This window comes from Poecilia mexicana, unplaced genomic scaffold (assembly GCF_051168715.1).
Source record: "Poecilia mexicana isolate PSO_F unplaced genomic scaffold, ASM5116871v1 scaffold_6, whole genome shotgun sequence".
NCBI classification, from domain to species: domain Eukaryota; kingdom Metazoa; phylum Chordata; class Actinopteri; order Cyprinodontiformes; family Poeciliidae; genus Poecilia; species Poecilia mexicana.
The window spans coordinates 31043422-31187600 of record NW_028263375.1 but is presented as its reverse complement, the minus strand read 5'-3'; the positions used below and the strand labels follow the sequence as shown (position 1 = coordinate 31187600).

Sequence of the window (144179 nt, the reverse complement as noted above, 5' to 3'; positions counted from 1 at the left end):
CTGGAGTTGCTTCTCTGTCATATTTTAGCTTAAGCTTTTACAAAACACCCTGTCCCTTTTTAGCTCTTGTTTTCTGTCTCTTTACCTTAGCTTCACACTGTTTCCTTTTCACTTCTCTATTGCACAAGAAGAAAGAACGCCCTTGCCTCTTCACCCTCTCCTTCGTCCACTTTGCCACTAGCATCAGCAGATCGAGGCGGATAGTGTGTCTATATAAAGCCTACCACACCCTTCATTGCTCCCACCCCACCCCACCTTCCCACCATCCACTCAGCCTTTCAGCCCAACTGACCGACGCAGAGTTTCCTGGCCTCAGTTCAGGAAATTGCCACTCCAAAGGAGGAAGGGGAGGATCAGGAGGAGGAGGAGGATGGAAACTTAGAGACGGGGCTGCTTCGCCTTGGATACAGTAGTAAAACACAGACAAACACACACTCACGGCCACATTCTGAAAGTGACTGGGAGCATGTCCACACTGGCTGCCTTTGGGCTTAGTCAAACGGATGTCTCTGCTATCTGGACCTGCCTGTGTGTGACAACGCAAATGACTCAGAGGAGATCGTATATTCTTTGCTTTTTCTTTGTCATACATTGTTCCTGTAACATCTTCAGTTCTGTTGTCAAACTAATGGCAATAAATATAACCTTTGTTGTCAGCATTGAATTTTGCATGTTGGAAATTTAGCAAAAAGTCATGTTAAATAGACAGGACATACATCTCTTTTCCTCTGTTCTTAAATTTTCAGTCATCTGCACTCATGCTTTTCAGAAGTGAGAGGATTAATTGCATCTTTCCATTCTGGAGGCCCTCGGTTCTTGTGACTCACTCTTGCCCTGAAGTTTCCTTCTTCCTCTGTTTTAACAGCCATACAGAGTGTGTTTTCAAAGTGTTTCACACCATCTGCTTTCTTTAAGGGCTATTGTCTTTACAGAGCATACTGCATAGTACAAACAACAACATCATCATCATCATCATCTAATATGTGAGGTGTAAAACAATGATCTGATCTTTCATCCTGCATTTTTGTTTTATGGTCACATATTTGAAGCTAACTGACTTTGGCAGCAATTTGTTAACCAGCAATTGATTGAAAGGTTTTCATGTCAAACAAAAAGCAGTGAATGGGTTTTAAAGGTTTAACATATTACATCACATGTGTCAAACGCAAGATTTCTGGGCCGAATCTGTCCAGCCATAGCTTTATATGTGGCCCTCCAAACTCCAAAGCCTTCCAGATTTTTGCAATTCCGCGACCATGGAAATTCCCACAAACTCACGCAAACTCAACAGATCCCCGGATTTCTTCCCACTGGTGCATAATCGTGAGTTTATTGTAAATTGTGTACAAAAACAGTCAAAAACTTGCTGAGTTTTTTTATTTTTTATGTTATAAATGCACACAGATCACTGAAGTGGACACTAATGCATCATAAAATATACTATCAACTACTGGCCATCAGCTGCAAATGCAAGAAATTAGTTTTTATTAGATTCAATATGGCCGACAGACAAAAAAGCATGCAAACCGACCCGGTCCCTCCTTCTACTATAGACAACTCTTGCAGGTAAAAAAAATATATTGTCACCCCTAAAAAAACAATACTACTGATGTATTTTTCAAATAACAACTTTGTATTTGGAGAAAATTACAATTGATCACCTAAAAAATAACTTTTTTTTTTTTAAACAACATTTTTTTCCTACCCCTTTTTGTGCCTTAAGAAAATAAAAAAAAATTTGAAAAAAAATCCTGACACAAAGGATCATATTTCATGCATGAGAGGGTTTTAATCAAGACATTCTGCTGCAGCCGACCCTTGACAACATTTATGACCTTATATGGCCCAACATGAAACTGAGTTTGAGCCGCCTGTCTGACATGAGAAAGGAAATGGTTTGGATGCCTTTATTTATGTTACCATCCAGATTAGTTGGTCTTTGAGGCTCAACTCAAGGTTTAGTAAGAGAGAGGACTCAAGCACCCAGAGGTGCCCAGCGTTGCCTCCCTGTTTCTCCTCTTTGTTTGACGCCCATTGGAAACTCTTATCCAGCAACAGGAGCTCCTGGGTTGCAAGTCTGCATATTTGAGTATTCACGCACACATTTCTTTTCTAATATAAACACAAATTATAGCCAAAACACATAAAATGCACACCCACACAACAGTCAAAGCTTTGCCATTCCTTTCACAGATAAACAGAACCCTGTGAGTAATAAGCAAACCCACACACATGAGCCCACTTGCCTGCCAACTCACCAGCACACATGCAAGGACAATAACTCCAAAACCACAATGCAGAGAGCCAGAATGCTCTGGCGATGACGTCTGTTCTGCTCTGCCACAAACTACCTTTGAGCTCCGTCAGCAGTGCCGTCTACCCCGGTAACTCCACTTTTCAACTCTTCGTAGCAGGTTGTCATGGCAGCACCAGGCTTTCTAGGGTAAGTTGCTTAAGGGCTTTCCTCTGGCATGTCCCTGCGGCTTTGGGGAGGAAGCATGGGTTGGGATTCTTTATTACGATCCATGGCGATGTGGCAAACACATGAGAAATTAGAGACAGAGCGGGGTAAGATCAGCAAACGATAAACCAGCTGCCTCTTCATAGGTACAAGCCCTGCTGTGGTATTTTTGCAAAATGATTTACATAAATTGATGGCGTGGGGTGACAGAGGCAACAGAGTCCTGTCTGAACTTGTTGGGTCAAAGGTTAGATTCTGTCTCTGTCGTTGTATCCTTGGGCAAGACACTTCAGCAGCTTTGCTTGCTGGTGTCAGTTGGACACCAACACCAACACTGGTGTGACATGGCTGCCTTGCTTTTATCAGACTGCCCTGGGGCAGTCTGATAAAAGCAAGGCAATGCATTGTAGCTATGGCTGCATGTAGCTATGGCTACATGCAGCCAATGTACAATGCATTGTAGCTATGGCTACAATTGTAGCTATGGCTGCATTGCAGCATTGTAGCCATTGTAGCCATTGCAGCATTGTAGCCATAGCTACAATGCAGCCATAGCTACAATGCATCACCTTGCTTTTATCAGACTGCCCCAGGGCAGCCATAGCTACAATGCAGCAGCTTGCCACCATAACTGTGTGAATGAATGGGAATGATTGATTTCAGACATAAAGACAAGATTTAAAGTGTTTTTGAGGGTCTTGAAAAATGCTACATAAGTTTGATTTTATTTCGTAAAGTACATCACTGATTTGAGGGATTTTATGTGCAAGGAGCAGGTGTTAGTGTTGTCTGTTACTGGAGCATCAGTGACTAAGATCTGAGAGTAAAGGTCAACACCGAGAAAAGATGACTTGACGTAACAGCATATAAGACAACTGAACAGGGATTCTATGGGTCATACTAAGGTGAAAGTGAACTGATGTTGGTTCCAGAAGGGAATCCTGTGGTCATTATTAAGGTGTGATTTTTTTTTAACCAAAAAAATAAAAAGATGAGGCAGATTCAGACTTTTGTTGTCCCCCTGGTCACAGATGACCAAGAGGATGACCGGGGGACAAAAAAAGTCTGAATCTCAGTTCTATAGATGACCTTGGATTGGGCCCAGGAAGAACCACAGGGTATGACTTCAGGTCACCTCTGGTTGAGGTTTGGGAGACGCTAAAAGCACATAGTTATGTTGATGAATTCAGCTCTGGATGAAGTATGTGGGAGCTGTGACAGCTGACCCTACTGTCACACAGATCTGAATGGTGATTGTTTTGTTTTTGTTCATCCTTAACATTACTTTAGATATTAATTAGTGAATAGTTTAGATTTTTATTTTTTTTAATTATTTTCATTAGCCTGACTTTTTAGTTAACTATTTGCATTGCACACATTTAGTTAACTTTATTTGTCAGTTCTTTATATTTTTGTTAAATGCAACAAATTAATTTATTTGTTTCCTTTGGAGCTGCTGCTGCTGCAGGGTCACAGAAGAGCTCCAGCTAATTGACGTCCTTATATGGCTGGCAAACCTCCTCAGTGAGTTATTCCATCTGTTTGCCAGGGGACGAGGAAATTTGGTTTTCTTCAATTTAATTTGACCATTTCTTTAATGTTTCTTCTATTTGGTAGCTTCATTCTAATGTTTGTTTAATTTGAAGATTTGGTATTATATTGATTAGTATTTAAGTTTTTCTATGTTTAATTACCCCTTGTGTGTCAGCAGTGGTCTGATCAGCCACTATTTAAGTTCCCCTCATGTCTTGTTAGTTAGGTCAGTTTGGTGCTTGAGTTCTTTGTGTTACTACCTGAGTTGTAGTTTGTTATGTTGGCCTCAGTTTTTGGGCCCAGTTCTTCACTGTTTAATTATATTTGAACTTTTTTGTAATAAATTAAGATTATTTTTGGATTCCATTCAGCGTCTCTCTGGCTGGTTTATGTAAGAACCCTTACAGAGCCTTTAAACATGGGGTCTGTCCGTCCATTCCAGCTCTCAGAATCACTGGCTGAAACCTATGGTCAGTAGGTGTAACTAGTTGCTGGACATGAAGATATTTAAAGGGGCAGTATTATGTAAAATTGACTTTTTTGAGCTTTCCATCATATTAAAATGTTATTCCCTTATCAAAACCACACCTTGGCTGTTGCTTTGACTCTTTCATGCATGTTTGAGAAACCATTTAATCTCCCATAGCAACCATTCAGCTGTATAAAACGCCTGGGTGGACCTAGCTCTGCCTTTGAGGATGAAGCTCCTCCTCAAAGCAGCAGTTTTCAAGCTCCTGCTTCACAGAGCAGCCCTCACTCAGCTCCTTCAAACTAGCCAGCAGCAATTAGCAAACATCTGGTGGAACTGAGCATCTGCTGAGCTCATTATAGGAGCTACTTCTCAGTGCAACACTAGTAAAAATGTTGTTAAAGAGCTGATAGAGAGCCATGTTGTGATGACTTTCTGATGATGCAACACTGGAAAGAGCAGGGTCTAAAGAGACAGTCAAGTTTCAAAGTCAAGTTTCTTTTGAGTCATATTTCATATATATATATATATATATATATATATATATATATATATATATATATATATATATATATATATATATATATAGCATTTTCATATAAACTTAAGGTAATATAGTTACTTGATTGTGCTATAAGATGGCTATAAAACACATGATATAAGGAGGCCCCATCTAAGTCTATAACTGGTCGCCTTCTGGCTGTGAGGTTAGAGTGTAAACCTGCAGACCTCCACTTAAGCTAATAGGACATGTCCAGAGATCTTTGAGGACTTATTTGACATAAAGTCCCACAAGCAGCACCACTGAATGGTAAAGTATCAACACTTAAACACTGAACAGAAATAAACATGTTCAACCTCTAAATCTAAAGGAAGTGCAAACAAGCAGTGTGAACACAAATCCTCTTTGAACATTCAGCAAGTCCAAAAACATCCCGAGTGTCTCGGAGCACAGTTTATTCACTTGGCCTCTAAATATATACCAGAGGTACGACCCCGCCTCGAAGACGAGGGCACATTTGGAGACGGCATAAATGAGAAACTCACAGAGTAAACAGAAAACAGCCTCTGTAACCATGGTAACCGGAGGGGAAGGAATTTTAGATCTTCACCATTAATTCATGACTCCACAGATCACATGGTACACACTTGATAGCAATTACAGAAATGATCTCTACAGTACAACATGAAGTTAAAGTCATGAGGTTTATATCTAAAACATGTTGGTTTTGTACAAACTGTGATTTTCTTAGCAACTCATAATCTTTGATGGAATAACTCCCAGATGACTTTATGTCTGGGACTTTGCTGAAAGAATCACAGTGCAGTCTGCAGCCTCAGAGGGAACTCCAGGGTACACAGGAGTTTTCCAAGAGCCGGACAGGGAAACCCCATCATCACATGAAATTCCTTTCCCGTTTTTTTTTTTCAATGCGCTCACAGGCGCACTCCCACTTTTACCACATTCACAATCGCACATTTGTGCTAAAATGAGATGAGGACCCACTCAACCCCAACCCACAGGACACACACACACACACACACACACACACACACACACACACACACACACACACACACACACACACACACACACACACACACAGACATACAGTAATATCCAACTGAAGCCCAGTTGATATGTTCAGAAACCAGGGAAGCCCATGGAAAAAACACAAAACAGAGACGTCACCATGGCTGCGTTTTTGGAGGACACCCCCACAGCCACGTGGTCACGTCTTCATTATGGAATACACTGAGTGTTGGTCAGGAGTAGGGATTTCCTCAGACTGTTATTGGAATGCCTGCTCCGCTAACGACGCCCTAAAGTGATGCGTGTAAATCCGTCCGTGAGGCTTGAGGCCCGGGCCATGCTGGCGCACACCCTCATCCTCTGGCAACAATGTGTCATCTCAGAGTATTGTATGCTGTTTGGTAGCAGTCAGGATATGACGGCATATTTTGGAGCTTTGGATGTGAAAATGAGACCCCAGAGAGTGAGTTGTCCCGTTACCCAAAAAGGCCCCAGCTGGCAGCTTCCGTGCATTGTGACCACACGGGGGGGTGATGGGGTGATGGGAAGGGAGGGAAGAGAGTTTGGCAAGGACTCCCCCTGCAGACAATAACACCACCAGGAGGGAAAATATGGAAACATACAGGGGGAAATGATCCCAAAGGGTGTAAACTACACCATGTTCTTGCTTCCTTTGCGCTGACAGGGGAAGCCGTGTTATGGAGCGCTAAGAAAAGCCTCAGGATCATTGGACGGCAAACAATCTGAGCCCCTTAAGGCATAACTCCAGTCTTGCAGGGGTTTCCTTTGCAGGACTCTGTTGATGTAATAAGTCAATTTTTTCCCCTTATTCTTACTTTAAAGAAAGAAATCTAACCCAACCTCAATTAGACCATTCTAACTTGCAGAGTTTATATATATATATATATATATATATATATATATATATATATATATATATATATATATATATATATATATATATATATATAGGCCTCTGAGACAGTCCAGCACATAACAGCAGGGTGCAAGATGCTGGCAGGGAAAGCGTACATGGAACGACATAACCAAGTGGCGGGCATAGTGTACAGGAACATCTGTGCAGAATATGGACTGGAAGCCCCAAGGTCAAAGTGGGGAACACCCCCAAAGGTGGTGGAGAATGACCGAGCTAAGATCCTGTGGGACTTCCAGATCCAGACAGACAAGATGGTAATGGCGAACCAACCGGACATTGTGGTGGTGGATAAAGAACAGAGGAAAGCCGTTGTGGTGGATGTAGCAATACCAAGTGACCACAACATCAGGAAAAAGGAGCATGAGAAACTGGAGAAATACCAGGGCCTCAGAGAGAAACTGGAGAAGGCCTGGAAGGTGAAGACCACAGTGGTGCCTGTGGTCATCGGGGCCCTTGGGGCAGTCACCCCCAAACTGGAGCAGTGGCTCAAACAGATCCCAGGAACAACATCAGACATCTCAGTCCAGAAATGTGCAGTTCTAGGCACAGCCAAGATACTGCGCAGAACCCTCAAGCTCCCAGGCCTCTGGTAGAGTACCCGAGCTCAGAGGATGAAAGAGACCACCCGCGAAGGGTGAGAAGGGAATTTTTATATATATATATATATATATATTTTTATATATATATATATATATATATATATATATATATATATGAAGGCTGTGGAAAACCACCCTTGAAGCCAACTGCAAACCACTTGCACAAGTGTCCATCAAATGTGGCATATACCAATCTGGCATATCTGTCCCCACTGCTGTTCTGCATAGGCCTGAACCCCCTTAGCCAAATCTTCAACAAGACTGGCTACGGATACCGACTCAAGAATGGGGCCACAATCAGTCACCTCCTCTACATGGATGACATCAAGCTGTACGCCAAGAGCGAGCGAGACATCGACTCACTGATCCACACCACCAGGATCTACAGCACTGACATTGGGATGTCATTCGGACTAGAGAAGTGTGGCCGGATGGTTACAAAGAGAGGGAAGGTCGTCCGCACAGAAGGGGTCTCACTCCCAGAGGGAACGATAGCAGACATAGAGCACAGCTACAAGTACCTGGGAATACCACAAGCAAATGGCAACCTCGATGAGTTCACAAGGAAAGGAGCCACAGCCAAATACCTCCAACGAATAAGGCAAGTCCTGAGAAGCCAGCTCAATGGCAAGAACAAGAATAAACAGCTATGCCTTACCAGTAATCAGATACCCTGCCGGAATAATTAGCTGGCCAATGGAAGAGATAAAGGCCACGGACGTTAAGACACGGAAGCTACTAACCATGCATGGAGGGTTCCACCCCAAATCCAGCACCCTGAGACTGTACACAAGCCGTAAGGAAGGAGGCAGAGGACTAGTGAGTGTGAGAGCCACTGTCCAGGATGAAACATCCAAGATCCATAAATACATCAAGGACAAAGCCTCAATGGACGATGTGCTCAGCGAATGTCTCAGACAATGGGGAACAGAGGACGAGGTGCTGGAGCCCCTACATGGGATGTACCACCGACAAATAACTGAAGTGGCTGATATCAGGAAATCCTACCAATGGCTGGAGAAAGCTGGACTCAAGGACAGCACAGAGGCCCTCATCCTGGCCGCCCAGGAACAGGCCCTAAACACCAGAGCAATAGAGGCTCAGATCTACCACACTTGAATTGAATAAAGAACAATGTACTTAATAACCAACAACAATGAAACTACAAATTTTTCATATGTTGATTTAACGTGATTAAATTAGATTACTAAAACCATTGTAATCATGTTTTATCATTACCGGAAATGATGCAATATAACAAAGACAAGAATTAAATATGATTGGACAATAATAAGAGCGGGCTTTTGAATCTTAACCAATAAGAAGTCAAAAGATAATTTTAAAGATATCGCGATTGCCGCGCAGTTTCTTCTGACTATTCAGCCACAAGACCACAAGACAAGCCTTTGGAGGTGGACCGATTAGGTAAGTGATCTAAATATTATTTTTTGTAGTTGGGAATGTTTCCACAAAAATTATCATTCTGTATGAGAAGTCATTTGTAAACCTTCTGCATGTTCTTTGGTTTTCACTTTGCTAGCTACCGTTATTAGCACCGGGGCTTAGCTCTAGTACAGATCAGTACATCATCATTTATCAAAGTAGTTCACAAAAAAACAGTTGTTACTGATCAAATTTGTAAGTTGTGTGCTTGGGAGAGAGTAACGAGGCAGTTTTGATAGCTCGATAAGCTAGTGAAAAGCCACTAGCTTGCAAAGTGTTCATGTTGCTTTTTTTCCTCATTGCTACTGAGTCAGTTACTTAGACTGGCTGTAGCTGTTGGAGTAATGGATTCAGTGTTCTGTTCTTAGTATGGAAAATGTTTGCATGGCCGTTTCTCAATATGCGTTCTTGTCTGTACTTGTGTTCTCGCGTCCTCGTGAAACGTCATCGACAACGGCCCAAGTACTGTTCCAATTCAAAGTACACATCCAGGCAAGAACGCTCAAAGTACCCGGATGTGTTCTTGCTCCGCCCATTTTATCGAGGATGCATCAATGCATCCATAGACATAATATAAGGATAGACGCCTCATGGACCGCTCTCGCCTATTGTCGCTGACGAGATTTAGGGCGGCCATCTTGGAGCGGTACTCCACTCCACTCAGCGTTATGTGTTTAGCAGCACAATGACATATCAGCGGATTTAATCGATCATAACACACTTTTTTGTTACTGTAAACCATATTCAAACATCTATCAGAGCAACATTTATAAACAATTGTATTTTTTAAGTATGTTTTTAATACATAGTTCATCATATTTAAATATGCTTAGTGGCTATAACAATAGAATAGGAATGGAATATTCTGATATCGATGTATGAAGAGCATATTACAAAGCACACAGCTGTTCATAATTTATTTAATAAATTATTTAGTAATATCAATATATATTTATATAACTATACAAACACTATAAATAAAGATTAATAATGAATTATATATAGGTATATATATATATATATATATATTTTTTTTTTCAGCCGACGAGTCCAAAATCCGATGTGAGATTCATCCGTGCTGCAGTGAATCCGTCTCTCTTTATAGATTTCTCCCTCTTCTTCCTCACATCGTGTCTTTCAAAACAAAAATGGAAGATTTAGGATGTATCTTACTTTTGACAGAGTGAAAGAATATAAATAATAGTCTTTACCACCTGTGTAAACTTTGCCGATGAATGTTATAACACATAATATAAGTTTTATAATATGTGTTATATTGTTTCATTTCTAATATAGGCCCTTGTGTCAGATAATCTAACTCAATGTTAGAGAATAATTAATTTTTTTAGATTTACAGAATCTCAGTTAGCCTTCATAGCGGGGCTGAACCCGTATTACACCAAGCACTGTAGCTAATATTAGCTGGTATCTCGCCGGTGGACATAAATACAGTAAAGTAATATTCTAATCACAATATATACACAATAATATGTCCATCTTTCTTGTGAAATGTTGTCTGTGGAGCCCTCGCATCAGTAATCCATCGACCAGAACAACAATATCCCTCAGTGCTGAGGCATCTTCTGCTGTTTTGATTGAGCAAAGTAGGAGGGTATACCGCTCCAAGATGGCCGCCGTATTTCCTGCGCCGGAGCGGTCCATGAGGCGTCTATGCTTATATTATGTCTATGAATGCATCCTTCTGCGGACTTGAGGCAGCAAGATATCCCACAATGCAATGCGCCACCAGCAGCGGTAAATAGAGAAGGTCAGTACAGAATGCAACCACCACCATTAATTGCCACGAAAACTCATTTAAATTTGTTTTTAGGCGAGAAAGTAGACCTTATAGCTTCATCTATCCACTCAGTTCATCCAGAATATTCATACTTTAATATTTGCTCCGGAGTTTTTCGGAGTAGCATAGCTCCGCTAACAGACCGGAGGAGCTCCCAGTTTAACGGGCGGTTGGAACGTGTTTTCCCCGCTAACCGCAGCCTGTTTTCAGCAAGTCACTGTCGTTTTCCGCTGCTTGTTATCTGTTCGTAGTGGCTGAAAGTGAGATATATTTTCTCTCAGCTTATTTTTTATATTTCTTTAGTTAATATAGGTATTTTATAAATTGTGTTGACAGACTTTCAAAACCAATTACTTTCATTCGCTAATTAACTGTTTTTGGGCATTTAAATTAGTAGTCAGAAAAATATTTTAATACAATGTCCCTTCATGATCAGAGAATCATATTTTAATTTGTAAATTAAAAAAAAACAACAACATTTCCCTAGGATTATCATTTCATGTACGAGAGTGAACTCTTATTTTTCATTGTTTTATGCAGGCAGCTCTTCAGGTGAGCAGACTGCAGCTCCAGGTTTACTTCCAGCTTCCCAAAAACTCCTGGAGGTTCTCTTCATCCCCGTGTCCTGCCGATGTTCTCTTCACGGTCTCCTCATCTTCTTAAAAAAAAAAAACAACTATTAAATTATGGTAATATTTTCTTTTGACAGTCTCAGTATGAATTTCCTGGAGTTATTGAGTGATTATCTGCTTGTTTTTGTTTATTTATTTATTTTGTTATTCTAATAAAGACATTCCTACAAAAATTATGTTTCTCTTTCTATGCTGGTATCTTACTAGAGTATACTTGATTATGATAACAAAGGAAACATAAGTTTGTTAATAAGTGTTTAGAAGTTATAAAATAATCATCCAGTTGTGTGACAGGAACTCTGGCCAGATGCAGGTTGGTAAAACATTAAATATTAAATAATTGTTTTAACTTTCCCTGTTTATGAATCCCTGGCAAACCTGGGGAATAAGGAAGAACAACTCCATGACAGGCTGGCCATCATGTATTATGATTTGTCATTTGAGATAAATACTTTATAAGCAAATAATCTGATGAAGGTGGCAAACAAGACTCAAGCTTCACTGGTAACAGAAGTCTGAAAAAGTAATTTGAGGTAATAAATTGTTTTCTATCAAGCTTTTTTCAATCAGTAATATAAAACTTAATCCCTTTATTTTGAAGGTCTTTCTACTTAGAAATTACTTTTCCTTAATTATGTATATTTGATATATGCTAATATTTGTCCCAATTATAAAATTGTCCAGTCCTAATTGTTAAATTGTTCAGTTTAACACAGGAGTTATCCTGTGTTAAACGGAACCATTATTGAAATTTACGGAAGTTGAGTGACGTCATGGCGAACTAGCATACTGCGTCCTTGTGAACTCGGTAAGAACGTCTTGCTTCTGTTGATTTTAGTTGCTAGGTAACGAACAGCTGTTGCCTGGACCGTTGTCGCCTCAATAAAAACTGAACAGAAATGTTCAATAAAAGGCATCCGACCCTACGTCTTGATTGAAGAAGCTTTCACTCCGTAACACACACACACACACACACACACACACATACACACACATATATATATATATATGTATATAAAATGCTTGCACAGAAATGTAGCGAGCATTTTACTTGCACACACACACCTACTAAGTCATCCTTTGTGTTGACATCGTGGAGATTCCTTCACACGTCTACATCCCGGAATAGCACCTGACCCAAACTCTTGCCTGAATTGTTCTTGAAATCTGCCTTTGAAATACAATCATGAAGCCCTTTTATCCCCAAGGCTCCTGAATGACACAAGACAAGAACTTCTGGGTTCTGGACCTCAATAAAATTATGTATTAGTGCATGCCTGGGTCGCTCTTCTGCTTTTGTTTCTTATGTTTGGTAAAATAGTCAGCATTAAATTGTCTGCGAAAATTAATAAAAATAAATATAATAGGTCACAGAGTGTTTCTAGCACTGTGCAATGATTAATACATGAATAATCCTAATGAATTAATTGTAATTAAAAATAATAGTGGATAAAAGGCTTCAGAACATTTATACCACAGCAGGTATGGAAAACCACAAAAGCAAAAATTAAATCATATACAAATCTATTAATCTCTCCATGTTAAATAAATAAAAAGTATAACGTTTTATTTAAATATTTATGTCAGCTTGAGTCATGCAGAGCTGAGCTGATCATTTCCATAGCAACGATCAGAAGCAAGACGTTGCTCCAGAAGTCCAGTGAGCTCACTGATGAGGTCATAGACGTACATCACAGTAGATCAAAGAAGTTCTAATGCTTGAATTCTGGAATCTCTAAGCATCAGTCAGGATCCAGACATTTCTTGGAGTTTCAGATTTGTATACAGCAACAATGTTCGGTTTTGCGACGGCGATTGTTCCCCTGATATTCCCGGTTGGTTGGGGCATTGGATATGCCGTGACCACCGGGATGAAGAAAGTATGCGATCATTTCTTTCCTGGGAAGGATGGCAAAGAAGAAAACAATCAGACTGAAGAGGATGATCTATTTTGGACAGGATTTCCATCCACTTCCGAAAAACAAACCGACCCGGCTGGGGAGGTTTGTCCTGAAAAGGCTTTGGACGATGGGACCACGGACTCCATCTCATCCTCTGTACAAAACAGTACAGAGGACGACTGTACTGTCTCTGGACAAACCGACCCGGCTGGGGAGGTTTGTCCAGAGACGATGGTACACCATGGGGGTGAGACAACAGTCGCAGAAAAATCTGACCCGGCTGGGGAAGATTTGTCTGCGGCTGATCTCGCAGCCAAAGCTCTGGGTAAAGAGACAGCCAAAGCTTTGGTTTCCCTGGTCCCATCCTTAAAGAACAGTCCTCTGAAGGGGACGTTCACAGGGACTTTTGAAATACAAAGTTCCCCGGATGGGGAACTTTGTATTTCTGATAACAACAGAGCTGCTCCTTTGCCCTTTTATCCACCTCTAAATTTAAAGATTTCCGTTGGTGTCGAGGTTTCAAGTTCCCCTAATTCAGTAGATGGCGTTGGCTCGGATCTCCCAGATGTAGGGAGGACAGCATCTGCAGGACCCGGACAAGCTGAGGAGAACTTTTTCAAGTTCTCAGATGAGCTCCAGAACAGCTGGGTGAACGTTGCTTTCCAGAGCATCCTGAACCTGAGCGTCACCAAGTGGTGTCTCGCTCAGGAAAGGATTTTTCTGGAGGCATCGTCCATCCCCTGCTGTGGGAAGCTCATACACTCAGCTGTCCATCAGCCCGGCAAACATTTTTGTCAACAAGACCTTTCCCCAGTTCTGATGGAGCTGACGGAGAAGAAGCTACCGTCAGGTCTGGGAAAGGACTACGACATAAAAAGTTTGCTGGAGTCTGTTCTGGTCTGGTTGGACTCGTTTGGCGGCGACACAGATAGAGAGATGTATGACAACGACTTCTGCTCTAACTGTGGAGCCACTTCCCTCAGGCTCCTGAACAACGGCGCCATGATTGCCCTTCCACCAATATTATTCTCAACCAGTATATCTATACTGCTGGAGTACTGGTTGGATTTAGCATGTAAGCGCCGTTGTTCAGGCTGCGGGTCACCCTGGCAGAAAAAACACTGTCTGGCCGATAACAAGGTCCTGGTGTTTTTTCTGCACAGGGTGACCAGGAGGTACCAAACAAAAGCCACTCAGACCATCGAGGTCCCTGCAGAATGTGGGACGGAGACGTACCACCTGTCCTCTGTCATCTGTGGGGATCCGAAGCTGACGGAGTTCTACTGTTACTTAAATAAGGGAGAACGAACCGTGAAGGCAGAAAACAAGCATGTCTTCACTGCAGACAGTGACTGCAGTGAAGACATGTACAACAACGGCTTCATTTATATATATGAAAAGAACTGAGAACACCAGACGTTAATTTCTCCAGCGCCTCCTCTGGAAGATGACAAAGGGCCCTTTGGAGAGGAGCTAAAAATATTAACATCGGAAGAAGAAAAGAATCCTAGAAGACCTAGTGACCATTTTGAAGCTGGAGAAATCTGACTGGGACCAAACTTATGGGGCAAAAGGTAAAAAGATTTGACAGGTTTCCTGTTTGCAGGTTTCTCTCCGGGCACTCCGGCTTCCTGCCACAATCTGAAATAGGGGTTGCATCAATTAATCGACTAGTCGATTCTTTTCTCTGCAATGATTTTTTTCTGGGCTAGTCCACTAGTCGCAATCACATGACAAAACAGATTTTTCCAAGGAAATGAAAGAAGGTGGACTAGGTGAGTTCGTCAGAAAGCTCAAATTGTATAAAAATGTAAATAATTTAACAAAGACAATCTGTAAATTACAGCATAGGCTACCGCAATAGGGGCGTTGCGCGGCGCGGTGGTTAGCACGGCGCCCCGCATACAGAGACTTTAGCCACGGTAGTCAGGAGTCCGACTCCCGTCCTCCATTCGCTGGGCCCATGACAACCGCTCTCTCTGCCCCCTTACAGTCAGATTGCTGTCAAATAAACTAGTGCCGAAAAAATCCTTAAAAAGAAAAGACTACCGGAGCAATGTGCGACAAAGCGTCATGATGTCTTTACGCGTCTAAAGAGCGTAAAGATCTTTATAATATATATATAAAGATATATTATAATATATCTTTATATAGCGTAAAGATCTTTATAAGATATCTATCTATCTATCTATCTATCTATCTATCTATCTATCTATCTATCTATCTATCTATCTATCTATCTATCTATCTATCTATCTATAGTTCATTTTAGTTAATTGAACTAAAAACTATATATATATATATATATATATATATATATATATATATATATATATATATATATATATATATACATATATGTGTGTATATATATATGTATATATATATATATATATATATATATATATATATATATATATACATATATGTATATATATATATATATATATATATATATATATATATATATATATATATATATATATACATATATATACATACATCAGGAATATACATATATATACATACATCAGGAATATACATATATATACATACATCAGGAATATACATATATATACATACATCAGGAAAAAGGAGCACGAGAAACTGGAGAAATACCAGGGCCTCAGAGAGGAACTGGAGAAGGCCTGGAAGGTGAAGACCACAGTGGTGCCTGTGGTCATTGGGGCCCTCGGGGCAGTCACCCCCAAACTGGAGCGATGGCTAAAACAGATCCCAGGAACAACATCAGACATCTCAGTCCAGAAATGTGCAGTTCTAGGCACAGCCAAGATACTGCGCAGAACCCTCAAGCTCCCAGGCCTCTGGTAGAGGACCCGAGCTCAGAGGATGAAAGAGACCACCCGCAGAGGGTGAGAAGGGAATTTTTTTTATATATAAAAAATATATTTTATATTATTTATATATGAGCTCCTCCTCAAAGCTGCAGCTTTGAGGAGGAGCTCAGCCATGGGACTCCAGATCTACATGTGCTCCTGGTTTCCTGGTTTGCTGTCTTGTTAGTGGAGGTCGGTGGCTTCAGGCACAGATTCATCCGACTTTCTTATTTGCCAAATTAGTGACTGAATCCTGTTTTTGTCGGTGATCAAAGATGGAAAGCCGCTCCCACATGGTTTGCTCTATCAGTAACTGTTCTTCCACAGCTAAAAAAAAAAACATCTGGAGTTTATTTGGAGTTTTCAACCACTTAGTAACATCTGACTTTGTTTCTGTGGAGGCAGGGATGAGAGAAAAAAAATAACAACATACTGCCTATCGCTCCTGTATAGATATGAATATTAGGGATCTATGTTTTATTTATTTGTTTTGATATTTGTTAAAGTGACTGCTTTTAGTCCAAACATCTTTGACTTTGAGTTATTAATAGGTGAAGCTTGATTTTCAGCGAATTTGACTTTGAATTAAATATTTTGTAAGAAAAACAGTTTAAACTAAAAGAGACATTTTCTAGATTATTTCATTTTGAAACAAATATTTTTACTATGAAAGTGTCTTTAAAAAGTATTAAAACCTCCTGAGTGCAAGTGGAGAGAAAAAACAACACAAAACATTTAAAAAATCTTATGTCAAACATGAAATGCAATTGCATTTGATATTTTAATCAGTAACACATTATTTGAGGGGATGTGCATAGACTGACACAACAGTCAAACATAACATCTGTTCTGAACATGAAGGAGTCTTTATGAATGATTATGACTGTTATCATGAAGTGTTATTCAGTAGATAATGGAATTTTTAATGTAAAGCTGCACTAATAGTTACATTAAAAGTTCATTATTTACTGAACACTTCATGATAACAGCCATGAAAACTCCTTCATGTTCATGTCTATGTGTGTCATGTCATGTGCACACTTCTTCAGTTAATGAGTTACCTTTTAATCTGATAACATCCTGCTTTCAAATATATATATATTTTTGTGATCATTTAAAAAATAACTAAATATTCTGAATTATTTGTTGAATATGAACAATCCAGACCCCCCAGCTCTTTATAGCTCCTAGTTCCCAGGACCAGAACTACGCAAAGCAGAAACAACCTTTAGTTTCTTTCAACTATGGAGCAAACTCCCTGAAAGAATGAGACGTACAGTAACTATGAAATAAGGTCTGAAAAATACACAGTTTTTCAAAAACTGCAGATTACGCTAAAGAAATTCTAGAAATAAAAAATTCTAGAGCTAAGAATTTCTTTTTTTCTATGCATTGCTTTTCAAGGTGGATTTCTTAGGTGTTCCTCTGATTTACTGTAAAGCACTTTGGATTGCTCTGTTCATCAATAATGCTACATAAATAAACATTCCTTGCTTTGCCTAGCTTTACAATGGAATGTGCCAGATCAAAGCATGTTTGTGTGTTAGAATGGCTCAGGCAAAGTACAGACCTAAATCCAGATGAGAATCTGTAATGAAATAACTGATTTTCACAATCTGACTAAGCATTTTGCAAGAAGAAATATGGTAGAATAGCAGTAACTAGATGGTAACATATGCGATATCAGCAACTAGACGTGAAGCTAGTAGAGACATACCTGCAATGACTGATAAGTGGTACTTCAGCAAAAGGAGGTTTTAAAAAATATTGATTTGGGTTTATATTGAGGTCCAGGGCTGGATTTGCAAGATGTGGGCCCCTGGGCTAGAAACTGTTTTGGTGCCCTGTCCACTAATAAAAATATATTTTTCTAGTGCAAATTATTATGTAAAACCATATGTGCTAATGATACAAACTGGTGATGGTAGGTTTAATATGTCTTTTGGCAAGTACCTCCATATTGTTCCCCAAAAAAATTGCTAAATTCATATCCATCCATCCATCCATCCATCCATCCATCCATCCATCCATCCATCCATCCATCCATCCATCCATCCATCCATCCATCCATCCATCCATCTTCTGTACACCTTTGTCCCTAGTGGGGTTAGGAGGGGTGTTGGTGCCTATCTCCAGCTAACGTTTGCTGGTATAAATTCATAATTTTCAAATCTCTGAATACTGTTCCAGAAATATTACTCCTCACCTCACATGGGTCGATGACACTTGCATAAAGTACAATGTCTGCAAAACACGGATTCAACGCACAGTTAGAAGCTAGAGATCAGGCCTGAAGTCTGGGAGTGATGATGACCTCTGACCTGAACCTTCAGAGACACAGATACAGTTACAAAGTTGGGCTTCTATCGCCTGAAGAACATTTCCAGGCTTAAAGAACTAATACTCTAATTAGTTTATAATTCACTGAAGGGCTTACTACTAAAATACATTAAAGATCTGCTGTAGTTGTATCAACCTTCTGGATCACTCAGGTGTTCAGAACCAAACATGGAGAAGCAGCATTCAGCTTCTATGCACCACAAATCTGGAACAAACTTTCAGAAAACAACAAAAAGGCCAAAACACTGATATCCTTTAAAGCAAGGCTTATGCCCCACCCCACCCCCAGCCCACCACCCTGTTGAGAGTTGCTTTTGATTTGCAGTAAATATAACACTGATCATCATATTTGATGATTTTGATCAAATGTAACAAATGGTGTCTGTATGACACTTTTATAATGTAAAGCCTTTTTTCCAAAATGTTCTATACAAATACATTTTTAACTGAGCTGAATAAATAAATAAATAAATAAATAAATAAATAAATAAATAAATAAATAAATAAATAAATAAATAAATAAATAAATAAATAAATAAATCTGTGCCCACCCTGCCCCAAACAAATTGGGTCCTTGGTCCACTGCTCCTGCAAGCATGTCTTTAGAAGGATTTGAAGTTACTGTTAATATGAATTTTATTGATTTTTATAAATGGCCCCTCATAATGACATCCAAGTCAAATCCTGATTGAATATCAGCTGCACACATTGTCAGCCTTATCCTGTCCTTACTAACAAAAAAAAAAAAAAAAAAACTTGAGTTGCACCTTGTGTGGAAGAATTTAGGGAATGCCTTGAGCAGGCGAAACTAAACAGCTTAAAACAATAGAGTGCAGATCACATGAAAGATTGGATTGTCAGCTCCAGTCTGCAGGGTTGTTCTGGAAAGGGTGCGGCATTACGGATGGGAAAAACAGGCACGGCGTATACCTCCAACGTGTGTGTTTTTTTTTCCAACACACTGCTGTGTACTCGCATTCATACACACGTCCAGCACACATTGACAGGGACAAAGGCTCGCTGTTTAGCACCTCTACATGTTTGACCTGCTCAGCGGCACACATTGTTCGGAGCAGAGGGGTGTGCGGCCCGGAGGAGTCGGGAGGAAGAGGTGAAAAGGACCCCTGATTCCTCCAGTGGCTCCATGGCGCTTTGTATTGTTGGGAGATGCGATTTATTGCAGGCAGAGGGGCCCGGTGTATTCTCCAGGAGACACAGAGAGAATTACTATGTCTTGTTAGTGTGTCCTGCTGAAAGAGAGAAGAGAACTAGTGCTCATACCAGTTCTACTGCAAATAAAGACGTATCGTGGGAAAAACACTGAGGAAGACGTGAAGTTGGTGTTTATTGTTCATTTGTTTCAGTCAATGCCAAGAAAAGAGCGTCAGACAGTTTTCAGAAGAGCGGCCAGACTGGCCACACCTCCAATTACCCAGCACTCCACTTCTACCCAGCTCACCTATCCATCTCAGACCGTTACCTTTCTTTGACCTCTCATCTCTTCCTCCCTTGTGTTGGTACCTTCATCAGTCTTCTGCTACGTCGTTCTTCATGTCATTGTCCTGTCCTCTTTGTTCTTGGTTCCATCTGATGGGTGAGAGCTGACTGTAGGGAAGAGTCACTTGAGGCAGAAGCTGCGGTTTCCATTAACCGTATAATTGCACAATCGGACAGTTTGAAATTAAATTCTCTTAATGGAATCATGATTTTCCCTAAAATCTTTTGATAAGTTCTGTGACGAGATGGTATCGAAATTGGTTTATTTTGCAAAAATGCAATGAAAATGCTTTTCCTTTCTTTTCACCTCACATGATCAACAACCGGATTTTACTACTGGAAGAAACCATGAAGAAGAAGACAACAGGAAGAAGCTGAATTTGAGAGACTGATGATTTTTAATGACTTATTCGTGTTACAAGATAAATGAATTATTCATAGATACTCGTCTGCATCAAAATTGACAATCAATGCTGTCCTCTCTTTTCTAGGCTGTTAAAAAAAACAAAAACAAAACTAATTTAGAAAATATGAGGATGTGTGAGGAGAGAGATGTAGCAGTTAGTTTTGCCTACCTTATCCAACCCCTGAATGTGCCATTTTGAGAGTCTGGAAAAAATGTATCTCTTCATCCGTCCTGTATAAGGAATGTTTTAAACTCTACCCTGTTATTAGCAGCTGTGTCCTGTATCAGCTCTCCACCTGCTGATAGGGGTGTATCAAAGGCAAATCTCTTGTACCACAAGGAGAAAGAGAAACGAAAAAAGAAAAAGGGAGAAGAGCAAATACAGGCAGCTACATATATAAACATATATGCTGTGTCTAAGTTTGGCTGTGTCCTTCTTGGAATGTGTTTTTGAATGATTACAGCTGGAGGAATCCCATAGAAAGAGTCCAAAACTTTTCCGGTAAGCAAACATCTCAGAGCTATTCCAGACTAAAACACATGGTTATCTCTAAATAAGCAGCTGGTACAGCAACGTGAGGATTGTACCGTCACGTTAAGAGGGGAACACGTTTTTTAGGTTGTCTTTGGGTTGCTGCTGAACTTGAAGCAGCAGCTCACGGTGGACGCCCTACAATGCCTGAGTTGTCTGTGTTTTTTCTCTTGATATTTGCCCACAAACTACTTCAGGAGTACATGTGTGACTTCCATGCTTCTGCTGCAGCACTTTCACACTTCGATAACTTTAATTGACTGCAATCACCGAGGGGTAGTCCCACTTTGACATGAATTAGTCTGTGACATTATGGAAAGTGTGTCGGCCGGCTCAATGCAGGCCTGTTCTCAGACACAGCAGGGGGGCTGCAAAGGGTACATCTGTCTGAACAGCTGCTTGGGAAACACACAACCCAGTCAGTGCAGCATTCTGCCTTAAAGCTCATCAACATAGCAACACAATCACTCAAGTTGAGTGGGATCCTTTAAAAAAGAAAGGGAAAAAAATTATATAATTTTTAATTTTATGGGGCTAAATTTCGAATTCAGCATTTAAAAATACTTTATTGATCCCAAAAGGAAACTAAGTGTTGTTCTAAATCATTAATTCAAATTCTTCAAAGAGTTATTGAAGGTAGTGAATGCTGGTGGCAGGAAAGTTCTCCTGTAGCAGTCTGTATTACAGCGAATCTGAAGAAGCCTCTGACTGAAGATGCTCTGTTTTAAACCACATGGCCTTAACAGGTGCAAAAGTATTCATACCCCTTGAACCCCTTTTCAATTTTACATAACAGACCCACATGGTGTATTGTGAAGAAGAAGGAAGATAAATTCATGAAGCCTTTATTGTCAATGTACAGTTACACAGTAAAAAATGACCAAAAATAGTTTTTGGTTTATTTAGCATGTTAGAAGAAAATTAAAATGTGTGTTCATTTTTCACTGTTTTATTCATATATTTTTTTAAATGTCAAACTAAATACTTAAGCCACCAACTAAATATTTAGTTTACAGACTAAATTTCAGTCTCACCAACAGCAGAAGTTTAGAGGTCAGCAAGACTGAGTTTTTATTTTGATAGTCCTCTTCCACTGTTCAGCAAGAAAATTAGCATTTTAGCTAAATATGTAGCTACCCACCTAAATCTTTAGCTAGCAAGCTAGTGTGCTAATAAATATTTATTTTGGAAGTAAATATTTAGCTTAATAGGAAAATATTTAATTTGGAGTGAAATATTTATATTGTTAACTAAATACTTAGGTCAGTCCTAAACATTTAATTGGAAACTAAATATTCAGTTTGAAGCTAAATATTTAGCTTCCTAGCTAAACTTTGGGTGTTTGTCACACAAATTAATTACATTTCCCCTTTAATATAACATTTTGAGGTGTAAAATATAACAGATAGTAGGGGAAAAAAATAAAAAAGATAAAATGCACAATTTGAACAAGTTGAAACAAAAAAAGTCCATCAGTTCCAGTAAGATGTAAATCATATTTGATTCCATTTAGTCACTGGGTAGTTAAGCAGCAAAACTGTTTCCTTTTGCTCTCCTGCAGCATTATTACTGCATGAAAGCTTAAAGTTGTCATCACAAAAGCATTCTCATTGCCTTAAGGAAAATATGCAGCTGAGAGAACTACAGGACAAGTTCAGGTTTGCCCATCAGGCCTGAATCTGTTCAGACTGTTGCAAAGAACAAGAGGTGGGGATACCAAAAAAAAAAAAAAAAAAGCTCTTAATATGTGTCTCTCCTCTCTGAAAAAAATATCTTTAAAAGTATCATAAATCATCTGTTTTAAACAGATCCAAGTTTAACCCTTTAAAAACAGAGTCATACAAGTCACATTCTGTTGGTTGAAATCCTGAGCAAATATGAAACAAAACTGATTATGTGATGGTAATGAAATGTGTGGCCATGCCTTGGATCCAAAAGGCCTACAAATCAAACAAGATGCCCAAGAACAACTTGAGGAATGCGGCTGGATGCCTGCAAGGCAACGGTCCGCCTTTAAAGCAACACAGAACAGAACTGCTGGAAGGTCTGGACGGGCACGGCACCAATGATCCACAGCCAACATCCAGACCCTGAAGCACACACAAACAGATGAATTCAGCTGGCAGCAAAGACCTAATACCTTGGACAGGTGGCATGTTTGTTTGTGTGACTTCTCAACATGCCAACAATGCAAACTTTGCTATGTGACACTTTCTTTACCTGTTGAGTATGAAAGCAATGCAGACAATGCAGAGCAGGTCAGTCTGGATGCACCTCATCGCATGTAGCACTAACATAAAAATCTAACTTTTATTTGGCATTTGTGCTAAGATTAATGCTTTGGAGAAAAAAACTGGAAGCACACCAAGTAGTGCCAACAAAGTTCAAAGTTGATGTTTAAATAAGATGTAAAGGAATGTAGAACACACTGAGTTCATCATCAACAAACACTGATGCTTTCACTTGACATGTTTACCTGATATCAAATCATTAGCTAAGCTACTTTGGCTCTGCTGCGTTTTGGGTTCTAACATGGCAGTGTGGTTTCTCATAGTCCCTAAAACATGAATGTTTGGTTCTGATTAATTAAAACATGGTTTTGGTCTCTCTGTTGTCCTAAACCAGTTGTTAGCAAACCTGCCTACAGTTTCCTACACCTGTCAACCAAAGTGATTGCTGGTAGGTGAGTCCTACAGGCTACTTAGGTGTATTGCAGGTTGGGATTTCTTTGGTAAATGTGCTACCAGACTGATGGTAGGGTCTGCAGCTAACTGCCTTAGCTTCTGCTCTTTCTGTCCCGTCGTCTTCCTCTCTCATTATTGTCATTTTGTACTGGTATTCCTTTGCAGAATGCTGGGCCAGTCCAGACTTGTTTTCCTATCAGTGGATCCAGAATGATGGGATGAAGCACCAGCAGATATGTCTCGTTATCCCAACAATCTCTTTAAGATTCATCTCTGTAGAAAACACATTCTCTCCTTGATGAGGAGAGCTACATTCCATCTGTGTGCTGATCTCTATGACGATGGATGCCATCGTCATAGAGATGAAACATTTCTGTTTCTGGAGGGAAACGAAAACAGAAATGTTTCTGATCCCGTCTCAGATGTCTACAGACAATTCCTTTGATATCATGCTTGGTGTTTGACCTCTGACCTGCACTGCCTCCTGTGGGGCCTTATGCAGACAGTTTGAGCCTTTTCAAGTCCAGTCCAATCAATTAAATTCACCACAAGTGACTCAGTTTCATTTGTAGAAACATCTTAGGGAGGATCAATGGGAACAGATCCATTTTGAACTTTTTTTGCCAAAAATGCGAAGATTTATATAAATGTGATTTATTGGTTGTCTGCTTTTAACAAATTTGCAACAACCTCAAAAACTTTTTTCCACATTGTCATAATGGGGTACTTGTGTGTAGCCTGTTCAGGAAAGGGATTCATTTAATACAATTTAGAATATAATCTAACAAAATGTGGGGAAAGTGAAGCACAGTGAAGACTTTCTGTATTCACCATATATCAGGTTTGAAACTCGACTGCAAAGCTTTTTTCATATTACCTGTCCTCTTTAGTTAGTGCAACTGTGAAGGATTGAATATTAATAATTGGGGAAGACAGAACTAGTTTTTGATCCTCTCCATCTCTTCCCTCTGATCTCATCCCAGAAATCCAAAACACTCAGAGGAAACATTTAGATCCATCTGCCCCTTCCAGAAATACAAATACTGTCAAAGAGAAAACAAATAAATCTCTAAATAAAATGAATGCAGACAACTTTTTGTGCCAGGAAAATCAGAGAGCCAGGCAAGGAGTAATGAAGTAATTACAACACTTGATGAAGATCAATTCCCATCATTTCTTTTCCCGCAAACAACCAACTGATAAGGGATGAAGCTCTGCATGTTTGTGTTATTTGACTCATTGAATGTGAATCCTCCAGTTATCAATCAGTGGCAAAAGCTCTGAGCCGACCTCGGAGTTTCTTCTTCCCTCAAACGGGAGATGTGTGGTGTGAGAGCCTCATCAAAGGTCAGAGAGCAAACAAAACCACACTGATGAGGTGATGGAGAGTGAAGGTCCAAAATAAAACTCAGATTTGATTTTGGACAGTTTTTGGGGAGTTTTAAGGCTCCACTCTCGAGTCACTTTTATTTAGCTCCATTTCTAAAAAATCTCTTAGAGTGTGTTTGATAATGACAACAAACCAGGAATAAAATCACTTCTCTTTACTGCAGCTTGTCCATTAAAATTAAATATTACTTTGAACGTCCTGGTTATCATGACTTAACCTTTGTTTGTTTTAATTTCTTCCTTTTTATTTGATGTTTACATTGTTACTCTTGATATTTTGATGTATATTGTGTATTCAGTGACATTGTCCCAGCTCTATTCCTTTAGATTCAAGTAAAGAACTACATTAAGCTGGAGAATTACACTTGCCTTGACATGTCTGAAACAAATGCAACTTCTTTAAGAGTAAAAAATGAAATGTGGTCCCTGATTGTAAGAACAAATCCCCATCTATTAACCTTTATGGTTGTACTAAGATAAGCCTCCATTATTAACCTCCCTTTCCTCTCACAGTGACAGTCTAATAGTGCTTGCCAAGATCCTCACTTGGGAAAAGACAAGAGTTTAAAAAAAGGAGCCGACATTCAGATTTTATGACCATACAAGGCAACTTCACATTCCTGCCTCGTCCATTTACAAGCTCTTAAACCAGGGCTTGGTACTTGCCAAAACACTGGGGAGGAATTCTTATCACATTGAAGTAAGGGAGACATTTACTTATTTTCTTTTGACTATATGAAGGGAGTTATTGAACGCATGATAAGCAATGGAAGGAGGAGTGAGTGTAGGGAAAAGGTTAATGCGATTAATGATGGTGGAAAGACGAGGGAACCGACAGACACCAGTCAGGAATGAGATGTTTCCTTGGAAATGCCCTCTGACCCTCACAGCTCTTTGGATCAAGTGGGAAAGTGTTTAGATAATGATACATATCTCACAGGCTGCAGATTTTCTCCCTAAAATGTTTATCTTAAATTAACCTCAACCTGCACTTCCTGCCATAAACGTCTAACATCTCCTTCGCTCATGTCAGCTGTGTTAATTTTACTAGTTGTGGCTCTTTTTGAAGACGTGTTGATAATTTCTTTTCATGTTTGGAGGTCAGAGGGTTAATCAGTGTTCGCTTAAGGAAATGTTAAGCGTTAAGCTCCCTGCAGCTCTGCACACACAACCAGACCTCTTCAGAGTCAGAGTGCTGTTTTGAGCAGCAAGGTAAAATTTGTGTGTGTGTGTGTGTGTGTGTAGGTGTGTGCGTGTGTGTGTGTACAGTGTGTGATATTTTCCACTGTGCTGTTCAACTCTGCCTGGCACCGAAATGGAATCCTCTCATTAAAACCAGATGACGAATCCCAACGCACAAAAAGCATTAAATGTATGTGCGTGTGTGTGTGTGTGTGTGTGTGTGTGTGTGTGTGTGTGGGGGTGTGTGTGTGTGTGTGTGTGTGTGTGGGTGCATCAAACAGGCAGCATGCAACCGCTGCCCGTTTGACCAAACACAAACCAGTACTGACAGATTTTACACACACACACGCACGAACACACACACACACGGTCGGAACATTTGTAATCCCATCATTAATGTGGTAAATCAAAGCTGAACATTACTTCTTTTTTAATTGATAGGTTACGAAAGAGTAACAACAAATTTCTTGTAATGTTACATGTATCAAAAATATGCAGCGAAACAAAAGTGTGTTTTTCTTGTCTTAGTTCCACTGTGATGAAGTCAAATAAAAAAGAGAAAACAGAGAAACGGTGAAATCTGCACCTTCTGGGACAGCAATGATGTCCATCCACCAGTACACATTCAGTCTCCATGGCAACCAACTGTTGCACAGGCCAGAGAGCGGTTGTGTCTTCCTTTAGTGCCTCTGCCTTTTAATCTGGCATAAAGAGCATCTGGTCAGCTGTTCAGAACACTTTGGACACTCCAGGAGCTCAGGGAATCTTTCCTCTTATACTTAAAAAAGAAGGTATGAGAAAAACACACAAAACAAACACATTAGGACTAAACCTTTCAAGGAAACTCTTGTAAAATCACCTCAAGCTGCTTTTGGTTTTAATGCAGCTAATCTACTTTTTGATGCGTCTTCTAAGCATACAAAGGATGGTAATGGAAGTAAATGTTCTGAATCTATGAAGCTTCCCCAGTTATACTAGACACTTGAAGCACTTTACATTAGAGCAACTATTGTTACCGTTGTACAGTTAACTAACAACTGGGTGTTAAACTAGCCTTAAAAGTTTAAGGTTAGCTTAAGCTTAGCTAACTTAAGCTAATATTAACTTAGCTAATCTTAGTTTAAGTTAACTTTTCTGGAGTTAAGCTGATATTAGGTTAACTATCAGTTTTATATAAATTTGTAACTTTACTTAATAGTAACAGTAAAACCATCACATCTCCCAATAAAGTCAATAAGTGTTTATGTCAACTATTATGTGCATTTTCTATTTCTTGTAATATTATGTTGTTGTTTTTATGTACAAATATGCATTCAGATGTTGTAAATTATTTTGCTTAGTTGTACATTTATTTAAAGGGGCAGTATTGTGTAAATTCAACATTTTTGAGCTTTACATCATGTTATAATGGTATTCCCTCATTAAAAGCATACTGGGAGTGTTGCCTTGATTCTTCCATTTATGTTTGAGAAATCCTTTAATCTCCTGTAGCAACCATTCAGCAGTGCTAAACGCCTGGTTGGGTCTAGTGCTGCTTTCGAGATGCAGCTCCTCCTCAAAGCTGCAGCTTCAAAGCTCCTGAGCTTCAGCCTCACAGAGCAGCTCCTTCAAACTAGCCAGCAGCAATTAGTAAACACCTGGTGGAACTGAGCATCTGCTGAGCTCATTATAGGAGCTACTTGTCAGTGTAGCACTGGTAAAGAGAGGAGTCATGTTGTGATGACTTCCTGAAGGTGGAGTTTCAAAAAGAGCAGGAGTTTCTTAAAGAGACAGAAGCCCAATTTTAAGGTTGTAAATTATGAAGTCATATTTAAGTTATATTATATACAGCATCTTCACAGGAAATGAAAGTAAAGTTACTTGATTGCTCTATAAACACAATGTGCCTGAAAAATACACAATCCTGCCCCTTTAAATCTGAGTATGCTTTTAATTACTGTACAGTATTTTTTTCTTATGCTGTAAATTTGCTCTCACTAAGAATAGAACACTGCAGTCTCTCCTTGGAAGCTGTGGCCATCGGTCAGCGTTCACGCTATCCGCCTGCTGCACAGATGTGACTCCTGGCTGTTGCTGTTTGTACAGACAGCAGTAAAACTTTCTCAACTCTCACACGTTACACGAGTGACAAACACTAAACAGACGTCATGCATGCAGACACACACATCCTGTTGTGTGTCAGTTATTACATCATGGAGAATTTGTGAAAGAAGCTTTAAGTTCAGCTTATATTTGTTTTGCAGTTTCAGTCCTCTGACAAGTGTGTTACGAGCAAAGAATAAACATGAAAAGCTGTTTCTATAAAGTGGTAGTAGTGTACGTTAAGTGCTGTTATCTTTAAATCCAATATCTTCTGTTCTTAAAAAACTAAATCTATTTTTATGTAAAGCAGCCATCTGGATGTGCAAAAAGAAACGAGTCTTACACAGAAAGTAACGGTGCACTCAGGACAACATGCTGCCTTGCTGTTCCGTTACAGTAAATGAAATATTGGACGTTGACATTTATTGTTTGAAAATGAATTGACGTGTATAAAATCAAACCTGTACACTCCGTTTTTTTTCTTTCTTTTGTTCTACTAGGAAAACGTCGTGTAATACCCAGCCATTAAAGGTTTTTAAATCATCATTTTCAGAGTGCCCTTTAATTCAGAGAGAGTAACATGTCATCATGTCATGCCGTAACCTTGAGCTGAGCGCTAAGTACCTCTGTGAGAATCCAGCTGCAGTATTTTCCAGTTTGCAGCCCAGAGAGGAGGAGGAGGAGGAATGGGGTTAACAATGGGAGGAAATGGAAACTTCTAATAAGAAGTTTGGCTGAGCTTCACATGAAGTGTCAGTTCAGGCTCCGTTTCTGGAAACTTGTTGACCTGGATGAGCTTTATTGTAAAACACAGCATAAAAAGAAATTGTCATGTCTTTGCCGTTTGTCTCAATAATCTAAACTTCTGTGAGATTTAGATATAATGGTATTTGAAAAAAAGAAGGATTAGCCCTCGCAGCTGGGCATTGCACATTAGAATTTTCTGCTAAACAAAGAAACTGCAGTTATCTGAATGCAAAGAGGAACGATCTAGAGTCAACACACAACTTCAGTTATTAGAGATAGAAACTAGAGATCAGGCTGAAATGTGGAAGTAGTGATGAACTCTGACCTGAACCTACATAAAGGCAGTTACAAAGTCGGCCTTCTATCACCTGAAGAACATTTCCAGGACTAAAAGACCAATGTCCCAACAAGATCTAGAAAAACTCACCCATGTACTTACATTGATTACTGCAATCGTGTTTTCACAGGTCTGCATAAAAAAATCAGACAGGAAGAGGGGGAAATGTTTAAAGGGAAGAAGGAAATACAAAGAGAAACAGAAGCATAGAGAGAATACACAGGTCTGCTTCTACACCCACAGGAAGAGAGAAAAATCAAACAAAACAAAACCAACAAATCATAGCAACAGCAACTTATGCATACCGAATAATAACTATGAGGAGTATTCAAACAGGTGTGTGTGTGTTAATGTTCAATATCAGGTGTGGAAACCCATAGACCCAGTATGTCCCAGTCTTACCAGAACTGATCTCTAAAACAGGATTCTGCACAACAAAACAGTAACGAATTACAGAACGTAGAAACAGAAACTCTCCAATGAGGCTGTAAAACGTCGCAGAGAACAGCTCACAGCTCAGACATGCACACTGGCGGCATTTCCATCATGCCTAACGGAAGCAAATATTACCAGCTGCAAGATGGAAGCATTACCTGCCTTATCATTTAATGCAAACAGCAGCCAGGAGACCAAACAGTCTCTTGTTGGGTTTGGTCAACAACATATTCTTAAAGCAACAGGCAGTACAGAAAAAAAATCATTCAGCTTCTGTTTTTTTGTCCCTTTGATCTGGTGAGATTTTTTCAAGCGGTCAGTTTTAAAGGGAATCTTTTCCCTTTGCACCACCTTTTGTCAGTCACACCTTCATCACCGTCATCTATTACACTGAAACTCCGCCCACCTGTGGACTGCTTGGTGTCACTGTGGATGTGTTCATGTAAAATATGTCTGCTGATGTTTAGAGAGTCGCTACTGAGAAAGAAAAGAGGAAAAAAGGTTTCTGTCATAAAACGTGTTGTTGTTAGACAGGAATTTTCTCATGAAAAACCCCCAAAAACATTTAAAGTAGTTATCAATTAAACATGCATTAAGCCCCAAGCATGTCATTAGAATTTCATGTTGTTCTTTTAAACAAAATCCATGTAATTTTGGTGAGATCTCAGCTTAGAAGAAATTATCTCTAAAATGTACTTTCTACAGTAGAAGAATCATAGAACTAGAGCAATCTTTTACAATAAAAAAATATTCCTTTTAAAAATGTCTCATTTTAGTTCATCTGATCAGTAGTAAACTACTTTTTTAAATCTAACTCTTATGTTTTTGAGTCCTTTATATATTACATATAAACCTTTGTTCCTGACTAAATTTATCCAGATCATTAAAAAAACAGAATTGAAAATAACCAGTGAAGAGAACAATTTGTTACATGTAGCTGAACAGATTTTTCAGCTGAATGTGTCATTTTATAGCACAATCAAGTAACTATGTTACCCCCAGTTGTTATAAAATGATAGCTATATCAAATATTATTTGAGATAAATTTGACTTTGTAATTTAACGTCTGAAAATCAGGCTTCTGTCTCTTTAAGAAACTTACTTTTTCTGAAACTCTGCCTTCAGGAAGTCATCTCAACATGGCTCCTCTATTAAGCCTTAAAGTTTTACAGTGTTACACTGAGAAGTAGCTGCTGTAATGAGCTCAGCTGGTACTCAGTCCCACCAGGTGTTTGCTAATTGCTGCTGGCTAGTCTGAAGGAGCTGAGTGGGGGAGTTCATCTTTACACTCACTCTTTACTCCGTTTTCACTTCCCTTCCATAACTCTGTATGAAAGTCCCTGAAAAAGCTTCAGTATGTCAACTATTTTCCACACATTTTGTTGTTTATAGATTTCCTCAAAAAGAAAAAAAAAGTATCTTAGTATTTTAAAACCAGAACTCCTGTCTTTTGATTGCACACTTTGCATTTTAAAAAGAAACCCTTTTTAACATGGTCGCTCCAGCATGGTCAGAGGAGCGACCATGCTGGTGAGCTGCCTTCCTTCATGCAGCTTGTTTGGCTGTGATGGTGAACATGATCACTCCTGTTGGCTGCCGGATCACAGCCTGCAATACCATGTTGGATTTATTATGACATTCCATAAAACTGAATCATTCCCACTCACTGGCTCTCTGCTTGGAGGGAGGATGTGGGTGGTGAGGTGTCTGGGCTCCAGAGGCATTCAGGATGGTGGAGTAAGGAAGCGTTTCTGCTCATCTTCACCCGGGATGTCAGGAAGGAAGCTGGAAGCGTAGAGTTTGACTCTTCATTTAGTTCTTAGCGTCAAAAATTCTACTTTCTTCTTATACTTTTTTTTCATGGTCATTCCTTTTTATGATTCACACATTTAATGTTTCAGATCATTTAATAAATGTTAAAATCTGATAAACACTTTTTAAACAATGGTTGTATTTATTGAAGGAAAAATTACTATCCCTACCAATCTGGTCTCATGTGAAAATATAATAGATCCCCTTGTTAAAAATGAATTACTGAACAGGAACAAACTTAAGGAATTCATCAAAGTTAGACTTGTAAAAATCACCAAAATCCCTCAAAATGGCCCTTTGATCCAAAATGGCTGACTTCCTGTAGGTTTTAGGGCATAACTCCAACAGGCCTTTTTTCCTTGTGTTCGAGGAGCCTGTCTATGTCCCAAATTTCAAATGTCTACTGAGTTTAGTCAGTGCTGCTGAGCCTTTTGGGTCACTTCCATTTTCAAGTACAAAAAATAATCTGCTTGAGCCTACTTTTTGTGCAGAGCTTGGTGGATTTCTGGGCATGGTAAGGCCTTCAAAAAAGGCAATTCATTTACAGGAAAAATCGTTTTTGAAAAACAGGAGCAGCAGTGCAGTGGAAGCACTGACTTAAAAATGGCATCCATGGAAAAGGTAAAAAAAAAACCTATTACCCAAAAGAGCACAAAGGCTCGGTTCACATTTACCAAAAACAACTTAATGGCTCACAAGATATTTTTGAAAAATGTTTAGTGGACTGAGGAGACAAAATGGAGGTCCACTTATAATGTGATGTACTTAATGGGACAATCAATTCTGCTCTCCATCAATGAATTCAGGACAAAATCTCAACAGCAAGGCAAAGATCCAAAGCACACAAACAAGTCCACCTGTAACTTGCTAAAAAGAACAAAATTTATGTTTTGTAATGGTCCAGTCAAAGTCTGGAGTGAAAGAGACTCCCCTCCAGTGTTACTGTATTACATCAGTTATTTAAAGAAGAGGGAGGCCAGTGGCCTCCACAGTGACGCCTCTGCTGCTCTTGGCACAACGTTTGGGTAGAAAATATGAGAACCAGGAGAAAATCCAAACAATAAATACATGACTGAGCTACTTATGGGAGAGTGGCCAAACATAAGAACATTATCTCAATTTGACTTAATCTACTGTGGTTTCTGTGGGTGTGTGCGTGTGTGCGTCTGTTTGTGTGTGTGAGATACCATGACAGATTGTAGGAAAAGGGAGAAGGCTGTAATGGATGAAAGGAGGAGATGAGTGGATAAAGCAACAATGCTGCTCTGTGTAGGAGCTTTTGTCTTTTTCCTGACATATTGATCAAACTGGAGTTGCACCCAGATCTTCACAAAAGACAAAGGTTTGACTGAATCCATTCATAAACCTAAACTCTTAAGAGGTAAGTGGAAACACAGTCCAATTTTCCCAAAATGAAGTGACCTGACAGATTCCTATTAGCGTTGATGTCAAAGCTTTGACAATTCTATTAATTCAAAATATATAACAATATATTCCAAAAGGTTGTTGATTAGCTAGGATTTAATTATCAGTTGATTTGAGGTTAAGAATTTTGAAGCAGTTTCATTCATTAATCCATCCACTTTGTGCAATGCAGCTGCACCACTCTTACTCAGCCTGTCAGCTATTATCAATATCTGCTTTTGCATCAACCATATAATTGCGCAACTTGATATGTCAAGTATAAATTTGCTTAATAAATTAACAGGGAAATTTAAAAAAAAAAAAAAAAACAAAGCTTTGGCACTAGGATGGGGTGTTTTTATTAACCGTATTAAAATGGGTTTATCTTGCAAAACTGCAAAGAAGACACTTATTTCACATCACATGATCAACAACCGGATGCCGTCACAAAGAAAACAATGACAGGAAATGGTTGGAGGATGATGGCATGGCATGTTTTTTAATAACTTATTATTAACAAGCTCATTAATGTGCTATTTTAATTGAGTTTCTTATTTAACGGGAACACTGGAGTTGCTAAATTGCATTTTTCAACAATAGCAGAATATTGACCAAGTGTGCCAACAGTAGCTGCATTTCCATTGACCATAAAATTGTGCACATTGAAATTATGAAAAGAAATTTGTTTTATGGAAACACTCCAATTTTGAAAAAAAAAAAAAAAAAAACGCACAAAAAAAAAGAAACTAAATAACACATTTAATGAAAATATTTTGGGTTTGGATGAGATGGAGGATTTTTTGGTTGTACCAAAATGTGCTCAACAAGCAGATGTTGACAGAGAAGACAAAGAAGTTGACAGGAAGTGGATATTTTAATTGCGTTTCTTATTTAATGGAGACACTGCAGTTGCAAAATTGTGTTTTCTCGAAGTTAGCAGAATATCGACAAAGTTCTGCACACATTTTTAATGTTTAAACATATGTAAACATTTGTTTAAATAGTTTTCATGAAAGACTTTAGACTTGGTGGTTCCTGTGTTATTCCAAGACATCTGAAGCTGAGGTTTGAGTCGCCTGCCACTCCAAGAATGTTGTTACACATTCAAGTTTCTCTTGTTTTTTAATATTTACTAAGCCCTAAACTGCAGCACATCTAAATTCACGCATGAAACCTCATCACCATTTATTAGAAGAGTTAGTTAAATTGATGCGACTGGCTAAATGTTAGGAAAAAATCTCTCTAAAGCTTTTGCTCACCATGTCGTGCTTTGGTTGCATAGTGGTGCTCTTACTGCTGCTGTTGTTTTGCAACAAGAAGGTCCTCGATTCAAATGTCCTTCTTAGATGTTCTTCCTTCCAAACAAGAAAAGATCACAATAATGTTCATCATGCATAAGTGACTCAAACAACTGTGATAAAAGTTTTCATATTTACCCAACATGGTTTGGGATCTTAGTAGAACTGGTGTAAAAACAGCTAATCTGAATGTAGTTCGCTAACATTTTACCTGGTGATGTAAAGCTCCACATACCAGCCTGAAAGTAGGCAGAGCCAAATTACTGTTCATGTTTTAGCAAATCTTGGGAACAAAAGGGAAAACATGTTCAGTAGCTTCCTGCATGCCCTGCAGTAGATACCTGTTCTAATGTTCAGTGTAACAGGAGCAGCTGCTCTCAGGTTTTACAGTTATCCCGTGCCTGAGTCAACATGTTACCTCGACTTTCCTGCAACATTTGGACTTCTGCAACATAAACCCAAACATACCTTGGGATCGGTTTCTCAGTTCTGAAGTTCTGTGCTGGGCTCCAGGTATAAAATCAGGAAAGACTTTACGTTTATTGTTGTTGTTCCACAAGAAAATGAAAATTAAATTCCAAAAAAACTTACTAAATCCATTCCAGATTAGCTTATCTGTCTTCATAAAAGTCTGACTCACTGTTTCCACACTGGCTAGGGTCTCCAGAGATGCTGCCCTAAAGGCATCCTGGGAAGACTTAGATTCTCCAAGTTGATTTGAGTGTTTTTGTAATCCTACTGCAGTCATAAGAGATGTAGTCAGAGGGACCCTTCACAAACCTTTCTACAAGGTTTCTATTTTTGTGTGGTTTTGGGAACTGACGGTCTGATGGGACCACCCCCCGCTTCGCCATGAGAGGGTTAAGAAAACTTGGAGGATTATTTTGTTTTTCCAAGATTAAATCCATGTTAGAAATGCTACATTTTATGCAGCCTCCAGAAACAATACAGCACTCGGCTCCACTTTAGATCATAAAGGTGGTTGAACAAAGATGATGCAAATTCCAGAAGAGCCACAATGCAAATTAAACTGCAGCTCATCAACATTCAAGCACAAAACAAATCACATGCAAATCTCAGAGTCACAAAAGCCTTTTCCCATATCCTAATGCTGATAACTATGCCAAGATCAAAGCCAACTCTTCTATTGGATCAAAACAGAGAGCGATGGTGAAAACAGTCGAACTTCCAGCAACACGGAGGCAGGATGACGACAAGGAATGACAACAGACTGAACTCGGAGCTGGTGAGGCGACTCGCTCTCATCAACCAATGAAGCTGTGGTTGAAAGAGGGGAAATAACAGAGCACCTTTTAGGTTTCTGCCGTTTCAGACAATGGCCTCCTGAGACATGGAGCTTCCTTGAATTGTACGCAGCTTCCACATTGTGACATTTTTTCCACCTCACCATCATGGTTACTGCTACCGTTTCCAGCAGGGAGATGTCAACATTCTCCCAGTTGTCAGTTAGGCTGCTGTCAAACTTTTACTGCATGTTGGCGCATCGGAAAATCTGTTTTACGTGGGTTTAAACGTGAAGAAACAACGCTCGTTTGAGAGACATCAACTTCCATTGCAGCTAGATATTACGTCTCCTATGGCAGACCAATAATGTGTATGTTCCGTGCGCATTGAGACCATGTGTGTAAAATTTCCGGGCATCTGGCAATGAAAGTTTAATGCTCTATAAAGAGCGCCCTCAAGTGGTCAGATGGTGCTGATCCTCTTCAAATTAAACAAAACTGCTGTGAAATGTTTCTGCAGTGAAAATTGTCATTTGTGCCGCTACCATGTATCACAGTTATTGACATCATGTTTTATTTGATTTTGTAAATGTGGACCATCTTATTTCATGACCTCTGGAAACAATATCCTTGAAATTATAGCTGCACAAATAAAAGTTTTTGCTGCACAAACGTTTGACAACTTCACTCAGGTGTCATGTTTATTATAACTAAAGCAGGTCAGGTTAGTGTTAGTTGGTCAGCCTTTTGACTTGAGTGAGTGACAGTGAAGACAGGAAGTCTGCATAGTGTAGCATGAGTTAAAGTACTGGTATTATTACTGGGTTGTTGCTGTGACATTTAAACAGCTCTTGGGCTAGTTTTACATCAGTGGTGCATATGTGTATAAATGGTAATAGTGGCACATTCTCTTGTAAAACCAAATGATAAAGTATCAGTTGTATAGACCAGTGTACACACTGAAAAGGCAAGAGATATATTGTAGTGTAAGGGGCATGTTAGTGGTTAAGGATGATTGAAAAAAATCAAACTTTGGCGATGAGGGCCATTCTTCAACTGAGCACAGGGAAAATGTATGTTGACAAAAACTACTGTCTGAAATGAGCTGTTTGCCTGTTATGAGTCTACGTTTGCTGTAAATCTTAGAATGATGAGTCCTCTAATGTTAAAGTTATAATGGAAAATCATTGTTGGTTCTATTTGACAAAAATTTAATTAAAAAAATTGTATTCCACTTAGCAAAGGGCCTGCTTTAGTATCTAAAGGTTCACTGTGGAATTTTGGATCCAAATGAGGCTACTGCAGTAATACTACATGGAGCCATAAACATGTCCAAGTCAAAAAGAGTATTAAAATAATCCTTAAAGTTTCTATGATTTCTTTAGAATGTTCTATTCTGTTAGATTCTCAGTATGTGATTAAGAAAATATCTCTTCAAATTGTTGAGGTGAGGGCTGTTTGCTGTCAGTTAAAGCTACAGGATACATGATTTTACATAATTTTTATTCATTTGGTTTGTCTAAGAATAAAACAAACAATGAAACATCTGCACAATGTGGAGTGCTACGGTGAGAGGCGGAGTGCAGGATGAGACAGCAGACAGGTGTTAAATCAATTCTGCAGTGTTTTTGTAAACCACATTCACATGTACAATGAGTGACATGAAAAACACATGTTACATGTGCACTCTAAATCAGAGATGTGGCAGTTCAGTAATGCTTAGAGCCAGAACATGATGCTATTGTCTACATTATTACCACTTTCTAGCTCAGAATTGGGAAGATAATGTAAACATATGTAATGAACAGCTGGTCGTTTGGGGGTAGAATATGTCAAAATATGGGCAGGACTTTAGCAAAAAGTAGAAACTAGAAACAAAATCAGTGCAAGTCAACCCCGACCCCTTACCCTGAATTGAAGACACTGCTGCAGTAGCTTTCTATATTAAAGGAAAAAGGCACACTAATATGTTAACCCAACTACAAGCCATCACTGTCCCCTGTTGTTCTCTCTGCTCTGGAAGACAGATAGGACGGTCTACGCCATGACTTTCTTCTTGCACTCCACGGAGCAGAACAGGCAGTTCTTCACTGCCATGAAGCGCTGGCCAATCAGGCACTTGGTGCAACCAGAGCACTTGAAGCAGTCCGGCTCGGCGTGCCAGTGGTGCTCGCCGTAGGAAACCCTCTGAGCCTCAGGCTCCACCGCCTTCTGGCATGAGGCACATTTCTGGGAAGAGGAAAGATATCATGACATCAAATCCCAGTCCTCCTCCTTCAATATTTCACATATTTGGTCAGATCACTAAGTCACATGCAAAGGACCCATCCTAACGTTTACGAATGAGTGTAGCATGGAGGCATAGTGGAGATTTAATCAGTTATTACTGTATGCACAATCATATAAAGAGTTTTAAAGTTGATTCCATCTTTGCAGAAGAGTATTAAAAAAGAATGGCAATCATTGTTACTATTAACAGTAATAGTTTCTCCCTCCTGACAGGAAGTGGTAATTCCCTTTATGTATAAGCTCTACCTTCAATATTTCGACAGTATATAAAACAATATGTCTTATCTAGTGACATAAAATCAGCTCAATTCTGTTTATATTATCCAATATGTGCTTTTTAAAAGCCACTCTTCTGATTTGCTGAAGTGAATAAAACCCAAACAATTCAGTCAAAACCTCAGAGCTTCCATTGTGCTGAACTTGGGTTCTGATGTGGGAACAGCTACGCTGGCAGCAGACAGCATGAAGTCTGTTTTGTTCATTAAACTGCTTCATACTTTAACACCTTCCTGTTTTTGTTAGTGCTAAAAGCTTCGGTTGATGATCACAGAGTTGATGTTGTCATGGTGATCTTTCCTTTGATAAACACTTTCATTGATTTTCTATTTCAGCTGCCTTATACATTACTGATTTACACATAAAACCTTTACAGGTGACTACATTTGTAAACAAAATGTCAAGCAGTATAAATACAAATTGATAGCTTCGTGAAGGCCAAATAATTCTGCAGGTCATCCTTAAGACATGATTCTATTTAACTCTTAACTAAAGCTGAACCTGATTGGAACCATCATAATGGATTGTCTGTTTTAAACAACAGGCTTCATAAAGCACTTTCAGTTCAGTAAAAAAAAATAGATCCAAGCAGGCATTTTGCACAGCTGAATGGTTGACATGGAGATTAGATGATTTGTCAAACATGCATGAAAGAATCAAGGCAACACCCTCGGTATATTTATATTAACAAAATAACATTATAACATGATGTAAAGCTAAAAAAGTCTATTCTACATAATACTGCCCCTTTAAATAGTCATTTAATGTAAATGTTACAGCCAGTTAAAAGGTTTATAAAACAGTGCTTCAGTCACAAGGAGAGAGATTGGAGTCGTTTAAAGATAGTAGAAAGACTATGAATAAGGCTCCACTTAAAAAAGCTGTTTCCTCTGGTCTCTACTACAAACCAATTTTATTTAATTAACCATCTGATCTAGATAATATCTTCAAATAACCCACCATAAAAAACACAAAACATGTTCTGAAGTCTTGCAGTGGATTGTTAGAGCAGCCACTGACTAAAACTTCCCACAATTCCCCAGGTCTGTGTGTGTGTGTATGTGTGTGTTCCAGGTTAAAAATGACAATGTCTCCTGGAACAAAGTCAGACTCACAACAGCGTAGTTTTTCATGTAGCAGGGTTTGCAGATGGGCTTGTCGTTCTCCATCACATAAGTCTCTCCAGCCAGGATGCAGTCACAGTCGAAACAGCAGAAATGCTTCAGATGCCAGTTCTGTCCCTCCGCCTGGGTGTATTCATTACTGAAGATCAGCTGTGGACACACACACACACACACACAGGTGTCAGCTCCTTTTTAAGCAAACATGTACGTTTCCAGACTAAGATCGACTGGTTGTCATCACCTCATCACAGCCGCCACATCGGGGCTTCTCGCTGTCTCCATAGTGACGTCCACAGTACATCTTGCCTTTCTTCCAGAAGTAAATCATGTCTACTAGCAGTTCACTGCAGGTGCAGCACACAAAGCACGCCGGGTGCCACAGTTTGTCGTAGCCGGCCCGCTCGGCATAGACGGCTGGCTCGCCCAGCAGCATGGGCTTCTTACAGTGATGGCACGACTTGAAAAGGAGAGAAAAACAGTTGTCAAGGTGATGTAGCAGAGTGAAAAGGAAATATTTCAAAGCTCCTGTAAGTTAAACTCACAGGAGCTTTGTGAGTTTAGCTCTGCGCTGTATTTTAATTTATTAGAATTTAAATGCAAGACATAATTTACTGAAACAAGCATGAATTTATTTGCTTAGTAACTTAATTGAGCTTCCTAGCAAACTAAAGTCAGTGTTATTTATGTGAATGAGAACATTCTATTTTCATCAATGACCTTTTACTTTGTTAAAGAAAAAACAGACAAAACTGACATTTTATCTCAGAAAATTAATCAAATCAGATTTAATTGTAGTTTTTCTCTTTGAGGGTGAGACAAGATGTAAAAATAGATCAGACTTACTCTTCCTATCTATGAGTTTTGGCTTTTAACAAAAAAGCCTATTCAAATCAAACTGAAATAAACAGATGAACAAGTTTATTTATTTCAAAAAGTAGCTTTAGTTCAAAAAGTAGCATTAGTTAACATAACAAATCTTTTAACTTTGTGAAAAGAAATGCATTTCCTTAAAGATGTAAGTAGTCAAACAGGGAGTCCTGCATGACTTCATTAGTTAGTCAACTAGTTAGTCAACTATAACTTGAATAAATCTAAAATATTACACAAAGAATTTTTTTTTGACTTTTTTTAGGGTTCAGATCAAAATGAATAAATCCAGGCAATTCAAAGGAGGCAGAAAACAGTTTAAAAATAATCTCATGATCCTGGAGAGCAGCATTGTCAAATTGTTTTACCAAAACTGTATAATTAAAAGATCTCCTTCTTCCACTTTTTATTTAATCAGAAATGCAAAAATAAATTAAAGCTAAAAACACATCTAATAAAAGACAAGCACGTTGTGCTGTATCGAACATTTTACACTTAAAAATATTTCCATCTGCACCATCTGACTAGAAGGGAGGGTCGTATATGTACCCTTCTTGAATTCTGGTCACAGACCACACAAAATCATTCTAAGGTCACAAATGGCCCACAGACCGCTCCTTGGACATCCCTCTATAATATGTTTACATCCAGAAAAAAAAGGAAGTATGCTTATTCTAATCAATACTGCTATGACTGTTATTTAAACATTGTGCCTCTTATGGGTGCAGCAGTAAGATGAGCACAAATTGCCCAGCTGAGCTTGTGGAACCATGAGGTTCTGACCGACTGTCCATGATGATGCTGTGATTACCATCACCAGTCCTGCACAGAGAACTGGGAAGGCTGAGTCACAGGCAGAGTCACAGCTCCCCCTAGTGTTCAATCTGGGAATAACATCAGTATTCTCTAGTATTACATGTACTGATCACACTGTGGAAAAACTGTGCAAAGGCTGTGTAGGCTTGTACTGTAGAACATAAGATGAGTGTTAATTCAAGAGTCAGAAATTGCTGAAATAGAATAGCTGCTAGCAGCAACAGTAATAATAATAATAATAATAATAATAATAATAACAATAATATATTCTTGCTTAAGTTAAAGTGATGACATGATAAAATGTCAAAGTAATAGTTTTACACCACTGCATTTTATCCAGAGTTATTTGACTTCTGTGTATTTTTTTTATTTATGCTAAATTAAATTTTAAAAAGGTATCCATTTTACATCAACATATGTTTTGTGTTATAATACTTGAAACAAGTTGGAACAATTACACTAATTAAACTTAGAAGTATTTTTTTAACCAAAATGCCTGTTATAGAGCATCTACCTTTGGAAATCATAACATCCTGAATTTGACTGGTAAGATATTTTCATACCATTTAACAAACATCTTTCCGTCATAAGATGAAAGGTTAGTCAAAAGACCAAAGTAAGCCTTTAATTTGTAGGAAATATTTTTATCTTGGATAATTTGAGGCATGACTGGGCCTGTCACAAAAAGTATGACAAATTAAAACAAAATCAATGATTTACATTTTCATAATTTACTGTTTTTCTTCCAAAAACTGGAAGATAAAAGTCTTCAATCTGCTATTTTGGTCTCAAATACACCCTTTTTTGATGGACATTTTTTTTTTTTTTTTTTTTTTACAGAGACTTTTGAGATTTTGTTGTTTCTACTGTTTTTTTATTATTATTATTATTTTGGGTATTTAAATTTGACTTCCTGTTCCAGTGTTAAATTTTAATTAAAATTTAAAGTTTATTGATCTTTCAGAATATTTTCTTGTATTATTATACAGTGACATTACTTAAAAATGGTCTCAAAACAACATTATTGTTTATTGGAATAACGTCTGGGACAATTTATCGCCCAGGTCATTTATTACCGTAACAGGTGTAGGTATGACACTGCTCTATGAGTGAGGGAAATTTTAAAAAACAAATTTCTTACAAAGTTATTCTGTGGCAGTCCGGAGTTGATGGCTCCAGCAGTGGCAGCGGTACCCAGTGACCCTCTGGCTGGTCTCAGACCAGCAGACTGATCAGTCCCTGACCCTGGAGTGGATCCAGCTCCGACTCCGACTCCGACTCCAGCTCCGGCTCCGGCTCCGGCTCCGGCTCCAGCTCCAGCTCCAGCTCCGGCTCCGGCTCCGGCAGGTCCAAATCCACCAACACCAGAACCCGTAAGAACTGGTGCAGAATTGGCACCACCAGCTCCAACACCTGGTACGTTTCCAGCCCCTCCAACACCAGCTGCTCCGGGACCAAACCCAGCCCTCCCCGGTGTACCTCCAGATCCAGCCGCTGCTGCACCTGCTCCACCTGCCTGAATCTGAGCCATCTCTTCAGGCAGCAGAACATCTCCGACGCCCAAGGCCTCGTCCTTGCATTTACGGACGTACTGCTGCATCTGCTTCACCTCCGCAGGGCTCAGCTCGTGGCACTTGGACGGGTCCTGGTCGTGCTCAGGCAGCTGACGATCCATCTGGTGCCGGCGGTAAGCGGCCCCCTGCGTCCCGGCAACCGGACGCTTCTCAGGAGGGAGCAGTTCAATGTAGCGCACTGCCTGACGGAGGAGAGAGAATTCAAATCTAGTTCAAGTCCAAAATGTTTAAAGAGGGATGATTAGAAGACAGAGCTGGGAGAAAAAAATGAAAGAACCAATCAGAGAGACTCTAGAGAAACTGTTCTGCCTTGCAGGACACAGAAAATCACAACATGGCTCTTTCAAATACAACTCTAGTCTAAACAAAGACAACTGGTAAGAACAGTCATTATATTTTATCGAAATATTTTAAAATATTTGTAAATAACACACTTCCAGACATAAATAGGGCAAAACATTTAGGACCCAAACTAGAAAGAGGTGACTTTCAACCTAAGTTTTGTAAGAAATTTACACATAGAGAGAAAATATATAAAATAAACAGACCCAGCAGAGGGGAAACACTGTTTATTGAGCATAGTCAAATATGTTTGAACAGCTGATTAGAGATGTGAATATTTCAGTGATTCAAATCCAATTTGTATACAAACTATATTATACAAGGACATGATTACATTCTGAAACAATTTATAAATCAAAAATTAATTTTTAGTATTCATACAGCTGAGAGATTCTGTTTAAATTATGTAACTGACGAGAGGAAAAAGACAGTGTAAACAGAGCATTTATTGAAAACAATTCTATAAAGTTTTATATGTTATAAAATTCCTAATTTTTACTTAAACAAAAACAGATTTGTGCATAAAATTATTTAACTGAAATTATTAGTATCAGATCAGCTTAGCTGCCTGGCTATGAAAAAAATGTAAAAGAAATATTCAAAATACAATTAAAAAAAAATTCAACTGACTAAAATCAATTTTTGAGCATTTTGATTCGATTCAGAATTCTGGAGACTGGGAATTGTGATCTGTCAGTACGAATTTATTCATCACCTCAAAAACTGTTTTCCTGCACTGTAGTGAAAGAAGCACAGTAATACCTCAAGAGACCACAGAGTGTCGCTGTTGTGCTGTAAAAGCTAAATTCTGAACCAACCCTCCAAACCAAAAACACCATTTTAAAAAATTCCTCCAAGTCTGACTCTGACATAGTCCCAGTGACCACTACTAACTTTTTATGGTGTTGCTCAAAATGAACTGACACGTCATTTAACTTCAAAAGGAATACCTCCAAGCCAGATGAAGAAAAGACACTTTAATGAGGAACCACTTTATTTACCGCTTTTAGTAAAATCTGGTCTGCAAACCATTTTAGAATGGCTAGATGGATTATTTGCTGTAATTGAAGAGGTTTCCTACCTTTCTGAAAAATGGGTTCAAGTTTCTTTAGAGGCCGATAGAAAGACTTTTCTGAAACTGACACCATGAATCTAAACAGAGAAAGTTAATGAATGATTCAAAGTCTTACCAGATGCTTGTTGGCCACTGGTGGTGCCCACTCATAGGTGACGGATCTCATTGGAACATCTTTGGGGACTGGAACCGCATTGGCCGCTGTAACGTTAGCAGTAACCGGCACCTTGTTAGCCTTGACTGGAGTGACGGTGACGTTTGTGGACAGAACCAGAGGCTTCCCCTGAGCTTGTGCTGGAGAGCCGATGGGCACCGGCCCTGGAGAGGTCACAGCAGGCTGTGCATACGCCGCTGTCGGGGAAGGAGGTACCATTGCAGAGGAAACCATAGGGGGCACTGTGTAAGCAGTGGTGGGGCTGGGCAGAGTGATGGTCACCATGTTGCCCTGGTAGCTGGGGATGCCATCTGTTTTCAGTTTGGCTATAAGGCCTGTGTACTTGGTGTCTTCAAACAGCTTGCCAACCTTCTTGTTCTCCTCCGAGTTCATCGACACGTCGTGTTCTGCAAGGCCGCACTTACAGTTCCTACAAATTTTCCTGCACAAGAAAATGAGAGAGTGTCTCGTCACGTTAAAGGCTCCCACACACTTCAAAGTGCTGCAGTCGGCTTTCATTGATGGGTGACAAAAACTGCATCATTTTATTCGCAGAGAGACATTTGCCTTATGAACTCGACACCTAGCCTGGGTTGAACTATTTCAACAATGATCTTTGTGAAGTGTTGTATAACTGATCACAAAATTGTTGCTGTGTTTTATGTGGAAATGCAACCAGATAGAAATTAGGTTTTTATAAGAGACATGGATAATTTTGAGGAACGTATATCTGACACGGTGAGGTATTGTGTAGAGTTCTGATTCTTCCCTAAATAACTACTATAGTAATTAGAGATGCACAGATCTGTATCAGTCCTGATATTGAAAAAAAATTCTAGACAGGGTGTGAAGTGATAATGTGCCCAATTTCTAAGGGCAAACCTATTCAATTTAATGCTGTGTGCTCGAAGTGATTTCATGCTTTATTGTACATTATATTTAGAATTCCTAATTGCACTTTCTGAACCATTTGAAAGGTTTACTGCAGCTTATTTTACGTGTTTGACCAAGGTAATCAAACTATTGTTTTTGTTAATTTCAGTTTCTAGATTATTTAAAATTGTGTGTGAATATGAACATCCCAAAATCACGTGCCAACTGCGCGTTGACAGTTTGGGTTCTGACGCCTTCATACTACACTTCAGGGTTTTCTCACATGTTTCACTTGAGATAATATGGAAAATCTTATGATGCTAATTTGAAATGAGGCTGCAGAACAAACAAGTGTATTTTCCCCCAGTAATTAAGTTTATTTTACTTCTAAAATATAGAAAAGCATATTTCTTGGACTTTTGAAACGGCTAACTTTACTCTATTAGTGTCTATTTAAACAGTTTATAAGCATCAACTCCTGTGATATTGTTCAAATCACAGCCCCTTTAACAAGCCTCAACACAGACATCTTCATGCTTGTCTGACATCATTTATGACTAGGCATGCTTGAGCTTGAACATACCAAACTTTAGCTGTAAAGAGGAATAATATATCAACTTGAACTGCGGTAGCTTTTTAAACAGTTTGACGAGAAAGGAGCCAAAAAAAAGAACAAACATTCTAACTTGATGAGTCTTGTGACTCAAGAAAAGTAGCTCTAGTTGCTGTGAGAAGTATGCCACAAGTCAATAGTTTTTCTGACGACAAAGTTTGGTGATCCAGCCAGGAGTGCTACAGTTTTATGAGCAGTGGTCTCACTCCTTGGGAATGACTGACTTTAATAGTCTGCACAGTCAAGTCCCAGCTAGCAGCCTGGAGGGCCGTTTTTAACCTCTTACTGTGGCTGATTTGTAGTTTTATACAAAAACCCAAACCAAGCTGTTTTCCGGAGTTCGAAATTTACACCAAAGCCGTCACTTTTGTTAAAGCTAAACTAAGACGACATAAATCTCTGAGGGGTGTCTGATCTCCATAGCAACGGGACACAATCAGGTTGTGAACTCCTGCTGCTGCCAGAGCATTTTAATTAAACCAAGGAGGAATGACATCACACCGACTCTGTGAATAAAGCCTTTTGTTTTCCTTTTATTACATTTATTAAGCCATGGTGAAATATGCAGCACTATACTACTGAGTGACCATAGAATCGTTGGAAAGATGTCTGTCATAAATTCCCATTTCCCACTTTAAGTGCAGACAATAAGTGAGTTGATTTGCATTCATGACTGAAAGTGAACCACATATGAACAGAGTCTTTACGACTATGCTTTGTATAAAAACAAAATTGTGTTTCATGCATCAACTGCCTAGTTCAATTAGTGTATGCTATAAACTAGGGCTGTTGTAAAGGAATATTTTAGTAATCGAGTAATCTATCGATTATTCTTACGATTAATCGAGTAATCGGATAAAAAAAATTATAAAATGAAATATTGGTAAATCTGGCATAATACCGGTGTTACTATCAGATATCAATATCAGTCCAATTTTTCATATTTGAGCATCCCTAACAGTTGCTTTTTTGTAGTTTAGAAAACTAACCTGTAACAATAATAGCTCACTTTCTAAGTTAACCAGAAGAAAAGTTATAGAAAAATCTGAAATTATATTGAATTTAATAACAAAGAGGCAGGCTCACAAATATGCTTATAAAAAATGTCTACAATCCAGCTTTTAGTTTATGTATTCATCTTCAGTGAGTTTAATAGATTAATTAAACTCACCTTGCCACCTAACCTGTCACGCTTTGGGTTTGAAAATACGGGAAATGCCGCCTGGAGTGGGAGGAGAGGGCGAATGAACGAACGTAAGATGGGGTGGAGGGGAGGAAATAGACCAGAGGACTGACGAACCGTTAGACCGGGGGACGAACACGGGGGGAAGCAATACGGGATATTTACGACACCTTCACTGGTCACACTCAGAAACTCATCTACCAGCCATGTACGATGCGCTCCGCCACCCGTTTCTTCAGACCGGGATATGAAATTTATTGTGCGGTTCGTCGGTAAAGCTACATTTACACGGTAAGCATCAGCTACTCAGCCGCCCGCCCTGTTCAGGCTATCCGCTCACCTCAGCGCTCTTCCCGCCGTTCGCTTTCAACCAGCAGCCCCGGAGGAGAAATGCTGCCGTACTCCAGGCATTCCCCCAGTCATTTTAAGGATGCTTATTGGTTCCCCAAAAACGATAAAAAGTCGGGCATTATCATCAATCAATAAAATCCCCACGGGCCAATCTTGAAGATTGGACTTTATGCCGCTGAGACTTAGCTTTTGTCAACAACTCAGAGGCGGAAGTGAGAGCTCCGCGCAACGTAAATGAAGTCCCGGCCGGAACACGGTGCGCTAACTAATAAAACATAAATTAACGAAGCTTCGAGGCAGGTAAATTTTCCTCGAGGAATTTTAGTAATCGAGGTACTCGAATCATTCGAGGAATCGTTTCAGCCCTACTATAAACAATTAAAAGCAAAACAAAAAAAAAAACATATGACCAGAAGGGGAAGACTTTTAGGTCGACTGGTGTGGACCAGACGCTCAGAAAATAAAAAATTCAGTGAACATGCCATAATTAGACATCAACTATTCAAGCTAACAAACAACACTCTTCTGTGTGGAAGAGAAGAAGGCTCAACGTCAGACATTTTCTACATTAATAAGATCTTGGAAAGCCAACTCTGAACAACACAGAGATTAAAAGAGTCGAAACTATTTTCAATCGAGTCATGTTGGTTGTTCATTCAGACAAATGAAAAACGAGATAAACAGATAAGAGGAAAGTGAACGCGTTACAGCAAAGCACAGACACCCAGCCATCTTACCTCATGAAGTCAAACTCTGCTTGCTGATAAAATATTTGGGCACAGTGTCAAAAATACAAAAGTTTAAAGACGGTGCTGGGGTCAACATGATGATGGTGGGAAAAAAAGCGTGACAAAAAAACCCCTGATATTTATGTCAAAATATTTAGTATTATTAGACAGAGAAAAGTAATTCTGCTGTGTCTTACAGGTTTACACCAACATTGAGTATAACCTCGTTTTGCAGTGACTGTTTCACACACAAGGTTCAACATCATTTCTGTTTCTAACCCAAATAATGAAGCAAAAATGATTTAACCAGTTAGCTTTTAAATGAAAATGGGAATCAGTCAAATTTGGTCAGAGATCAAATTGTGATTCAGTGAGAAAGCAGGACATTAAACTCCTCTGCTCACTGTTCTTGCTCTCGTCATGCATCACTGTCAACAAACAGATTGTGCAAACCTCCAGAAGTGCAGCTCGAATCCCTCGCATTTGTCCTTGCATTTTAAGCACGCTGCTCCAGCGCCAAACTCATGGCCGAGAGTCACCTGGAAAAGAGAAGAAAAACAAACACCATTAATATTTAGACTTCATTTGATATTAGGTGAATTTAAAATGATTCTGAATAAGTTTTTACTGGACACAGATTCCAAAATGAACACATTTCTGACATAGCTAGTAAGATTTTAAATTGCATTCCCCCTCATGATAGAGGACGATGATTTATATTTCAGAGAGGTATTTTGAGACGACGTGGAAAAAGTGTCTACTGAAGGTTGGGAGTGGACTCTTGGGAGTATTGTTTCTGGAAATGAACACAAGGTGCTGATCCTGGAAGAGAGAGGCAACTCTGCAGAGCTCGAGTTGGTAGCGTCCTTTTTGACCTAAACAACTGTTGATCATGAGCCTTACATTAATGAACAGACCTGCTACAGACTGATAACTTTATCAGTTAAATTTCCCCCCTTTCCTCCAGACTCTAGGGTCTTTGATCTACCTCAGGAAGTGACAGGATGTTTGCAGCCAAAGAAAAAGAAAAGATCTCAACCCGACTGAAGAAAAACAATCTGAACTTTTATCCCTTTAGGCCATCTCTACTCTTACATCTGTTTTTCTTTTAAAACATGTGTGTCAGCCAATGGTCATATCCACCTTAGCCCATTACTGCTGTTTATTTCCATATATGGGTAACTATTCAATGAAGCTCAAAGCCTCATGGGAGCCCAGCAGGCACCCCTGCTGTCAAAAGGCATGTTTTGACCCAAAAGACACTTGCTGGTGAGGAATGCAGACAAGAGACTGTTTGCAGCAATGGCTTCCTCCTCATGGGAGAGTTCAAGCAACAGCTTCAGAAACTGCAATTAGATTTAAAACTGTCAAACAGACCACTGGATCTAAGAGAGACTGAATTGTACCCATGAACTTCAGATCCAAGCAAAACTTGCAGAGCACCAAGCTAACGGATCAAAACATGTGGTGGTCTAAATATTTATCTGAGCACAGTGAAAATGAGTAGCTGTTGGAAGGGTGTGTATTCATCTGCTTTGTTGCTTTGTTTAATGAGTGACTCTGCAGGAGGCTAGACTCACAGGGTGATTCACTCTAGAAATGATTTACTCCACCTACAGTAGAAATAATGACAGTGTATAACTGAGGGTCACTGGTACAGTTTATACTGCTGCAGATGAGTCACTGTTCCTCCAACAAAGCAACTTCTGCAGAAAAATGACCCATGGTTCACCCCCATCGTCATGAGTCCCACATTCTCAAGTTTTTATGTGTAAGAAATTTGAAAATATTGTCTCTTTTTCTTTCCACTTGACATTGCTGTGCTTCTTTATGTTGCTCAATCACATGAAATCCCAACACACACCCACACAACATGTGGAATAAGAACTGGGAATACTTGTGTAGCTGAGTTTAATACTCAAACTACTTCATATGGTTTCTGTGTATTCAAACTAGTTTCATTTAGGGATGCACAATATTGGACTTTTGGTCGATATCCAATATGCCGATGTAATTATGCCGATGCACAATATTGGACTTTTGGTCGATATCCAATATGCCGATGTAATAAAACTAATTTGGCCGACAACAGAAATAATACCAATATTTTTCTTCCTATACCGTTTTACTGAAACTATATGACTTCCCCTACTGTGGAATTAAAATACTGTATTATCTTTGTCAATTTGGCCTGCTGCCAAATGCAAATGGTAAGAAGGAAGCTGAAAATGATGCAAGATTTTCAACTTGCACAGCACAACATCAGCAAATTTGACGTTGTGCTGCAGGCATCATTGTCCCTGGTTTGTCATATAAAAACAACAACTTTTATATCGCCGACTTATTTTGACGGAATGATCGATGTCCAATACTAAATTTTACAGTTAATATCGGCCGATACTGATACTATAATATTTCCTCATATTTCCAAACCATCTCAAGCTCAGTCTGATTGGATCTCAATATTCAAGTCATGCAGCAAATTCTCACTTAGATTCAAGTCTGGTATTTAACTGACCTATTTAGCATATAAATATACAGTAATGTAAATTATTCAACTGCATTTCCAGATCAGGGGTCTGAAGACTGTGGCTCTTTGGACCTTCCACAATGGCTCTTAATAATTTGGCTAAAAAAAGTGCAGAATCAATACATTTTTAAAACATAGATAACTGAAGATTTTAGCTGCGTTTTATTTTTGTTTTTTTTTAAGTTGTTTTTTTTTGCATGGAGTAAATACTTCATTAACAGAATGCTAAATCTGGTGGTAGGGGCACTAGGAAGTCTCTCAGCAGCCCACAATGTTTTTGGTTTTTCTGTTAATAAAATATTACAAAGATTCAAAGGTGCACAAGCAGACATCATAATTTGAAAACTACAGTGTGTGGAGTCAATGACCAGGTGGAGGGGCGGCACAAATGGTGTGCAGCCTCTTTCACCAAATTCCATGGGTCAACTATAAATCTAAACAAACTATTTAAAATAAATGGCAGTCTGGTGGGGGGCCAAGTGAAGCCTGGTGACCCGCCAGGTTTATAGTACTCTGGAGTAACACAAGTATGAGTAATATTTATTGTTTTTTCTCATCGTTATGTTGGAAATGCATGTGTCCTATACGTGGCTTGTGGTAAAATATAACTGACAGTTTAATGGCTGTATTTCAACTATGAAATACAGCTGCCTGAACAGCACATCTAACTTTACTTTACTGTCATTCACAAGAGTTACAACAAGACTGTTTCTCTGATTAATGTTAATTTTCTCTGATAATTGCTCCCTAAAACAGACAAAACAGGAAAGCACTTTACAACCTAACTCGGCTACAAACGTCTCCGCTAGTTTTTGTCCTCTTTGTCTTGATAAAGCTGCTTTCACCAATGTTTTCTAACAAACCTCTGAAACCTTCACAGAACAGGTGGATTCACACTGGCAAATTACACACAAATCAGATGACTTCCGAAGGTACTGCAACATTTAGATTTTATTCTGGAGGCTACACAATAAATAGAAATGCCAAATACATTTAATTTTATTTGTAAAACATAATTTTTTCACTTTTTTTCCGATTTACTTTAAAATTGTGCAATATTTGCCTTCCAACCTAAAACGAACTGTACTGGAGTTTACTTTGTCTGTTGTACTTATAACATTGGGGAAATGTGAAGAAGTTCAATAGCTTCAAATGAAAACATGTCTTTAACAAACGGGTTAATTTACTTTAGTGACCTTTTTAAGCCTTTAAAATGTTGTTTTCATCCACACAAACAGGAAAGCAAGTTGAAGTGATCTGTAAACTCGCCGCCGGTGACGCAGTTAGTTCCCTCACGAGCAAGTTGAGAAGGAAGAGAAAGTAACTGCTTTCTGACAACTTAGAAAGTTGCTTTCTAACTCTGTGAACTTAGCTGTACGATTTTAAAAATGACATTTAAACTAAGAGAAATTACTACAAAGTGGTGTTAGGTGTATTTGAGTAAGAATTTTAATTTGTTCCAGTCTCAAAATTTGAATCAGAAACGCCTCCTAACTAAATGAATCGTAACCCATTGGATCAGTACGGCGGGGTTTTGTCGCCACCTGCTCGGTGCTCGGCGCACCTTTCAGGGCGTTCCCAGCTGTTTTCACATGGAAAGAGGAGACTCCACGGGACGGGACAACTTACCTTCTTCATTTCCTTCTCTATCTCCATCTTGCTGTCTGTGTGTACGAGGTGGGTACTTTGTCTGAAGGAGCGCTCCCCAGAAAGGCGCCGATAGTAACAAACCCGGACAGAGAGATGAAACAGCCCCGCACCGGTCTCTTCTCTGGCAAGTCCTGCTCGCGCTGAGAAACACGTGTGTCAAGCGGGACACAATCACATGCACAACTTCCGCTCAAATGTTTCAGAGAAATAAAACAAGTCTTTTCATCAATTAAGAATCTAAAATATCGAATACACGGGGTTGGTAGGTATGAATTACTAATGTCCACACAAAGCGGCAGTTTGATCAACATAAAGCGAAAGTACATCATTTTGTGTGAAAGGATTAAATTTTGTGATAGTGTGAGAAACAGTTATCATTCATCCCAAAAGGACCAAAAAGGTTTTCTCTTCAAATTGTACAACAGAGACTCATAGTCTTAGTTTAGTCACTGATGCACACACTTTTCCATTGGTGTAACGCAACTAAAATTTAATTAAACAAAACAGTGCATAGGAAATGTTAATGATGATGAAAAATAGTTTAAATATTATTTACATTAATATTATTATTGTTATTATTGCTAAGAAAAATAGTAGTGCACAATTTAGTAGACAAAGTATTTAACAAGTTTGATAAATATCTCAAAGAGTTATTATATCACACTTATTTCCTTCCCTAACTATTTTGTTTCTTATTGTGAAAGCCAGATATTTGTATTTCCGGTAGCATCTTTTTATTCTTGAATATCCTTTCTTCCAGGGGTCCCGTTCACTTTTCTTCCAGCGACTGCGAGAGGAGTGCTTCCGCTTAGCCAGATTTGTATCTAAACCTATCAGGAACAAAGACAGCCCCAGAGGGGCGTGGTCACAGCGTGACAAAAGGAAATAACTGTCCTCTGACATACTCAACCTGCTGAGGGATACAAATTTATTTCCAAAATCTTACTTTTTAAAATAATACCAGTGCATTTGTTGGCATACTGACAGCTGATTTGCAGATTAAAACTAAAACTCTGTTCAAAGAATTCTACTTTTAAAATGCAGAATCAAATATTCCAAAAACCACACACCACAGCTGGTGTGTTTTGTGATGTTGCTGTTTGCGGTTGTTGTTACAACTCATAGTCCAGGATAGAAACATTCTGGGGAACAGCTGCTGGGTTGCCTCAGTGACAGGAAACAATGGTGGTTAGCAGCTTCCTGTAAGTGCTGTTTCTGGCCCTGTCAGAGGAAATGATACTGTCACGCCCTGACAGGTCATATATGGTGTTATCTGTTAAGGAACTCTGTTCAATAATGAACAAAATGCAGCAATGCCTGGCAAAACTCAGATGAGTGTGCAATGAAGTGGAGAGAAAAACAATACATTATTTTTCTTTTCTTTTTTTTTTTTTTTTTTTACAAAACAAGCTGAAAAGTATGTCATGTACCATACACTTTACCCTGAATACAATTCCAGAGCCTTCAAAGGTCACCCAATTATGAAACAGAGTCCATATGCGTGTGATTTCATTTGAGTATAAGTGCAACTCGTCTGTGAACGTTTTGGAGATTTGTTGGAAAACATAAGGAAATTAACAGAATCCCAAAGACCAAGGAACTAATCAGGTTAGAGGTGAAGATGTACAGAAATTTAAAGTATAGACAGGTCATACAATGGTTTCCAGGTTTTCAATGACTCACAGAGCATTGTTCAATTCATCATCATCTGATATGTAAGGAGTATGGCAGAGAAGTAACCAAGAGGCTAATAGAAACTTCAGAGGAGATGTAGCAATCCAACATTCAGGCAATGTAAGCTATTGACAGGTCAACTATTGGTAAGTTTGGGGAAGAGAGGAAGGTGCACAGTCATTGTTGAAAGACATCTGCAAGTTAGAAATCGGTGTGAAGACACGTTATCTTTATCAGCAGCCTTCTTCACTAAGCCCACTCTGTGTCATCTGCAATACAAAAGATCTTGTTAATTGTTGGGTTTTATCCAGAAAGACGAGAGGAAAAACTTGACACAGGCAGGGAAAACTGCATTAGATTAGATGTTTCGGCAGACACGTATTGTCTGGGATGTACATGATTTATCCAGGGATGATGTGTTGCAGCTGTAGACAGCAAGAGCATTCTAGAAGGCAGGGAGTGTGACACCAAACGCTCTCAGTCTGGTATGAGGAACAGAGAGCAGTCCAGTGTCAGAAGAGAGATGTGAAGTTGAAGACAGTCACACAGATGTGTACGTTAGAAGAAGAGTTATGTAATTGATCTGAAGGGAGCCATGGACTGCTGCCATGGTGCCAGGTGGGCAAAGTTTTGTAAATATTGGAGTCGCGCAAATAAGACGCAGATAACGTGATTCAGTGGATGGAAGCATGAAAGTGTTTCTGCCATTTGGCATTTGGAGATATGAGTAGATAAAATGTGAGTGTGGAGTCCAGGTTCAGGAACGCTGATGAAATATCTGTGGGGTATTTCGGTAACACTTTATTTGAAGGGGGTTGAATAAGACTGTCATGACACTTTCATTAACATGACATAACACATGTCATGAACATGAATAAGCCTTCATGAATATTTATGACTGTTGTCATAAAGCTTCATTCGGTAAATTATGACACTTTTAATACAAAGTTGACATTATTCAAAATGTCTTTATGACAACTTGACATTAACCAAGAAATCATTACTGTTTAAACTTTACCTTTAATAACATAAAGTTACCTAATTTTTAAAGTGCAATCAGTAATACTTTTATAACAAATTTATATCAGTAATGATTTCTTGGTTAATGTCAAGTTGTCATAACAAAGACATTTTGAATAATGTCAACTTTGTATTAAAAGTGTCATAATTTACCGAATGACGCTTTATGACAACAGTCATAAATATTCATGAAGGCTTATTCATGTTCATGACAGGTGTTATGTCATATTTATGAAAGTATCATGTCAGTCTTATTCAACCCCCTTAAAATAAAGTGTTACCGATATTTCTAAACTTCCTGAATGCTGTGTTTATCTTCTTTTTCTTAGTTTTCTGATCACAACCAGGGAGAAGGCTTTAATGCAGGTTGTCTGAAGACGTGCTTCCTGTCCTGGCAGTCCAGCCTTCTGGTGCTGCTGTCATATATATTTTTCTATTATCTATCCTTTGGATTCTGTCATTGTTCAGCTTTTCCTACAGGCAGCTTTTTATTTATTTATTTATTTATTTATTTATTTATTTATGAACACATGGAGCTAATTGCTGTCTGGTTCAGTATTCAGCCACAGAAACTATATTATATTCTAACTATTTATTGCATGCAATGTATATTTAATTATGTTAAAATGTTGCTTGTAGATAATATGTTTCCCACATTTACAAGGTTATTTATTTTATATTTCTTACTTTTTAACCTTTCGAAAGTGTCTTTCTTGCTCATACGAAAGTATGTTTTTCATTGTACAAGGAAATATGTTGATACTCTGCTGATGATGAATAAAGTTGAACTCGAATTCTTCTGGTTTTTCCTCGCTCCCGCCTCTCTCCGGCCGTCTCCCTTCAGAAAATAAGCTTACATATCCACAGTGCCTGTGTTTTCTTCAGCCTGCTGCTCAGTATACACACATCTACTCCCTGGTTCTGCATCACCACTGGATTAGAAATGTGGCTCAGAGTAACTAGACTACTCATTTTCATAGGTCCAAATAATTTTTATGACCCTCTGGAACCCTGTATCATTCATGGTCCCAGAAAGCGCAGCCTTCAGTTAGATAACCTGTAGTGTTGCAAAGTCTAAAATTAAACCCGTCTTATCAGCTTGTGACTGCAGGTCATGAGGACTTCCTGTTTTTGCCGTTTTGCTAAGCTGAAGGTGTTGATTGAGGGAAATCTTATGCGGCCCTCTGACTTCCATTTTGTTTAGGAGAAAACTAAACTATCCTTGCTGCAGCTTCAAACATGAACAGAATGTCAGCTCAAAGTCGATGCCTTCAGGTTTGTCTCGGTCGATCAGGTGGAACTTTGCTCTCGTCTTCATCTGTGCGCAGAGACGAGGACCAAGAATACGTTCTGCTTCTCTGCTAAGTGAATCCTGCAGCTGTTTTATTTCTTTTTTTCCATCACACTATTTACATACCGTAGCTTATCAGCTCAGCTGGTTTAGTTTGGGGAGAAAAAAACTTAGGAAAAAACACACAAGAAGAAACCTGAGACAGATTACATTGGAAAGGATGTCAAGGATTCTCAAAGATATGTAGACATTTTTTTTAAAGTTTATAAATAAAAACATCTCTGTGAGCAAATTGCATATCAGATTCAACTGAAAGTTGACTCGGTGTTGACATGTTTTTAAAAGTTTAAATGAATATGAGGCTTCATTTAGCCAAAGAAGCCTGCCTCAGTAAGACTCAGCAGAAGTTAAGACATGCGATATTTATAACATTAATGCTTTTTAATGAGTTATTTATTAAGATATCTGTGAAAACATGTCAGCAATAAACATGAACCCCATATGATAAATTACTGTCTACACATCAACCCACCAAGATCTAGGACTGTGTGTGCTTTCTGATTGTGCAGAAGGATTTCCAGAACCAAAGGGGCGTGGCTTACAAGTTATAGGCTTCACCTAAATAAAATTTGTGGGATTTTCCTTTGTGATCCTCATTCAAGCCAAATATCCACTTGCCTTTCTGCTGTGCTCCATCCTCAGCATGTTATTACCTGTATTAGATTCAAGCTGATCAAAATATTTTGAAATTATTTGAAATGAATCAATAATAATTCATGAGTAGTTATTCCATTTAACAGTGCACTAAAATGTCAAAGAGAGATTTAAAGTGGGGCTGAAAATTCAAACATTTCCTCCCTCAGGATATAACATTCCATCCTGACACTTTAAAGGAGAACTCAACCTCCAGCCAGAAATATCTGTATAACTCGTTTTGGAACTGCCTCTGGTTCAAAACGAAAACCTAGCGGTTGAAAAAGTAGGGGAGCTTTTTTGAGTTTTTTGTTGTGAACTGCTGTGGAATAGAACTTGAGATTCCCTGTGGCTGTGAGCACTGACTGCAGAGTCAGACCAGGAGACACCGGACCGGCACCAAGAAGAAAGTCTGACTGGAACAAGGCCGATCCACCAGTTTATGAGTCGGGTGAAGTATTAACTGTTTTTACAAAATGTTTTTCTAAATAATTTAATCTTTATAGTTCCATCAAAGCTTAATCTTATCACTGCACATAGAAAGAAAACCCTTTGACGTTCTCAGGTTGATTCTTGACTCAGGTTGTTTTCTGCTGGGTCTAAGATTCAGAGACGTGACTGGCCAGATCAAGTTTAATATTTGTTTACAGTTGAAACCATACATTCTGTTCGCTAAATGTCAGAAAGCATAGTGAGGACATTCTATAGAAATTTAGACTTGGGATAAAAGTATTTTGAATTTAGCATTTAGCAAATGGACATGATTTTATTCATTCCAACAAGAAAAAGAAATGTGGCTTAAAGTTCAGACAGTGAGGAAAAATGTTTTGTATCTTTTTATTTAGTGTATGTAAATGTCTGGTTTTGTCTGCACCTAAAATAATGTCAAATCCTTTTGGAGTTAACCATTATTAGTTAGAGTTGATGTTCTTGTGTTCTGTGCTGTAATTAATTATTTGAATCATCAGTATATCTACTAATAGGTTAATTGTGGGTTATATTAGTAAATATTTTCAATTTAAAAAAATAATTACTTGAAATGTCAAGATAGTGATATGTTTACTATACCTAAGTCTTGACATTTTCTTGAAATTCATACAATCTCCTGGAAGCCATATCAGCAGAATTAATGGTCCTTGTTTTTGAATTATAATTTGTTACTTTAATGTATAAAAGCAAACATTAATCATCTGCATAGATTTTAATGTTCATAATCAAGTGGTGAGTTATGCACTTAAAAACACAGTTAACTAGCTCTTACTGAGTTTGCATTTCTGCTGACTCAGACTGTTTAAAACACTGCAGGAATTTGAGTTAAGAGCACTGATGCAATTTCACTGAACATAAAGAGAGGAAGTTGAGACAGACTGTGTACAGCAGTGGTTTGATATTGAGCAACACTTTGTAGCAACTAGTGGCGCACAAAGGTCCACTGGATCACTCTGTTGGTCCTCTGTTCCCCTCAAACATCGAAGTTATGCGGACATTTAAGAATGTGAAACAATGACTAAATATTTCACTGGAATATCAGATGGAAAGCAAATAAAAGGGTGAAAAGATAATGAAACTAAAGTTCAACTTCTCATTGCTCAGTAAATAAAGAAAAAAAAACATTTTGATTTCTGGAAATGACTTGAGAAGCTCTTAAAAAGAATGAAGGAAGGAAACATTGTTGCTACTTCAGCTGTCGGAAAGCAGAAAATATCTTGTTTGTTTTGTGAAAACTGAAGAAAAACTTCTCCGAGAGAAAGGAGTTGAGAGCAAACGGTATCTGGAGGGAGGTTTGGGAACTGGAGCAGCCGGTGACACTCATCCGACACAGGGCAAGGTCGAGGTGAGCACACATGACCCCGCACGCTTCGCCATAAAAGGCTGGCTTCGGCCCTGACCAGTTTCACACAGTTGGCCATGATGAGGGGACTGATCGCATTCGCCGCGCTGTTTGTTGCTGTTCTCGCCAAGGAGACCTTTGAGGGGTGAGTCTTCACAGCATCACAGGGAACAATGTATTTACCTTTAGGAGTCATTAGAAGACCTGAGGACTGGACTGGTTTCTCCACTGCTGCCCAATAAGACGTTATCTGATGTAAAGGAGGTGCACTTTACATAACAAAATGATAGTGATGAGGTGCATTCCATTTCTGGGAGGTATTTGATCAACTATGGAACCCAAGAAAATGAAAAAGTCCATGGATTGAAAGACATAACCTTTATCCGTTTCATAACTGTAAAGAAAATATTTCTCTCCTATGTACTTAAACCTATGTGCATCGTTATATTTTACCTTTCATTTAAGTATTTTCTCCAATATTGGAGATTAGAAGTCCTAAAGACGCTTAAATTTAATTTCACTGTATGACCTGAAATATTGGTATGAGCTGTTTCCATTCATGTTAATTCTGATTCCCGATTGGACCAGTTAATCTTAAATTATGGCAGATTATGACCTCCAACTTCTTGATTATAGGTGTGATTTATTGTCGTCATATAACCAGATTTTCTTACAGATGTGAAATTTTCTCATCTGGGAATGATTGATTGATTGGTGGTTGTTAATCTTTTTGTCCTTATTCAGAAACCAGGAAAACTTAGAAATATTTCATAGGTTACACTGAACTTAAATGTTGACGATCAATTAGTATTTGGATTGATTAAGGATACCGGTTGGGGTTGATCAAAAGACCCTGCCAAAGCTGATTTTCAAAGTTTTTGTTTCAACAAAATTTGAATAGGAGTAATGATGTCACATTTTCAATGTATATTTTTGGGCTAGAAAAAGAGAAGACTGGTTGACCTTATTTAAAAAAACAACAACAAAAAAACAGATACCAACTGTTCAGTAGGCAGGATTTTGTTCATTTAAGCATTTTTCTTTTCATACCTAAAGTTTGCTCAGCCATGCAGGACTCTATGCAGTTTGACAGGAATGTAATCACTGCACATACAAAAACACAACTGTCCCTGGTATTGCACATGCCTTCTCCTAGATCACGTGTTGAGTATGAACCTTTTTAAAGTTTGAGAATGATTGCCCTTGCAGGGATAAATAAAAACCCTCACAAGTCAAAGTGAATTAAAGGCATCCAAAACTTCAAAACTTCAATAGTGGAGGACCAGACAGACTTTCTATTTCATACAAATGAAATCACTCCATATGGAGAATAACTGAAACATAGAACATCTAAATGGTAGATTACACTGAACTATAGCTAGGTTATGTGAATATGTCTTAGTAATATTTCTGTTTTTCTGCTCTCATTTGTAGACACCAGGTGCTTCGCATCGTCCCAAAGAATGAGCTCCAGCTGGCTCTTCTTAAGAACCTGGAGGAGATAGTGGAGTTTGAGGTTATTTATGTTCTATTGATATTAGCTAAACATCATACTTTTGGTAAAGAGTATCTATACATATTCTGTCTTCATACTGTATTTGTACTTCTTTTAATGTTTCATTCCAGCTGGATGTCTGGATGGGGGTGACTGGTGTGTCCTACCCTGTAGACGTTAGAGTTCCTCCTCACACCCTGGAGACTTTCAAGAGTTACCTGGACAGCCATGACCTTGAGTACTCTACCATGATTGAAGATGTCCAGGTACAAGACCTTGATCACTGATCACTAATCTAGGATCACTGAATCACTTTGTTAGATGTAATGTAAACATGAGTTGTATTTGCCCTCTTAGGCCGTCTTGGATATGGAGAGGGAACAGATGAAGTCTGCTGCTCGCCTCGTTCAACCAAGGAACACTGACAGCTTCGACTATGCCAACTATCACACTCTTAGTGAGGTTAGTGCGCACATTTTGCACTAAGATGATCATCATCTAGATAAGCCAGTGTTTTGAGCTGATACATGGAGAATGAACATTTTTCCATTCCTTCAGATCTACAGTTTCCAGGACATGCTGGTTGCTGAGAATCCCAACTTGGTCAGCAAGATAGTGATCGGTCAGAGCTACGAGGGCCGTCCTCTTAATGTGCTCAAGGTAAAGAATCATGTGGAGGATTTACCTAGAAATGTTTAACATCTCCTCATGAAAGGTTCTCAGAAAGTGAAGTAAAAGTGGTTGAACTGAAGTAGCTGATAGATTGGCTTATAAAACCATTTTTACTCCTCACACAATACCACGTTACCCCAAAAACTTCAAAGGATTTCATTGGGATTTTGTGTGATAGACTAAATAAAAGCAACAGTTCATTTTGATTTAATGTTGACTCTCCAACCTAAGAGGAAGTGATGTTCATTTATCTAACAAGCATCAATTTGGACTGTTGGAGAACAACTTAAGTATGCACAAAGAAAAGTAGAAACTTCATGCAGATAAACTCTTGGTGCAAGGCAACACTGCTAAAAGCTCTGCCGCAGGTCATTGAATTGAATTGTAGTTTTATCAATGGCAGCTGTGGAAGTGAACTAAAGATTCAGTGCCTATTAGCCACGTTTCCAATTTTTGGATTGACATCATCAGCCACTTCATTCGACTCAGAGACGCAGAGATACTGTGCTCAGGGGAGGGCATCTGTCTACAGGACAACTATTGGTCAAATACTTCAAAAATCTGGTCTTGAGACTGGAAAGATGAAAGATCAGTCTAAGTCCAGATCCAAGTCTAATTGAGATTCTGTCACAAGGCTTGAAAACTGATGTTCACACACACATCCTCTACAATCTAATTTAGTTTAGGTTTTAGTTTTCCAGGAATTGTAATGTTCATCTTCTAAAGTTTCAAAACAAATACTCTACCATGACTGCTACTCTCCCTCTCTTCCCATGGCTTTAGTTCAGCACTGGTGGAAGCAATCGTCCTGCCATCTGGATCGACACTGGAATCCACTCCAGGGAGTGGGTCACTCAAGCCAGTGGGCTGTGGTTCGCCAAGAAGGTGCTTCATTTTTGTCCCTATGGTTACCTGAACACCTGAATGTCAGTGTTTTCATTGACAGTGTAACCCTGGCTTTTGCTACTAGATTGTGACAGATTATGGAAAAGACTCCGCCCTCACCGCCATCCTGAACAACATGGATATCTTCCTGGAGATTGCAACCAACCCTGATGGCTACTACTTTACCCACACCTCCGTAAACCAGTCAATTTTATTCACCAAGAACTCTTGAGGGAACATCATAGTTTTGACATCAAAAATTGCAAAACTCCAACCATCCATATGTTTTCAGAACCGTATGTGGCGAAAGACAAGGAAGCCCAATCCTGGAAATTCCTGCTATGGAGTTGATCCCAACAGGAACTGGGATGCTGGATTTGGACGTAACGTCTTTCTGTTCTATCTATTATTTTCAGCTTTGAACATGTGCAGTGTGATGCAGATGCATGCTGGGTGACCTGTTTGCTTTATTTGATGAAATGCATAAAAACTAAACATGCTCCCGACTAAAATAAGGAATCAGATTTACAGTTTTCATCTTTATAACTTAAATGGCCAATTGGTTGTCACAGGTTATTTGTCAGTGCGACCACCGGGGGGTACCCAAAAACATTATTTTGCGCATTTGCATTGTTGAAAAGTGCTGTACTGACTCATGGGCCACTTTATTAGTTACACCTGTTCAGTTGGTTGTCATCACAAGTGTAGAATCAGCCACGTGTATTTAATTACTTAAGGTATCTGTGTTTGTGTTTGTTATGTTCCTCCTAGTACCTGGAGCCAGCACCAACCCCTGCTCAGAGACGTACCATGGCCCCAGCGCTCACTCTGAGTCTGAGGTTAAGTCCATCGTGGACTTTGTGAAGTCCCATGGCAACATCAAGACCTTCATCTCCATCCATTCATACTCTCAGATGCTCTTGTACCCCTCCGGCTACACCACGACTCCAGTGAAGGACCAGGCTGAACTGGTACAAAAACATTCTCCGTGACGATTTTATTGTTTTCCACACTGCAGCATAGTACATTACCATACATTTCTGAGTGGACTTTGAAACTTGACCCAAATGAAAACTCTCCTTGGAACTAAATATGTAGGAATTCTAGAGCACCTCTACATATACTGGCATACTTGGAAAAGATGTTTAAATATTCATCTTGTATTGGAGCAGCATAATCTGACAATATCCTAAACTTTAATTAAATTTTAATCTCTTTAATCAATCAATCAAATTTATTTGTGTAGCACATTGAAGTCAGTTCAAAGTGTTTCACAGTATATAAACACAAAAATAAAAAGTCATAAACACAACATGCAGTCTCCAATTGAGAAATTAGTAATAAACATTTCATATTGTTGAGTGTCATCATCAAAACTCATCAAATATGTTTAATTCACTTAGTAGGTAAAAATTCACCCTTTGTTTAATTATTTAATTAGTTCAGTACATTTACTGATAGACACCCAACAATTGCTATATAATACATCCAAGATGTTTCATCTTTCTTTTGCCTATTTAGACTGATCAGTATGTCTAGAAACTTTTAACAACCAATCCACGACTTCCTGTTCCCCAGAAAAACAAATATGACACAAAATCACAGCCATTTTTTAGTATCCATTCTTAAAAGCATACCATGTGTTGATCTTCACAACTCTGGAAATGGGAACGACAAAGTTGTGATTTTCACCAATGAAGCAAATCTGATTCTTTGACAAAATTGACTCTTTACTATAAATGGTGGGAACCAAGTGGCAGCTGCACAGATTCACACATAACAGCTTTACTTAGTGAGAAGGAGAACAGGCACAAGGGAAAGAGTGCAGTAACTTGGTAAAGCAAAAGGTAACATTGTCCGGGACAACAAATAATTTGCCTCTCTGCTTAAAATGCTGCAAATCCAACTTTATTATTCCTTCCTGTTGTTATTTCCCAGAAAAACAAGCTACCCCAGCCTGACTCTTTTAAAAATGAAGTAAAAGAAGTTAACCAGTTCAGATTGAGCTTTTTTGCAACAAAGACCAGGTGTGTCTGGTAGGAAATAAAGACACATTTCTGAATTCGACATCCACCAGTTGAGCATGGTAGAGGAACTGTAAGGCTGTGGGTCTGCCTTGCTTTCAACCCCACTGGAAACTTTACCATTGCATTGTGAACTTTAATGTACCATTTTGGAAAACTTTTTATGTTTTTAAATCATAAAATCTATGTTTTTATCAATAAGCATCATGACTTTTTGCATGATAATAATCCAGAATATATAGTTAAATCAACATAGAGGTAGTGCAAAAAGGAATCATCACAAATCCCTCTTTATGTACGTTCAAACCTTATAAAAGAGCTGTTGATTTAGGAAACAGAGACTGCACAAAATATTAACAGCACAACTGCAAATGTGTCTCTCAACAGTAGTTTTATAAGAAAAAAAATGTAAATAAAACTTTAAGACTTTTTACCATGGTATTCTCATCATATTGCTTAAGTGTGGAGGGTCCAGCCTACAGAATATGTTTCAACAGTTTGACAAAAAGATTGATGACAATCTGTGAAAAGTGAACAAAACCATAAATAATGTGTCTTTGCAGCACTCTCTGGCAGAGAAAGCGATCACGGACCTGACCTCCCTGTACGGCACTCGCTACAGATACGGCAGCATCATCAACGTCATCTGTACGTTTTAGCATCACAACCAACAGATAATTCTACCAGAGTCAACTATAGTTTTTATTTTTTATGTAAACATGTAAATGTTTAAAACATGCATATTGTAAAAGCTGAGCAAATTAAAGAAAATACACCACATCAAAGTCCATGTTCATGGATTTAAGAAGCTGCTCCTTTAAGTTCAATGGCTCTACTTGACTTAACATCTTTGTTTTAATTCCAGACGAAGCCAGTGGCTCTACTGTTGACTGGACGTATGAACAGGGCATCAAGTACTCCTACACCTTTGAGCTGAGGGACACCGGTTCCTACGGCTTCCTGCTGCCTGCCAAGCAGATCATCCCCACGGCTGAGGAGACCTGGCTGGCTCTGATGGCCCTCATGGATCACACCTACAAGAACCCATATTAAAGTGCCTGTTTGTTCAGGACAGGACTGAATTCCTGCTGCTGTCTCTGTTTCACTGTAATCTTTGAGGTGAAAACAAAATCTTAACACTATAAAAAAAAGAGAGATAAAAATAAAAGATCACAACAAAAACAAACAAATCTGTTTCTTTCTGATGCACCTTAGTTTAAAACTTGAGTTTGAGTTTATCAAAGTGTAATCCTTAGCAGATGATGGCATGGCCTTGCCTTATCATGTCTATAGGCCAGATTCCAGAATCTTTAGGACAAATTGTGATAAAATGCATTCAAATACAGGTTTTGTGTCAAATGACAACAAGAAGCTAATTGAAACAACATAGCACTGATTGATTTATTTAAAAATAATTTGGAATTCTTATTGACTAAAGTAACATTTCTGTAAATTATGACATGCAAAGTTCACTTTCGGAAGGACTGTTTGAGTTAGATTAGATGAATTGTGGGTGCGCCACTATTATAATCTGCCAACATGATAATAGTTGGGCTAATTTTCATTTTGGTGCTTGTCACTTAGTGTTTTTGCTAACATTAAAAATATTTAGCACACTAAGCTTGCTCTTTTTTAATTTTCAGAATTAATTAATAAAATTATCAGCTGCTTAGAATTTTAATCTCAGAAATCTGACTTCAGTTTTCTGAGACCAAAAGTCAGAATTCTAAGAAAAAAGTCAAAATTCTTATTTTTCAGAGGCCCTGATCTGCTTCCATACTATGCAGTTTTCTTATAATTTAATTTATGTAAAAACATGCAGGCCTACATTTTCAGTTTCAGTTGTACTCACCATTTAGCTTGAATAATTATAAATCTATATCAGACTGGGACAAAAAACAGAAAGGATGCTGTGGTATCTTCATATCTCACAAAATTTATTTCGAGGTTCATGAAATAAGTTCTAAACACACAACCACTGTTAAGAAACCCAACAAAACAAGAAAGACAATAACCCATAAATGGAACACTTGTCATGAAATTAATAGCTATTTATTTCTTTATAATATAGCACCTTCATATAACTCCCAAGCTTACATATTTTATATAAATATGAAAAAAATAACGCAAAGGGGAAACATTTAGACCACATTTCTTACAGAATGTACAGATGCACCTAGGAAGGAAGTGTGTTATGTTGCTGTGTAACTAAATAAGCTTTGAACTAGCTTCCTCTTTCTGGGGAAACTGGACGCAACATATGTTTGTCTAAAAGCTTAAACTTCAAACAGCATGGTGCAATTCCTGCTGGTGAAACCCAGATGTATTCCTGAATATGGACTGAGGACGGATCTGACCCACCGCAGCCTTTAAAAAGCTGTTTGGTCCAAGAGTGTGTTTGAGTTTTTCCATCATGATGAAGAAGCTCGTTGCGTTTGCTGCTCTGCTTGTTGCTGTTCTCAGCAAAGAAGACTTCCATGGGTAAGTGAGCCAGCAAACCTTCTTCTGACCATTGACTACACTGAGTCAGACAAAATCTTGTTATTTTTGCTTTATTATTACCGATGTGCAAGAAAGAAAGTACACAGAGCAAAGTCTGCTTTGTAATAATTACATATGAATGTGGACAATGTTGACAACATACAAGTAATAAGTAATATTGCTTCAAAATGAGAAAGATATATTAAGCAACCATCAGTGATGTTCTAGATTTTTTTAACTCCTCTGTTTGCATTAAGTAAGTGATAATTTCAAGTAATTTAAATAAAGAAAAACAAAGAAAAATGGGTTTTACATTTTTAAGTGAATTATGATTTTAAAGAAATCTGTGTCTGGGTTGATTGGAATACCCCACTGTTATTTCCACTTAAAATTCCCAAAAATATGCATAAACATATTGAGTCGGTGATAGAGATTTTTGGTATTATCATTTTGTTATTACTTTAGTTCATACTCAGTCTAATGTTAATCAGTATTATTGTGATTTTTAGTTTAAAGTGTTCTCTTCCTTATGTGTGTATGAACTGACCTGGAGGTCAGGACTGTCTGTTTCATCTTTATGTGAAACAGTTAACTCTGTGTTTCCCAGACCTTAAATTCTTCTTGTGTTAGTTTGACCTAGAGCTGAACTGGGCTCAGACCGTAGATCAGATATCACACCTGGCTGGTTTGTTTAGGATAGAAGTTTTACGACCTTTGTTGTTCTTCCTGACTGCCCCTTTTGGTTGTTCTTCCTGACTGCCCCTTTTGGCTGTTCTGCTTGGACAATAAAACAGGGGCTCGCGTGGAAGGAGATCAGAACTCTCTGTGAACGGCAGATGAAGTTGTTGATGGAGATTTCTCCTTTTGCAAAAGCCTTGCCTTAAAATTCATATATGTTGTCTGTGGTTCTTTAATATAGGTTCAAGAAAAAGTACCTATCAGTCGGAAGCACCTTATTAGAACCTTATGACTCAGCATTTTGAAGGAGGTTTGAACTGTTGACAATTAGTTTTGTCTACTCCTGAAGAAATGTACTCCAAACCCCCTAAAATCTCATCAAGGGGCCTACAGCTGACTCTTACTGCTGGTTATATGAAAGTCCATGTCTGCACAGTCAGAAACAGCCTTTACAAGAAGGAGAAAACTTTTGCTTTGTAGGAAAAACATGAAGCCAGAAAATAAACACAAAAACTATAGAAAAAGACTCCTACTGGAATAATGTTCATTGGTCAGATGAGTCTAAAACTGAATTATTTTCACATAGAAACAGAAGACATGTTTGGTGGACATATTTACCACTGATGGTAACCACATCAGCTGGTTACCATTTACCTGCAGTTGGTAAATGGTAACTGACTGCAGGAGAAAAATGACTTGCAGGTGTACATCGTGCATCCACCCACCCACCCATCCATCCATTTTCTTCCGCTTCATCCCATACCTGTAAATAACCCATCCTGTGGTCCAAGACATAAAAGGCTATGTCTTTAGTAAAGACTTTTATTTACCAAGAGACTAAATGTGCTTCTGCTTGGTTGGGAAAACTGCACGATCATTTCCTGAAAAGCTGCTTTTACAAAGTCACTGTTCAGTGACAAAATTGTGTAAAAAAATTTTTTTACAGAATGTCTGCTATTTAATGACTGGACATGCAGGTAGAAAAAAATATTACTTGAAAGACTGCTAAGGTTGTGTGTGTGTGTTTGCATTTGACACACTGTAAGGCAGTGGTGCCCAAAGTGGGTCCTGAAGGCCCGGCATCCTGCATGTTTTAGTTCTCTCCCTGGTTTAACGCACCTGGATCAAATGATGGCTTGTTAGAAGGCCTAAGAGGAACATTGACAAGCTGAAAAGGTTGTTGCTGCCACCAGGGAGAGAACTAAAACATGCAGGATGCCGGCCCTGGAGGACCGACTTTGGACACCCTTGTTGTAAGGACTATTTTCCTAACACATTGTGTTGTGTGGACCAGCTGCTCCTTGTGGGATGTAACAATTGGTGTTTTGCATTTATCAGTTAGGTTTATTATGCATTCAGACAAAACGCATCCTGGGCATGTGCACTTTGAATGCAGACGCTTGACCTTTTTTTTTTTTTTTTAAAGGTTTTATTGGCTCTAGTGGGCTTTATTTGATAGTGAATTGACAGGAAAGTGGGCAATGAGAGAGGGGAAAACATGTGGCAAAGGTCACCAAGCTGGTAATTGAACCTGTGACAGCCAGGACTAAGGCCTACTTATGTGGGTTGTGCTTAACCCCTGTGTCACCACAGCACCCCAGACACTTGACATTTTGCTCTACACCTACCGTTCCAAGCATCTGGTTTACATTCAAAGTCTATGTGGAGGCATGTCAAACATGTCAAAATCGCTCTAGCCATTGATTTCCACTGCCGGCCTATTTGTTGGACACGTCAAACACTAAAAACGCGTCAAATAGGGCCATGCTAGACATGTGAAACGTGCAGCAACGGGCCCTCGAGGTGCCCATTGAATGTAAACCAGACATGCAAAATGCCAGGTGTAGAGCAAAATGTCAAGCATCTGCATTCAAAGTGCACACAAGTCGAACTTGTAGCGACTCCAATATACATCCAAATAATAATAATAAAAAAGGTTGTTTACAAGAATGTTAAGCCAAGTCAGAGCTCAGTACTGAATCTAACGGGGCTGAAAAGGGTTTGGACAAGAAATATCTTTAAATCGAACAGGTTTGGAGATGTTTTGCAAGGCAACAAGTGAAAATACGGAGGCAAAATGTAGCCACCTGACGGACTCCCAGCAAAGAACCATCATTACTGAAAATGATTCAGAAGTTGCTTTTATAACTGGGAAAGTTCTAGTTCCACTGCCAGACTATTTCTCTTCTAACAAGACATTTTCCTCCAAATTATAAATGGAACTTTTTCATCAATATTACAGAATTATTGACTTCAAACAAGCTCCTATATCTTGCTGACAAGTCACTTGTAAGTTAGCTTAGTCATATCTCCAATGTGGTAGGACATTTGCACACAAAATTAGACCACAAAGACTTAGTAAGATTTTGCAGTGTACCAGTAATTCTGAGACTAAATTTGGTTTTGTGAAAGATAAAAAGATTGCCAGCTCTTACCCCCATAGAGCATGAAGAGATTCTCAAAGCCTCGCTCACACATGGTGGTAGCCGCCAGGCTGGCTGTTTGAGTTTTTCCATCATGATGAAGAAGCTTGTTGTGTTTGCTGCTCTGCTTGTTGCTGTTCTCAGCAAAGAAGATTTCCATGGGTAAGTGAGCCAGCAAACTTTCTTCTGACCATTGACTACACTGAGTCAGACAAATTCGTGTTATTTTTGCTTTACTTTTACCAAGGTGCAAGAAAAAAGGGACACAGAGCAAAGTCTACTTTGTAATAATTCCAAATATGTGCACAATGTTGTCCACATACAAACATAAATAATATTGCTTCAAAATGAGAAATGTGCATTATTAACCCTTGTGAAAAATTATATACTAAGTACATAAAATGTTAGCATACTTGACCTAGATTAATCATCAGTATACTTCAAGTTAGTTCAGGACTAGTTAACTTGAAACATGTAATATTTGTGATCGAATTACATTTAAAATATACTTAGAATGTCTTCCAAGTATATAAGCATTACATATTTTATATATTAGTACTGTGATCACAGTATGGTCCAATTAATGTTTCTGTTTATTACAATTGTTAATGAAGTTCACTTTTTACTTATCAATGTCTTATTATTCTGCGTTACCACTTTGTACATTATATGCTTCATACACACTACAGTGCTACAAACATATCAGGCAACCAGTACACAGAAAGTCCAAAAAAATAATTTTTTTACACTTTCCGATTGAAAAAAATTACTTTGTGTATTCAAGATTATTCGAAAGTTGATCATGGTCTCTGCCAAGAGACGTAGGTACTCCAACATACAAGGAGAAGCAAAAACGTCTATTAAGTATTAACTCTCTAGTACACCAACATTACTATTACTGTTTTTATGCATTGCCTGCGATCTATGTAGCAAGACAAAGAGCTTTCCTTCCAAAGAAAACATGCTAGCGTTGGTAGAGTTTGCAAAACTCTGCCACAAGAATGTGGAAACATAGTTTGGTCTGATGAAACCTACGTTGAGCTTTATGGAAATAATCCTAAAAGCCATATTAAGCACAAAACACAGCTGCACACACAAAATGCTGGTTCAAAGTCTTCAGGCAGAAAGCTGATGATGAAGAGGGACCTGGTATTTTAGTAAAAAATGAGAAATTGGTGTGTTTCGATTAAGCAAATTTATTTTCAAAATGTCAGATTGAGTAATTAATATCATATGGTCAATGGAAACACAGCTTCTGTCTCCACACTCAAAAAATTGATCTTAGTTTTTATTAATGGCTTTAGAAAAAGATCCTGCATCATAATTCATGGAGGAAAAGTAAAACTGTTTTCCCAAAGCAAAATTTCCAGCTGTGATCTTGCATGCTTGCAATTCACAAATAAAGACAAAGATTAAAATGATCATTTCATATACTATTACTCTCTAAGAGTGATACATAGCTTTTCAGGTAGTAGGGTTTTGTTTATTTCACACTAAGAGAGGGCCAATGTCAGAGCAGCTTGATGAAGATAAATGTTTTTTCAGTGTCCAACATCTGCAAAAGCAGAGCCACACAACTTATCTTTTTCATGTGCTGCCACCTCAGTAAGTAACTTGCTGGAATGATATCACTGTGTTTCTTCTGTAGGCATCAGGTTTTCCGGATTGTGCCGAAAGATGATGTCCAATTGGCCCTTGTCAGAGTTATGGAAGACATATTGGACTTGGAGGTTATTTTACAATTGAAACTATTGATTTGACAGTAGAAGTAAAAACAACACAGATTTATGCAGCATGTGAAACATCCGTGTGTTTTTACAGCTGGACTTCTGGAGATGGGTGACGCCTGTGGACGTCAGAGTTCCCTCTCACAGCCTGCAGGTTGTCAAGAGCTACATGGAGCGTCACAGCATCAAGTACTTCACCATGATTAAAGACCTACAGGTACTACAAAACTCGGCAATATGTAGTGTAAGCTTCTATAGGGCGAGGTTTGTGAAACCGCATTGGTGTTCCATCACACTCTTTGTTTCTGAGGCATCATTTAACCAGGTTACGTTGCAGGCTTTGCTGGATGAGGAGCGGAGGCAGATGAAGTCCGCCGCTCCTGCTGGAAACACTGACAGCTTCGACTACACCAACTACCACACTCTCAGTCAGGTTAGTTTAAGTTCATTATCAGTGTATACGCAGAGCTGAATATTACACGGAGAATGTTTATTATTATAACATCTGGTTTTGTCTTACATCATAAAAATGTAATGTCAAAGATTCCAAAATTCAACTTCAGAGTCAGGGTTAATCTTTTTGACTTCCTTTCAGATCTACAGTTTCCAGGACATGCTAGTGGCTGAGAATCCAAAGTTGGTCAGCAAGACAGTGATCGGCCACAGCGTCGAGGGCCGTCCACTTAATGTCCTCAAGGTAGAAGACGTTTCAGAAAATCTAGTCTCTTTCTAAACCAAACCATGACTTCAAATGGAAATGGAAATCACACAACCATCATATTTATCATTTGCACTTTGTTGTTCCTGAGTTCTTCTTCTGCTTCTTGTCTCTACAGTTCAGCACTGGTGGAAGCAACCGTCCAGCTATCTGGATCGACACTGGGATCCATGCCAGAGAGTGGGTCACTCAGGCCAGTGGCATTGTTTTCGCCAAAAAGGTGGTTTGATAATTTTAGTACCTGTTGCCTCTGAGCAGACAAAAACTGCTGTAATATTTATTATTGTTGCTTTTTGTTCACAGATTGTGACAGAATATGGAACGGACTCTGTTCTCACTGAAATCCTTAACAGAATGGATATTTTCTTAGAGATGGTGGTCAACCCTGATGGGTACCACTTCACCCACACCAACGTGAGACGGGCACACTTAGACATAAACTATAGGACCCTGTTGTTCTTTAGACAACTGAAAATATGCTTCTTTTTAGGAACTTTATCATTTCACTAACATGTCAGATCAGGTACACATAATCAGAGGACAACTGAAAAAAAAAAGAATATCAAACAGTTTCTCTGTTGTTTCCAGAACCGAATGTGGCGTAAGAACAGGAAGCAGAATCAGGACTCCAGCTGTGTTGGTGTGGACCTGAACCGGAACTGGAATGCTGGGTTTGGAGGTAGAACTTTTTTTCCATAAGGAAAATTCAAACAATTGGCGATGAGCAAAACTAAATATTTTGTTGCACTATACCTAAACTAATACAATCAGCATAAGAGATGGAAAATGGTGGTTAGCAAATTAACTTAACTTTCATTTTAATTCTTATTTATTTTATATAAATTATTCTTCTAACCCTGGGCAGCACTTTGATCAGCGTTAATGTTATGTAGTGTCTTATCAATAAGTTGGTGTGACATTCCTTTCGATCTCATCAATTCCATGATGCATTTTTAACTTAATTCAAATTAATCCACATAAAAAAATTGTCTCAAACTTTTTGTCTTTCCTTTTTTGTTCTCTGATGCTTAAACATTTAGGACGTGGTTCCAGCAACAATCCATGCACAGAGACCTATCATGGAACCAAGGCTCATTCTGAGCCTGAAGTCAAGTCCATTGTAAAATTTGTGAGGTCACATGGCAACATCAAGGCCTTCATCTCCATCCATTCCTACTCACAGATGCTCTTGTACCCCTACGGTTACACCAGGAAACCTGCCAAAGACCAGGCTGAGCTGGTACAAACACTTCTGCTCTAGTCCTTAGTCTGTTATTCTTAATAAACAAGAACATTTATATGAGACATCTTGCAGACCTTTGAAGCTCGATTGTTTGGTAACTATGGTCAATTTCATTCTGCAGGACCAAGTTGCTCAAAAGGCCGTCACTGCTCTGGCCTCCTTGTATGGCACCAACTACAGATACGGGAGCATCATCAAGACTATCTGTGAGTCCCCAAGACATTTGGCCACAGTAAACTTCATGGTGCATTTGCTAAAGCTTGTGTAGTTTTTAAATATAAGAGATTACGTCCTCTTTAGCATGGGGTGCTATTTGTAAAGACACAGCAAAAAATTAACAGCAATTTCTAGGTTTGGGAACAAAAAGTAGGAGTTCATTTTTCAAAGTCATATTTTCACTAAATATTTAACTCAGAAGCTAAATATTTAGTATGAAAACTTAGTTTTTAAATTAATTATGTAGTTATAAAGCTAAATATTTAATTTTCAAACTAGATATTCAGTTCCATACTAAACATTTAAGTCTGTGGTAAACATTTGGCTATCAATCTAAATATATAGTTAGCAAGCTAAGTATTCAGTTTGTAAAAAAAAAAAAAAAAGAAAAAAGTTTGGCTTGTAAATTAAGTATTTAGTTTGGAGAATAAGCATTTAGTTTACAAAATAAATATTTAGCTCAGACTTAAACATTCAATTGGGAATTCAACTTAATTTGGAAACTAAGTACCGGTACTTAGCTTCCTAACTAAATATTTGAAAACTAAATGTAATTTGAAAGCTAAATAAATTAAACATTTAGTTTGGTATTCTGATTTTTATAAATATCTGAATAACATGTTGACTTTGAAAAATGAACACCCACATTTGTTCCTCTAAGACAGGCTAACGAAACCAAAATACTGCAGTTCATTTTTTCCAGAGTAATTTTACAAACAGCACCCCATACTTGAGAGCAAACAGGTACACAACAACTCAGACTCACTTACAGCATACAAGAAACTTCTACCAGTACCAGAAGTGTTTTGCTGTGTCAATATAACTAACATAACGTTTTCTTTTAAGCTAGTTTTCAGCAACATAATTTGATTTGGGTAGCCAGAGTGACATATTCTGGTTCCAGAAAATCAGACAACAATTGTGTAAAGTAACTTTGTTTTCACTGCAGACCAATCTAGTGGGGGCTCCATCGACTGGACCTACAACAAGGGAATCAAGTACTCCTACACCTTTGAACTGAGGGACACCGGCCACTTTGGCTTCATCCTCCCTGCCAATCAAATTGTTCCCACTGCCAATGAGACATGGCTGGCTCTGAAGGTCATTATGGATCACACCCTCAAGAACCCGTACTAAAAGAACAGAATGGAAGCCTTGAGGCCTTCCATGTACTTTTTGAGTTTTATTTGCTAATATAAAACAAAGACAATAAAAATGCATATCAGAAAATGAAGAATTGCTATTGTTTTACTTATTGTTCAACAATTACTGTGAAAATGCATTTTAGCTCCAGTTTTATGAATGGTGTTATTATATGTGTCATAATTACAAAGTCAGTCTTCTATCACCTCAAGAACATTTCCAGGATTGAAAGAGCAATGCCCCATGAAGATCTTGAGTGATTCATCCATGCATTTACCTTTAGACAAAAAAAGTAAAATTGTAAAGCGTACTTTAAATGTAGTCATTTTACAAATTTAATCTCACAAGACTGGTTGCAGTAATATAGCTTTTACCTAACTTCACTTTTATCCAAGTTGCTCTGACCAGAAATACTTTCAAGATCTTTCACATGACAAACATCCTCATCTTTATTTCTGGTCCAAGTTATACAGGTCTTTCTCAAAAAATGAGCATATTGTGATAAAGTTCATTATTTTCCATAATGTAGTGATAAAAATTAAACTGTCATATTTTAGATTCATTGCACACCAACTGAAATATTTCAGGTCTTTTATTAATACTGATGATTTTGGCAAACAGCTCATGAAAACCCAAATTTCCTATCTCAAAAAATTAGCATATCATGAAAAGGTTCTCTGAACGAGCAATTAACCTCATCATCAGAATCAACAAAGTAACTCTAAACACCTGCAAAAGATTCCTGAGGTTTTTAAAAACTCCCAGCCTGGTTCATTACTCAAAACTGCAATCATGGGTAAGACTGCCGACCTGACTGCTGTCCAGAAGGCCATCATTGACACCCTCAAGCAAGAGGGTAAGACACAGAAAGACATTTCTGAACGAATAGGCTGTTCCCAGAGTGCTGTATCAAGGCACCTCAGTGGGAAGTCTGTGGGAAGGAAAAGGTGTGGCAGAAAACGCTGCACAACGAGAAGAGGTGACCGGACCCTGAGGAAGATTGTGGAGAAGGGCCAATTCCAGACCTTGGGGGACCTGCGGAAGCAGTGGACTGAGTCTGGAGTAGAAACATCCAGAGCCACTGTGCACAGGTGTGTGTAGGAAAGGGGCTACAGGTCCCTCATTCCCCAGGTCAAAGGTCAAGCCACTTTTGAACCAGAAACAGCGGCAGAAACGCCTGACCTGGGCTACAGAGAAGCAGCACTGGACTGTTGCTCAGTGGTCCAAAGTACTTTTTTCGGATGAAAGAAAATTTTGCATGTCATTCGGAAATCCAGGTGCCAGAGTCTGGAGGAAGACTGGGGAGAAGGAAATGCCAGAAGTCCAGTGTCAAGTACCCACAGTCAGTGATGGTCTGGGGAGCCATGTCAGCTGCTGGTGTTGGTGTTTTATTGAGGGCAGGGTCAGGATATCTTAAATTACCATTCTTGATAGTCAAAATGTAGTTTTATCTAGTCAAAATGCATTTTTAAATACCTAACTACGGACAGTCAGACAAAACCGTATTGATGTTAAAAGATAAATACGACCTGCCATAGTGGATCTGGAGTATTGAACTGAGCGACTTAAGTTGTTTTCCCAGGTTGTTTTTGTCAGTTTATTCATGGTTTCTTCTGGTTCGAGTCAAGCTAATTTGTCTTTGAGCGCAACACACCTGGTTGAGGCTCAAGACGGCGGTATTTACAGAAGCTTGAAACAGCTAGCTTAGAAACCGAGCCCTACTTCTTCCCTCCTGACGTGTTGATAAAATTACCCACTTTGCCTGAATTGACACTACATGATTTATGTCACTATGTCACATCGTCTCCCCTTAAACAGGAGTAACATTAAAAAAACGTATAGAAAACGAGACACTAATCAGTTTTTTTCCGTATGTGGGGCATTGTTTCCATGGTTTCTGATGATTAGACGCGTACCTTCGCCATAATGCAACATTTGATATCTTTCAAATCATACTTACAAAGTATACGAACGTTAATCTTCTAACCTTGTAAAAAGTGTTCGCTGCAAATCCACGGTTACACCAGGTCTTCGTAAGAGATTAACTTTTGATTTCACTTACAAAAATTTATAATTCAAACCTATGTAATGTCAACATCAAAGCAGATAGTCTGCTCAATGCTGAAATAAGATTCTTAAAAGAATTTTTTTCACATTGTGTTTATTATGCAATGAAACAATTATGTTCCAGGAAAAAAACATAAGTCAAATTCATTATTCATGAATAAAATTATGCAACCACTTCATTTAAGTTAAACATCACTTGTTGCAACAAAGGCTTGAAGAAATTCAGATTTTTAATAAAATGCGCTCTGCAAAGAATGAATGTGAATGTATTTACAGAGAATAGAACTAAAGACAAAAGTGAACAAACGCACAAAGGCCCCAGATAATGAATACTGCATGACAGAAAAAACCTTTTGTCATCCTGATTCTCAGTCAGTCAGTCAGTGTTACTCCAACCACAAAAACAGCTGCAGCTATTGCACATCATGGCTAGTGGTGTATGTTTATGGAAGTGTGCTACAAACCACTAAAAGAACAGCTAAATGTTTCTAAGCAACCAAGTCAGGCTCTATTAAAACATATATACAGCTCATAAGATACAGTAATTCACAGCATTTTCCTGATTCCCTTCAACACTCATTAATGAAACTGTTTTAGAAAGGCCACATCTGAACAAAGAAAAAACTGTTAGAATCTTTACAGATTAGAACTAGAGTGCAGAATTAGAATTAGAGTGCAAACACGCCTTTTTCACAGATGAGGCACAATGCAAAAAATAAAATAATTAAATACAGAATAGTAATTTAAACAGGTAAAAGATATCAAGGAACATTTTGGTTATATTTTGACAGCAAATTTCATTTTTAAGTCTATATATGAGTACTCTACCTTATCAGCTGTGGTTGGGATGGTTTGTTCCAAAATTGCAAAAAAGCTCATTTATTTGCGGGTAAAATGAGCAGTAGTGATGAAAAAGCAGCAACATTGGAAGCCAATGTCCGCCTCTTGGAATCGGTTTGCTCACTGCAGCCAGAAGCGTCAACACAAATTCTGAGGAGGCTTTCTGATGGAGGTATGCTTGTTGTTTGAGAAGGAGAGGCAGGGCAGAGGGGCAGAGGGGCAAAGAGGTGGACGGTCATTTCCAGGGTCTGGTTTTCTGAACTCTGGAGCTCTTTTTGTCGGCTGAGGAGGAACTCTGATGGCTGGAGGCTGTGGACCGGCCGCTGCTGGATGATGTGCGACTGGACAGCTGACCTAAAGGACGAAACAAACACAAAAAAAAATCCCATAAATTTAAGTTCCTTTAGGCAAAAAGTTGTTTTATCCCCTACAAATTTGACCTTTAATTTGAATTTTATAGAGAATCTGCTGCAAAATTTTACAGTAGACAAGACTTTTTACGTTTTGGCAAATTAATAAATGCACAAGTTAATTTTTATCCGACCATTATAGATAGGAGTGCGTCAATAAATCAATTGGACAAGAAATTGGTCCCAATTTCAGTCAGTTTGGAGATTGGTCGACGCTTACATGAGAAACTGATCTTATACACTAATCTTATCTACACATAGTCACCATCCTAAAATAATGGCTTAAGTCAATTTATGCCAAAAGTGATTTTGGCAAAAAAAAAAAAAAAAAAAAAACAAACAAACAAAAAAAAAAAAAACAACCAAAAAAACTACACTTTTGGCAAAAATGACTTAGGCCAATTGTTTTAGGAAGGTGACAATATGCAAAGGCTGCATTCAACAACATTTTAGCCAAAAAGAGCAAAAATAATTCATAATAATATTAATCGGTACCAGGTAAAATCGGAATGGTACACACTTAATTAGTGGCTCAAAAACTTAAAATAAACTCAAACTCTGCATAAGAAATTATAATTGTACTGGAGACCTTAACCCTTGAGGACTGAGGCATCTGATACAAGTGTGCAGTCGGTTGGACACCATTTGTAAATACAAGGGTTAAGTAAGTCTTTCTAAATGCTTTCCGCTAACTCTCACATTTTTAATTGTACCTTCAGTTTCTTTATTTCATTTTATTTTTTAGTTTCTGACTGGTTTCATTCTTACTGGTTGAGTAACTGGAGATGATCAGCTCCTCCATCTGCTCCTGGATCTTATCCAGCTCGTCCAACGTAAACCTCCAGCGTTTCTCGGCATCCTGCGCCGACTGCCGGGCCACAGACAATTTCCTCGTCTTGGAGGATTTGGAAGCGGATAGGCACGACTCTGGGAAGGAGCCGGTTGTCATTCCACTTGGAAACTTCTGGGCGATTACCTTGAGACCTTGGAGAGGAAGAAAGAGAAAAGCAATGGCACTTGAACATGAAGATTGCTCAACTAAAATATTGGTTTAGGATCGGGGAAATCTGATAATTAGATGAAGGAGGTGCAAACTGAGAAATGGAATGAAAAACAATAATACTTTAAGGAAATGCCTGCTCATGAATCGCTTAATGCTGCATGTTTATGAAAACAGGAACTTGAGAAACAGCTGCTGGTTATTAGTCATATTAGTCACAGTCAAGCTAAAGAACATAAGAGATGATGCAGAGATAAATCATAAATCTTTTTTTGCTTGGTAATTATTCATGCTTAGGTCTAACTCATTAGTGTCAGGCAGCCTGACACTGATAGTGCATCAGGATCTCACATGAACAGCCATCACATGTCTGTGCTATGTCTTTAGTAAAGATTTTTATTTACCAAGAGACTAAATGTGCTTCTGCTTGGTTGAGAAAACTGCACAATCATTTCCTGAAAAGCTGCTTTTGGAAAGTCACTGTTCAGTGACAAAAATGTGTAAAAAAATTACAGAATCTCTGCTATTTAATGTGTAACTGGACAAGCAGGTAGAAAAAATGATTGCTTGAAAGACTCACAGAATGTGCTAAGAATGTGAGAGAAAAGCAAAGTGTGTGTGTGTGTGTGTTTGTAAGGACTATTTTCCTAACACATACCATGTTGTGGGGCCCACCAGCTCATTGTGTGCCGTAACAATTGGTATTTCGGGGTTAGCAGTTAGTTTCTGGACTAAGGTGAGTGGATTAGGTTAGGCTTAGGGCTAGGTTATAGAAATAAATGAAAAATGAATGGAAATCAAAGTCCTTATGAATAAGTATAAAGAAATGTGTGCAAGATGTAGCCACCAGACACCCAGGAAAGAACTGTCATTACTGAAACTGATTCAAAAGTTGCTTTTATAACTGGGAAAGTTCTAGTTTCACTGGTAGACTATTTCACTTATAACAAGACATTTTTCTCCATATTATAAGTGAAATGATCTGCCAGTGGAACTAGAACTTTTTCATCAATGTTACAGAATTATTGACTTCAAACAAGCTCCTATATCTTGCTGACAAGTTACTTGTAAATTAGCTTAGTCATATCTCCAATGTGGTAGGACATTTGCACATGAAAGTAGACCACAAAGACTTGGTAAGAGTTTGCAGTGTACCAGTAATTTTGAGACTAAGTTTGGTTTTGTGAAAGATAAGAAGATTGCCAGCTCTTACCCCCACAGAGCATGAAGAGATTCTCAAAGCCTCGCTCACACATGGTGGTAGCTGCCAGGCTGGCTATTCTCTCATCATCATCGTAGACGATGATGATTTTCCCCAGAGCATTTTTCTACAAACTCTGTTAAGGTGTCAAATGGAAATACACCATAACATAGAGGGGAAAATACAAATAAATATGCAGTCCTGTTTTTTTTTCTTTTGAAGGATACATATTCCAGCACTTCCTTGGTGTAGGGATTCATAGTTCGAGACAGCATGGCGATGGGAAAACTGTGAGCTGTAGAAAAGGCAGAGGATCAGAAATAGAAAAGGTTTTATTGAACAGAGGGGATGTTTCCACCACCCACCACTGATGATGTGGCAGCGGTCGTACTGGTCGCGGTCGCGTACGTCCAGCAGCAGGTAGGGGCAGTCTGGGTAGGGCATGTCGGCAGGGGAGGGGCTGGACACTGACTCTGCCGTCTTCTGATAGGCTCCCTCCACGTTCAGCTCTCCAATGCCGCTGATAACGCTGAGAGGAAACAACCCAGGCAGAAGCTTTTCAGGTTCAGACCAGAGAATGTTCAGGTGTTGAAACAGCCCAGATAGAAATGTCTTTCAGGTATTTTCCAGGTTATCTGACAGAAAGTCAGCTATATTTTCCTCCCACTTCTCCATTATTATGCACTTCATGTCAGTCAATCACAGAAAATCCCAATAAAACACATTGGTGGTTGTGGTTATAACATAATAAAATGTGGAAAATTTCAAGTTAAAAAAAAAAAAAAAAAATATATATATATATATATATATATATATATATATATATATATATATATATATATATATATATATATATATATATATATATATATATATATATATAACATAAAAATGTTTGAAGGACGATAGATAGATTGTCCCAAAAGTTATTGTGATAAGCGGTAATATTGTTTTTTAAGATGATTTTCCATGGCATAACAATGTCAGGACATTCTCAAAGATCATCTGTCCATCCATTTCCTTTTCACCCTTGTCCCTAGTGGGGTTGGGAGGGTTGTTGGTGCCTATCTCCAGCTAACGTTTCGGGCGAGAGGCGGGGTCACCCTGGACAGGTCGCCAGTCTGTCGCAGGGAAACACAGAGACAAACAACCATGCAGACACACACACTCACACCTAGGGAGAATTTAGAGAAACCAATTAACCTGACAGTCATGTTTTTGGACTGTGGGAGGAAGCTGGAGTACCCGGAGAGAACCCACCATGCACAGGGAGAACATGCAAACCCCATGCAGAAAGACCCCGGGCCAGGAATTGAACCCAGAACCTTTGTTACAAGGCAACAGTGCTACCAACTGCGCCACTATGTAGCCCTCTCAAAGCTCAATAAATTTTAATTATAATGAACAGAAATATCCAAAATAAACAAACAGCAGAAACAGCAAATAAAATTAATTAGGAAGTCTCCATCAACATAAATGTCCTTAAAAAAATGGTTTCTAGTTGAGACCAAAGCTCCACACTGAAGACTTTTGTCGTCATGTCTTTGGTAGAAAGAGAGAGAAAAGAGGAAATTATGCAAATGGAGAATTATTGCGCTTGTTTTAAATAATAACGCAATTAATTTAATTATTGCGACAGACCTAAAAAAAGTTGCATTTAACCCAAAGAAAAGCTTTGATCTTCCACGTTTGCATCATTCCTTACAGTTTAGTATTTTAACGATAGAACCTGCTTCTCATATAAATTCTAGCCAGCAGAGGGCACCGTTTAGAGAGTGCACGCAGGTGTTATTGTACCTTTTGAAACTTTGCTGTAGAAGTGAGTCATAGGATGAAACACAAGGTCACCCCGCCTCCCCCTCTATGTATGTTTAACGGCTCTACATCCTGTCTCCATCTGTTCTCCCCACAAGGTGACGCTGACCTAGCAGCTCTAGCATTACAGCGGCCCAGTCTGTCACCCTCTCAGGTGTCAGATAGAGTTACTCTCCTGGGACACAGTCTCTAGCTGAATGGGTAGGTGAGGAAGCTTCTGAGAAAGGTTTATGGCTGTCCACTGGGGAATTCTGTTGTTGAAAGAGAGCTGCACGAAAGCTACAGACATATGGTGGTTTAGACTGAGGTTGACAGGTTAGGGCCAACCTCAATCACATGGGGACGGCTGTGTGACACTGAATATTTGGGTTTTATGGCAATGTCTGCCCACTTTGCAGACATGACACTAGTAGGACTTTTAATATTTATCTTTTCTAAAATGTAGCCAAACCTAAAAGATATGTTTACTAAAGGGGCAATATTATATATATATTCCAGCCACATGGTACAATTTTATATCACAATAACGTAAATGTGTTACCTTCAGTTGTTATAAAATGCTGTATACATAAAATATCACATAAAATACATTTTACTTTGTAATTTACCACCTTGAAGTTGGGTCTCTGTCTCTTTAAAAACTCTTCTTTTTTTTTTTTCAAAAACGCTTTTTCTGAAACAACAAAACTCCATCCTCAGGAAGTCGGTACAACATGGCTCATGTATTAGCCCTTTAGCAAAGTTTTTACATCATTTCACTGCTATAATGAGCTCAGCAGATGCACAGTTCCACCAGGTGTTTGCTAATTGCTGCTGGCTAGTCTGAAGGAGCTGATTGGGGAAGCAGCAGGACAGAGCTGCTCTGCAAGGAGGAAGTTGGGAAAACCTGTAGGTCTGCCATGGCTCGACCAATCACAGTAGGGTTTGGTAAAGTCCTATCCCTATAGCAGGGGTCACCAACTCCAGTCCTCAAGGGGTACCATCCTGCAACTGAATTCCCTCACCCGCATTCATTCCTCTCTGCAATAGGCTGGAAACGAGCAGTTTATTTGATCCAGGTGTGTTTGAGCAGAGACACATCTAAAAGTTACAGGATGGTAGCCCTCGAGGACTGGAGTTGGTGACCCCTGCCCTATAAGTTGCTGATTACCTGAGGAGTGTTGACCTAGCAGTGTGGCAGCCGTCCCTGCGGTCTCCTGCTTCATGTTGTTGCGACAGTGGCAGCTCCAGCGACAAGCCATTGACCCGTTCAGACTCACACTCCAGGTCTGCCTCAGAGACGACTGACAGACCATCTGCAAGGCAGTTGGAGACATCATGGCGCTAACTTAGGGGTGGCCGATGTGGACTAATAATCTATCTTGTGGTACTATTGTGATGATAATAAAAATAATGTTTGAAAAGCCATTTACTACTTCTTGTAGCGGGTTATTATTCACAGCACCACAAACGAGAACTGTTCAAGAAAAATATTTCCATTTGAAACAGGCTTCTGGAGGACAATGTTTAGTTAAAGAAGTGTGATTTATAACTGTATTTCATCAGATTTTCAAATTTACTAATATTTACTGATGCTCTTATGGATAATAGTATCAGTTTTGTTTTGTTTCTTTAAGTCATTCATTGAAATTTATCGAGACAACAATAAATTATCATTTGTATTGTGATAAGAATTTTTTTCACGATAAGTGATAATACGATTAAAAGCTCATCCCTACTCAGGTAGCCTGAAGCGTTACCTTGTTGGGTGTCAATTGATTCATCATTGACCTTGTTTTGATTCCCATCTGAAACAGAAGCCACCTGAAGTACCTAGATGGAAAACACACACACACAAACACACACACACTATATCATGCCTGCAGGGAGCTATGAAAAAAATAATAATATACAGCCATCAGTCTGCAGCTTATCAATCAACTGATCTGATCAATTATGAAGGTCCAAAAATACAATAAATTCAATGTTTTCATCCTATCACCTCAATAAAAAACACAAACTGCCTCTGCTGAGTCTGTATGCCAGCTGTTGTTGCATTGATACTCACCAGCTGAGCAAAGGTCGTCACCTTTAACCTCTTGAAGATTTCGCCTTTTCGATACCTGTAGTCTTAAATAGAGGAGGACAAAGAAACATAATAAAAAAATTTTGTCTAGTAAATTGTAAAGATTTAATGACTCAGCTTTAATGTAAACATAAAAAAGAAAACAAAACAAAAATATCATGTTTTTGGATATAAATATGTGGTTTCTTACTTTTTCTCATCTCCTCCAGTCTTTCTATGTACTTTGTTTTGCTCCATCCTATAGATGACAGCAGCATCATGGAGAGAATAAAAGAAGAAAGCCATCAATGTTTCTGAGAGGAGAAGCAACAGAAAATGCAGAGTTGCTTTACAAAAAAGCCTCTCTTTCAATTCTTGGGTGTAATATGGAAGCCCATTCCTGCCATGAAAGAAAAAATAAGTCCCTCAGGAAGTAATAATTGCAAGAAAAAAAAAGTCACAATCAACTTTCAATGTCTTAAATGTTTCACACAAAGCTATAATTTTGAGAAAGAAATAATTATGAAATTCAAAATCAAAATGACAAACTCAATATTATGAGATTGAACATCATAATTATGAGATCTAAGTCATAATTATGAAATCAAACATAATGATTTTGAGACAGAAAGTCATAACTAGAAAGTTATAATTACAAGTTAATTGTAATTTAATTTATGTAAGATTCAGCATCATTACATAATTATAGTGATATTCATGCGATAATGATGCATTTCTGTTGGAAATTATTTCAAACTTAAATAATTTAAAATTGTTTCTTTCTGAAATAAATCTAAATTATGACTTATTTAAATTTGATATATAAAGTATATCATAATAAAATAAATATTATCATTTATTATTGTTATTATGACTTTAAAGCTCTTAATTTTGACTTTCTGTTCGACTTTTATTTTTTCTTTCATGAAAGAAACAGGCTTCCACAGTTTTATTTATCAAGAAATGATGATAATTTGGTCTTTATCGGGTTCACAATCTCTTTTCAATTTAGCCATAAGAGCACACCACAAATTTGTGACACTTCTTTTAATCAAATCAAATAAAGACAAAACCTAAAGCTGGACAGAAAGTTAAATTATGTTCCATATAAGTGGGAAAGTAGCAGCAAGGCGTTGCTAAAGAAATACAACAGATTATTGATCATCAATGTGTGTGACAACCCCATTAAAAGGAGACGTTTGACGGTCTGGAGAAAGCAGGTGTGTTAACACAGGGAAGAACGTCTAGGCAGATTCACTACAGAGTCAGAAGGTGCAGTGCTCAAAATATAGCAAAAAAGGGCAAAGAGGTACAAACAAAAAATATAAAAAAGAGCAAATGAGAGGCAATCTGCCTAAAAACTGAATTGTGACCAAAACTGCTTTTATTACAAAGCCAATGATTCCAAGTACAGCACCATAGTTACACCATGACGCTTAAAAAGAAAAGAATCAGGGGCTCACAGCAGCCCAGTCAAAGTAAAGGACTAATATGGCAGAAATAAAGTTGAGGGATGAAATGAATATCTGCAAACTGTAAAGACAGAAAAATTCCAAAATTCTGCCAGAACACCAAACACCATCTAGTTAGTGTTGTTGCACTGAAGATTTATAATTTTGTTTGTTTTGTTAACTAAAAAAATATAATACAGATATGTTGTGTTAAAGTTGGAGTACAAAAATTCAAAAATATCTAATAAATATATTTTTATGTTGTCCTTATTCTTTTGATAGCGGATTAGATTTTTTTACCACAACATATCATTCTGCATTCTGCATCTGAAATGGTTAACATACCTGTGTCCAGCCTGGTTTTGACATGGGCATACTTTTCATTTCTGGGTATCCTTTTCTTCATGTACTGTGTAAAGGAGAGAAGTGAGCTGTTTAATGTCTTACATTAGCTACAAAACATGAAATCAGAGCATTTTGGGGAGAAACCCAGCTGCTTATTAAATATGATCAAGCTAACGGTGAGCTACCGTTGATATGGAAACATAACCTAGCTAACTTGTTAGCATGCTTGCTTCGCTACGTTATGTTTTTTCCAGTTCGCCGCTATATTTGCAGTGTGGGCGAGAGATTTAACTGAGAGGTCTATGCTTGTTTGTTTAATAAAAAAAAAAACAAGTAACCTGCATTTACTGACTTTACCTCGCTTTTGCCAATGCCCCGAGTCAGCGACATATTTTCAAATCGAAATACTAAACAGCAACTTCCACCTTCAGTAAAGCCAATGTTGATTCGCTACAAATCATCCAGGAGCCAATCACAGCATTGCTTTCTCCGCGGAGCCGTCTGACCAGTTGCTAAGCAGCGAAAGACGCTCCACCTTTATGACGTGCGGCATTCAAGTCGCCTCGGTCTCTAAGGTTAATCGTTTTCAACAATGATTTTACACAATTAATATTTTCAAAACTAGTTAATTAACTTTGTAACTTGGTACCATGATAAAATCAATACAAATATTATCATAAGATTATGTATCTCACTTATTTCAACCAAAGAACACGAAGCATTAGGAAGACAGGGCGCCTGTTTTTTCTCTATTAGAAAACTCATTTTTGATTGTATATTTCATTTAGTGACACAACATTAATTTTAGGTGCGTGTATTCTAGTTAAATCACCAGAGAACTAAAAATAACAATTAAATACATCTTTTGATATATCTTTATATGTCTTTCGATCTTCAATAATTATTTGAAGAATCTAAATTAATGAGTTACAATTTAATTTCCCTTTGGGATTAATAAAGTATATTTGAATTGAATTGATATTTTTTTATTGAAAGAACCTAATAAACAGTGTTAAAAATATTAGTACAATTAACTGACGATACAAGGGCTGTCAAAGTATTTTTAAGTAAAACTAAAGACTTCAGTTTTGTGCAATTAAATGTTTTGCTGGGGCACGGAAATTTCCCACTTTGAAATAGATACTGCAAACGAATCTTTTCAACTAAATCGACATAAAGCAGCCCGGTGCCAGGCCGCTTATTTTGGATTTAAATCTATGATTTAAGAGGGAAAACAAGAATTTTGTAACACATGAAAATTCTTTACATTCTCCATGTGTCAGTGCGAAGATTCCTTGACTTGCCTTTAAAAGCATCACGTTTCTCCTTCTCTGGGCTCGACCTGTCAGGTCTGACGCGGTCATTGTTGGCGCTGCGTTGACAGTCATGGAGGAGCAGAGCAGCGGGTCTGTTCAAATCACCAGATAACGTCAGTTCGCTCTGTTATTGTCTAAAATGGGATCTGTTCTGGTGAGTGGCCCTATTTGGGTGTGTTTTTGTCAGGTTGGTGAGCAGTTAGGACAGACACGGACAACTCTCGCCGGTGGCGGGCAGGAAGTTTGCTAGCTCTGTCAACGCTAAGAGGATTTCCAGAAAGGAGTTGACAGGAACATCTTTATAAGTCCATGGAACTCCGCTTTTACTTTCTCGTGCATGACAATCACTTTAATGTGACCGATATGAACGCAACAATGGTGTTTGTTTGAAAACAAACACCATGTTATGAATTAAAATAGTGTTAACACAAGAAGGCTGAACAGCACATCTGGGTGGGAAGTAAAGCAAACTATAATTGGTTTATATTTGGCCTGACGGCTTAACTATGAGCTGCAGATATTCTATCAATCCTTGAATAACACTTTCTCTATAGATTTAATATCTATACATAAAACTGACAGGTGTTCAGAGTAGTTTAATGGGAAGAATGCCAATTACAGAGTATGATGCCACCACCCACCGCCATGCTTCAGTGAGAGCAGGGTGTTCACACATTGGTGTTTCTGCTGTGCCAAACATATATTTTGGAATTGTAGGCTAGAAGTTTAAGTCCTTAACATGTTTTTAATCAAAGTTTTGGGAGATATTAGGCAGGTCTGGACTTAGTATTGGTTTAAAGTTGTGAATACTTATCCAATCAGATTATTGCTGTTTTTGAATTAAGATTTTTGTTTGTTTGTTTTTCTGTTGAATTATACAAAGAAGATCTGGGCCAAAGTAAAAAAATTGATGTTGTCATTCTTTAAGTCCCTGAGACTTGATTTTGAACACCGGTGTGTACACTTTTGAGTGAAACGGTACATCACTGAACCTGGGAAATGCCAAATTTTAATGAAGAAAGGGGAAAAATAGTCAGAATTTGATATTTCTGTCCCTGGTCTTTGTCTTGACAGGACGATCCGTTTCTAGAGAGACACTTCAGGGGACATAAAGATGCTGTGACCTGTGCAGACTTCAATCCAAACCAAAACCAGCTGGGTAAATGCTAATACATTTACATGCTTTACTGTATTCAAGTTTAATTCATTTTTTATCTCTGTCTATAGTGTGGTTGATGTAAAATAGTTTACCACAGGATAGCATGGTACTCAAGTGGTGTTCATAATTACATAAGTACTTGAGCATAATTATATTATGCTCAAGTTCTATTCAATAGTATTTTACATAAGGGTTGTCCAAAGTGTGGCACGGGGCCATTTGTATCCCTAGGAATGATTTTGTGTGGCCCTCAACCACAGTTCAAGAATGGCATAAATTTGATTTGCCAGCTCCGACAGCTTATGGAGACACAAAAATGTTAAGGTGCAGTTTTAAGGATGGGAGACTTTTCAAGAAAAGATAGGTGAATTTTTAAAATTCCTAAAATGTGAAATGTAAATTGTAGTCCATTACCAATCACATTTGTCCTTTCAATGTAATTTGACAATAAATAGGACCACAAACAGACGTGGGCACCCCCATTTATTAAACATGGCTAAATGAAGTAAGAGTGAGAAAGACCCTTTTCATTGTTCTGACGACTTACAAATACATTTTCTACAGAAATCGGACTGCTTTGTTTTGTTAAAATATAGTGTTTTTAGTTTATTGTTGAGAAGGTAAAAAGAAAAATAGTTTCTGCAATGTTACAAATGAGTATTATAATTCAGTTTTTACTTTCAGCTTGAAATTTTCGTCCCCCATGACAAATAGTCTGGACACCACCGCTCTATGTAGCAAACTGTCCATGGCTTATCACATTCTGAAAGGCTTTCATGCATCTTCATGTGTGGAATGGAACGATGGTGAGAAGTCGTTTAGAAAAAAAAAAAATCAAAACTTTAAAGACTCTCACTCACCTCCTTCAGACTAGCCAGCAGCATATTTTAAAGTCATATTTTATATATTTTTATAACAACTGAAGGTAAAAGTTATTTGATTTTGCTACAATGTATCATTATAAGCCTGGAAAATACTTAGTACTGCCCCTTTAATTAACTGATCATCAATTAGTTTGCTCACCTGTATAAATGATGGAGTTTTTTTTTAAATTTCCCACAATTTCTGGATATTCTGGAAAAGTATGCAATTTGCTTTCATCAGTTTGCAGGTCTGAAGTGGCCACCTGATGCCTGTGGTTAATTTGTTTTGTCAGCTTTGTCTTATATTTTTAAAGCATAGTTAAATTCCCCAGGTTGGGTTAATTTTTTATGAACTCTCAAAACATATCCAGGTTATAACGCTGACTGTTTTCTTCAAAGCTTTGTATATCTGTGCGAGTATTTTCCCGATTACGATTTCTGTTGTTCTTCCTCTAGCTACAGGATCAGTGGATAGGACCCTGATGATCTGGAACCTGGCCCCAAAGGCGAGGGCCTTTCGTTTTGTCGGGCACCAGGACACCGTCACGGGGCTGCAGTTCTCCCCATCCGGGCGTCTGCTGGCTTCTTCGTCCAAAGACAGAACGGTTCGATTGTGGACACTTTCCTTGTAAGCCAGATAGCTGACGATTTTATCTGCACAGTTTTTGTTTCTCACATTTAGAATGGGGATCTAAAATCTTGGTACATGAATGTTCAATTTGGACTATAAAGCAGATTTAACTTGAACTGTTTGTGTGTTTGGGATAGAAAAGGAGAGTCCTCGGTGTTGAAAGGCCACACCGCCGCGGTACGCAGTGTGTCTTTCTCCAATGATGGCTACAGCCTGGTCACTGCGTCTGATGACAAGTCGGTTATAGTGTGGAGCGTCCCACGGCGGTGTTACGTCTACTCCCTCAGCCAGCACACCAACTGGGTCCGCTGTGCCAGGTATGGAAGTGTCGACCTCTTAAGCCCCTTCTCCGTTGTTCATGCCTGGTTGGGTTTTAGCCGAGTTGAGTGTGTCTCCACTGACGGTGTGTTCCTCACTTTTCATAGTTGTGTTTCCATTACAAATGTGCGCAACTTTGTCAATATTCTGCTAATGTTGAACAAAATATCACATTTTAGCACCAAGGCAATACAAAGCGCTTTAAACCTTAAAAACATGATATTCTTACTGTTTATGGAACAAGCAATAAACATTACACTTAGTCAAATTTCATCATAAAAATCATGAAATATATTGATTAAAAATCCAGTTATTATGACTCAAAGGTAACTCTAAACAGGTGGTTGGCCTTGATTTAAGGAATACTGCAATTTAGATAGATAAATCTTTATTGTCATTGTCACAAGAATAACGAAAATTAAAAAGTGCCATCAGTCAGTGCATATGCTTAAAAAAACTTGTCTCACACTTTACACATACTGTAAGAAATACATAACAAGTAAGTGATAAAAAAAGAAACAAAAACTAATAAATAAGAATAACCACATTCTCACACACATCATTCATGATGATTAATGGTTGTTTTTGATTGCATTTAGTTTTGTTATTGCTGTAGGATAAAAACTGTCTCTGAGTCGGTTGGTTCTTGTTCTGATTGCTCTGTATCGTCTGCCTGAAGGCATCAGTTTTGTCAGTTTTCTGGAAGTTTGTTCCTGAATAGTGGAGCATAAACTTTTTGTTTGCTTCTGTTCAGATTTTCTCCAGACGGGAGGCTCATAGCGTCCTGCGGGGACGACTGCTCCGTCCGTCTCTGGGACACGTCCACCAAGTGCTGCATCAACACTTTCACCAACTGCGGAGGGTAATTCTGTCGGCCTGTTTCCAGCCGAAACGCGGTTACTTGTCAGTGGGTGGAGTTGGCAGAGTAATTGGTATCGGTGGAATAATCGTTGCATCTGTTCCAGCTCGGTCACATTTGTCGACTTCAACGCCAGCGGCACCTGCATCGCCTCGTCAGGAGATGACAGTTGTCTTAAAATCTGGGATTTGCGAACCAATAGGCTGATTCAGCACTATCAAGGTATGGAAGGACCACTCAGCCGGGGCTGAAGAGGCTCCGTGTCTCCTCTCAAACTAATTTTGAAACATGTTTCTGCACATTTAGTGAGATTTTCATACACCACCCGCATGAACATCACACTAATTTTGGGCTTTGGAAGCAAATTTTACATTCAGACTCACACACTGGCACAAATGTTTGGCTAAATGTTTTTGGCAAATTGCGGAGAAACCAAACTCTTTTTGTAGTCATGAACAAGCTTCTGTCCAACCTCTGGCTAGATATTTGAGCACTCTTACCAAATGTCATGCAGTTTGTTTCTGTTTGTTCATGTTTGTTCTTGTACCGACTCAGCTTTGAATGTAATCCTTGAATTTTCCTCAGAGCTGAGGTAGGCTGCTGTTCCAGAAGCTCATTCTCCCATCGTGTTTCAATAGCCGTGGGCCAATGGCCTTGTCGTTATAATACAGTGTTTTGCTTTGAGCTTTATTCCTATTTTTTAGTTTGTTTTGCTGCGTTTTCAGTCCACAGTGGAGGAAGCAATAGTTTGTCCTTCCACCCGTCCAATAACTACCTAATCAGTGGCTCCAGTGACCGGACAGTGAAGATCCTGGACCTGCTGGAGGGCCGGCTCATCTATACCCTGCATGGACACAAGGTGGCATTGCAGCAGAAGGGGAAAAAATCTTCCTTTGTCCTTTTCTTTTGCTTTTTTTTTTTGTTTAATTTTTTTCCTTCTGCTCTTTCATTTACTCTTTTGTTTGCCTTTTTGCTTTCACTCTTTTTTCTTTTGCTCTTTCTTTTACCTTTTCTCTTTCACTCTTTAAAAGTCTTGTTTTATTTACATGACAAATGTGTTGTAACCATGGTGACAGTATTAATCTGAAACCACAACATTTGGAAAAGTCCCTATCCATGTCTCTGTCAAAATATGTGCATCACTTGGCTGTTCTAATTTAATGAGGACATTTTGAACATTAAGTTATTTTCATTTCTTTGTGACATTTATTTGAATTATGGTTTATGATGTTTATTTGAATTATCTTCATTCTCAGGGAGCCGTAATCACTGTGGCCTTTTCCAGGCTTGGAGATCACTTTGCCTCAGGCGGAACTGATTGCCAGGTTGGTATGATGTGACTTTCTTTCCTAATAGTTTGATAGTCGTTCTCCACAGTGTTACTAATTTATGCTGTTGCTCAACACTGTTACCAATATACATTTTTTAACTTCAAAATGTATATATATGTTTTTATAAAATAGAATATTGTCTTGCAGTTGAATTTGTAACTTCTCAATTTTCCACATTTTTTTCCTACTTTCTAACTACAAACCTTAATGTCTTTTAACAGGATTTCAGGAGACAGAAAGTGAATTCTTGATTTGATTCTGTGCTTTGACTAGGATATTCTGACATGAACACGCTAACAGACGCAAACCATTTTATTGTAGCTCTGGCTGGATCTTCCGGATAATTTATTTGCAATCTTTGGTAGTGATTTCTTGCAAGTGACATCAGTTTGATGGAAAGCCATAATGACAGAACATTTTTCTTATGTAGAAACTGTTGCTAACATGGGAGGACAATCATTTCTGTCATCTGTCTCTCTGTTGCAAGACTTTCTTCAAACTACAGTGATTGCAGCTGCATCTGTTCTGATGTTAACAGAGTATTCTTAAAACTAGCTGAGAAATAAATACATTTGTCAAACAACAACATTGATGTTGCTGGCAAAACGATGGCAACAGGTTTGTGCTTTGAGCTTAATGTAATCGCTGTCTGTTATACAATAATAAAACACACAAAACAGCTGTTAGACTGTCTAAACGTTTTAAACTTGGGGTTTCATGCATTGGGTTTCCCTCCTCAGGTTCTGCTGTGGAAGACCAATTTTGACCGTAAACGTTACCGGGATGTTCTGCTACAACACAGCTGGAGGTCCACCCCCGATCCTCTGCCCCACCTGTCTGACATCCACCCCAGGACACCCCACGCCCACCTCCACCGCTCACAGGCCACGGGCATTCAGGTATCGCCTGCTTCACCTCCCAGAATCAAAACCCAATGAATTGTTTCTGTTTTAAATTGGAAAAAAAACATGCGGTTTCATTCCGGGCTGTTGGTTTTCCATGTGCGGCCCTGTCATACCGATTCTTTTTTGTATGCAGATCAATCCAGTCGTGACAAACACGTTGTCCTACGATCCTGAGGTCGTAGAGGTCAGCCGATATCACCATGACAACAAGGTAAGGCGACCAGCAAGAAGAAACCTGCACAATTACAGCAAAACACAAAATCGTCACTGCCTCTGTTCTACTTATTGCTTCTTTCTCTGCCAACTCTATGAAGTGCCTCAAATTGTAACATAGTAAGGCAGGGCATGCCAATTCTGCCACTAGGTGGCAGTGCAGGCTAGTGTAGAGTAATGGTGTATGTCTTATGTCAGTGTGACTTGTTTTAATTCACACAGAACGATGCACGTTTTGTCTACACGTCGACCTGTCTAAAGCGATCACTCCATAATGGAGACCATTCAAAGGCAGCCGGTCAGTGTGTCCTGACTTTGCAGAAAGCAGTTTCTCACAGTTCTGCCAGCTCTAAAACTCTGGATGTGAATCGGTCTTATCCGCTTACTCTACAAATGTTGATCCCGGATAAAGCTTGGAAACATGAGGAGGATGTGGTTTAGTCAGAATGTTCAGGTTGAACGAGTATTAGTGTAAACGCTGCAGTTTCTTAGAAGAACTGGCTGCTTGGTTTAGTGGAAGTTGTAGGTAAGAGGTTCCATCCAGTCCGGGGCTAAAGTTTATTCAAGTTCAGAAGATCTGTCATGGCTGCCGAGTCCCGATCCACGGAAATAGTTTCAGATTTATTGTATGGAACAATGATTGCAACAACTGAAAACAGAGAAGCAATGTCAGCAACATGGTCATTTTAGAATATATGGCATTGGTTTATATTGGTTATTGGCCATAACATCAATATTAATAATGGATAATGTTATCACCACAAATATTCATATTCATATATTCAAATTTTTTAAAGGTTTTTTTTTAGCTCTAGTGGCCTTTATTTGAGAGTGCTCAGACAGGAAAGTGGGTAATGAGAGAGAGAAGACATGCAGGAAAGGTCATCAGGGCTGGACTTGAACCTGTGACGGCCACATCGCATCCCCACCGCAGTACCCCTAATTTTATTTTAATAGCTGTATAGATGCACATATCAAAGGGTTTCATTTTATTTTTTTATCGAAGTCTTCTTCCTACAGCGGTTGTATGTGGGGATTCAGTTAAAGACCATTGTATCAAAGATCATATTTCTCTAAGTTTAAAATACCTATTTTATTGCAACTATTTTCTCATAAATATGAGACCAGTTAGAGTATTTTTAATAATACTGACTATTCAGTAAAAAGCCAAGTTGCTTCATGCTTCCATAGCACTATATGTGAAATGGATATGAATGAAGTGTTCATTTCTTGCTTTGACTTGAGAGAAATGGACACCAGCAGCAATTCCACATCATCTCTCCGTCTTCATGGGCTCAAAAGTGATCAGAGATTAGTCGCTCTTTTTATTCAGGTCTTGGATCCGAACCTGACATTTACAGTCATGTCGGTTTGTTCACTTAGGAGCAGTGTGTTGCCCTACATCTAATTGTAACTTGTTCCCTGCAATTACCTCCTGTGTGGGAGGAAAATGGTGAATGAACCAAGCCAAGTGGAAGTCATTTATGATGAGGACGGCCAAGTCGGATATGTGGTTTTACTTCAAGCCTCCGCAACCGTAAATCAGCCTCTCACGATTTGGACAGCTGTGAGGTTAAGGAGAACTCTGAGCAGTGCATGAGTGAGCCAATGAAGACGTGAGTTTTAACATATGAGTTCTATTTGTTTGCAGATGTCGGTTCTAAGGAAATGATCCACTCACATCAAGTTTTAATCTTTTTGTGTCAGTGGATGGTCATAGTTTTATGCTATCTGATAACCACCCGGTTCTTAAGTTAAAAAATTGCCTCAAAATGTACAATAGATTCTACACTGTTGTTGTTTATGAAAGCAAAGCAAGAAAGGGAAAACTGTGTGTGAATGCAGTTTTGTATTGGCTGTTGAGTAGTGCATTATTCATTTGCCACTTTTAGGTGAAATAACTCTTCGACATCTGACTGTGTTAACTTCAGATAATTGAGTTTTGCATCAGGTCTGGACTCTGACGCCATTGAGACACGTCTAGTTTCAGCCATTCTTCTATTGACCTTTTGCAACTACGTCACCTCGAGACGCTATGATGGACGTCAGAAGTGGGGATGTGAGCATTAAACGCCACGACTGTGATTGTTTTCCAAAGTTATTTATGCCAGTATAGCCATGGTTCCTTCTTGTTCATGTCCAGCTAATTTGTCTGTGGAAGAAGCACATCTAGTTGGGGCTCATAGACGGGGATATTTGCAAAACTTAGAAACAACTAGCTTAGAAACCGCCCCAAACCTCCCCCTCCTGACGTGTTTGTTGGTATGATTAAAATGTTGACTTTCCCTGACTTCACGTCACATGGTTTATACCACTATGTCATAAAGGGTGATCCCATTACACCAGAGCAGACCCAAACCCGTATTAAAGTCTAGATGTTTACCAGTTCTTGTCATGCATGGTAGGCTACATGGCGATGGGGCATTTTCTCCATGGTTGTCAGTAATTAGAAATGTACCTTCTCCATAATACAATATTTGATTGCATCTTTCTAATTAAACTTATGCATGACGTAAATGAACGTTGACCTTCTTAGCTTGTAAAACGTACACTGACGATTGGCGGCTGCTGTCCACCGCCGTCTTCTTTCCTCATCAAGAGGTTTATGACAAAATGACCAGTTTGGTTTGCAGCCTTGTCTGTTTGTCCAGCTGACTGTGCAGCGCCCTGTGATCATTTTTTTCAGTGAAATCAACTAAATTAAAGTGATTTTAGGCGACCAGCTGTTAGCTTTTTTTTTTTTTTTTTTGACAAGCTTTACAAGAGTTATTTTGACGTTTGTCTTAGCGGAGTTGGCCGCTTTCTGAAGAGTGTGATGTCACTTATGCTGTGTGGCATAATTGTCTGACAGCTGAAGTTTGACTAAAATGGGATCATAAAACTTATCAGATGGTCTCAGACTTGACTGTAGAATATTTGGCATAGAGAGGATAAAGTTGTCCATAAGTCCTTCTTCCCAAGTCCAGGTCTATTCTGTAACAGCCGAAACAAACATTTGTCACCAAATGCATGCCCTTTATTCTGTGTGTGATGCTTCAGATCATTGAGAAAATAAGACTGTTGCTATCTCTGAGCAATGGTTAGGGTGCATCTGTAGTTTATTTAGGTTATTTTGTGTTTCTGTCAGTTATCTCTCTTCTCTTTGTGTTTAAAAAAACCCTGTTTCTTTTCCCATCCCTGGGATGGGAGGGTAGAAATCCACGTGCCAGCTCCTGGGCCCCCAGGGGCCCTTCACAGCGAGCAGCGGTTCTAATAATAGTGGAGCAGGAGAGTTGCCTTCTTGCTTAGCTCAGTTGCTGCACATGCATCAGTTTTCTCCTTGCTAAAAATAGCAGCAGAATGTTGGTTGCTTTAGGGCAGCGTGTTCTAACTCTGAATACCTCAATGAACTGTGGTGATGTTAAAGCGTTTATCACCTTTAACTTATAACTAATATGTTTTGTCTGCATTTTCTCTCTTTATGCTGATGATCGTCATGATATTTTATATACAATCTACTAGAGACAGAGGGACGGTGAGTTTATGAAAATGCCAGTCGTAATGGAGGATAGTATCTGGGTTTCCACAGGCCATAAAATTGCGCAAATTGGATTTACGAAAATAAATTTGTTCAGTGGAGAAATGGCTGTTTGGAAAATACCCACGTTTTTAGATAAATAAGATTTTGCCCCAGGATGAGATGGTTTTCCTGCTGTAAAAACTGCAGTGGAAACGCATTTTTTCGGATCACGTTTTTTTTTTTTTCAAACCGGCGAAAACGACGAAGAAAATGATAGGAAGTGGAAGGAGGATGATGTTTTTAATGACTTGTCGCATGAACAAACTTAATTAATGAAAACACTGCAACTACAAAATTGTTTTTTTTTGTTTTTTTTATTTTTTTTTATTTTTAGACATTAGTGGAATATTGACAAAGTTTTACTCATCTTCTGTTCAGATAGCTGGATTGGGCAGCTGTTGACTGACTTCCAACTTAATGACACATTGTTGCCACCTACTGGACTGGAGTGTAAACATCATGTTAGCTGGATCAGGAAAAAAAAAGAATGTGATTTTAATTGCACTTCTTATTTAATAGTAACATTGTAACTGCTAAATTGTGTTGTTTTTTTCAGCATTAGCAGAATATCGATCAATCAATCAAATTTTATTTGTATAGCACATTTCAACAGCAAGGCATTTCAAAGTGCTTTACATAATTAAAATAAAAACAGCATGTGACATTGATTAAAAAGTGAGAAAGAGAAAGACATTTTGAAAAAGATTTAAAAAAAAAGTTAAAAACATTAGACCATGAAACAGAGAAATAAAAAGAAGTTAATAACTAGATGAAAAGTAAAGATAAAAACATCAAAACAGCAATTTATCCATAAGCAACTCTAAACAGGTGGGTTCTTAGTTGAGATTTAAAGGCACCCAGTGTTTCAGCTGTTTTACAGTTTTCTGGAAGTTTGTTCCAAATTTGTGGTGCATAGAAACTGAATTCTGCTTCTCCTCATTTTGTTCTGGTTCTGGGGATGCAGAGCAGATCAGAACCAGAAGATCTGAGGGGTCTAGATGGTTGGTACAGCAATAACAGATCTTTAATGTATTGTGGTGCTAAACCGTTCATTGATTTATAAACTAACAACAGTATTTTAAAGTCTATTCTCTGAGCTACAGGGAGTCAGTGTAGGGACTTTAAAACTGGTGTTATGTGCTCTATCTTCCTGGTTTTAGTGAGAACGTGAGCAGCAGCGTTCTGGATCAGCTGCAGCTGTTTGATTGATTTGTTAGTCAGACCTGTGAAGACGATGTTGCAGTAATCAATACGGCTAAAGATAATCGCCTGGATGAGTTTCTCTAGATCGCGCTGAGACATTAGTCCTCTAATCCTGGAGATGTTCTTCAGATGATAGAAGGCCGACTTTGTGACTGTCTTAATGTGGCTTTGAAGGTTCAGGTCAGAGTCCATCACTACTCCCAGGTTTCGGGCTGATCGCTGGTTTTCAGTTGTAATAACTGAAGCTGAGCATTGACTCTAGTTCGCTCCTCTTTAGGTCCAAAGATGATAACTTCAGTTTTGTTTCTGTTCAGCTGGAGAAAGTTTTGGCACATCCACACATTTATCTGTTCTAACTTTATCTGTTCGATAAAGTTTTAAGCACATTTGTAATTGAAAAGCAGCTGCTGTCATAGTTTAACTGAACACAATGACCTGAAGTCACTTCAGTGTCTTAATCCAGATCAAAAATCTGCAATGTGTGTGTGTGTACATGGAGGTTGTTTGGGCATGACTCATCGGGTATGGGTGTGAATGTGAGCGACGGTCATTCATGTTCAGATTGGTTCTGAGCGGGGAGCCCCCAGCCCCTCCAGTCAGCTCCTATCAGGTGAAATACATCATCAGGTAATGTTCCATCCTCTCCCTCTCTTTCCTCCTCGTCCTTCCCTTTGGTCTTTTGTTTCCTTCTCCCACCGTTCTGCATGTACTCGGCGTGCTTTCCCTTCCGCTCGGCATCTTTGTTCCCTTCCTCCCCCTAACCCCCTCCCCACATCACCCTAATGGGTTCATGCGTAGGCGGAAGCATGAAGATGAGGCCTGAGAGAGCCTGACAGCTAGATGGTGAGAGAGAGAGAGAGAGAGAGAGAGAGAGAGAGAGAGAGAGAGAGAGAGAGAGAGAGAGAGAGAGAGAGAGAGAGAGAGAGAGAGAGAGAGAGAGAGAGAGAGAGAGAGAGAGAGAGAGAGAGAGAGAGAGAGAGAGAGAGAGAGAGAGAGAGAGAGAGAGAGAGAGAGAGAGAGAGAGAGAGAGAGAGAGAGAGAGAGAGAGAGAGAGAGAGAGAGAGAGAGAGAGAGAGAGAGAGAGAGAGAGAGAGAGAGAGAGAGAGAGAGAGAGAGAGAGAGAGAGAGAGAGAGAGAGAGAGAGAGAGAGAGAGAGAGAGAGAGAGAGAGAGAGAGAGAGAGAGAGAGAGAGAGAGAGAGAGGGATAGGAATTGCAGAAAGTCCTGAGGTGGTTGTGTGGGTGGTTACTCTGGGATGTTCCTGTCTAAGGAAATTCTCCAAACATCAGTGACCTCTTGAGCAAAATACATGATTCTTTTTGGGGGGATTTTCCCTTCACTGTAGCGCATGAAATATTTTTATGCATAAAATTTCATTACGTTCTAGAACTCAAACACCACATTAAAGGGAAAAATACTTCTCTTGAACCGACTGAATCATCCCATTGTGTAGGGAGGCAAAGAACTCACTGACTTGAGACAGATGATGAAATGTTCTTAAAAATATCCAGGAAGGACAGCTTTTTTTACCATCAAATAAATGGTGCTTCACAAAGTGTAACTTGGTCTTCACACCAACCTTGTTTAGTCCGTTTTCATTGAACTCTAGTTCGTTTGTCTAGAAAGTCCGGTTCATTTGCGCAGTCAAACTCTGATGTGGACTAAAAAAGTGAACTCTGGTCCACCTAAAAACCAAAGTCTCAGTTTGACTAAAGTGAACTCTGGTGCAGTTCAACTGCATATGTGCAGACCAGAGACTGCTCCAAAAGCTGGAAGCGAAGTAGAACAGGGCCTTCTGGGTAAATACAACTAAAACAAACTCATGAGTCTAGTGCCAGTGGGAGAATTGGCTCATGGTCTTTTACCAACCATCAGAGAACTCCTACAATCGCTAAAATTTGATGCCACTAAATGTTTGTTTACATTTTATGAAGAAGGAAGTTGTGCTCATTGTCTTCTTCGGAGGTTTTCATGTCGTTTTCCTTCAGTGGTTCTTGGTGCAGCGCCACCACAGGCGAGGGGGGGAACAGGTTATAGGCAACAGAGTGTGGTTGGTTCGACACAACCAAGATTGGACAGCTGTCTTCCCTTCTTAATATAATAACACTTGACACATTAAATTTAACAGTAAATCAAACACATTAGATTTTAGTTGCGTTTTGTTTTTCATTTTCTCTGAGCATTGCATTGTCTATCTTTGAGGAGAATTTGAAAGACCCCTTTATGCTTTTCATTATATATTCAGATGTAGCACAGTTGGCATCGCTCTAACCCTATTAGGTGATGTATAAATATACATCTCACCAAAACCCACTGAAGTACATTTGTACTTATTGTATCCCTTGTTGATAAGTAGCTTGTACTTCGACTTAAAATAGTTTTCCAAACAGTACTTTCTCTTTTATATTAACATTTTTCTTGTATTACTGATGACCAAATGTTCCTAAAGCAAATATTTGTGTGTTCATGTGTGTGTTTAAGAGGTGATTAGATAGCAGACTGTTAGATTTTGGTTACTTGTGCCGTCTCTTGTGTCCCTGCAGACGTTGGCAGTGACGCCAGTTAGACCAGACGAGATATTCTCTACCAATGTGCTTCTTATCGACCTGTGTGTGTGTGTGTGTGTGTGTGTGTGTGTGTGTGTGTGCGTGTGTGTGTGGAAAATGTTATCACTTGCCCCATAAAATGTGATTATTACACATTCCTAATTGTAACACAATTTTGGGGTAAATTAACTGTTTGCTCATGATTAATGACTGCACTCAGGTGTATCATTAAATGTGAGATTAAGCTAATGTGTGTGTGTGTGTGTATGTGTGTGTGTGTGTGTGTGTGTGTGTGTGTGTGTGTGTGTGTGTGTGTGTGTGGCGCTACATTAGCACAGATGACCCTGCTCCTCTCCAGCTTCCTGTGCAGGGGAAGTATTGGATACTTGACGACTGAGAGGTTGAGACGCCAGATTTAAGTGCTGTGGAGGGTATCACGAGTGAGAAGACACGACGGAAACGAGATAAAGATAGCAACAGCTACAGGGGAGAGGGAGGACTCACTTTCCACCAGGACACAAACTCCCAGAGGCTGCATAACACCCTCACACCCACGCATCTTCACACACACGCACACACAACCATCCTGTGGCGCACTCACCGCTTTCCATTCATGCAAAAAAAACAAAAACAAAAACAAAATGCCTACAGTGTTGCACATTTAGTCCTCACTATATATTCTTATATACTTTTAATCTCACTGTTCTTACACACACACACACACACACACACACACACACACACACACACACACACACAGCCTGCTGTGCATTTTTTATTTTTAGCAGTTTAAAAATAGATGGGAACATGTAGGCACTTCACATGATGTTTTACTGCGTTCCATGTGAAATGTGATGTTATAATGGGAGTGAGTCGGATGATTTCATATCTAAATGTGGAATGTATTGAAACGAACACAAAAGGCTGTGATTCTGTTGTTGGAGCTGTTGTCTGCAAAAATAACAGTTAATTTTCTTTATAATTTAAGTTCCCATACAGTACTGTGTTAACTTCTTCTCCCACCCTAACACAGATCTGGCCAATAAATCAATAACGCAATAGACACGTAGATAATATGATTGATGGAGTATTCAGTAATTTCACTGAATTCCGATCAAGAACCTCTAATGGTGTGCCAGCAGCAAATGCGTTTCTCGCCTGACCCGTGCGACGCTAGGTGGAGAGCAAAATGTCAAGCGTCTGTATTCAAAGTGCATATGCGTCAAAGTTGAAGCGACTGACTCGTTTTTGCTGCACATAACGCTTTTGGTGTGAACGCACCATTGGCAATCTGGGAAATGTAGTCAGAGCAAAGACTTCAGCTGCTCCACCTCTCATGGCCAGCATAGCTAGGTTGGTGGCATCAACTAACTGGTTACCTCGCAACAGCCGGTTGAGTAACTTGTGCAGCAGCAGTCTAAGGTTTCGCCTCTGTGCCTCATAACTGCTTAAAAATAAACAACAATGGAGTGAAAAAAACAGGAAAGGTCACGTCACTAGTATGACAGTATTTCAGATGCATAAAACTAATGACTAATTATTGATATCGACTGATATGAACGCTTCTGTTGTGATTCGTTATTCAGCTGTGTCGTCCAGCCCTATCTTAACAGTTTTGTTTTTTTTTTTTTTCATATTTTGTCAAGTTTTGACTGAATGTGATTTAGGATGTTTTCACACCTCACAGTCCAGTAAACTGTTCAAATTGGGACCAAAACTGAAATATTTGTTACATGTTCATTTGGTGCGGTTTGCTTTCACACTGCATTGTGCCAAATGAAACAAACCCTTTGGACAACCTGTATACTTCCTTGCCTGTGGTGGCGCTACACCAAGAACTATTGAAGGAAATGACATGAAAAACCTCTGAAGAAGATAATGAGCACAAATTCTTCAGGAAATGTAAACATGGAAATCACCAAGTATATGGAAAGTGAAAGAAGAGCGAAACATTTCACAAATGCATACCTGAAAAATGTGGAATGCGTTGATATTAAGTCTCCATTAATATCTTAACATTCCTCTCAGTGTTCTCGAGCCGGCTGACCCTCATCGACAACCACATGCTTCTCTTCATGCTATTCTTAGCTCAGCTGAATACCTGTTCAGATATATGTTTTTTAATGCACTTGTTCATAGGCATCTACTCAAAAGAATCAGAAGAAAAGCATTAGAAAGAAAGACTGAAGTGTTTTTCTCACCAGAATACCAATGCAGTTTTTGTCATTGTTTTCTGTGAGGGATAAATTATTCACAGAAGGAAATCAACACATCTCTCCCCACTTGTATTTCTTCTTCTTCAGCTTACGTTCTGACTGGACGTTTTCTGTCATATCGCGCGTGTGTGTGCGTGCGTGTGTGTGTGAGAATTTTGACTAATGATAAATTAGTATATGGAAAGTGAAGCTAAACAGATTCCGTTAGCTTGTGCTACCTTGTGCAACGTTGCTGTTGGAGAAACTGAAATGTTACTGAGCCTTTTAAATGGCTAATAAACGACTTTAAGATGCTAACTGTTCCATAAATGCAGGCATCTACATTTTTTGGCTTTTCCTTTTTGTCAGTCTCATAGGTTAAAAAAAACAAACTAGCATCAGTAGCTGTTAAGCGTTATTTTAGCAACAGACATGTTACATGTTGTAGCTTGTTGTTTTGGGACAGTGTTGCCTTTTAAGGGATAAGTGGCCCGTCTTTTGCTTGTGAGCCATGGCTGTCCTTGTGCTTCCAAGAGGAAATGTTTTTGGGGAATTGCCTTCACACTTTCATAATTTCAAGTTGACTGACAGCTGGAGAAAACCCTGGGCTGCCCAGCAACACATTAAAGACTTAAGTGGTACCAGCCAAACCAGTTGAGAAACAGTTTTTGGCACATTACTCCAACATGAAGCTGAGGCTGAGGATTGAAACACATTTTTACAGTTTTTCTGCTTTATAACTGCGTGAGTATTAAATGGATATTCCAGTCGCATTTTGGGAAATTATTGTTGTCTTGCAGGTTCATTCAGTCGGTTTCTGAAAATGTGAAATCAAGTGTAAAACATTTTGTTTTGAGACTCTTAACTGGAAGGGATAGTTGCATCACTAATCTATCAACTTATTTATGCTTATTTCTCATATTTATTCTTCTGTTTTGTAACTTTCTTTATCCAATCACTCTTCTCGTTTTACACATAGTAGTTTTTCTCTGTTTTGTTTGAGATGCTTCCATTCTGGCCAATAAATACTACTTTTCTAAACTTTACGTTTTCTCCACAGATGCATCTGCTTGTAATTGTAATAGAAAAATGTATCAAATCACACTGCAAGTAATGCATTTCTAGAGAAAACTATTTTTCTTTTAAACATGTTCTCACTTGTCAAAAGCAGATAAGAATGTTCCTTATAATTAATGTGGTTACTAATATTGCTGATCCTCTTGTCATCTGCCATGGCTGTCCATGCCATCAGCCACAAGGATCCTGTGCTTGTGCTTTCTCAAGGGTACAGCGTGTATCCTGGGGGACGTGTGGGGGGAACGTGCTGACAGTCAGTACATGCACAGGGCTAAAAATAGGCCGGCAGGTTTATTTACAGGTATTACCGGGACACCTGAAAGGCAAGCCATGTTGTGTCGCTTTTCCTCCTTTTGCTCAGGGACGTGGTTTTGGTTCGGCGTCGAGGGATGAAAATAGACCTGGGATGGGATGTTTTCATCGCTTCGCCTGTATTTTTATGGCAAGATGAAAAATAGTTAAACACAACAAGATTCCTGATCTTCTTGATTTCTGTTTTAATCTTTCCTTAAAACTGTCAGGAAAAGAGTGAAGTTCGACAGTTTGGCAAAGACACCGAGGGGCTGAAACTGAAGCTTAACCAGCAGAAAACAGGAAGTCAGTCACTTAGACTACTGAGCAGGAATCATGCCATGAACACGGGATGGTGCTTTGGGTCAACTACATTTCTATTAACAAAATTAAATGAATTTATTTGGTAATGAAGCCATCCAATTCACACCATACTCTGCTACTGTGCTGTTCATTAGAATCGTACATTAAACCAGGTCACAATCCTGCTGCATTTTTTTTTTAAACATTATTAATTGAAATTTATCTGAACAACTTACGATAAACAATAAGATAAATGCCTACCTCTGATCCCATATTACCCAAATCTAAATTAGAGAATTTATTTTTATTAATTTCATTTTTGTACATTTTAGGGTGGAAAAAACAAATAGAGTTTAGTTCAAGAAGCGGCTTATTATTACATATTTCTACAGGTATGAGGTCCATTGATAACCTCCACAGAATGACTTTGGAAGGCTGCTGCTAAAGCCAGTGTTAGAGAAACTGTGTGTGTGTGTGCTGCCTGTGGAAATAACAGACTACCTTAATGTCTGGCAGGGCTGCTGGCTGATGCTATTTTCTGCCTTAGTGGAGGCAGAGAGGATGTGGCCCGGTGAACCGCGTAGGCAGATCAGACGCCTCATGGCTCCGCTGCTTGCCGGGTTTATTTCTGTACGCCTCATCTAGGTTTGCAGAAAAAATAAGCCATTGATTTTTCTGAGCTCTCTATTTTTTTTCCCCAACATTGAGAGGGATTCACCTGTAAGCATTGATTCTATGTGGACAAAGGGAAGCAGAGGCGTGCTGTACCTTTAATCAAGAAATTGATTTTTTTTATTTTCCTCCACTGGCATTTTGGACTTGATTGCATAGAGAATATTCATGTCTTAATCATCTGTGTTAGGTTTATTTTTCTGTTTCTTGAAGACTCTTGCTGTAAACTGCCATGTTTAGATGATGATAGAATTCTTTACCAGCAATTCTAAGGAAGAACCGAGAAAACAAATATCATGGGAGCAGAGAAAACCTTCTTCTTTCAAATTGTACCAACACTGAGCTCCAGATTCAGCACAAACTCAACCTCAGGTTATAATCTGTAAATTAATCTCTGAGGAATTCAGATATCTGAAATCTGTAGAGAGGAGAATTTTACTGAGTGATATTAGCCAAAATATTAGAAGATGATCTGCTTTTTTTCTTCCTGTGGAGTGGATGTAGTAAGCTGTACATTCCAGTTAAAGTGCCATATTTTGTAAAGTAAAAATTAAGATTAAGATGTTTAAAATAAAAAAACCCATTAAAGTTCAATAACTTGTTTGTAAGTTTGTCCTTTTTGAACCATTTTATGATCTAATTTCAGAACTTAGGCTTCTTGCGTAGAAGTCAGTCAGCACTCCTCAGCACATCTTTTTGACTTTTTGCTCTGCAAAGTTTCTGTAAATATATCAGATTGTGAAAATATTTCTAGTTTATCCCTCATTTCATTTCAGGTCACCCCACAGATATTTTCATATTTACTTCTTTGAACTGTGATTTTCTTCTGGTCAGGCCAGGCTAATCCATAATCTAATATTGCTGCTCTGCTGGCATGCTACATAAGTGATGAAAGAACAACAGAATACAGTGACTGAGTGGTGACTATGTGAAGATTTATCAAATGAAAACCATCAAATTGGGATATTAACAGATTGGAACTGGCTTAAGTTAAAAAATGAGTCCAAGTTTAAGTAAGACTGTTGTACTCTCTCCGTTGCCACTTCTTATGTCCTCTGCACCCAGGCTGCCCTCTGTCATGATCAACAGGAATCTCTGACTGTATTCCTCTGGTGAAAAGTTTGTCTGATTGGATGAAACTACTTCTGAATGCAAACTGGAACCTGTTATAAGCGGCTGTGTTTAGTTCACCAACCGAAAACGTGACACTTGGCTGTTAAGCCATCAGCTTTCAGAGCATTTGAACCCCATCTGACCTGGACGTTTGATACACAGACTAGTTTTAGTTTGTTTGGTTCTATGTTTCTATGGAATCTTTGTCAATTTTTTAAAATATTTTGGTTAGACTTTACTTTAGTATCTTTTTGCATTCTGTTAATCTTGTGTAGAAACTGATTGACCTCTTGACCTTTGGCTGTTATTGTTCATTTACTCTTCCCTGTACACACACTGCATTCTGTGGATTGTGTGCTGGCATACCCACCTTATGAAATACTTAGGGATTATATTACAGCTTCCACCAAACATGTTTTTGTCACATTTTTTGCTCTGAAGTTTCTGGGCTTTTGAATATCTCATGTTCGGTTTTGATCAGATCTACAATCAATTCAGCCAAGAAATGCTGACGTTTACGACAAAAGCTGTGATTATGTCCACCGCACTCGGTTATTTTCATATTCCTAAAAGACCCGGAGCACAGGAATGTTTTTGTTGGGTGATTATGAGTTTTGTTTGATTGTTTTTCAAGGTTCAGAAGTAAGGACCTTGGCTAAAAGACGCCTGAAGAGCTTTGGGGTGGCCTTTAGTGCGGTCTCCGTGGGAACGGAAAGCTTGGGTTGTTAGCATAGTGCGAGAGCTTACATGGTTTTAAAACTCGACTGCTGGCAATTAAGAAAAAATTGTTCTCAATGGCGAACGAGTTTCCCACAGGTTCTTTGCAGACTTATTGGTATTAGCTTGAATGCCAGAAGCGATTAGCAGGCATGTGCAGCGAAGCAGCTCACACCAATAACTCTCATAGATACAATTACTTTTGGCTTTAATAAAACAGAATTATTTGAGTAGATTTTTCATGCTTTATTGGATTTTTTATTTGTTTTTTTTGGCTTGATTGTCTGTGATGAAGGTACACGATTGCTTACATTGTAACTGCAGGAAGTGAAAACCTAATAAATGATAAAAAGGAAATGATAAAAGTAAACGCTAAAATTAATTTGAAAAAAGTTTTCCACATTTGTTGATTTTTATGTATTCCTCTTCAGATATTTTGCTTTGTGGTTTAAAAAAAGTAGCTAGGACACGATCTCTAACTTTTGCCTATTTTTTTGTAACTGAGACAGATCTTGGTCAAAAATATGTTTGAAACAAAAAGTGGATTGCAACATTTTTTGCCCTTCAACAAATTGTCTTCCGTCAGCTACACCAATTGATTGAAGAAAGTTTTCATGTCCACCAGTGCTTTATGACGGATTGCACTTAAGGTTTCAGTGGAAAGTTTCAGTCTGTTTCGTCTGTGTGTGCCATTCTGCTGTCCCGCAGCCTTCAACACTGAATGACCACATACTCAAGATTTAAGGTCCTTTCCGTAAACTTTCTAACATTTATCTCAAAACAAAAGAATTGGGCTAAGGTTGCTAAAATTCACCGTACTCACTTAAAATGAGTAAAATATTTAAACCATCTTTAATATACTTCTGTGTCTTTGAACAAAAATAAAGAGAATTATGAATGTGAAGGCGAACTTCCCTTGTGACCAACTGCATTCCATCACTTCAGAAGGCCTAATGAAAGGAAGTCTGATACCTAATGAAAGGAAGTCACCCATTCATTTCTTTCTCTGCAGTAAAGCACTTTAGAAAGTCCCTGCGCTGCTTTAATAAAATTATTACACTTCTTCAGAAGCCTCAGTCTGAGCTGACATCGATGTCCTGCGTTTGAAAACTCTGATCTTGTGACACACAGCAGCTGCTATGTTTGGAACAGCTCATGTGAGGGCGATTGAAACAAGCCTGGCCAACAAGGGATCTCTGAATTTTGCACGGGCAAAATGGATTAGGGAGCAGAATGTAATTACTGCGACTTTCCGTTTGGTTCATTTGGTTTCGTTTGTTGGTTAAATAAGACCAACATCTGGTTGACATTATGCCTTTTGGGCCTTGGCCTGTTTTCATTGGGCAGTCTACGAACCGGATGTGTCAGGGTCATCTCAGTTTTTGTGCAAGAGAAATCCTTGCACAAAAACAACAACATGAATCACTTTCAGTTTGACACGGCTGGCCTTTGTAAGGAGACTGTTGCTGCATTAACCAGTGAGGCCACTGTGGCACCACAGGAACAGAAGGGAAAGTTGTGAGTTTGATTCCAGTTCACTCTCACCAATTTAGAGATGCACCGATCCGATATTAATATCTAACGGTTCTTATTGACAGAAATTGTAGATGGGGTATCAGTGACAATGTGACCAGATCTATTCAGACTAATTCTATGCTTTGTGCTCTGAGCGACTCCATGCTTTATTATTTATTTCATATTATATTTAGAATTCCTAATTGCACTTTCTGAACCGTTTGAAAGAAGGTTTGTTGCTGTTGCAGTTTATTTTTACAAGTTTGACCTGGGTAGTCAACATATTGTTTTTATCGGTTTCAGGCTCTTTATTATTTATGTTAAATTGGCTGTTCTACTCATAACTGCATTGACTGAACAAATTAAAGTTGGGTGTTTGTACATGGTTGACCAAGCTTGTGAATCTATTGTTGTATTTAAATGTGCTGTGCTATTATCAAATAATTCAGAATTCAGCAGTGTTTTTTCTGTATCGGATCGGTACAGGGCCAATACTAAACTTCAAATATCTGTATTGGTATCGGAAATGAAAAAAAAAAAAAAAAAAAAAAAAGTAGATCTGCTCTTATTGATCAGGAGTACTGCTACTGATATCCAATCTAGAATTTCTTTAAACATCGGTCCTGATACAGATATTAATATCAGATTGGTGCTTCTCTAATAAAATACACCTGTTAGCATAGTTTCAACAACAGATGAATAAATGTTCTCATTTTAGTACAGTATGTCTTAAATGGATTTTAATAACCTTGCTGAAGTTAATCTTTTTGTCTGCAACAGAAAGCAGATAGTATATTTTAGCAGCACACACTGGATCTAACATTAAAAATCTTTGTGCTGGTTAGGCTGAACGTCTACATTAATATGAACGCCTGTCTTATGTGTGTGAGGAGTTGAGTTAGCGTGGGTATTTCACTAGGGTTACCAAATCACCCCATCTGCCAACTAATCCTGTTTAAAAAAAAAAAAAAAGGTTGATGTAGATTTTTTTTTTAATTCACCCACTCCAGGCTCTGTTTGCTTTAAGCTTATCCATTGACATTCTTGGTGTACAATATCCCAGTGCTGTTGAAACTTATGAATCATCAGTACATGTCCCAGATGGAAAGTATGAGTGATCTGTCAGTGCAACATGGATTGCTGAGACCCCAGTGTGGATGGTGGGAATTATGCTGGACAAATTTTCTACTTTAGATGGACAGTCAAGAATAGTTGAGCACAGTCAGTATAATTGTTAATCTTTGTTTTTGGCAGCGTTGTAAAACACACAGCATACAGGCTAACAGGTTGGTAGACAGGGATTAGTATCCAACTGCAGAGAAGATAATTAGGAAAATAACTTTGACCTTATCTAACCTTTGTGAAGCTGAGATTTGATTTTAATAGAGAGGTACATTGTGTCTCAAATTGAGCATCTTTTGCATATGATTTGATATCCATTCATATTTCTTCTTTCTAGTGCTTATAACATTGTGTTATTTAAAAGTCCTTTCCTCTGATTCCACCAGACCGCTTTCCTGTTGCTCCTTTCTGCTGCTTAATGCATAATGTTGGCATATTGACCGTCTACACCGTTGCAAAAGTTGTCGATTGTACAAACACAATAGTGAAGATAACATCAATAAAGGGCACATGCATAAAAAAAAGTTAGCTTCTTGTTTGTGTGATGGTGGAATCTTGGCGGCACACAACGCATGATGACAGACCACAAAGCCCACCTGTGACTGTTGGGGCCTGGAGCAGCTTTCTCAGCTCCCTCCTGCCTGCAAAGAGAAGGGCAAAGCCTCAGCATGACCTCCGACCCCCCCCGCTGCCAGTACTGTCAATCAAGCAGACAACCTTTAGCAATTCCTTTAGTCTTTCGCTCTGTGATTGTGCTCAATGATGGATGCACTAATTGCATCCTGTTTAACCCTGTCAGACGTTGTTCCAGCCACCTGCTGCCACTTAGCTCTGTGTATTGCTGGGGACATTTAAGTTTGCGAGGTCAGTGTGTAAAAACTGTTGCTGCTTACATGAAGAAAAAAGGTGTATTTAGTTGCAGCATTACCGACTGTGCTAATCTGAAACGGCTCTAGTGAGGTGGACCAGCATACTAATTAAAATGCTCAGAATTACTACAGTAATTTGTCAAAATGATTGTGAATCTTTTTTTCCCAACGAGCCTGTGACAATAACAAGTTTTCCTGGATGATAAGTTGTTCCAGAAGTTATTGTAATATTGTTTTGTGACCATCTTCATGTAATATAATTCTAATGGAATAATAATAATAATGCAGGGACACATTCTCAAAGATGAATAAACTTTAAATTCTAATGAACATTTAACACTGGAAATGGAAGACATTTTAAATTTTCAAAAAATAAATTGGCCAGAGTGTTTCCTAGGATCCATTTGTGGCCACTGGACTGATGTGTGTGTGGCCCTTACCTTTAATTCAAGAATGATACAATTTGCCCAAAATACATCAAATACAAATTGAAACTTTCTATTTCTAATTATAGCAAAATTAGTATAGACAAAGTAAAATCTTCTTGCAACTGAAAATGTTGTCAACAGCTCTAATTATTCATATTTAAATAACCATGCTTCATGCTTTCTCTTGCTAGGACCTCATCTATCAGTGACGTTTACTCAGTCACTGATGGATGAGTTTGAGTCAAAAGCTGTATTTTCTACACCAATATATGTTTTAATGACTTTATTAAACTTGATGAAATACAGTAAGCATTTTCAAAAAAAAAGTAACCTAGATCCTAATTTTATTGCTCAAAATTGACAATATTTTGTTTGTTTTTTTTATTGTGGACCATGTGACAAAAAGTGTGGACACCCCTGCTTTAGATCATTTCTGTTCCCTTATCGGTTCCATTTCCCAACACTTAAACTTGAGCGAGGCCAACCACTTTTGAAATTTTCTCCAGTTTAAGATTTATTCCTTATTTCATGGCTCAAGGATTTCGATTTTACCCAGTGTGTGTATGTGTAGGTGAGAATGTCTAATAAAATGTGAATAATGTCAGCAAATCTTTGTAAGGGGCTTTAAAATAGGTTAATCCCTCTCAAAGCCACAATGACGCCCATTCACTTCCTCACTGTGAAGGGATTTGCCTTCACTTGAGGTATTGGTGGGAAAGAAACAGCTGAAAAAGAGGCCTTTGAAAATTAAAGTGAAATCCTAATTTCCTCTCTAGAAGAAACATGTTTTACGAAACCCTGCTGCAGGATATTAATCCATTCAAAGCATATTTCACATAGCAATCATGCAGAGCTGTAGACATTTTGCTTGTTGAAATTTTTGTCAAGTGGTTTCTGTCTGCATTTAGCAATAGGCTCTGCTGGCACATTTGTCTGTCTATTCATTCATTCATTCATTCATTCATTCATTCATTCAATATGGTGACTCAGAAGTGCAAACCACTTTGACAAATCACTAAGCACAACTACAAATTAATAAAACACGACATTAAATAAGCCACAACTATATATTTAAAAAAACAGAAGAGGTAGGTCACAGTGAGAAACCGAACGGTGTGTTTACACACCAAACGCGTCATGTGCGTCAAAAAAGTGTCCGATGCTTCAAGTTCGACGCATAGCACTTTAAATACTGCTGATGTTTAAATGTTGATGGTGTGTTCACATCAAACTCGTTTTGAGGGTCAGGAGCGTCTGGTTTACATTCAAAGTCTATGTGGAAACGCGTCATGGGCACATCAGATGTACAAAAATTGCTCTAGACGTTTTTCGTTGCCGGCCTATTTGTCAGACGCGTTTTGAGCATTTGAGTCAAACACTTCAAATCACACATAGACTTTGAATGTAAACCAGATGCGCCTGACACTCAAAACACGTTTGATGTGAACACATAAGATATCGCTGATTGGACATTTTCACTTTTGGCTTTAGAACAAGAACTTATTCTGGCTTTAGCACATTTTTTGGATGTATGAACATTGACTATGTTGTGATTTAAAATTTGTAATTGTTTAATGATTTGTTGAAGTGGTTTGCAGTTCAGGGCCACCATAATCCAACCATACATATATTAACCTTTTTATATAAGGAAGTTAATTTATCTCTAACATGGCATGAAGAAGTTGTAAAAACCTTTATTTACTATAGTTGGCAATAACTGGCCTTGTGAGCTGGATTTGTGTGTGGGCGTATTTGCAGTGGGGTTATCATGTCTAAGTGTGTGCACCGATGCTTAGGTCTAAGTGACAGGGTTTTATTACTCCCATATGCTCACTCCACAATAATTGTATTTGTCATGTGGACGGCTGGTAAATTATAGCCCACGGAAGTAAACGTGTTCCTTATAACGAAGATCAAAGTGAAGACTGAAGATGATGAGGTTTTTGCCCATAAGGGAATCAATATGTAGAACTTTGTCTTTTCTAATCAACTACTTAGTTGACCTTAACCTTTGGTGTAAAGCCTTAATCCCACTGGCTGCAGGTTGCCTTTTATTTGCTATCTTATCTTTTGTTTGAAGAAAACCTTGACAGGACCTTGGTATGTTCCATGTTAATGATTCACAAGTTTTCTCATGCAATATTTAGTTGGAACCATTGAGAGATGTACGTGCTGCTGAAGCTGAAGAACTTCTTCAAAGTACAGAGGCACACAATGCAATACACATTTTCCCTAACTAGTTTAACCCAAACAATGCCATCCTCTAAGTGATGCATGTACTTGGTTCATTGGTCTGCAAGGCAGACTTGCAATCAAATAATTGCTCAACCCTTTATAGGCCACAATAAAATTGGAATTTCTGAGCATCAGTGGAGGATATCAGAATGCAATTTTTTTCTCTTTTGCTGGAATTTTTCTTTTGTTTTTATATTTTTCATTAAGAAAATCTTATAAAGTAAACTTTTTTGTGTCATTTTCCCCATTGTAATTTTGGAAGCCTGTCGAGGTATTGTTGGTCTATTAGACAAAGCATCTGTCCAATGGCAAACATGCAGAGAGCCATTTATTTTACAAATATTATGCAACAGTTACTAAATTGTGGGTTTGCTTAAAGGGGCTGTATTATGTATTTTCCAGCCATATAGTATCATAGCACAATCAAATGACTTGCCTTCAGTATATTGAATATGACTTAAAAGAAATTTAACTTTGTAATTTAGCGCCTTGAAATTTGGGCTCTTTCTGAAACTCCGTCTTCATCACAACACGGCTCCTCTATTAACCTTTTAACAAAGTCTTTGCCAGCATTGCACCGAGAAGTAGCTTCTATAATGAGGTCAACAGATTCGCAGCTCATGTTTGCTAATTGCTGCTGGCTAGTCTGAAGGAGCCCGGTGGGGGACTCACAAAGGCGGTGCTGAGTTCAACCAGGTGTTTTGCACAGATGATTGGTTGCTGCGGGAGATTAAAGGATTTCTCAAGCATGCATGAAAGAATCAAAGCAACACTCCAGAGATGTTTTGTGAGGATATATAACATGATGTAAAGCTCACAAAAGTCAGTTTTACATAATATTGCCCCTTTAAGTCAGACAGAAACTTTTGTCTGAAATGAAAATTATACATGGCTGAATGTAAATACCATACTCTAAGATATTCAAGTGGGTTGTCAGCCCACTCTTTTTCAGATTCCAAACAAACCTGACAACCTGAGCTGTTGGTTTCTGTTGGTAGCAGTCAGTCTTTCATAGTCACAGTAATTTTGTTTTCCTTTCATCTTGTCCAGGTTAGACAAGGACATGTTAACTTTTGCCTCTGGGCAACAGGTGAGCACATGACATCCTGGGAGTAAATTATAGGGCTAAAACAAAGAGACACACAGTTTATTTAGAATCTCCACTTAGCTTTAAATGGTCTTTAAGCAACACTATCTTTGTTTATACATTTGCAGCTGCTCTTAACGTTGGATCAGACTAATATTAGCTTGTACCTTGTTCTTTGTGGACATTAGACCATTGCTTTTAAACCACACAATGGATAATGATAATGGGGGTCTTTTTTGCTAGTTCATGACTTGTTTTTTTTTTTTTTCCGTTCACTGTGACTTATCCTCTTTGAAGAAGTGGATGAACTGAATGTGTTTCCAGATTACAGGATGGTGATAATTCCACTTCATGGCCAACAAAGTCTCTTTCTACACCTACGCACTAAGGGCCTTGTAAAAGCAGTGAATGCTGAACAACCACCTTTTGGAGTGTGCTCTCATCCAGGCCCTTTGGGGCCCAAATTGCATCTACTTTTAGCATAAATGGCAACCTGTAACCCTGTTGATGCAGGTATTGTGTGCTTACCGTTAATAGTCCACCTCCATAGTTCAAATTAGCACATGTACAACAAATAGTGTGGTTACATATGTTTGCCTCCTAATATTGTTAAATTAGCCGAGGAGTGTTTTTTTTTTGTTTTTATTTTTCTTTTGTACCACAAAACATCTATTTTTGCTACCATCTGATTCACCAAACACAGCCGTACTGTATAATAAAAAAATTAACCTTTGCCAAAACCTCTGGGTTCTTTTTTCTTTATTTTTTTACATCCGATAATTAGCCCTTGTTAGCTTTAGCTGAATGTGTTACATTATGGCTGTTGCTGTTGCTTCATTATTAAGGGCTTTATCATGAAAAGGAGAATCTTACATTTTTAACATTGAAAGGAAGCTGAAATATAATCTCTATTTTTTATTTTTCATTAGAATTCTTCCTGCAGCTTTTTGGATCAAATCGAGGCTTTTCTTTGTTGACTTCCTGATAGTAAACAATTATAGTAGTCCAAACTTGTGGTAACAAATACATGAACTAATTTTTCAGGGTCACTCCTGGACAGGACACTTGTAATTTTGGCAATATTCTGATGAAAGAAGAAAGTTCTAGAAACTTGTTTGATGTGGCAGTTAGGTTTGGGGATTTCAACATGGTGACTTGGTGCCCAACATGGTGGGCAGCCAGGATACCTGTTACGAACATCATTTTAAGCAAACACCACTTTTAATTTGTTCAGTTTAAAGTTGCAGGTGCAGACGTCCTCTTACAACTGTGTCTTGTAAAATAAACATGTTTCCACCACAACTTGTGGATTCTAGGAGCAGCCATATTGTTAGCCCTCAGAAAAATCTTCAACTTCCTGAGAGAAATCCGACTTCGGGGGAGCGTTCCAGATAATTATCCCCCGCCCCTCCCAAATAGAATCCATCATAAGTACAATTTTTATTGTAGATACATAACATCATCATTCTCCACTAGATCTGACTGTACAACTTTAGCTTAGAGGTATGTAATATGTTTAACATATACCCGTTATATGATCGAATTGTCTCCCTTCCTGTTTCGCACTCGCATCGTCTTTCCCCATCTGCCATGCTTCACACATCTTTCAGGCCTGCCATCCGGGTCAGTTCCTCACTTTGAGGCAGAAGCAGCATTTTTGCATAAATTCTCAAACAGAAGCTGACGCTGTTATGCAACAGCTGAGCCAGTGTGGAACACTGTTGCAATAGGTCTCAGCGTGAGGAGCGTTTGGGTGGGTGGCATTAGTCACTGTGTGTGCATGCGAGCTTATGTGTGTACCGATGCTAGAAAGCCATTGGACCACTTGAGTGATGTCTGATCGCTGGATGCTGTGCATGTGGTCTCTAAACGGGATTTTGTGAATTGACATAAGAGCATCTGGGGCTGAATTTCAAACCCCAGTTGTTGGTGTCTTTTTTTTTGTTAGTTTTTTTTTTTATCCTAAAACACAAACTTGCACAAAGTAATAGTTTTTCCCAAGAACACCAAGTTACAGCTGGTACTGGCTGCCAGTTTTAATCAGCAGGCAGAAACTCACAGGCACACATATCTGAGTCCTCACTCAGCAACTACCACCGACAACCCAAACTCACTTCACCCAGCTGGAAGCTCTCTCAACAAATCCTCCCTTGATGAGTAACAGTACCCAGTGTTCTAATTAATGCTTGTGATATACTAGCTGTTCCCCCATCCCCATCTGTTGGTACATGGCATGTATGAACCAAACCTTTGTTTAGTCATTTTGTAGAAAATATGCAGCAGCCTTTTGTCTGGACTGTGTTGTACCAAATACGTTCAGCAAATCAAATTAATTTGTCCATCAAGCCTGTCTTAAGGAACTTAGGTGTCTCGTAGGTTATTCAATACATCTTACCTGAAACTGTTTTTATCATTTGTGAATATATCCAGATGTATTCGGGTTTTTGTTTCTTCTCCTGAAGGCTCTTTTCTCATGTGAACACCATCACCCTGCAGCAAGACTTAACTGGACCACACCAGTCGTGTTTTTAATTTTGTTTAAAATCCCCACTTTAACTTTTTCCTGCCCTGGATGGTCCAGCTTCTTCCTGCATTATTGAGTTGCTATAAGTAGCTGCATTTTCCATTACAAATGTGAAATGTGAAATGTGAACAAACTTTGTCAATATTCCACTAATGTCGAAAAAATACAATTGACTCAATTTAAAATTATGTGTGAATGAGTATATTTACGCAATAAGTCATTAAAAACCTTGCCGCGCCGTGATCCTCCAGCTACTTCCTGTCGTCTTTTTCTTCGTGGTTTGTGTCAGTGGCAACATCCGGTTGTTGCTCACGTGACTCGTGTGATTTGAAAATAGTGTTTCCATTACAGTTTTCTCGAAATAAAACAATTGTGTTACGGCCTAAACCTTTTATCAAAAAATTTGTTTTTTTCAACATTTCCGTTTTTCCATTAAGTAAATTTATTTTCAAGATGTCAAATTGTGGAATTACATGTTCAATGGAAACACAGCTAGAGTTACTCAGATATACATGCAATAAAAGTGTATCATCAGCATAGCTTTGAAGAAAGTGATGAACATTTGGCTGCTTATCAGGTCCAGAAAGCAAGACAAGGTTTATTAAACACTCATGTTTAGGAATGGGTTTTAAAGAATCTGTAATTGTTGAACAGTTTCTTCCAGGTTTGACTCGTGGTTTTCAGGTGCGCCTGAGTCTAATATGACTCTCGCATTACATTTATCCACACGCAATCAACTGAATCTGCAAAGAGAAGCTGTCCTGAACATACTTGTAAATCTGTAATTGTGATTTACTCATTCTTGTAGAGCTTGGATGGGGCAAAAAGGTAGCTGCATACAGAGTAAATATCCCTCCCCTGCAATCCAGAGCAGGACAAAGCAGGTGTTTAAAATGGATGAATAAAAAATCCTTAAAAGGAAGTCAGATGGAAGGTTGGGGTGAGATCTAAAGCTTCTATTTCCTCCCATTCCCACCAAAACACCACATCAGAGGATTTGTCTTTCACTCCTCTGTGCCACACCTAATTGTTATCTGCCAGTACCCAGTATCTGCTCCTGCAGCTGATTATACAAGGAGGCTTGAACCCATATCTAAAGATATATATATATATATATATATATATATATATATATATATATATATATATATATATATATATATATATAATATATTTTTTTTTTTTTTTTTTGTCAGTGGTGAAGCAGCACTGTTGCTTTTCAATGGCAAGAGCTCAGAGAGTGCTGGCGAGCAGAGAGGAGGTTCATGTGGTTTTGAGGAAGTGAATACATCCACTTCTGTTGCCACCCGCCTTCATTCTCCCCTGTCTGTCTGCTTTTCACATCCGCATGATAGCCACCCACACAGTAAAATCAAAATGTCCTGCTCAGCAGTGGACTGCCATTAAGTGTTTTTTTTTTTTTTTGTATTGACTGCAGCAAACATGGTTTGCTGAGGCCAAAAATAAATCCATAGATTTGTCATCTAATTAAAACAAAAACATTTTGTCTTCATGCTATATCACTTACATTTAAAATGGTTTAATATTTTTCCATCTATCTTATAGATGGGATGTGCAGACAGGGTGTCTGCACGTCCTTAAAAAGTATTAGTTCTATTTTTATGTACCTAAGAGTAAGGCCTTAAAATGTCTTAAATTTATTCTAAAAAGTAAGTCAGCCTTTAATATCGTTACCGTTAGAAAATAATGACCGACGTATTTATTTATTTATTTATTTATTTTGACTAATTCATCTTTTGGCAAAAAATTACGTAAAGAGGTGACAATATGTTAATCACAGGTCTTAAATTTTGTCTTGACAGGATTATTTAATTCTGTATATTATATATATTTTTTATTTTGTTTTTTGTCATTGCAGGACTTTTTTTATCAGGCAAAAGTTTGAGTCACACTCGGACACATTGTTCATTGTATTCTCTGACTTGAGTAGTTGAGGCCACCAGTAACTCACCGCTAACATACCATGGCTAGCTTGCTGGCTTTTGTTTTGCATATATCAAATTTATCACCAGTTGACTGGACTAAGTGTGCACATTTCTGTGAAGATTTAGGTCTTATATTCTATTCATAATAGTCTTAAATGTGCATCACTGTAGAAATACCGAGCATCACAAGGAAGAAGAGTGCTGGCTTCACTTTGTTTAATCAGGTATTTATTGGAGAATCTCAGTGGTAATTAGCCACCATATTTTAAGGTGCAGCCATTTAAGAGATTATTTGGGAAATTGTGTTCAATTATTCTAATTGACATGTTATGAGTAATAGTATTAAGCATCACAATATAGATTTTCATTGAGAACAACAAGATCGTAAATTTGTTGTGGTTGAGGCGCCAGGTTAGTGAGAGGAGGCGCTGCATTCACAAACCTCCTCACTTCAGATCAAAGAACCTTTTCGAGAAGTCAGAGTACCGGAGGTTTCAGCTAAATCTCATCCTCATGATAATCACGTTTTTGATCGGACAGCTGCGACATAATTTAGGCTCGGAGGGCAAGCTATTCACAATTCTTTTGATCATAAAACATTCAAACAGTCCCCGTTAAGGTTCTAACATGAACAGGCCTTTTAACAGCCATTCCATTTTAGGTAATACTGCTGCAGTCGAGCTTTTCACAGCATCAGTGCATCACTGATTAGCATTTAACTGCCACTGGTTTGTTGGTGGATATTCAGCCTTTGTTGACTCCTGCAAAATGTGTGAACTTATGTTGGAGGTATATTATGCCACAGTTTGTGCCAAGTTTACTAAAATTTTTTCACCCCCACTTTTTGATGGTGTGTTTCAGAGCTTTGAGGATCTGAAACACACCATCAGCTCTGCATACTTAAAAATTCTCCCAGATAAGGAATTAAATTAAAGACTAAATGATTGCTCAAACCAACATCAGCAAGTTTGATGAGCTAATCTTCTTCTCTGTAAGGGCAGCCACCGTACAACTGTCGGCGCCGCACAGTGAGAGTAGCAGCTACACTGCTCACCCTTACCACTGGTTTCTTTGATTCCCAACGTGAGTAGAGTCTAGATTTATGGCCTGACTAAAAAATGCCACTCTACAAGTTGATGCCACATGTTTTTAGCGTTTTAGTTGTAAACAATTATGAGAACCATGTATTCATTCCTTCCTCTTAAGAATCATGCACTGCTTTGGGTTGGTCTGCCACATGACATTACACTGAGGTTTGTGGTTGCAACGTGACAAAATGTGGAAAAAGGTTTCTGCCACTGGAACACTTTTACAAGGCACTGTACATGGCAACGTTTAAACCTACATGGATGCCACGGAGGGTTTTTTTTTTTTTTTTACATAATTTCTCATATTTACCATCTAACCAGACTTTTGTGATAATCTTTGTTGTACATTTAAACTAAATATCAGTGTTGGGGATTCTAAAAGGGAAAATAGATCGGGTAGGTGTCAAACTACCACTCCTCTAATTATAAACTGATTCCCCCGTTGAGCTTCTCAGCATATTTCTTATTAATTTATTTGAAAACGTGTGATTTTTTTTTTCCCTGTTGCACCAGAACGAGTGTTGAAACTGTTGGTTCTGCATGTCACTCCCACTTCCTTCCCCCTTTGTAATTACAGCAGCTCCTTCCACCCACCTTTGCATTTGAAACCTGACTTGCAGCAACGCCAACACGACATTCCTGCCACGATTAACTGCAGTTACAGCAAACCATGACTCCGGACTTCCTGCGGAGCCTCGAAGGGACGATTCTTACTTCCTCTAAAACCTTTAGGGTTCCGTCGACAACGTCAGGCTTGAGCTCGTTTGAGTGCGCAGTAAGGTGGCATTGTTGTTGCCGTGGTGAATCCCATTCACTGCATCCCCCCCCCAATTAGTTCCTGATGTGTTTTTTAATTCAGATGTTCTTTTGATAAATTTGCATGTCAGTTGCGTTCGTTTTCCACCGCCCGTTTAATACCGCACACACTGATTGTCTACATGTGTTTGAACATTGACGAGTGTGTTTTTTTTGGGGGGGCTTTTTGCATCAATTGACACAAAAACCAGCTGGGGTGCCTTGCCTTGCCTGTTAAACGTTTGATTACATCCAAACTTCCTGGCAGAGGGAGGGGGGGAGTGAGGGTATGAGGGCCTGGGTCTGCTAGGCATAAATGAGCAGAGCAGATGTTGGCCAGATGTGGCCAAGGAGAGAAGAGGGGGAGGGAGTTCATGAAGGATGAAGAGAAGAAAGGGGGGAAGAAGAGGGAGAAAATGAACTGAGATAGCAAAGTAGAATGTCTGCCACACACGGACAGCTTTGTTCTCCTCTTCTCACTTAAGTGTAGCCTTTCGCCTCTTCCTTTCTTTAAAACACATTCCTCCTGCCTTGTTCTCCTCCCTCCATCAGCCTCCATCTCCTCCCTCCATCGGCTTCCTTCTACTGCCTCCTCACAAGTCTCCCTTTGAAGTGAGGACAGCGTGCAGGAAGCAAGCTGGAATCGATTGCTCCGTGCATTAGGCCAGGAATGTGTGACACCCCCTCCTCCTCCTCTTCCTTCCTCTCCCATCCCTCAGACACATCCCTCATTAATTTCCCCCCTTCTGTTCCTCCTGTTGCTCCACCAGAAGTCTCTACTATCGCCCAACGTCGCCTCACTTTCTGGAGTTTAAACACGGATGACCGGCCCCGATTGTTCCTCATTTCAAAATCGATCTCTTTGTTACATTAACCCTACCTCGGGGTCATCGCGACGATAAAATTTCAGATTTGATACTTACTCTGAGTTTCGTTCTCCAGTATTTTGAAAGGTTTTGTTGAAGAGTTGTTTCAGAAAAGCGTCATCATTCTCGGTATGCCCTTACTTGTGCAACACCAATTGGAGATGCGCCGATCCGATATTAATATCGGTATCAGTCCTGATATGGAAGAAAATTCTAGATCAGGTATCAGTCTAATTCTAGTGCTCTGAGCTATGTCATGCCTTAGTTTTTTGAGTATATTTATAAATGCTAATTGCACTTTTGAATAATTTTAAAAAAGATTTGTTGAAGGTTTTTTTACGTGTTAGACCAATTGTTTTTGTCACTTATAAAGTTGTTTTTACATGTTTGATCAAACATGTGAAGCTACTGTTGTATTTAAGTGTGCTGTGCTGGTGCAGAGTTGGCAAATAAATTTGTAATTCAGCATATTTTTGTCTGTTTTTGCTAAAAGAAACGTTCAGCAGTTTCTCTGTATCGGATCAGTATCGGCTGATATTAAACCTCAGTTATCGAAAGTTTAAAAAGTGAATCGGTGCATCCCTAAAACTGATGTGTAGTAGAGAAAACGTAGTGGTAGAAATGTGTTACATTATTACATATTGTGGCATTACAAGAAGGTTACTAAGAATTAAATGCATAACGATATATTTGACTGTCTTGACAACCTTATCACTGCATGTCAAATCTTCTCTGAGTACTTTTTTTTTTCCAGATCAGAACTTAAAGGCAGATTTTGACCACTCATCAAATCAAAAATCAAGTAAAAAAAAATGGCCAAAGACAGGCTTCTTCTGGGGCTGCTTTTTATGTTTTACATTCTTAAAGACGAGTTTAAACCAAACCCGATAGACTTCAGTGGATTCCGTCAAATCATTTCTTGTCTTTCTCTTCTCAGTCTGCAGAACAGCCTTGAGAATTGAATGTCTTTCAATTTCAACCTTTTCAACTTGTCAACTTTTCAGCAGTATTTATTTTTTTTTATCAAATAGATGGTTAAGCTAACTGCTGCTCAGCCATTAAATGAGGCATTTCTTCGTTTTCTTTTCATACATCTTGAGTTTGAAACCCGAAGGTGAGGTCCTTGTCCACATCCACATGTTCGTACTGTATGTGTATATGAAACATTTGCGTTTCTAAAGCAGTCACCTTCAACGTCTAATTGATGAGTAGTGTCATTTCACTACAGTATGCCTTCATAAACAGAACAGTGATATTCTAGATTTAAGCATAGAATGAACTAGAGGATGAAAGTCTTATAGATTCTATTTAGCTTTAACTCCTCGTATCTTCAGTGCATCCTACAATTTGAAGGGAACTGAAAACACATGTAGCGTATGGGTCATAATGATGATGTAGACGGAACAGAAACACTGTCTTCTAAATGAATTGCAATTAAAAATATTAAATATTAGGTTAATGACATCAGTAAAGAGGCAGTCAAAGAAAATGCTCAGCCTGTGCTACAGTAGTCAGTCTTCTCTGTGAATATGGAAACAATGCTCTAGTTAAACACAATATAAAGTTATGTTATTTAATTAGTTTTGTCACATTTCTTGAGCTTATAAAAAGTAATGCATCAACTTAAAGTTTGACCCTTTAACTAGCTTTTCTTGCCAATGCCAGTGCATGATCTTATCAGTTTTGTGTAAGCAAGTGTTATATAAAAATGGCATCAGATATTCAGTTTTGCTCTGTGATCCAGCAACATCTAACATGCAATCACTCTGTCTATCAGATTGCAATGAGCTCAAGGTCTCTTGCATGTCAAGACAGGAAGCAGTTTTTATCACCAGTGGATGTGTGTGTGGCGTATGAAAAAAGTTTTTGCCGACTCTTGTGTATATCTATGAAGGAAAACGCAAGATTTTAAATAGTGCACTATATCAGTAAAAGCCTCCTAACTAGTACTGGTGGCCAACAGAGTGAGCAGTGTGGCAAAATGTCCCACCTGTGCTGAAGGATGCAGGTGCGTTTTCTGGGCGTTCCCAACTTGTGCTGGATGGCGGCCCAGATTAGAGATGAACTGATCTGATATTAATATCTCTATCATTTTTTTCTTTATTTATTTTACATTGGCTGCTATTCTCCTAATTGTGCTGACTGAAGAAATAAAGGTTGCGTTTGCTGTTACATGTTTGACCAAGCTTGTATTTAAGTGTGTCGCACTACTATAAAGTTATCAAGTTTACAATTCAGGACATTTGTCCGTGTTTAAAAAACAAAATGTCTTAAGTCAATGGAGTGCTGGTTTTCTATATCGGATTGGTATTGGCTGATACTGCACCAAAGACATCTGTGTATTGTATCGGAAGTGAAAAAAACGTGGATCAGTGCAGCCCTAATCTGGATGAGAAAGGTGTGATTAATTTGGTAATTATACTGGTATGAAAGAAGATAACAGCTGCTGATGGCGTATTGGCTCCTTGAAAGGATAGCATGGTTTGATTTTTTTTTAGTAATAAACAACTTTAATTTAAAAATTGCATTTGGGGTTTTACTTGTGTTGTCTTTGACTAATATTTAAATTGGTTTGAAGTTCTGAAACACTTAAGTATGACAAGCATGCAAAAAAAAGGAAATCAGGAAGAGTGCAAAGACTTCTTCACACCTCTGTAAATGTCCAAGTACTGATTGCTGGAAAAGGTGTCTTAGATGAGTTGATTATGAGACACAAGCAAGCTAAACACCCACCAATGTCTCTACAAAAAGTGTTTTTGTCCTTGAATAGTTGAAAGCTTTTAGTTTTTCCCACTTTTGACGCCCACACAGGCAGACTTCCTGGCACGTCGTGTCACCGGACCGAGAGTGGAAGCGTGGACCCGAGGTGAAAGTGCCAGCAGGGCAAGGTCGATTTCTGGGAACCAGACCGGCTCAGACGGCCCGAGAAGAGGAAAAGGAAGGATGGAGGAAGAGGACACGACGCAGAGCCGCCCACTGGACGTTCTCCCCGGTCATCCATCAAGTCTGGACTTCACCCTGCAGCACATTGTTCGACAGCTGGATGTTCTCACGCAGGTCAGCTGGAGGGGAAATCTGAAAGCTGCTGAGAAGCAGCTTCTTGGCTACGTTTGTGCGTTTGTGACTCATTTCAGTGGAATGGTTTTTTGTTGTTGTTGTTTTTTTCCTTTTTCCAAATTTAGCTGTATTATTACTAATCGGGTAGAAATGAATCAGAAATTATGGACCCCACTAAAGCAATTGGTATAGCTGTGCAATCTTTTGTCGTTAATTAAATGAGCGACTTTCGATTTCATCTCATATTTTCTCATATGTTTTTTTTTTTTTCTTTTGGGACTTTTCTGTCAGGCAAAACTTTGAATCGTGTGTAGACATCTTCATTGCGTTCTGTGACTCGAAGCAGTTAAGGATACTGATAAGTAGCTGCCAATATACCTTTGCTTGCTAGCTTCTTCTAAGCTAAGCTTAAGAGGACCACAAGCAGACCTCAGAAGTTTCCATTTTTGCTGTTGTAATACAGTAGGATCTCCCAGCTTGTAGCTCCCATACTTGTAGCTTTCGCAGTCTTACATTTTATTCAAGGTGGCATTAAAAAGTCTTAAATTTGACTTGTTCAAACCTAAAAATGCCCCATCATAACTCTTGAACCTTTTCACGCTTTGTCACATTTCAGCCACATGATTTGTTAGTAATAAATCAGCACAAAGTGAAAGGAAAATGATGCACAACTTTCAAACTTTTTCACAAATAAAATCTGGAAAAAGTGTAAAGTCAGTTAAGTTTCGCCTCTGCTTTTCTGTATGAGATCAGTATTGGTCTGTGTTAAACCTCAGATATCTGTATCTGCATCAGAAATAAAAAAAGTGGATCGGTGCATCCCTAGTCTCATTGCATTAAAAATGCTGCCGACAAAAGTAAAAGTAATTTTTCAGAAAGGTAAATGAGAAAACCAGGTCATCCATCCACAGAGCCTCTTCTGCATCTCCCGCCTTCGCTTTATGTTTCCAGAGCGATGACGGAACCGATTCTACAGGCCGTCCGTCTTGCTTCTGCCTCTGTAATTATTCTGCGACTGCTGTGTAATTATCGTACGCCCTAATCCCCCCTGCTCTCCGCGCAGACCGTTTCCGTGCTGGAGGAGCGTCTCACCCTAACAGAGGACAAGATGAAGGAGTGTCTCCAGCATCAGTCTCAGATCCTGAAGGACCTGAAGACATCGGGACAGAGATCTAGGACAGTGAGCGAAGACACGGATGAGTCCCTTTTTCATTTCACTTAAGGATCCCCTTCTGCCCCCTCATCTCTCAGGCATAAACAGAGTGTCTCTATGGCTTCTCTCATAACTATTAAGAATGTATGGGTATGTGTGTGAGTGATTTATTTGTTTTTTTTGTTTTGTTTTGTTTTTTTAAACCAACATGACGGTGGTCCTAGTCTGGGATCAGAGGGTTAATCAGGATTCTGGCAGCAGTCAGTGATTTATGGTGCATCTCCTTGTGCGTATGAGGGACCGACATGTTTCCCCGTGTTTCTTTCATCACCTCTGACTGACATCCAGCTGTACGACGCAGCATCCATTTGTGTCTGAGCCGACATGCTGAGGTGTAACCTGCTGTGACAACAGGCCATCTGCCGCAGCGCCTCCCAACATTTACATGTGGTTACTTGTAAATAAGCCAGTGCTTTTTGCAGTTTGGCGCTGCAAAATTTTTTATTATTATTTATATATATATATATCAATATGTTTTGTATCTGTTGTAAAATTCTGATTCATAGAAACATCAAACTGGGCGCATTTGGCCTCAAATTAATTTTTTATTATTTATATGTTGATAGATAAAATACTACATTGCACTTTTTTAAGGCCATCAAGACCAAAATAGACTTTGGTTTTGCATAATATTTTTATTTTGCAAACTTGTTTCCTCTAACTGGTCATAATATCATGTTTCATGAAGTTGTGACTCGATTCTCATGTAGAGTCTTGGGAGAAAACTAAAGATTTGGGTGACTGCATACCAGAGGTGTTGAGGAAGCTCAGGTTTCTTTGACACCAGCCTTCAGTTTATCTGTATTGTTGGATGTGGTGTCTCTCATCTTCTCATTGATGGTACTAGTCTATAGTGTCTCTGTGGGGTTCAGGTCAGGCTAGTTTGCTGGCTAATCAAGTGCAGGAACACCACGGTCATTGAACAAGTCATTTTGGTGCCTTTGGCAGCGTGGGAAATGCCAAGTCCTGCTGAAAAATGAAATCATGATCTCCATAAAGCAGGAAGCATGAAGTGCTCTAAGATTTCCTGCCAGACGGCTGAAAACCCAGTGAACCAATAACAGCAGATGAAATGGAACATGTGTTTTTATCATCTGTAAAGCATAATCACCAAAATTACATGAAATAAAGGCTTGGAATATATCACTATGTGTAATTAATCTATATGATTTTCACTTTCTAAAATAAGTAAGAACAAATATTGGTATTTTACAATATTAATTTTTTAAAACTCTTACTCAACAGTGATAGTTTTAAGAAGATAAGTCCTTGGTAAGTGTACACTCTTCACATCTGACACCAATTCTAATTCACAAAGCAGATGCTAACTGTACTGTTAGCCGTTAATGGTTAGCTAGTGTCTTTACAGTGCTAACAAATTGTTTGCTGTTAGCTGCTCATGGTAACCCAGTATTTTCACAATGTGAACAAATCGTTATTTTCACAGTGCTAACAAATCGTTTCTATTAGCATTTCACTAATAGTTAGCCAGTATTCTCAGAGTGCTAACAAATCATTTACTATTAGCTGCTAGTAATTAGCCAGTATTTTCACAGTACTAACAAATTGCGTGCTGTTAGCAGTTAATGGTTAGCCAGTGTATTCACACTGCTAACAAATTGTTTGCTGTGTGAATATAGTGCTAACAAGTCATTTGTATTGTCACATTTTAACACAAATTGTGGAGGCTTGTTTAGTGCTGTTGTAACATTATTATCAGCCAGACTAACATGGTTTATTTCAGGAGCTACATCCTGTCTTAGAAATACAACATTAGATAACATTAGCGCACACCTTCGTATCACTGGATCTTAATAAGAATTTTCTCTTATTTCACCAGATGGAGTCACATTCTGACAGTTACTAGGTCACACTTAGCTATTTTTAGCCATTGACAAAAACTGTGACGTTTTAATGTTGCGAGAAGTCATCACAAATCATCGACTTGTTCCTTTTACTGGTAGCGGACCACCGTGCTTCCACTGTGCATAGCTCTGTTTTATATTGGGCCAAATCTCTTCATTTGGTTTGCTATATAACGCCCTTCACACTTTGACATGTTCCTTCTTGCTTTATATCAAAGACTCCATCTTTGAGATGTTTATGTTTTCCGGCGGGTGAGGTGTGGTGAGCTGTGTGGCTGAAGCGGGAGGAAGCTGTAAAAACAAAAGCCACACGAATGGAGAGCTCTCCACCGACTGCTGCTTATCTTCCCCACCACATCCTTCATGTCCTCCCTGACTTTGCTGTTTTTCCTTTTGCATGTTCCTTCTTTTTCTTTTTTTCCCACCAGATGAAAGTTCTTCAGCCAGCTGAGAAAAGCCCAGAGTTCAACTCTGCCAAAGCAACAAGAGCACATTTGCAGAAATGGGTAAAATGAACTGCGATACACTCTTATTCTTACAGTATTTGGAACAATATGGAATTACATAAAAGCATGTTCAGACACATGTCACATGTCCACAGCTGGATATGTGAAAAAAAAAAACGATATGGTAAAATATGCTTGTGTTTTCAGGCTCTGTCATAGTGGTGAATCCATTCGTCTATTTAATTGATTTCCATGAGCCATTCGCTTTTCATCTGCTCAATTCATGTCATGGTAAGACTGCACAATATATAACAATACATTGTCATTGCAATATCAGTTTGTCAAAGGACTGTTTACTAACATATTCCAATTGTTATAAACCTACATGTCAATGTAATATGTAGCCAGTTGGACCAAGTTTCATGGCAGCAGATGCTCAGACTGAACTCAGTGATGATGCTTAAATCGCATGTGGAAGCACAGATGAGAAAGAGGAAGAAATGAATCAGACAGATATTGTATCTGATATCGTCATCACAACAATCAACAACATGTTTAGCAACACGGGATCTTCTTGAATGCAGCCCTTTGTCACAGTCACACAAAACTACTCTGGGCAGATGAGACAACAGTTGAGGTTCTTGACCTTTATGGAAAACTGTGTGTGCCATCATCAGCTGCGTTTCCATTACAAATGTGCACAAAATCCTGTAAATATTCCGCCAATGTCGAAAAAACATAATTTTCAATTTTGTGTTATTTCCATTAAAAAAAGAAACACGATTAAAATCACATGTGATCAAGTTTGTTCTTGCAAAAAGTCATTAAAAGTGATCATCCTCCTAACACTTCCTGTTATCTTCATCATCATTTTTGGCAGTAACATCCGGTTGTTGATCATGATTTGTGTGATATAATGAGGTATGCGAAAATATGTACATTTTAATACAGCCCACCTCATCCTATCACAGAAACGTTGTACAGAAAGACTTTTTTGTTATTTTAAATTGGCATGTTTCCATTAAGCAAATTAATTTATTTTGGTTATCACTGTCATCTGTGAGGTTTGGAATGACACGTGAAAAGCAGTGACATGTTAGATTAAAATCTGTTTTCATTCTTTAAGAGATATTAATATTTTCTTTGGTACTTTGGATGCCTTTAGTGTTCTAGCCTCTAATGATTAAAAAACCCACCATTATTGAGGGCAAGTTGAAAAATAACACTACACAACAAAGGAACTTGTAGGATTGGTTTGTAGGATTTGTAAATCATCATTTTGGCCATTCGTCAGAAGCATGGATTAAGCAGAGATGGAGTCAGCAAGATAGGAAGAAGTGTAAAACTCTTATTTTTGTGTGTGTGTCATGAAGGTTGTGGTACCATTACTGCAAAATTAACTTTTGAGCTTCATATGATGTCCTCATGCTGCAGTATAGCTTTCTCTCATCAAAAACATACCTGTGGAGTGAAGAAACATTGCTGTGCTGAAAGAAGAATGTCAAAGAGCAGGAGCTTCTTAAAGAGACAGAGGCCAATTTCAAGGTGTCCGCTGCAACTACAATAGGAAGTCAAATTTATTTTAAGTTAATTTTGGTACATACAGCATTGTCATCACTACTAAAGGTAACAGTTACTTGACTCTGACATAAAATGGCATCATGTCCTTGGAAAGTACATAATAACCTCCCATTTATGGACTACCAAATAGTGTGATGTTCACAAGTTAAAATTGTAATTTAAACTTAAATTAGAACATACTGCCTGTCGATATGATCAGATTTTCTTAGCCTTTCACTGTTGACCAATTCAATTTCACCAGGCAGACGTTTTTCTTCTGGAGGCCCTCACACTCACTCACTGCAAACAAGTGCACACACAAACATTAGTCGCAAAACTTTGTGTATCCAGAAGCAGGAGAGCCACAAGCAGATGGTTAATGACCAATTTCCACCTTCACTTCCACTCAGATCTCATTAATTCAGGTCTTGCTTTACTGCAAACACAAGTGCAGTGTGTGTGTGCGTGTGTGTGTGTATGGGTCTACCTTAAGTGCATCGTGAACATGACCCTATAACATGTTAATAGCTTCCTCAAGGAGGAGTTCCCCGTTGTTAGGCGAGTTGGTGGGCTTGTGCATGGTGGCAGTTTAGTGCTGAGTCGTGTGTTTGTTTGTTTTTCTGTTATAAGTTGTGGAAGTATTTAGGAAACTGTTTTTCTCAGTGCTTGTTAGATCAGCCAGATAAGGTGACTAACAGAATTATTAAACTTTTCCTAATTTTGTGACATTACAACTGCAGCCTCGATTGTATTTTATTGGGATTTTCTGTAATAGATGAAAGTAGTGCATTAATATAAAGTGGGAGGATTGTTTTTTTTTAAATAAAGTGCGATTTTGAACAGCACAGATTTTCAATAAGATTTAGGTCTAACCTTAGACTGGTGATTTTACAAAAGAAAACCATTATTTTCTTTCCTAGTCCTAATGATCTTATTTAATAAAAAATAAATAAATAAACTGAAATGTGTAGCTGCGAAGTGATGAAATGTAAAAAACAGTAAACTTTTTTGCAACTTTTCAAAAGTTGGCTTAGATTTCACATGACAAGTGGATGATAACATATCTTGTGTGGAAAGAAGCGACCACAAATTCCCAAATTATAAACAACATGGACTGAAGAAGTTACAGTTTGCCAAAGAACACTTCATCTAAAACCAGATTGTCCTTTTTGGGCCTATGGACCAGCCAGTTTGTCAGACGATGCCAATGAACTGCAGTAGGGCCAGTTGCACTGTGAAGCAGTTGGCTCAAGCCTATTTTATCATACTCCATGAATCATGGATCAGATTGAATTAGGGATGCAAACCATTAATCGACTTATGATTGTCAATTAATGGTTTGTTAGGTTAAAATTATTTCTGATCTGTTAACTAATCATGTCTGCTTAGACCGTCTTTCAGTGGTGTAGTGTGCCCACCAACCAGAAGAGGGTGCCACTGGTCATCCTCACCTGGACACAGTTGATAAAGCAAGAAAGATGGCGGGACAGTACCAGAATGGGAAACAGAAAAAGTCGATATAGAATTCGGCATGGGGTGCAAAATATACTTTATGCAATTCTGTTTAGAAATATAAACACTCGACAAGCTCCTTAAGTTTTAACAGCGCTCATTCAGCTGCTAACAGCATTAAATTTCCATTCAAAAACGATTGGTGTGCAATGAAGACGAGGATGTGATGACAGAAAAGTAGACGCAATATGAAGTTAAATTATACACTGATGGAAAAAATGATGGTGGTAAGCGCTAAAGCACTTCATGGAACAAAGTTTCAATATTTCAAGAGCAAACACAGACGAGAGCAACTTCAATATGCTGGTTGTCTGTGGGACAATTTTCAAGCTGGAAGGTCAGATTTTGGCTTAAAATTTAAGACATCTGGACTTATTCTGACATGGACTGATGGTGAGTTGGAAGATTTGGCTAATAAGAATCAAACGCATATCTAGTAAGAGTAAAGCTAAAACCTAATAAAAGTTGAGCAAAAATAATTTGATTTGACTTATTAGCTATTAGCTTGACTCATGTTAACTTTTGGTTTTACTTTTATATGATTTTAGCTTGACTGTTATTAGCTAGTAGATTGATCCAATAGCCAAGAAATGGTTGAACTATTAGCCAAGGATGGCCAAGCTAATAAATAACAAGAGTAAACCAAATGCTAATAAGGGCCAAGCAGCTAATGAGTCAAGCTAGCAACTAATAAGAGTCAAACTAATCGTAAACAAAAGTGTAAACAAAACCTATAAATGTTTAAGCTAATAGTTAATGTGGTGAAGCTAATTGCTAATTAGCGTTACCTTGTAACGCTAATTGGCAATCAGCTATTAACTAACAGCTGATAAGAGATAATAGTCAATAATAGTTTTGATTTACCCCTTATTAGCTGTTTTATTAGACTGACTTAAATTAGTATTTCTCTTGACTTTAGTTAGCTTTTAGTTTTATTTTTATTAGTTTTGGCTTGACTTTTATGAGATGTTAGCTTGACCCTATTAGCTTTTGGTTTGACTCTTGTTTGCTATTAGTTGGGCCAACTAGTAATCATTAATTAATGATCACTGTTGATGATTAATAATCATTCATTATTAATGAGAAATGATTTTCAGCCATTAACCAATGCTTAATTAATATTAGTCTTTAATATTATTAATTAATTAATGTTAATATCAATTAATTAATATTAATAATCAATAATAATTAATTAATTAAGCATTAGTTAATGATCAATGCTTAATTATTAGTTAATCATTAATTAAATACAATACTCATTAGGTAATGTTCATGAGTGTTGTACTCATGAGGTAATGTTCAGTGAACATCATCTACTACCTGGGTTATGGGGCAACCCGGAGCACCTATACCAACACATGCACAGGGTGGACAAAATGCAGAGTCTCTGTCTGCTACAAAATCTGTCGACTTGTAGGAGACTGCCTTTTTCTTTTTCTTTTGCTATGTGGGTTTTTTTACCCCAAAACATTAAACATTACAACATGTTTACCTTAAGCTGTAATTTATGTTAGCTGCAGCAGGTTTGTGTTGTTTTACGAGCCTAAGTGCATGGTAAATTATGTAAAACGTTGGTGGTGTGAATGGAGATATGGGTGTTACACTTTTATTTGAGTCCAAAATCACTTTTATGATTTTGGACCCAAATAGCAAGGAACTTTCAGGCAAAGTCCTTTGAACGTAGTCCTGAAATCAAACACTATAAAACATTGAGAGGATTAGGATTATGTACTTCATTATCATTCCAGATCCTCCAAAACAAGATCACTTTTGTGATTTTTGGACCAAGTGGGGGAAGCCAGAGCACCTGGAGGGAACCCACACATGTACAGGGGACAAAATGCACACTTAATGCAAAAAGATCCCACTATGCAGCCATACTTTTTTTTATCAAATAATTCTTGCAAGAAGAATTTAGATTAATCAACTGAACTCATGTTCGTAATTTTGGTCCCTGTTAGCAACGAGCGTTCAGACAACATCCCTTGCTTGCAGGGACGTTATTGTTAAAATCATTAAACATTCAGAGGATTAGGATGGTATGTTTCCTCATCATTCCAGATCTTCCAAAACAAGATCACCTTCTTTCACATATATAGGGTTTTCATATTTGTACCGGCCTTCAGAATCGAGTGATTCAAGGTCTTCCAAGACAATATCACCTTCATTCACATACATAAAGTCTTCATTTATGTCCTGGCCTTCAGAGTTGACTGATTCAAAGTCTTCCGAAGCAGGATCACCAAGGTTCACATTTGTAGCATCTTGTTTTGTGTTCTGTTGACTTTCGGGGGTTTCTTGTGTGGGATCTTCCAAAACAGGCTTATACGGACGCACCTGTATGACAATCGGATGAAACTCACTCATTGACGAAGCAAGGTCGGGATACATTCTGCACACAGTCCCAGAGATGACACTTTCTATGACTGTTTGGTTTTCACACTCCACTTTTGTTATGCGTACATTTTGAGGCTTTGGGGAATCCTCAAAGGCTCTGCTTCTATTGTAACTTACAGGAGATTCAGTTGTGTTCTGGTTTTCAAGATTGAGTGATTCAAGATCTTTCAAAAGAAGATCACAAGGGACCACATCTGTGGCTTCACCTTTGTCCTTGCTTTCACAGTTGGTTGGGCTTCTCATGCTTGGATGAACTTGTTTATGACAGAACATAACAGGGTTGACATCTTTACGGGTGCTTTTCAGAGCACTTCTCAGATAGTTTTTTGGGAGATGAACTTTTCTGGGATGTGCTAGAGTTCTTTTGAAGCAAGCGACAAGCTTGTAGTCAACAATTGGGTGGCTCATTTTCATGAGATGGAAAAGCTTATCTCTTACCACATCCTCGTTTCCACTTAGAAGTTGGAAGATGTCTGAGCCAATTTTTCTGTCCATATCTGGGAAAATGATAAAATCTAGATCCTTCAGTTCTTCCCACAGAACTCCAGAAAGCCTCTCATAGACGGAGATAATGTCCTTCCGTCTATAATTTGTGGTAGATCTGTAACTAGCCTTACAAATCAATTTCCAAAGAACTAGATTTATCATTTTTCTCTGTTCATCTGTTCCATGTCTCATTCCCATCTCTCTGTCGTTTTCCACCAATCGTATCCCTGTAGGATAAGTGGACTTCAAACAATCCTTACTCAGGCAGTTTTCTTCTGCATACAAGCTTTCTGCATCAAAAAAAGTGTCTTTGAGCTTTGTTATTACAAATGGTAAAAATTTCTTCATGTTGGTGGGTTCTTGAGGAATGGGATTCTCGAGGTGATGCTTGAATTCTTCTACTATCCTTGGATATGACTCTGGAAAGCAAAGGAGTGCAAACAAATGCAATTCGCTGGCGAGGTGGAAGGAATCACTGGCGATGCTCTGAAAGATTCTTTCACTTAGCTCTTCTGACATTCCTGACAGGATGTCCAGATCTAACTTCCCAGTTTCTGCCATGATTTGGCATAAGAGCTTACTCTGGGCGTTCTCAAAGGTTTCTCTGACGAGGGGCAGGGTTTGTTCATCTGCAACTTTCTCAATCACCTGCCACAGAAGGTCACTGAGAAAGTCCCTCTTCAAATAATCAGGATTCCTTGTGGGACAAATCTTTTGGAATTGATTTGTGCATATTTCCCTAAAGGACAACCACTTCGTAGGCTTCGTCTCCATTTCGAACTTGCTAACTACAGACACGTCTGTTACTCACAAAAAATATTTGCGAATGAGTTCTGTGCTAGAATTGTATTATATGTAATGATGACTTGGTGATGTCATGGACTCTGTGACATCATCAACCATTCTCTGAAGGGCCTCATGACACAGAGTTCAAAGGAAAAATAATTTCAACATTCTGGATAACCTCAGTGTCAGCAGCATGGTAACTGTTGCTAGGGCTAATCGTGCACAATGAGCATCCTCTGTGGAAAAAAAAATGTAAATAATGGTTCTGATCAATGATACGCCATATTGTGAGGGGAATTATTCAGAGCCTGCGCTATGGACAGTATAGGCTGCCGAGGATTTAAAGGGGCACAGGTAGGGCTTTTTTTTTTTTTTTTTTACTAAGAGTCTACAACTAACTACTGTATACACTGTTATTTTATGATGTACTCTTTTTTAAGGCACAATGCTATTTTTTGACCACTTGTGTCTCAATAATTTCATATATATATATATATATATATATATATATATATATATATAAGTAAAAAATTCCCTTCTGACCCTCCGCGGGTGGTCTCTTTCATCCTCTGAGCTCGGGTCCTCTACCAGAGGCCTGGGAGCTTGAGGGTTCTCCTCCAGTATCTTGGCTGTGCCTAGAACTGCACATTTCTGGACTGAGATGTCTGATGTTGTTCCTTGGATCTGTTTGCTCCAGTTTGGGGGTGACTGCCCCGAGGGCCCCGATGACCACAGGCACCATTGTGGTCATATATATATATATATATATATATATATATATATATATATATATATGAAAATAGTTGCTGCAAACTCAAAATATCATCCCTATACAAAGCCAGCACAGAACAGAAAGCAAACATCATCCCCACCTTCCAGCTGAGCTGACAAAACCTTCTACTTCTAAATTTTTTTCCTTTTTTTTTTTCTCATAGAATCCCACCTATCTTTGGAAAACAACAGGATTATCTTTTTGGAATTTCCCCTTCGGCCCCCTGCAGGGACTGAGGCACAAATGCGAGTCAGGCACAAAGGAGCAAAGGGTGGATAGGGAAGGAAGACAGGCGAGGAGTCCGGTTGTCTGTATTAGGTTACAGCGAGGCTCGTTATGAACCCAGGACTCCAGTTTATTGAATGTGCACATCTATTTGCATACAACACCTGTTCTAAGGGCTGCATAGGCAAACAGTGAAATCCACCCAGTCGGTGTTTCCTTTGCAACTGGATCACCTGGAAATGGTTGCTAAAATTGATTATTAATCAATGATTTTTCTGTGGATGTAATATTATCTTTTGAAATGCATTAGTTAATTGGCAATATTCCAAGAGGAAATATCCATCCATCCATTTTCGATACACCCTTGTCCCAAGAGGGACAAAGGTCTATAACTGCTTACTATTACCCTAATAAGCAGTTATCCATGGGTTCCAAGCCCCTCCCTGCACACTCTTCTCTCTACATCCCACCAGGCTTTGTTGTGTTTCTTAGCATGTCAACCAAGTTGGTTGGTAGTTTGAAGGACAGTGCTTACTCCCTGAATGTTTATTGCAGTGCATTTACCCTATGGGTGGTAAAGCACAAGCTAGTGTGTCATTGGCCCCGCCCCCTCCTGGCACATTCTCCTCTTCCAGCTAGCTTGCCGCCCTGGGTCCCTTCGCATGTCAACCAAGAGTTGGAACTCTTTTAAGTTAAAGATGCTGCCATTACAAGGCCTCTTGCTTATGTGTGGCTTAGTTTCAAAATGTCATTGTAAATTCATTCTGTATCATCAATTCCCCAAATTATTTGCACACAATGATGTCTGTAGCTGGAACAATAATAAACAATTCCAGGTAAATATGTGTATACATATTTAAAGAAAAACTGTAAATTCCAGTCAACATTTTCCCAATGGGTACTTTAATTCAAAAAACATATTATGTCCATGTCCCCGGATTTCATCGTGTTATCTGCCATTTACATACCCAAATTATGTAAAAAAAATCAAATAAATTAAAAATTCATAGTTTATAAAATAAAAAAAGATTAAAAAATCTATGTATGTGGCAACAGTTAAAAGAAATATAAACAGTCAGAAATTCTAACTAACACATTTCACAACATGTTCAACGGCCGGGATGCAAAAACCTGAATTCTGGGGCTAAGAATTGGGTCAGACACAAGCGTCCATTTTCAAAAATGGTGCTCTCTGAAGAACAAAAAAAAAAGTGACAATCAAATTTACAACTAAATATTTTGTCCATGTTCAAAGCATGATTTTCCTTTGCTTATTTAATACCTATAATATTGTGCACATAATACTGTTTGATGTGTCTCTCTGCAGTTTGGATGGAAAGTGCAGTAAGTTTTTCAGACACAGATTGAATTCTAGTCTTCAATAACACTTTGAATCCTAGTTAAACCTTCAACCCCGCAACTTTGCATGTGTTTGTTCACTGTATGCTAAACTCTGCTTTACTAGGATGTTCAATGAAAACAAGTCTGGGTCACAGAACAAAAGAAGCACATGAGGCACATGGTCCTGAGCAGCAGCAGCAGCAGCGTCATGCAGCATATTAGAACAACAGACTTTTGCAGACTGGTGTCATTGTAAACACTCGTGGCCTGGTTTTTCAGGGCTTAGTCCGTTGAAAGCTTATCTCTGGTGAATGGGGAGGTGGAGTCAATTGGCGTGAGTGAAAAAGGGGAAGAAAGATCGACTCCCTCGACGTGTAGACTGAAAGGGACATCCGTCCAACTGGATAATGTTTGTTTTCATTTGATCTCTGGGCTGATTTTTTTTTGTCTCCATTTTTTGTTTAATCCTTCCTGTTCCTCTCTCCTGTTCACAGGAAACAGACATGCTTGTCCCCTAGGCCTCTGAGCACATCTTCAACCTTTTCTCATCTGACCTGAAAGTTTTTTTCTTCAATCAATCCTCTATGTTGTGCAGCAGAGTCTGGTGAAGTATAAAGACAACCCTCCACATTTCTCGGCTCTCCCGTTAGAAAGGCATAGAAGTTAAAAATCCAGACTTTTAATTTGAATACATTTATGTAATTCTAACCCATATTGTCCCGTTTCCTTGGCTTATCAATCTGTAAATCAATTAATCATTCATATTTATTGTTGTTGTTATGGTAACAACAAACATTTGGGCATCATCTGACAGACGTAGCGAATAAAATCTCAAAAGTACAAATAGAAATGAAATCCCATAAAATGCAATAATAATAATAATAATAATAATAATAATAATAATAATAATAATAATAATAGTTATCCAAAAGAGACTCCTAATCAAAATCCTTGCAAACATAAATGATTTGGGGGTGGGGGGGGGGGGTTCCTTCTGTCTGTTTTTGATGCATGGACAATTCCATGCTAACTATTTTAAAAACTTCAAATATGAACCCTATACAGCAGAGGCATCTGAGAAGGCTGTAGTTTACAACTCCTGTCTGTAAAGAAAACTCTTGCCATGAGAATAACCTCCCAGTTTTTGATCATCCTGCGTGTTCTGATCTAAAAATCTCATTGGAAAGATTTAAATATGAATTGGATTGAATGGATGCCAATTCTGAACTGAAGATGTGTTTCACTAAGTCACGTTAACCACATGGAGTCTGTTGGAAACACATCAAGTATGTCTAAATATTGTTTTTTTAGTAGACCAAACTCATTGACTCTTTCGGTTCTGTTTTAGGGTTAATTTGACCAGCTGATGAATAACATGTCTGAATTTAAATATCGTATTGAATGAATTACCCGTCTTCCTTCTTTTATTGCATTTGGAAGCTCTATGTAGAACCTCATTGCAATCTAGCAACCAAAACTTCTAGAACTTTTTCCTGGTCTTAGGATCTTAATAATGAGTGTAACCGTGAACTATTTTTCGTTCTCAGGACTGGAGGTTCAATAAATGTATCAACAAGATGCAACAGGTTATTTAAAGGGGTTAGTACAAACAGGAAGCACTATGAAATGTTCCAGTACTCTGAAAGTTTCATGGTCAGCGTTGCAGAAGCCTGTTTGCTGACTTGCATTGACCCATAAAAGCTGATCTGTTGCCCATATGCTGAAAAGCTGAAACAAGTGTAGACACCACACACACACACACGCACGCACGCACACACACACACACACACACACACACACACACACACACACACACACACACACACACAGTGCCACTGACAGTTCTCTGCTTCCTATGGGACTTTGCTTACGGATCTTACATCCGGTTCCTTTTTCAGTGGAATAAGGGGCCGAACATCTTGGTAGGTCATTTCTGTTCTTTAGTTGAGGAAGCAGTGGACTTCCTGACATCCTGGACTGTTAGTGGCCCATGTCAGTCAAGGGTCACCCATCCTTCCTGGCTGCTATCCTTCCTTTAGTGAGTTAATATTTACCATATATTAACTCACTAAATATAGTGAGTTAATATATTTAAGTCACTATAATAAATAAATGTATTTGGTTTTCAAACTGCATTTATCAAATTACATTTATCAAATTACAATATTTTTGTTTTCTACAATATTTTAATAAATCTCAATTTCAAAAGTCAAACTAACAAGAACAAAAAAAAAGACTGTTGTGAAAATCACTACAAGCCCTCCAACAGAACACCAGTACCAGAAGAAACCTCTAGCTTGTTATTCTATGGCAAATAAAGACTCAGCAGCTGCTGGTGTAATAGTACACCAGATTCTGAATATGTGACCCATCTATTGCTAAACAGTTTATTATTATGCTGGACCTATAGACATAACTGTTCTTTTTAGTGTAACATTATTTTATGTTTTTCCTCCTGCTAAAATAATTTTGAAATAAATGAATAATAAATGATTGAGTCTTTTCCACAAAAAAACTGTGCATTATTATCAAAATTAGAAATGAATAGAAAAAATATTAAAATCTCATTAAATGTCAACAAGCATGCTGATTAAAAACAATGTTGTGTTTGAACTCCCAACTCAAGAAAATTTTCCATAACGTTCAATAATATTTTCAGCTGTTTTCTGCTAATGAAAACTTTTGCCAAAAGTCTAGCTAAAACATTTGTCATTTGTCTAAAAATATATATTTATAGTGCCCACCACATTTAGTAACAGCCTTGGTAAAGTTGTATTAAAAATATCTTATGTTTATGAAAACTGCATCTTCTCCTACCCATTTTGAAATACGGTGGATGATGTGAGATGCAGTGATCTAGCTTTTCATCCAAAGTTTATAGAGTGCAGAGCTTTATGAACTCTTTCTCAGAATGTAAATTAAATTCTGATGAAACTGGACCACTGGGTTGCTCAACTGGGCAATGGTGTAAAACATGTGGCTAAATCAACTCAGAAATGGTTCACCAGACACAAAATCAACTTCGTCCATGGCCGACTCAATCCACAGTCTTACACTCAGTAGAATACCTATGGTGTGAGCTGAAACAATATTTAAGAACATAATAAATAAATATATATATATATATATATATATATATATATATATATATATTATATATATATATATATATATATATATATATATATATATATATATATATATATATATATATATATTTATATATATATAAAAATTCCCCTCTCACCCTCCGTGGGTGGTCTCTTTCATCCTCTGAGCTCGGGTCCTCTACCAGAGGCCTGGGAGCTTGAGGGTTCTGCGCAGTATCTTGGCTGTGCCTAGAACTGCACATTTCTGGACTGAGATGTCTGATGTTGTTCCTGGGATCTGTTTGAGCCACTGCTCCAGTTTGGGGGTGACTGCCCCGAGGGCCCCGATGACCACAGGCACCACTGTGGTCTTCACCTTCCAGGCCTTCTCCAGTTCCTCTCTGAGGCCCTGGTATTTCTCCAGTTTCTCATGCTCCTTTTTCCTGATGTTGTGGTCACTTGGTATTGCTACATCCACCACAACGGCTTTCCTCTGTTCTTTATCCACCACCACAATGTCCGGTTGGTTCGACATTACCATCTTGTCTGTCTGGATCTGGAAGTCCCACAGGATCTTAGCTCGGTCATTCTCCACCACCTTTGGGGGTGTCCCCCATTTTGACCTCGGGGCTTCCAGTCCATATTCTGCACAGATGTTCCTGTACACTATGCCCGCCACTTGGTTATGTCGTTCCATGTACGCTTTCCCTGCCAGCATCTTGCACCCTGCTGTTATGTGCTGGACTGTCTCAGAGGCCTCCTTGCACAACCTACACCTTGGGTCTTGTCTGGTGTGGTAGATCTGAGCTTCTATTGCTCTGGTGTTTAGGGCCTGTTCCTGGGCGGCCAGGATGAGGGCCTCCGTGCTGTCCTTGAGTCCAGCTTTCTCCAGCCATTGGTAGGATTTCCTGATATCAGCCACTTCAGTTATTTGTCGGTGGTACATCCCATGTAGGGGCTTGTCTTCCCATGATGGTTCCTCCAGCACCTCGTCCTCTGTTCCCCATTGCCTGAGACATTCGCTGAGCACATCGTCCGTGGATCTTAGATGTTTCATCCTGGACAGTGGCTCTCACACTCACTAGTCCTCTGCCTCCTTCCTTATGGCTCGTGTACAGTCTCAGGGTGCTGGATTTGGGGTGGAACCCTCCATGCATGGTTAGTAGCTTCCGAGTCTTAACATCCGTGGCCTTCATCTCTTCCATTGGCCAGCTAATTATTCCGGCAGGGTATCTGATTACTGGTAAGGCATAGCTGTTTATTGCACGGATCTTGTTCTTGCCATTGAGCTGGCTTCTCAGGACTTGCCTTATTCGTTGGAGGTATTTGGCTGTGGCTCCTTTCCTTGTGACCTCATCGAGGTTGCCATTTGCTTGTGGTATTCCCAGGTACTTGTAGCTGTGCTCTATGTCTGCTATCGTTCCCTCTGGGAGTGAGACCCCTTCTGTGCGGACGACCTTCCCTCTCTTTGTAACCATCCGGCCACACTTCTCTAGTCCGAATGACATCCCAATGTCAGTGCTGTAGATCCTGGTGGTGTGGATCAGTGAGTCGATGTCTCGCTCGCTCTTGGCGTACAGCTTGATGTCATCCATGTAGAGGAGGTGACTGATTGTGGCCCCATTCTTAAGTCGGTATCCGTAGCCAGTCTTGTTGATGATTTGGCTGAGGGGGTTCAGGCCTATGCAGAACAGCAGTGGGGACAGAGCATCTCCTTGGTATATGCCACATTTGATGGACACTTGTGCAAGCGGTTTGCAGTTGGCTTCAAGGGTGGTTTTCCACAGCCCCATCGAGTTTGCAATGAAGCATTCTAAGCATTCAATGATCCAGGTGTGTGGCATTGAGTCATAGGCTTTCTTGTAATCAATCCAAGCGGTGCACAGGTTGGTGTGTCGGGTTTAGCAGTCTCGGGCGACTGTGTGGTCTACAAGGAGTTGGTGTTTGGCTCCTCTACTATTTATGCCGATGCCCTTCTGTGCCGTGTATTTATCCATGTGTCCGCTTATCTTAGCCGCTATGATGCCTGACATGAGCTTCCATGTTGTAGAGAGACAGGTTATTGGCCGATAGTTGGATGGGACTGAACCCTTTGAGGGATCCTTCTGGATCAGGATTGTGCGCCCTTCAGTTAACCATTCAGGGTGAGTCCCATTCTGTAGCAGCTGGTTCAGTTGAGCTGCCAGTCGCTCATGGAGGGCAGTGAGTTTCTTTAGCCAGTAGTCCCACAACAGCAAGGCATGTGCTTCTTGGGTACTGATCTTTTCATTGCACCCCTTAGGAGCTCTGACAGCTGGCTCACTTCCCTCCTTGTTATCTTGATCTTAGCCTCTAACCGTCTTTTCCATGATGGATATTGGGTCTCATGGTTGCTCTTATAGCCGAGCATTTCAAGGATCACTGATGCTGAGTTGTATATCATTGGTTTCTGTTATGGTGTTGGTAGGGATTGTTCTCAATGCTGCATTCACATCTTCAATGAGACTTTCTGACGGTACTTCACTCAGCCGTTGTAATTGGCGTCGGGGTTGCCTGGTGTTCATTCGGGCCACGATTCTCTCTCTCAGGTCAGTTGCTGTCTCGTTCAGCTTTGATAGTTCGTTCATTACTGGGGCTGCATACCCAGTCTCGGGGTGGGGAGTAGTTAACTCCCCCCTGACCTTACCTTTGGGCTCCTCCCTTATGCCGTAGCATTTGTGTTGTACCTCGTCAATCTCAAGTTGTGATAGCAGTTGCCGTTTGCGGATGTTGGAGCACTGAGCTACTAGTTGTTTGGCAGTCATTGTAGACTGTGGGTGTCGAAGTAACCATTCCACCCTCAGTCTTTGCATGTAACCCCTCTGACTAGGGTTACTTGAGTAGTAGCATTCCAACAGATCCATGTTTTCGTCTCTCGCCCATTTCCGTCTTGTTCCAGTAGCCCATTTTTCATCAAGGTGCTCTGGTTCCCCAGCACCTGACGCAGACCTTGTTTGGCCGGGCGACGTCTGAGCCGGCATGTCGTGCTTATCAGTGTCTCTCATTGTATGAGGTAGGCTATATAGCTCCAAGGGTCTTGCCTAGGGACCCACACTGCATAGCTCAATTGCACTGTTGTAACTTGCCCCAACCTGGATTCGAACCCCGGTCTCCCAGGTGGTAGACTGGTGTCTTACCCACTGAGCTATACAGTCAGCTATATATATATATATATATATATATATATATATATATATATATATATATATATATATATATATATATATATATATATATATATATATATATATATATATATATATATATATATAAAACATAATATATTTAAGAACATAAGATTTGGTTTAGCATTGTATAATATTAAAGAGAGGATAAGAGCTGTCTTATTGGTAGAAGGACGTATGTAAAGCATTGAAAGCAGGAGTGCCAATAATGTTCCACTGTTAATTTGATTAAAAATCTATTGTTTACTTTCTCTGGGATAATCTCCCTCCTTTATAGAAAGAGTCCTCACATATACCAGGGGTTCGTGCCAGTGTGGCCATTACTGTACATACATTACTGTACATACACATGGAACGAGTGATTCACAGATCTGGGAATACTTTCTTTAAGATGGTTCGACTAAGAGGCTTACATGTTTATCAGCTTAAACTCAGGGTTCACGGAGAAATTGCTGTTTGTCTTCAACAACATTAAAGCCAACACTTCCAGGCTGGCTGAGGTTCTAAACTACTTCATAGTCTCAGTTGGTTTCTTGCTTGATGTCCGGTGTAAACCCTCTCACACTCCAGCCGGGTGCCTTGACAGGCGGCCCAGCTCATCCAAAGAGAACGCGACTCCCTCTAAGAAATGAGTCACTGAGTCATTGGCTCCGTCTCTCACCGGGTCTCCATGTGTGCGTACAGTCATGTGTTTGGCTCCAAACCCCAGGAGCTTCTGGTTAATAGTTTTCCCCATAAGCCTGTTGTCACAGCCGGTCTCGTAGGATGCCAGGACATCACACATGGCCTGTTGTAACAGGCTGTGCCTTCTCACACAGCAGACTCCTCAAGCGTACCTATAAGCCACTTGCTTTCTTCCACGGCCGAGTGCCGAAGTAGATGTAAAGATCTGACTTCAGTCACACTTGTCTCATGTGTGATGTTCAGTGCAGAGTGGAAGTGAATGAGATGGGCAGCGTCTCAACCAAAGTCCAATGAGGACAAGACTAAATCATAATGGCAGGACATCAGATGCTGCCTGTGATATTTTTCTACCTACTATGAAAAGTCATTTGCTTTGCTTGATTTATATCACGACATACATTTTTGGTTATATTTAATATTTGGTGCATTGGAC

The 144179-nt window shown here is 38.8% G+C and overlaps 5 protein-coding genes and 1 long non-coding RNA gene across 8 annotated transcripts; 4 read left to right on the top strand and 2 right to left on the bottom strand.

Annotated features, from left to right (window-relative positions):
* Positions 1-33326: 33326 nt before the first annotated feature.
* On the bottom strand, positions 33327-52161 carry tes (testis derived transcript (3 LIM domains)). Its single transcript, XM_014985963.2, has 7 exons — positions 51958-52161; positions 48252-48337; positions 44012-44492; positions 42047-42661; positions 39464-39679; positions 39214-39372; positions 33327-37762 (listed from the first exon to the last, which is right to left on the bottom strand). The coding sequence occupies exons 1-7, from the start codon at positions 51982-51984 to the stop codon at positions 37571-37573; spliced, it is 1776 nt and encodes a 591-aa protein (XP_014841449.2). The 5' UTR covers positions 51985-52161; the 3' UTR covers positions 33327-37570.
* Positions 52162-58522: 6361 nt separating this feature from the next.
* On the top strand, positions 58523-64753 carry LOC106917183 (carboxypeptidase A1-like). Its single transcript, XM_088006581.1, has 11 exons — positions 58523-58632; positions 59922-60003; positions 60114-60248; positions 60340-60444; positions 60541-60642; positions 61438-61539; positions 61625-61735; positions 61832-61922; positions 62311-62510; positions 64127-64211; positions 64429-64753. The coding sequence occupies exons 1-11, from the start codon at positions 58565-58567 to the stop codon at positions 64614-64616; spliced, it is 1269 nt and encodes a 422-aa protein (XP_087862707.1). The 5' UTR covers positions 58523-58564; the 3' UTR covers positions 64617-64753.
* A 1057-nt stretch (positions 64754-65810) lies between these two features.
* LOC106917185 (carboxypeptidase A1-like) lies at positions 65811-74286 on the top strand. Of its 2 annotated transcripts, none has more exons than XM_014985966.2 (11): positions 65811-66044; positions 70794-70875; positions 70967-71089; positions 71210-71305; positions 71468-71569; positions 71709-71810; positions 71894-72004; positions 72179-72269; positions 72631-72830; positions 72955-73039; positions 73999-74286. In XM_014985966.2, the coding sequence occupies exons 1-11, from the start codon at positions 65977-65979 to the stop codon at positions 74184-74186; spliced, it is 1248 nt and encodes a 415-aa protein (XP_014841452.2). In that variant the 5' UTR covers positions 65811-65976; the 3' UTR covers positions 74187-74286. The 2 variants fall into 2 exon arrangements, with proteins under 2 accessions (XP_014841452.2, XP_014841454.2); XM_014985968.2 differs by lacking the exon at positions 65811-66044 and adding an exon at positions 69159-69307.
* A 2185-nt stretch (positions 74287-76471) lies between these two features.
* cep41 (centrosomal protein 41) lies at positions 76472-85836 on the bottom strand. The gene is made up of 11 exons (XM_014985969.2): positions 85723-85836; positions 85366-85429; positions 83781-83828; positions 83573-83634; positions 83265-83337; positions 82676-82820; positions 80076-80239; positions 79938-80005; positions 79723-79837; positions 78278-78493; positions 76472-77453 (listed from the first exon to the last, which is right to left on the bottom strand). Exons 1-11 carry the CDS (start codon positions 85753-85755, stop codon positions 77335-77337), a joined length of 1107 nt encoding a protein of 368 aa, XP_014841455.2. The 5' UTR covers positions 85756-85836; the 3' UTR covers positions 76472-77334.
* Positions 85837-86652: 816 nt separating this feature from the next.
* On the top strand, positions 86653-126523 carry poc1b (POC1 centriolar protein B). 2 transcript variants are annotated; one of them, XM_014985971.2, is made up of 12 exons: positions 86676-86835; positions 87756-87840; positions 89160-89331; positions 89472-89651; positions 90407-90514; positions 90618-90733; positions 91237-91370; positions 91768-91836; positions 92583-92741; positions 92881-92958; positions 123922-124167; positions 125231-126523. In XM_014985971.2, the coding sequence occupies exons 1-12, from the start codon at positions 86821-86823 to the stop codon at positions 125387-125389; spliced, it is 1521 nt and encodes a 506-aa protein (XP_014841457.1). In that variant the 5' UTR covers positions 86676-86820; the 3' UTR covers positions 125390-126523. The 2 variants fall into 2 exon arrangements, with proteins under 2 accessions (XP_014841456.1, XP_014841457.1); XM_014985970.2 differs by lacking the exon at positions 125231-126523 and having other exon boundaries at positions 86653-86835; positions 123922-124984.
* Positions 126524-126642: 119 nt separating this feature from the next.
* On the top strand, positions 126643-128537 carry LOC148159500 (uncharacterized). Its single transcript, XR_015763091.1, has 3 exons — positions 126643-127751; positions 127899-127982; positions 128096-128537. It is a non-coding gene; the product is annotated as an uncharacterized LOC148159500 (long non-coding RNA).
* Positions 128538-144179: the final 15642 nt, after the last annotated feature.

Excerpts from the sequence above, each read along its gene's own strand:
- tes (XM_014985963.2), bottom strand. The coding sequence starts at position 51,984 with ATGGAGATAGAGAAGGAAATGAAGAAG. Across the intron at positions 48,338-51,957 it reads TAGAGAAGGAAATGAAGAAG|GTGACTCTCGGCCATGAGTT; the intron begins GTAAGTTGTCCC and ends TCTCTTTTCCAG. Across the intron at positions 39,680-42,046 it reads GACTGCCACAGAATAACTTT|TCGTGCCATCACTGTAAGAA; the intron begins GTAAGAAATTTG and ends CTCCTTTTCAAG.
- LOC106917183 (XM_088006581.1), top strand. The coding sequence starts at position 58,565 with ATGATGAGGGGACTGATCGCATTCGCCGCGCTGTTTGTTGCTGTTCTC. Across the intron at positions 60,445-60,540 it reads ACTATCACACTCTTAGTGAG|ATCTACAGTTTCCAGGACAT; the intron begins GTTAGTGCGCAC and ends CCATTCCTTCAG. Across the intron at positions 62,511-64,126 it reads TGAAGGACCAGGCTGAACTG|CACTCTCTGGCAGAGAAAGC; the intron begins GTACAAAAACAT and ends GTGTCTTTGCAG.
- LOC106917185 (XM_014985966.2), top strand. The coding sequence starts at position 65,977 with ATGATGAAGAAGCTCGTTGCGTTTGCTGCTCTGCTTGTTGCTGTTCTC. Across the intron at positions 71,811-71,893 it reads GCATTGTTTTCGCCAAAAAG|ATTGTGACAGAATATGGAAC; the intron begins GTGGTTTGATAA and ends TTTTGTTCACAG. Across the intron at positions 72,270-72,630 it reads CTGGAATGCTGGGTTTGGAG|GACGTGGTTCCAGCAACAAT; the intron begins GTAGAACTTTTT and ends TTAAACATTTAG.
- cep41 (XM_014985969.2), bottom strand. The coding sequence starts at position 85,755 with ATGTCGCTGACTCGGGGCATTGGCAAAAGCGAG. Across the intron at positions 83,635-83,780 it reads ACTGGAGGAGATGAGAAAAA|ACTACAGGTATCGAAAAGGC; the intron begins GTAAGAAACCAC and ends CCTCTATTTAAG. Across the intron at positions 77,454-78,277 it reads CATCTCCAGTTACTCAACCA|GTCAGCTGTCCAGTCGCACA; the intron begins GTAAGAATGAAA and ends TTCGTCCTTTAG.
- poc1b (XM_014985970.2), top strand. Across the intron at positions 89,332-89,471 it reads CGATTGTGGACACTTTCCTT|AAAAGGAGAGTCCTCGGTGT; the intron begins GTAAGCCAGATA and ends TGTTTGGGATAG. Across the intron at positions 91,837-92,582 it reads CAGGCGGAACTGATTGCCAG|GTTCTGCTGTGGAAGACCAA; the intron begins GTTGGTATGATG and ends TTCCCTCCTCAG.